Genomic DNA, 119,665 nt, shown 5'->3' with positions numbered 1-119,665 from the left:
TTAAACACACTTAAAATGTTAATTTAATTGAAGAAACCAAGGATTTTCATCTCACCAAGCTACCAAGAGAACCTTAGCTCTTCCAACCAGATTTGCAGATGATATCTTCCTAAACCTACATAGATCATTGGATGATGTTTTGCCCAAGTAACTAGGATAACTAGAATTGAAACCTGCAGCATTTCTAGTATCTATCTCCCCTTCCCTCATCCCCTTCTCGTTTCTGTGTTTTCTATGCCTGGCATCAGTACCTACACGAGCAATTTGACCATAATCTGAACGTGGTTCACTCCTCTGCTTTAAATAAGTTTCACATCCCAATCTTTGAGCTCACCTACCCACTTCCTGTTGCCTAGAGTCTTACAAAAACAAGAGCAAAACATGAAAAACATTATAAGCACTTGTAATGGTTCTTCATAAAAACAAGTTCAAAATAGTATTTACACTGAAGGCATAAATATCCCCTTATGAATAAATGATGCTGTTATTCAATAAGCCCAGAGCTTGATCACATTCATATCAGGAATAATTATTTAGGTCCTTCAGTGAGGTTAAAATAACCTCCCTTAGAAGCATGGGAACCTTCTTTTGCATGAATAATTTCCGTCAGCAGATGAACTGATAAATAAAAGCAGATAACATCAATCAGCTTAGATGTAAGAAGAGCTAGTGAACAGACTAGGCACAAGTGCAACAAATATAATTTGGCTATAAGTAAATTTAGTCTGGAAATTAGGAGACCCTTTCCAAATATGAGAGCTGTGAAGTCTCAGTCTAGTCCTTCAATAAAAACTGTGGGACAAAACCCAAAAAAGCAGTGTGCTAAAATTTCCTTCCCTGGAATTGTTCCAGGCATGTTGCATGGGGGCCTGAGCAAACTGTTCTAAGGGAAGGTGGCTCTGCCCATGGCCAAAGGGGTGGGATTAGGTGATCTTTAAGGTACATCTAACCCAAACCATTCTGTGAATGGTTCCATGAAATCCTGAAGTGAGCTTCACAACAAAGCCTTCCCTGTGTCTGAAGAGGGCTGAAATGTGTGGCTGGGCTGCCACAGCTGAGCTCTGAACCCCAATCCCTCCCTGCCTGAAGTTTCCCTCTCCCAGCTATCAATCATCTAAAGGACAAGGTCAGCATTTCTCCTGCTGACACTTGTGTCACATCATCATGGCTGTGTCCACACGGAACACCTGTACTCCATGTTCCTCTCTGAACTCAGCCTTTGCCATTCCAGGGTGTCTGACAGCGCTGACTGTGCCAGAACCTCCTGGGGGTGTCATTGGACCTCTGTCACCGTCCTCCCAAGCAACACATCCCTGGAGGGATTTTAACTTCAGAAAACAAAGTCTCACCTTTCTCACAGATTTTATGTGAATTGGTTCCACCATGGATGGGAGTTTTCTGCCAGGGTTTTAGAGAGCAAGCTGTCCCTTTCTTTATTCTAGAAATGGAACTGCTGGCACTTTGGAGACACCTGCACTACCAGGTTCTCTAGTGCCTACAACACCAGAGGGGTGCACAGGTGGGGGATGTGGAGGTATTTTGCTCCAGACCCCAACCCAAAGGCACCAGGGTGCATCCCTTGCTCAGGGGACACGGTCACCACAGCACCACCACGGTCTGTCCCCACCCTGACCGGGGAGTGCCCTCTGCCTCAGCCCTTGTCCTCTGCCCTGCGTCCCACACAGCCCTTCCTGGGGATCTGATCCGGCTCCCCGAGCCCTTCCTGGGGTCTGACCCTGCCCGGTCCCGATCCCCAGCCCTTCCTGGGGTCTGACCCTTACTGGTCCCCATCCCCAGCCCTGCCCGGGGTCTGAGCCGGCTCCCCCTCAGTCCCCCTCAGTCCCCAGGCGGTGCCACCTCCGCCGCGGGGGGGGGCCCGGTGGCCGCGGCGATGAGGGGGAGCGCGGGGCCGGCCGCGCGCAGCCAATCGGCGCCCTCAGCGCCTGGTCCGATCTCCTCGGAGCTCTTCGATTGGTCGTCTCCCTCCCCTCGCCTCACGTCTCGGCCAATGGTGGCGGAGGGGCGTGGCGCGGGCGGCGAGCGCGCGAGCGGCGGGCGCGGCATGGCGGGGTCCCATAAGGGCGCGCGGCCGTGATGGAGCGCGAGCGGGCGGTGGGTGTCATGTCGGCGCTGTGGTCGGTGGGCGCGGGGCTGCTGCTCCTGCTGCTCTGGGTGCGGCACCGCGGGCTGGAGGCCGTGCTGGTGCACCACCGCTGGGTCTTCGTCTGCTTCTTCCTCCTGCCGCTCTCCATCCTCTTCGACATCTACTACCAGCTGCGCGCATGGGCCGTGTGGCGCCTCCACAGCGCCCCGCGGCAGCATGCCCAGCGCGTCCGGCACATCCAGGAGCAGGTGAGGCTTGGCCGGACCTCGGCACCCCGGGGGTACCGCGGCTTTGTGAGGGAACAGCGTGTTCTCGTCCCGCTCTCTGTCATCTCTGTCCTCCCCCTCACCCCGCTATTCCGCACCCGGGGCAAAGTCCAGCGGAGTGGGGGAATGCAAGGGAATAAACGCCAGCGGGGCTTTCAGCCTCCTTCAGGGCTGTGTCCCGCTGGAACTCCTGTGGAACTCGCTCCCTGCGCTGCTGGTGTGCTGGGAGCCGGGCTTGGCAGCAGCAGGCTCAGGGACACACGTGTGTGCAACATGGGAGCACATCAGTGTCTGAGCCGCAGGCTCTGGAGCGTGTTCTGCTTCCCCGCACACCCTACTGCTCACACCGCCAGCTCCAGGAGCTGCTTCGTGGCCAGATTAAACTTTTCCTCCGCCCAGAAATGCAGATGTGCGTAGTGATTCTGTGCTCTCTGCTGTTTGTGGTAATTCTGTCACGTCCGCTTCTGTTTCCTGCCTTGTCTGTCTCATCACGGATGCAGATGGATGTTCATGTGCAGGGAATTATTCTCGGAGGGGTTGGGGTTGTTGGCTGGGGTTTTTTTACCAGCTGTAGTAGCAACTCAGCTTTGAAGAAAATGCAGTTGTTTGTTCTCTGGGTGTTAACCACTGTGGCTTTGCAGAACTCATATGGCTTACACATTTTCCTTCCCAACTTTTTGTAGAATCCTACGAGGCTTTGGGTTGGAAAGGGACCTTAAAAATCATCTTGTTCCAACCCCACCTGCCATGAGCAGGGACATTTTCCACTAGACCAGATTGCTTAAGGTTGATTCCACTAGACCTGGTCATTTGGAGGCTCAGACCAGTTTTTCTATGTTTGGGTTAGAACTGAGATTATAACAGCAATAATACCTCCCTTAGAGGAGGGTTTTTTAAACTCTGTTAGTGTCTTGTTATCCTTCTGAATCCTTCTCCCAAAAGAAAACCCCAGAGCTACAGGATATTAAAAGTGTATCCTCTACATAACTAAACCACTCTGGTCATACTTTATTTAGGAGTTCAGAGGGCTGCAGAGAGGCTTCCAAAGCATCCCTGGTGTGAGAGTTGTTGCCCTTGCAGGTGCGGGAATGGAAGAAGGAAGGCAGCAGGAGGTACATGTGCACGGGCCGGCCCGGCTGGCTGACGGTGTCACTCCGAGTGGGCAAGTACAAGAAGACCCACAAGAACATCATGATCAATTTAATGGATGTCCTGGAAGTAGACAGTGAAAGACAGGTAACAAATCCCACCACAAAGCATGCACTCTCATGGATTTTATACTTTTCTTCACGATACACAGAGCTGAAGGGATTAGATTCCACAAAGAGCAAAATTTTGTGGCAGAGCTGTCACATTTCAAGGGTTTGCAATGTGGGCTTGGATCGTTCCATCTGAAAAACCCAGCATATGGAATTGCTTGGCTTTTATGTGCTGAAGTCTAAAAGACCAGATTGATTTATGGGTTTGGGCACTGAGCAACAAGATGTTGAGGCAGAGGAGGAATCACTAAACAGTTCCCACTATTTTTAGCAGCTCTCTTAGGAAAGTGAGTCTCTGAGTTCTGATAACAGATGGAGGTGTATCCAGTTAGCCATGTTTTATCATCATTAATGCTGAACTCTTTAATTTATATTTGTTGAGAACTTGGGGGTGGATTTTGGTGTTTTTTTTTTTTTTTTCTTTTTAGGTTGTTCGTGTGGAGCCTTTGGTGTCCATGGGCCAGCTGACTGCATACCTGAATCCCATGGGCTGGACCATTCCTGTGGTGCCAGAGCTTGATGACCTCACAGTAGGTAAGGAGTGCTGATGACAAGAGACTCACTCATTTTGCTGCACTTCCATTAGGGTTTTTTAATTGTGTTGTTTTAAAGGTTCTAGAAATAGGCTGTTGAGCCTTTATGTTCTTTGTGGTATTTATGTTATAAGCACTTTTTTTTTTTAATACTCTTAAAAGAACTTATAAAGTGGAGGTTGCTCTCATAAATCACCCACATTTTGGAGCGTGTTTAATTTGATTTGTTGTGTGCTCTCTTGATAAGGTGGCCTGATCATGGGAACTGGCATTGAGTCTTCATCCCATATCTATGGACTTTTTCAGCACACCTGTGTGGCCTATGAACTTGTTCTTGCTGATGGAAGCCTTGTGAGATGTTCACCAGTAAGACAAAATGTTACTTTGCTTTCATTTACAATGTCATTGACAGTTATTGGTGTGGATATATGATTTAGTATGACATACATACTTTTTGCAGACTGAAAACTCAGACCTATTTTATGCAGTGCCTTGGTCTTGTGGTACTCTGGGTTTCCTGGTTGCAGCAGAAATAAAAATGGTTCCTGCCAAGAAATATGTCAAAATACATTATGAGCCAGTGAGAGGACTGCAGAAGATTTGTGAGAAGTTCACTGAAGAGTCTAAGAAAAAGGAGAATAGTTTTGTGGAAGGACTTATGTATTCCTTGGATGAAGCAGTCATCATGACAGGAGTCCTGACTGATGAAGCTGAGCAAAGCAAGGTAACTAAAGGGAAGTTACTTACAAAAAAATACTCCCAGGGTCTAACTGAAGCTGTACTAGGATAAAACCATTATAGAATTGGAACAATCTCTTAACATAGGATTAAAATTTGGATCAGTCCATCAGAGTATTTTAATTCCTACTATGACAGAATGTGTTCTCTAAATCTCTTTTATTGGTGAGAAATGACCCACTGATTTCATTGTTCTGAGGAGGAGGAAGAGGAGAAGGATCTTTTCTCATAGGCTGAACAATGCTGCTTTGAACTGCAGTTATTCACAGTAACACTCTTCCTAGCAAGCTTTTAATGCTGATAATATCAATAAAAACACATCAGGGCATGCACAGGAGGGTCCTGCTAAGTGTTCATGCAACCCTCCACCTGGATGTTTCCTCTCTGCCATGTGAGATTTTGGATTAATGATGGGGTTAGAGATTGGCGTTTTAGGAATTCAGTTCTGTCACATTTGTGGGCTCTTAAATAGCTTGTCAGTGGAGGCCTTCCTTAAACCTTAATGGCAAGGAAGCTAAGAAGGAGCCTTGCAAGTGGGGTGAAGGCTCCCTAGATGCCTTGTGACAGTCTTATCCAGAGGATATAACACAGATTCCTCCCAGGAAAGGAATGTGGGGACACACTCTGTTGACTAGCAAGGTGTAACTCTTACCTGATGAATTCTTGTTTTCTTGTAGATAAACAGAATTGGCAACTACTACAAGCCATGGTTCTTTAAGCATGTGGAGAAGTATTTGAAAGCTGACAGGACTGGAGTGGAGTACATTCCTTCCAGACATTATTACCACAGACACACTCGCAGTATCTTCTGGGAGCTCCAAGTAAGACCAGTTCCAAAATTCAAATGTATCTGCAGGAAAGTACCCTGCCCCTTCACACTGTAGGTACAATGTACATTCTTCCCCTTGGCAGCAACTTCTGTCTTTAATGACAGAAAAAAATGGCAAAGTTTATGGCAAAATTACAAGTCCTGCATTTGAGTGCAGCAAATCCAAAGGCACTTCTTGACATATAAGGTGTTGTATCAGAAGCTCCTAATTTTTGGTTTAGTGCTGTTCTGAATTTAAGTCTTAAGTATGTATTTCAGCATTAAATCACTACTGAGTGATTTCCAAATTCAGATGGTGGGAAAAACATGAATGTAAAATTCTGGCTGAAAAACTGCCCCACCTAAAGGAATTACATAATCAGGTCATTACTTAGAATTTCATAAATGTGTTTATTGTCATGTGTAGTTACACAAAACTTGATTTGGCATTCTGAAATATTCCTGTTACTACATTTTGAATCTCTGGAGTGAGGTACCAGATCCTTTCAGCTCCTGCAGAAGGTAAACAGCAGTTGGCTGTGCGGGTGGTAATTAAGATTTTACAGCTTTAAAATGCTATTGAGAAATTTGGCTATTCTTGCAAAACTTCTGTAAAGTTAGCTCCTTTTGCACTCCTCCCTTGGCTGTTGCAAGATAATAGCCTGTTGCTCTTTTTATTTTTTGAAATTATTTGGGGCTGGATGTGTTGTGATTCATACAACTGCACATCAGTGGGAACCAGAGGAGGCTTGGGGCAAGGCTCTGTAGCCAAGTGCAGCCCAGGCCCCTCTAATTTGCTAATTTGTGTTCTAGTACTTCAGCAAAGTATCACCAATTAAATTTATTGGAAATCTGGCTTAATATTGCCCTAAGGGCTCTGAAGTGTTCTTTTGGTCCAGTTACACATTCTTCAGTCAGAGTTTTTTTTCTCTCCTCTTTGAAGGATATCATTCCTTTTGGCAATAACCCCGTGTTCCGTTACCTGTTTGGCTGGATGGTCCCCCCAAAAATCTCTCTGCTGAAGCTCACCCAAGGAGAAGCCATTAGGAAGCTGTATGAGCAGCACCACGTTGTGCAGGACATGCTGGTGCCAATAAAGAGCCTTGAAAAATCAATCCAGACCTTCCACGTTGACCTTAATGTAAGAACTCATCTCCTTAGAACTCAGCAAATCTTGGGTTGTTTGTGATAAGCAATGGGACTGCTGGTGTTAAGACATAATATCCTGCTTGTGCAAAAGGTCATTATTGTGTCCTGGGGAGTGCTGTGCTTTGTGAGTCCATGATGCAAGGCTGCAGCAGAAATAAACACAGCTTTCTGAAAAAGAGAAACATTAAAGAAAAGATTCAAGCTTTGGTAGAAGCTGACACTTCTAAAAGATTTTATCACTTACTAAAATATGAGCTTCACCTAAAATGACTAGTGGTCTCACCAAGCACCAACTGTGGAGCTTAATCTCCCTTTCTTGCTTTTATTTCTGAATTTATTTTAGTTAGTGTAGAATTTCAGTTTTGATAATTTCAGTTTTGGACTGACCTGGAAAAGAAAACATTTCCTTCTCTTTTTGCTCAGAATGTTTATTCAGTTGTTGCTTTGAGATCAGGGGTGGTTTATTTGTGGGTGTTTTGGGGTTTTTTTCCCTTTTTATTTCAAATGTTTTAAGGGGAGATGATGCAATTCTAGGAGGACATTTTCAATCCATTTGTGTTGTGGTCATTAGAAAGTGCAGCTAAAAACAGCTGAGAAGGAAGAGCTGAAAGCAAAAGCTTCAGTCTAGGATTGGGAGAAAGTTCTCTTAATTCTTTATTTTGCCACATTTATTAAAGATCTTAAAGAATGATTGTGTCAAAAAATAAGTGATAAAGTGTTTTCCTGCCCCTGCAGGTTTACCCTATTTGGTTGTGTCCTTTTATATTGCCCAACAATCCTGGTATGGTCCATCCCAAAGGAAATGAAGCTGAACTCTACGTGGATATAGGAGCTTATGGAGAGCCCAAAAGCAAACAGTTTGAAGCCAGGGCTTCAATGAGGCAGATGGAAAAGTTTGTAAGAAGTGTGCATGGGTAAGGACCCCACTCCTCAGAACACTGATAATGTCACATATAATTCACACCCATGTGGTTTAATTACAGCTGTTTATCCCACAGAACTTTAATATTTAATACTGCATTAATTTAACAACCACAGTAATTGAAAACTAATTTAAATTTCTAATTTTGGTGAGTTAAAAATATGATTTCACTTTATTATTTGATTGCAAAACCAACCAAACAAAAGGAAACACTGGCTGAAGTTCTCGCAGTGTAGTTGGGAGCTGGGTGAGTTCAGATCACCTTTCAGCTCCAGGCTGCTCTGGGAGCAGAGTCTGCTGCTACAAAATACATCCTTGGAATATTCATTCCAAGGAATGAATCACTGAGGAATCCCAAAAGTTTGGACAGCTTCCCTGGCTGCCCTTGGAACTGTTCTCCCTGCAGTCCTTGCAGCATCGCGGAGCCGCTCGGCCCCGTCCTTGCACCGGGATGTCCTTGCCCGGGGGGCAGCCTTGGCTGTCCCTGCAGTCAGTCTGTCCCTGTGTGCTGGTGGCTCTTCCCTCCCTCAAAACTTGTGCTCCAAAGCTTCCTTTTCCCTGCCTGGGTTCTGGTTGCACAGGACCACAGTGGGCGTGAGGCATGTGCCCACCATCTGTCACGGACTCGAGCCAGCTGAATTTGCTGGAGCGGTGTCAGTGGAGGAGCAGCCACAGGCTGGTGTCTCAGGAACAAAAAGCAACTACATGGTATTTTTACACCATCAGTCTAATTTATCCCCATTTCTATTTTGACCTACTTCTCAGTCTAACAGTGATCATGTCCCATGTGGCTGAGCAATAATGGTAAGGCTGCTTCGAGATGATTTGGGGACTGCAAATGACTTCAAGCTGCAAGAAGTGATTTGCCAGAGAACAAAGCAACCCAAAGTTAATTTTAAGCTTTTTTTTCATTAACTTGAAATTAAGATTTTAATTTAAAGCTCTTTACTGACAAAGTTTGGTCTGTTTTCTACCTGTCACTGGGAAATGAACAATGGATAAATGCTTAATCTTCCAGTTTCATAATCACACAAAACAATAGAGCTTCTATGTTAGGTTGTGTTTTGCTGCTGTACTCTGGTGGTAGCTGCAGCTTAGAGAGCACACTGTGGGAGTGAGGAAGAGTCCACAGCTGAAGAAGGATTTAATTTGTAAATGGACCTTTGTTACACCATGCTTTGTTTGCACTATGGATTTATCTTCTTGGCCTGGTCTCATTTTGCCTTCTTAGTTCTGTTCTTAATGTCCAGAGAAATGAAAAAGTCAAAGAATGTATTGTTACATCTGCCTTGAATGGATATTATAATGCAGGCAAATATGAGATTCTGTGACTGTACCTACATGGATCCTAAGAAAATAGGCAGAAAAAAATACTAAATCCACACAACATAATCGGCTGAGTGTCCCAACATAATCCACATGAGCTATTGTATTTCCTTGTTTTTAAAAAGCATTGTTGATGTTTTTGTTTTGTTAAGTATTTGCTTTTCATAACTTGCACTGATTTGTTTTTTAATATTCTATATCAAATCTTATGGCTCAATTAACACTGAATCTCTGTCTTTTCTCTTTCCCTTCTCTCCAGTTTCCAGATGCTGTATGCAGATTGTTACATGACCCGTGAGGAGTTCTGGGATATGTTTGATGGCTCGTTGTACCACAAGCTGAGGGAGGAGATGAATTGCAAGGATGCCTTTCCAGAAGTGTATGACAAAATCTGCAAAGCTGCAAGGCACTGAGCCTGGCTGAGCTCACCAAGCAATCAGGGAAAGAGGAATTTACCTATAGCTAGTCAGTATATCCTTTAAAAAAAAAAAAAGCTTTATTGCTCTCCAAATAAGCTCATTCTTATTGATGTTTAAAGGTATGAATTCCTGCTTTACACATTTATGTTTAGTATTTCTTGATATGTTTTAAAACCAGTTTTCCAAACTCAGAGTGATTGTTTTTAAGAAATCTCAAGTGCTAGCCTTTGTATCTAATGTAGTGACATAGGTGAGTTCACCTATTTCCAGGCAGAAGAAAAATAATGGGAATGGATGAAGACAGTGGAGTTACACCAGCTATATTTAACATGATTTCTGAAAAACAGGAGGGCGGGTTCAGAAATAGGTGCCAAAGCTGAACACATTGTCTAATTAATCATGTTTTTAAGAACATTTGCCTCCTGTCAGTGTCCTGGAGCAGCTCTGCAGTGGCTCATCCCCACTCCATCCTCCTGCAGCTGCATGATGGTGGTGCTGGGCTGCTCATCTTGTCCTGCAGGGCAGCTGAGCTCCCCAGGCCTGGCTTCTGCTGGAAAACTGAGCACTGAGGTGTGAAGAAGATGCTTTTTACTTGTGCCTATCAGATTTGTACTGATTTTGATTATGAAGTGCGAATGGATGTAGGTTTTTTAGGTGTTTTGTAGTTGGCCAACAGTGCATTGGTTTGGTTTTTTTTGCCCAAAGTATCAATGTTCTGGCTTTGTAGACCACTGAAGAAGAATTGCTGCTATTTCATATAGCCAAATTTTAATTTCTTTGTGGGTCAGTTTGGTTGGGTTTCGTTTGGGTTTGTGTTTTTTTGGGGTTGTTTGGTTGTGGCTTAATTTTAGTGCCTTATAAGTACTCAGTTGGAGGAAGATATGGCTCATCTCAGATTGTTCTGTCCTGGCCTGTTGGGAGAAGGAAGTCAAGGCTGCATTTTTAGGAGGTTTGTTAGAGCAAGTGGCTGTGGATAAGAACTGTTGATGTGAACCTTGAAACACACAGGCTTTGGTTCTGACTTGAGTGACATTTTTGCTTTTCATTTTAGCTGGGTTAGGTTGATAGGCTTTGTAAAAGGACTGTTTCAGTCACCTGGAGAGAGAATAACAGCAAGTACTGTTAGTTCCCTCTTCTGCTGCTCGCAGGTGAAAATGGCACAGTCGTGGACTTGATACACTTGAGTGTAGAAGTGTGGAGATGCTTTCACCCTGTAGCCAGAATCAGGGTTCCAAACCAAGCCTGTGTCTTGTCCAAGCAGTACTGAAAATTGTTACTTGAAACCTTACTGAGCCTGATGGAAAATAATTTTCTTGAGGTTTGTGTAGGGAGTGACACAGAGAACTTCTCAAACAGTGACCAGTGGGAGGTGTAATTTTATTATGTGTGCTAAACCAATGATTTTATTTATTGATAGATGGATGTTTAAGGTCCAGATGAAACCAATGATAAAGCAGTAGCAGGAATAAGCTTGGGCTGTAACTCAGTGATATAAGTAAGGTGCCCCCTCAAATCCTGCGCAGGGGCAGCATTCCATGGGGAGACACAGCCAGTGCAGAGTGTCCTCAGTGCTGCCCGGGCCCTGGAGCTGTGTCAGTGATCCAGGAGTGCCTGCCACACCTCCTGGCTGCACCAGGGGTACACAGGAAGGCACGTGTTGATTCTCAGGGTGTGACCTGCCTTCCTGCCCCCACGAGGGAACTGTCCCTGGGGTGAAGCTACGATTAGCCCAGTGCTTGTATAGCCTGCACAGAGCAAGAATGGTTTGGTTAGCTTTGAAAGGGCAATGTTAAAACAGCTAGAGGATATGCAAATACTTCTACTTAGGCTGTGTTCCACTTATGTACTGATGATCTTTAGGTATGCACTGTGTTTGTTTTTTCACACCTTAATTTATTGGCAAACTTTGTATGCTGTGATGGGGTACTGCACTGTATCAGTCACACACATGCACACACACCATTGCTGTTGCTCTTGGTTTTTGGTTGTATGGGCTGTTGAAAATAAAGCTCTGGCCGGCGTACTGTTCCAAGGAGTGTCTTTTAATGAGTGCTTGCTTGCTTTTCAGCAGCTGTTTATCATTTCTGTCTGCTTCTTGTGTTGTTCCACATGGCCAGTGATTACTGAGAAAGCCTGGGTGAGACACCCAGGGCATTGTGAGAGAGGTGGTGTTTGTAGGAATGTCTTTGAAGTTCATGAACCTTCACTTATCTTTTCCCCAAGACACACCTGCAATAAAAGAAATACCTCATAGCTGAGCCTTTAACCCTTCACTTATGCCCCACTAGCTCCACACAGCTTCATGATGCCAATTGTCCTGATTTTTACACACACCACTTCCTTCTTTCCCCGTGACATTTTGTCTGAGGAGGACAAACTCCCATTTTGCATTTAGGTGCTACCCATTGACAATGGGTAATTACTTCATTCTTCTCATTTCATGCTAATAAATCTAATCCCTGCCTTGAATGAGCAGCCAAATGTGAGAGTCGAGACTCGGTGCACTCTTCAGCCTGAGGAGTTTCACACCCACCTCTTCTGTCTCCTCGATAAACGTCCATGCAGCTCTGTAGGCTCATGGGAGGTGCTCCTGCCCCTCCCTGCTCACAGCTGTACACCTTCTCCCAGCGTGCACATTGCTCTTTTCCCTGCCAAGTGCCCCAGCCCCGCTGAAGCTGCAGTTCAGGTGCCAAAGCCCTTCCGTGCTGGCCTGGGCTCAGGCTCCATTGCACAACCCTCCTCTGTTGCCCCAGAAGCGTCTGTGTGCCCTCCCTCACCCACATCACTGCTCAGGCATTTCCCTTCGGAGCCCTCCCAGGCATTTCCCTTCGGAGCCCTCCTCCTTGGGAACAATAGCCAGGATTTCCTTAAATCGCCGCAGTTTTACCTGTGTTCCATTATCTCCCCCCCACCAAATGATAATTGCAGATTAATTAGCATACTTAATCAGCCATACTAACGTGTAATTACACCTAGATTTAATTATTCCTGTCTGGTCTAAACACTTGTACAACACCAGATAAACTTAACTCTAAGAGAACAACATGTTCCCATTACATTTTTATGGCCGGCTTTTGTTGCTACTGACATTTTCTGCTCATCTCAATTTCTCCGCTGCCTCCAGGGTTTCATTCCCTGCTCGGGTAACACCTCCAGGTTTTCATTCTTTGCTATGGTAACACTTTTTCAGACCACTTCTCTGTGGAGTTGTGGTGGACCTGGAGCTACTCAGGTGTGGTAGCACCACCCAGAACAGGTATGTGCAACTCCTCTGGGTGGTAGCAGAGTTTGGGAGGATGTGTTTAACCCTGAGTGAGCTGTGTGTGCCATCACACCTTCCTTGGGAGCATGTGCAGGATCTGGCACCCTCTTCTCATGTTTGTAATTTCTCTAAAGTCCCAGCTGAAAATAGTTAATTACTGCTCAATTGCAGTGTCATTGCCACCCCTCCTTTAAGTCTCTGTGTTCAGCCAGGCAGAGACCTAGGGAAATTCCAGCAGTTTATCTCTCTTGTCCTTTGCTCCTGGGCCTCCCCAGCTCCCATCCTGTGAATTGCAGGCTCCTGGGTGCTCCTGAGGTTCCCCCAGTTTGAGAAAGGAGCAGGCTGAGTATGCCAGCAGCAGAGCCACTCACCTCAGCAAGTGATCCAACAACAGGGGCACACCTTAACCAAAGGGAGCCACACTGCAGGGCAGGGAGGAGGACACAGCACCCCCAGTCTCCTCCATAGCAGGCCATAAGGAGCTGATTATCCCTGCAGGCTTGAGCTCACTCACCAGTCCCCTCCTGCCAGCTGCAGAGAAGGGCAGCAGTGTCACAACCTCCCCACTCAAGTGTAATCTGAACGTTCCCCACCAATTACCAAGATATCTTGACCTCTTTCAAGCTGCCTGTTCCTCACTCAGCTGGATAAAGGAGAGAAGCCATGTGGATTCCTGCTGATCATCCCTAGCCAAGGTGGACTATTTCAGACTAAAGCCTTCCCTGTCTGCTTTGAGCCCTTTAGGCTTTGTTCTGGTTCTCCATGGGGAAGCTGCCAAGATGAATACAGCTCCAGGAATGGGTACTGAGGGAAGGGCTCCTACCTGCTCTGGCTCTGCAATGTGCTGCTGATGCTGCTAGAGGAAAAGGTGGCTTTTAAGCAGCAGAGTATGTCTTTTTTTGAGGATACAAGGAGCTCCTGGCACCTAAAAGGACTCAAACCCAGCTGCCCTCATCCATGAAGTGCATCCGCTTGCTTGCAGGTGAAACAGAGCAAAACTAATGGGAAGGGTTGTCCAAGCATCCCTTGAAAAGGGCAAAGGCCTGAGGATGCAGGCAGAGGCAGTGTGGGCACTGCTGAGCTCCTGCCAGGCTCACTTGCCTGTGGGCAGCCTGTGCTCCCTGCTGTCTCACCAGGATATTTTGTGAAAAATCCCTTCACCAGGATTTATTCTCCTGGCAAGATGACAAGCCTCAACTTCTCCATATTTTACTCCTCTGGAATGTGATTTGGAGAATTGTTTAGCCAGCATTGTGAATTGTTTTTAATTAATGGCCAATCACAGCCAGCTGTGTTGGACTCTGAGTCTATCACGGGTTTTTATTATTCATTCTTGTTTAGCCTTCTGATGTCTTTTTCTTTAGTATAGTTTTAGAATATATAATATAATATAATATGTACTATAATATAATATAATATAATTAATATATAATATACTAATCAGCCTTCTGAGAACTTGGAGTCAATTCTCATCTCTCACCTCATCCTGGGACCCACAACACCACAACCCTGCTGGCTGCTCAGCACATCCTGTGCTTCCACCCCAGGCTGCTCCCAGCTGGAGCTGGGTGTCCTGGACCATCCTGTGCAAGGAGCTGCTTCCCAGTGGGCACAGACAGTCTGGGAGGTGAGAGCAGCCACCCCACTAAATCCAGCTGCCCCCACACATCCAGCTCTGCTCTGGCTGCCCGTGTCCCCAGGACTGCCTGCAGCCACACACTGACAGCTCTGGTCCCCAAGGGGATGGTGGCAGCCCTTGCCATGGCAACCATCACCGTGGCACCCAGCATCTCCATTCCCCAGGGAATGTCTCCTCCCCTGGGCAGGCAGGGCTGGAAAACAGCAGGGAAAAAACAAAGTGCTGTCTGCTCAGAGGGAGCTGTGGAAAGCACCCGAGGGTTACCCCAGAGGGAGCCCCTGCACCTTGGGTAGCTGCCAGGCTGCAGGGGCTGTGCTGAAATTTTATATTCCCCAAGGGGCAAATCAAATCCACTGGGCATAAAATCATTGTCCTGCAGTTACAGTAACATCACTGGAGGGGATCAAATCGGTGAGCCAGGAGTGTGAGCCAGCACTGTGGGGTCACAGACCCTACAAGTTGTGTGGGAGCCTGTCCATGGGCAGGGGGGATGTGCCACTCCCCTGTGCCCACCCCGAGCCCAAACTGCAAATCCTCTGCAGGATGGAGAGAGGTTTGACCACTGAATGACTTGGCCTCTCACCTGCCCTGACTTCTCTTCCCTAGCCCTGCCCTGGTGCTACCTGGGGGTGCTGCTGGAAAGGGAAGAACCATTTTCCACCAGCCCAGTGGCTACTCTCACTCTGACCCCTTGATGTCTTTGGTGCTGTGCCAGGCACTGATTCAAGCCAGCTGCTGCTGCCTGCTTGGTCTCTCATTTATCCTCTCCCCATCCTCAGCGTTTTCCCTCCCGGAAATCCCTCGGGGCAAGGAGGGAGGCCCCAGACAGGAGCTGAGCCCCTCCTGTGCAGGGCACGCCTCTCCCAGGCCACTCTTGTGGCCCCAGTGCCATAAATCAGCCCCAGCAAAGCAGCAGGGGAGCAGTTTGGTGAAAGGCTGCAGGGACAGCAGTACCTTTATTAGGTTCCCCCAGCACAGCTGGAAAAAATAAGGAGCCCAGACAGGCTTTCAGGCACATAACCCCTGAGCTGAGCCCCGCACTCAGTCCTGTCTGCTGATTTAATAAGAGATCAGCTTTCCCCACAGACCACGTCTCCTGTGCAGCCTTAAACCCTCCTGGTTAAAACACTGCCCCGGAGAATCAATCCAAGATGGTTTTGTCCCTTTGATCAGCACAGCAGGTAATAAGTCACCGATGGAAATGCGTTTCACTTCTCTGGCTCCAGCAACAGAAATGGAGACAAACCCTCTGTCCTGAATGCCTGGTGAAAATCTCGCAGTGCCTGGGGAGATGGACAAAAGGGTTTGCAGAGTGGCTCTGTGATCCCCACGGACACACAGCAGCACCTGGGTGTCCAAGGTGTGAGCAAATTCCCTTCCCACAGGATCCATCCTGGTCTCCAGCCTCACAGACAGCCACGGCAGTGCCTAATTGTGGTGACAAACACGGAGGGAGAAGTGATTGCCTGACAGAACCAGGGCAGGCTGGGCTGGGAGCTGCCAGGAAACCTGGGCCAGATCCCAGCAGGAGCTGCTGAGGGACTGCCTCAGGTCCCTCTGGGCACACGGGGTGTTGGATCACCTGGCAGAACTGGCTCAGCTCTTTAATGACTTTAATGCTTCTAGATAACCTGGAGCATAAAGATGTGCTCTTTAATTCCTTGCTTTTGCTCATTTCCAGCCCTCTGTAAACATGGGGATTTCACATTATAAAAGAATTGTGAAGATTTCTTCAAATCCCATTTTTAAAATGAGGATTCATTCTTATTTCTCTATATTTAAAAAGGATTATTTAACTCTTCTTTGAAGTGCTGTCTCCTACTCCAGTGGAGTACTTTGCTTTACTTTCAGGGACACTTTCTGTCCTGTCCTGGCTCTGTTCACTATTTTTTACTGTTACACGAGGGCAGGCACTGTGCAAGAACTGTTCCTGCTGGACAGAACTCCTGGGCCAAGCTTGGAGTTTGACCTGGATGATGCCATTCCCAAAGTGCGGCTCCTCAGGGACAAACAGAAAACATTTGGCATTGAGTGCTCTGAGCAGGTCATTGCCCTGCTGTGAAAAATGCATATTTTATGATTGGCTTTTCGCAAATATTAAAATGAATATTATATGTATTATGTTAGAAAGTTTTGCTGTATTAATTTTTAAAGTAGTGTGTTAAATATAATTTAGGTTATAACAACGTTAAAATATGCTATATAAGATACTTTTTTTTAAAGACGGGACTCGCACCAGATAGCAGCCGCAGGACACCTGAATCTTTCAGAGAAAGAGAATTTATTGCTCCATTATCAAAAGAAACAAACTTCTTCCCATCTCGCTCAGGTTTGAAGACACCATCGGGATTAAGAGAAGAAGCTGACACTGACCAGACATAATTTGAATGGAATTTATGCATCATGGATGAGATGTATGAATATGCAACAGGCTGTTGTCTTTAAGGGTTAATCCTCTGTTAACGTGGGTTCTTTTTCGGGCTTGAGCTGCCCAGAAAAGGTACCCGGACTTCCGTAACTCTTTGTTTCTATTGTCTCGTATTGTCCTAATCGAAGCTGTCCAAATTATTATTACTCTAATTATACTGCTATTTTTTTAACCATTTTATTACCATTAAGCTTTTAAACTTTTAAAAACAAGCGATTTGCGTTTTTCACACCCCACGACCAGCGGGGGCGGATGGAGCTGGCAAAGCGCTCTCTGAGGTAATGAACGCCACATCTACCAAGGGCAGGACGGACAAATGGCCACTGTCCCTCAGAGCCGGCGGGACGGCTGCGAGTTCCACAGCAGCAGCCTGTCCCAAGAACTAGCACCTCCTCGGCTTTCCAAGCCTTGGAAAGGCGTCCTAATTAGGAAAGGACGCCCAAATCGTGGTGGTGGCATTCCTGTGTGAGTCCAACTCCTGATGGTGCCACTCCTGTGTGGGCCCTGTCCCGGTGCCGCCCACCGTCCCCTCACGCTTCAGCCGCTCCTCCCGCCCGCCAGGGGGCGCCCGCCGCGCCCGCCGGAACCATAGAGAGCGGCGCGCGCCGCCCAGCTCTCCCCGCGCACGCGCGCGTGTCCGCCCACGTGACAGGGAGGGGCTTCCCATTGGCCGCGCCGGCGGGGCCGGGCGCGCGCCCCCCGCGGGTGTAAGTGCGCGCGCGGGCGTGCGTGTGCACGTGTGCGGGTGTGCACGTGTGTGAGTTTGTACAGGTGTGTGCGTGTGCAAGTGTGTGAGTTCTCAGGTGCGTGTGTGCACGTGTGTCAGTGCTCAGGTGTGAGTGTGCGCTCAGGTGTTCCCCCGCGGCATCCCCTCCTGTACCATACCCCATACCTGTACTCCCCGGAAGGTGTTCGCTCCCGCGTGTGCAGCCAGGTGTGTGTATGCGGGTGTGCCCATGCCGCGTCCGTGTACTCGTGTGTCCCGGAAAGCGCGCAGGGCGGTGTGAGCGCTGTACAGCGCTCGGGTGTTGCCAGGGTACCTGTATGTGCATACCTGTGTGCGTGCCCAGGTGTGCCCGTGCAGCATTCCCGTGACCGTGTAGTGACCTGTGCATCCCGCAGAGCGCTCCCCTGTGCGCCCCAGGTGTGTGTGTGTCCGTGTGAGCTCTGGTGTCGGTGTGCCGGTGCCCGCAGCCCCTGACCCCGCTCTGTCCCGTGTCCGTGTAGTGACCTGTGCATCCCGCAGAGCGCTCGGGTGTGTGTGTGTCCGTGTGAGCTCTGGTGCCCGTGTGCCGGTGCCCGCAGCCCTGACCCCGCTCTGTCCCGTGTCCCTCCGCAGCCCTCTCCGTGCCGCCATGGAGGCCTTGCTGAGGAGCTGCCGAGTCCCGGCGCTGGGCGCCCGTCACGGCGGGGCCAGGGCCCGGCATGGCGGCACCGCGGGCAGGGCCCGGCGCCTGCTGCTGTCGCAGCTCTTCCAGCCGCTGGCGCTGCCCACGGGCGGCCAGGCGGGCTCGGAGGGCCGGCCCGGGGAGCCCAGCTGCCGCAGCCAGCGGCTGATGCTGCAGGCAGGGCTCATCCACCCCACCAGCCCCGGCTGCTACTGCTACCTGCCGCCCACCGTGCGCGCCATGGAGAAGCTGATCAAGCTGATGGACCAGGAGATGCAGGCCGTGGGCGGGCAGAAGCTGAACCTGCCCAGCCTGTGCTCGGCGGAGCTGTGGCGTGCCAGCGGCCGCTGGGACCAGATGGGGCCGGAGCTGTTCCGGCTGCTGGATCGGCACAAGCACGGCTACTGCCTGGGCCCCACGCATGAGGAGCTGGTGACGGCGCTGGTGGCCTCGCAGAGCGGCCTTTCCTACAAGCAGCTCCCGCTGCGCCTCTACCAGGTCACCAGGAAGTTCCGCGACGAGCCCAAGCCGCGCTTCGGCCTGCTGCGCAGCCGGGAGTTCTACATGAAGGACATGTACACCTTCGACAGCTCCGAGGAGGCGGCTCGGCGCACCTACGAGCAGGTGTGCGCCGCCTACTGCCGCCTCTTCACCCGCCTGGGGCTGCCCTTCGTCAAGGTGCGGGCGGCCACGGGCAGCATCGGCGGCAGCACGTCCCACGAGTTCCAGCTGCCGGCGGACATCGGCGAGGACAGGCTGCTGCTCTGCCCTCAGGGACACTTCGCGGCCAACGTGGAGACGCTAAACACGGAGCAAACCTCATGCCCCAAGTGCGGGGAGAAGCTCAGCGAGACCAAAGGCATCGAGGTGGGGCACACGTTTTACCTGGGCACCAAGTACTCCTCGGTGGCCAACGCCGTGTTCTCCTCGGCCGAGAACAGGCCACAGCTGGCAGAAATGGGCTGCTACGGCCTGGGCGTCACCCGCATCCTGGCGGCCTCCATCGAGGTGCTCTCCAGCGAGGACAGCATCCGCTGGCCCAGCCTCATCGCGCCCTACCAGCTGTGCTTCATCCCCCCCAAGAGGGGCAGCAGGGAGGAGGAGGGAGCGGCGCTGCTGGAGCAGGTGTACGATGAGCTGGCCCAGGCGCTGCCCCAGCTCGCCGGTGACGCGGTGCTGGACGACCGGAGCCAGCTGACCATCGGCAAGAGGCTGAAGGATGCCCAGAGGCTGGGCTACCCCTACGTGGTGGTGGCTGGGAAGAGGGTCTGCGAGGACCCCCCGGTCTTTGAGGTTTGGGATCAGAATGCCGGCAAGGTTTTGTTCCTCACCAAAGAAGGGGTCATAGAGCTGCTGAGTGAAGTGCAAGTGCCTTGAATGGCTCCTCTCTGAATTCATCATGTCTGCTGCAGTGAGTTCATCTGAGCAGCCCTGATGATGGCTCTGGGTGAGCAGAGGCAAATCCAGCTCATGTCAGAGCCAGCCACGGTGTCCTGCAAGTGCGCCAGGTGCTGAGGTTGAGCTGGAATCAGCACACATTCCACCACAGGGCTGGGGATGTTCCTCCCTCTGGGTACAGGTCCCTGGGAGCTGCTTTTTCCAGCACTTGTAGCCTCATGTGGCTGTGGGAGCACTGGCAGGGCCGTCCCCTCACTGCCTGGCAGGGACAGACTGGCCATGGCCTCTGTCAGGAGCACAGGACAGACAAAACTGCACAGGGGGACAGGAGGGCTCCCCTCACTGCCACGTTCTCAGCATGAAGGATTCTAAGAGAGACAAAGGAAGGCAACTTTCCTCTGTTTGCCGTGGCAGGGCTCCTATGAGGAGCTGCTCGGTGCCATCCCAGCAGCACTGATGGGACAGGGAGCTGCTTGGAGGGATCACCTCACCCTGTGCCACAGTTCCTTGGTCTGAGATCTAGAGATCATGAGCAACACTGTAATAAAATCACAGAATCATTTATGTTAGAAAAGGCCTTTAAGATCATTGAGTCCAGCCATTAACCTGATCTGCCAAGGCCACCACTAACCCGTGTCCCCAGGTGCCATACCCACTGCCCCTTAAACCTCTCCAGGGATGGTGACTTGACTGCATCACTTCCCTGAGCCGTTCCAGTGCCTCACAACCCTTCTGATGAAGAGCTTTTTCCTAATATCCCTGCTGGGCGAGGTGGGGACGGTGGGTCGAAAGGAGTGGGGCTGGGGCTGGGGCTGATGCCGGTGCCGATGCCGGTGGGATGCCAGGGCGGGTCGGATGTCGGGACTGGTCGAAAGGAGCGGGGCCGGGATTGAGGCGGGGCAGGGTGGGATGCCAGAGCAGTGGGATACCGGGGCGGGTCGGATTCGGATGCCGATGCCGGTCGGATGCCGGGGCCGGTAGCGGTGGGATGCCGGGCGGGTCTAACGCCGGTGCCGGTGGGATGCCGGGCGGGTCTAACGCCGGTGCCGGTGGGATGCCGGGGCGGGTCTAACACCGGTACCGGTGCGATGCCGGTGCTGATGCTGACGGGAAGGAGCGGGGCCGGGCCTGACGCGGCAGGCGGGGCCGGGCGGCACTGGGAGGAGGAGCACCGGCAGCATGGCGGAGGCCGAGCAGGACGGCGTGTCCGGAGCCCCGGCGGCGCCGCCGCGGTACCGGGGAGCGCTGCACCCCGACACGTGGGAGCAGGTGAGGCGGCGGGGCCGGGCGGGGGGCCGCGCTCGGGGCGCTGCATGCCTGTCCGTCTGTCCGTCCGCCCGCAGGAGCTGGAGGCCATCCCCATGTTCATGAAGCGCTGCCCGGCCGAGATCGACGCGGCGCGGCAGCCCGAGCTCGCCTGCCTGCAGTCGCTGCTGTTCGACGAGGAGCGGAGCCCCGCAGGTGCGTCCTGCCCTGCCGTGCTCGGGTGAGCCGCCAACCCCAACCCTGCCCCAGCCTGACCCCCTGCATCCCCGCAGAGCTGGCCAGCATGTACAAGAACGAGGGGAACGAGTACTTCAAGGAGAAGGACTACGGGAGAGCGCTGGCCGCCTACTCGGAGGGGCTGCGGCGGCGCTGCGGGGACGCGGAGCTGGACGCGGTGCTGCTCAGCAACCGGGCGGCCGCACATTTCCACCTGGGTAAGGCTTCACACCGCCGGGAACGCGGCTCCGCGCTCCGGAGATGCTGCTCCTCCCCGGCTGGGGTTTGCTTTCTGTTTGTTTTGGTTGTGTGATGGGTTATGGGTGGGAAGGAGGCGCCTTGAAGCCTGGAGAGCTGGCTCGCTTCAGCCCATGGATGTGTGCGGGGTTTGTGCTCTGCTCCTTGCAGCTGTTACCTGCTGCTCGAGCCTTGGCTCCAGGACAGGGCAAAACCACTGGGTTTTTTAGTCTGTTCAGAAATAGACTAGTTTGGGTTAGAATTGATGGATGACCTTTAAAGGCCATCTGGTCCAATCCCTCTGCAAGGAGCGGTGACATCTTCAGCTAAAGTTTGTTCAGAGCCCTGCCCAGCCTGGCCTTGAATGTTTGCAGGATGGGGCTCCTAGCACCTCTCTGGACAACTTCTGCCAGTGCCTCACCACTCTCATTGTCAAAAATTTCTTCCTTATATCTAGCATAAGTCTACCCTCATTTAGTTTAAACCATTGTTTGGTGATCTTGGAGGTGTTTACCAACCTTAATAATTCTGTGATTCTCCTACAGCTACCACCATCCTACCAATAGGGAAGGTGTTCTGGCCCTTTTAATGCTGCTGTGTGTTGCTCACACCACATTATTTACCTCTCACCTGTATGACTGATCCCTCTCCTTTCACTTCTTGTTCTTAATTTGCTGGTTTTTACCCTCCTCTCACCTCACAGTGATTGTAGGAACAGTGAATTACAGGGTCTCTGCAAAAACCTTTTTGTCACCTTGGTGTGTGGTTGGATTTTAAATACAAGTGGAGGTTTTAAATAGATTTTAAATACAAGTGAGCACTTTTACTTGCTTTGCAGGGAACTACCGTTCTGCTCTAAATGATGCCATCCAAGCCAAAAAGCTGAAGCCCACCCATCTCAAAGCCATCATAAGAGGTGAGAGTTAATGCTGGTGCTGCTGCATGGAGCAGGAGTCCTTTCCAAATGCTTGGCTGATGTTATTTTTACTGATTGTGCTGCTATTGTTACCAGCCCTGAAGCAGGCTGTTGTTGCTTGTTGCCTTGTTTCCTTGAGTGTTGAATAGTTGTGTTTATAAAGCTGAAATTACTGTGAGTGGGCATCATACTTTGTTTCTGGACAGAGTTCATTTCAGAAAGGGAAAGCAGTTACTGGAAGAGATCTCTTCACTCGTTGTTGCTGTTTCTCCCCAAAAGAGAGCTCTGCCTTTTGCTTTGCATTTTCAATCAAAATGTCTTTTTGTTCTTCATCTCCTATATCTATCAGAGTCACTGTGGAGTACAGGATAACTTTTCCTGTTTTCCACAACACTGTTCTTTTTACCCACTCCATAGAAATCCCCCTTTTATTTTTCCTAACAAGCCAAATACTGAAATGTTAATTGCAATGATAAAATTTTGTAACAGACACTTTTAGCATAATTCTGCTGATTTCTGTGTCTAGATGATATAAGAACTGATTAAATACTTCAAATTTTCTTCTCAACTGACCTGCTGGAAATTTGTGGTTGAACATGACCACACAAGACAAAGATGTTTAGTACAGAAGTGCCAGACCTAATGCTGTCTTTATAATCACCACTTTTGCAGTAGTTGTACACTGACTCCAACACTGGAAATTTAAAATATTCATCCTTCCAGGAGCTCTCTGTCACATGGAACTAAAGAATTTCGTGGAAGCAATAGCATGGTGTGAGGAGGGCTTGCAAATGGACTCAAAAGAGAAAAAGCTTGTGGAAATGAGAGCCAAAGCTGACAAATTGAAGGTGAGGATGAAGGCAGCCTGGCATGTGCAGTGCTTGTCCCTTTGGGATCCCTGGAGGGGTTTCTGTGTGGTGTGGATCCCCAGGCAGGATGGAGGGGTGCTCCCATGGGCTGTGTGTTGGGATGTGCAGGGGAAGGAGCTGGGGGGGACCTTCCTGGGGACCCAAACTGGTTTCTCCAGAAGGAGAAAATGTCAGGGAAGAGCAGAGGTGGGCACTGACCTGCTCTGTGTGGGCACTGATGGGCACTGACCTGCTCTGTGCGACCTCACTGCATCCTTTTCTTATCTATAGAGAACTCAGGACAGGGATGCCAGGAAAGCAAAGGCGATGGAGAAAAAGGAGCAGTGTCAGAAGGAAGTTTTGCTTGCAGCAATAAAGGTGAGTCGCTGAGAGGGGCTGGTTTTCTGTGGTTTGGGTTTTTTTTTAAGAGCTCTCTTGTTTTTCTCTAAAAGTTGGATCTCATACATTGGCTTTTGAGGGCTAGAGCAAAAAAAAATGAGTTAAAATCATGATTCTCCAGGACTGCATGGCTCCAGCCCCAGCTTCCAGCTGTCTGTATTTCAGGTAACAACTAATGCAAAATACAGCCCCAGTGTTAGGAGATGGGCTGAGCTGTGTGAGTGCTCTGGCTGCAGCATCACATCAGCACAGTGAACCTGGCTTTCTCTGCTGCCCACAGGCATTAATTCTGTGGAAGAATAGAAGATACCTTCAATAAGGTACAGGAGAGAATCAGTCCTGGATCCTCTCCTTCCTCAGTGAATGTTTAAACTGCATTAAAATATTTGGGGCTTTTACATGCAGTCAGATCTCCTCTGCTGTTGCTTTTCCAAGGAAAAGAGTGAGCTTTCTTCAGTTCTCTGAAAGAGCAGATGTTCTCAGGAGCTGGTGTGTGTAGTTGCACCCTGTAGTGATGCCTGGCAGGCCCCAGAGGAAAGGATTTTAAATGCATCCCTTTCCATGTGTGTTCTCAGGCTCTTCTCTCCACGTGTGGGTTCCTCTGGATTCCCAGCTCTCCTCATTTGTTCATGGAAGCCTGGCTGAGGTCCTGGGTTCTGCTGGGAAGTATCAGACCAGTCACCTGAGTCTGATACTGAGGGAAAGCTTTGGAGCTGACTCATTAAGAACAACATCATTTGACCTTTTACTGACTGCTGATTTTTTGTTCTTATTCTCCCCACCGCAACTGTTGAATTTTTAGTTGTGTTTTGGTATTTCCCCTCCATCCCCTCCAGGAAAGAAATATCAAGCTAATTCTTGAGCCTTCAGATGAAGAAGAGGAAGTGTCAGGTGGCCTGGCTGAGATATCCTTGGATGGGTTCCACCCTGGCAGTGCCACAGGAGCCAAGGTGCACCTGGATGCTGATGGCAGCCTGAGCTGGCCTGTCCTCTTCCTGTACCCTGAGCACGAGCAGACAGATTTCACTGTGGCTTTCCATGAGGGCTCCAGGTAAGTGCTCTGCCAGCAGCATTCTGGCACTGAGGAGGTGTTTGAGCAGGTGAGAGCAGGCAGCAATCCAACACTGCCATGCTGGAGCAGCCCCTGATGTCTGATCACACAGCTGACCCTGCTCTGCAGCAGGAGGCTGCACCCCATGGCCTCCTGAGGTCCTCTCCAACCTGAATTATTCTGTGATTTACCTGGATTTATGCTGCAGACAAACACATTTAGCCAGGGTGACTGAAGGGGCTTGCAGTGCAATTACTCAGGCCAGTAATTAATTAGTGACCAGGGATACCTGTGACCACACGTGTGGATTTTAGAGATTCATTAAGGTGCTGTTTCAAAGCCCTCCAAATAGATCTCAGAAAAAAAAAATTAAACTCAAAAATTATGAAAAGCTTCCAAAGGGGACCTCTCATAACCAGCAGGGACCCCAAAGTTCTCCTCAGGGCCTCCAGCAGATCTGAAGTTCTGCAGACCTTTCAGACTGGCAAGCTCAGAATTCCACTCTCCTTGATGTTAACTTCAATTTCTTACCTTATAGTGTTAAACAAACTTGGAATTTGTAACTTTTTGTTTGTTGGAAGACATATTCCTCAGATCTATTAATAAGTTTAGGACTTATTTTTATTTTATTATTTTATTTTATTATTTGCACTGTTATTTTAACAGTGCAAGCAGGTTGGTGATGTTGTGGTACTTTTATTGGTAGTGTTCACTGTGCTTTTTTGTGACTAAAGGAAGTGGAAATGGATTTTTAGGACAAACTGGCCTCCCAACACTCCTCAAGTAGCAAAATAAAGAAACCTTGGACACACAGACATATTCTCATCACTCTGATATGGTGAAGCATGGGACTGTCAAAGGAAAATCCATTTTAGACAAAATGCAGGATGTTTATTTGACAGCTTTTTCAGTGTGAAAACGTTAATTAAAAATAATTTGTTGTCACACTGCTCAAGTTTGAAGCCAATAACCTGAATTACAGGGCCTTGGATTTATTGGGAAAGTGAGTATGAAGGGAAGGAACTATTGGTGATCTAAACTTACTTTCAAATCTGTTGTTTATTTTGCTAATGTATTTTTGCCATCATTCAAATGCAACTGTACAAGTTACTGGAGCTGAGCACTTTGGCTAAGCTGACCAAGTGTTTTTTGGCTTTTAGGTTTATTGATCATTTAATGGTGATGTTTGCTGAGTTACCTCCTTGGGATTTAGAAAAAAAGTACCTTCCCAACAATCTTGAGGTGAGAAGTTTGATTTTCCTTCAATTTCAGGGTTGTTGTGTTGTGGGTTTTTTTATTTCTGGAGTGAGAAAGTACACAGCTCTGAGGATATGAAAGTGTTGGCATCTGTTTACCTTGCACAGATGTGAAACAAGAGAGCTTAAACTCCTCACTTATAAATTCAGACATTGTCTACATGTGCTGACAGAATTCACTGATGAAAATGGAAGTTGTCTTCCAGTTACATTGTATTTGACAGAAGGTATTTATAGATATTGCTTAGATTCCATCTTTGCAACAATAATTAAGATTTAAACAATCAAGCTGATAGGTGGCCTGGTTTTTTAATTGCATCGTGGAGTTGCTCAATACAAATATGAAGGCATTATTTTAAGAATAATTTCTTTTCAGAACTGAGTGGAGTTACTTGAGCACATAATCAGATCTAGATAATATATCTCTATTAACACTTTAGCAAAGGAGGGTTGTGAGTTGGTGCAGCAGGTTTTGAGAATTTTTCTGAAGTTGTACATGGAAGGATAGGAATGTTTGTTTTCATTTTCCACCCCAGTGCCAGGCAGCAGCAGCACAGCCCTGTGTAAAGTGAGCAGGCAGGTCCAGAAGGGCAGTGGCTGTGTGCTTTTCCAGGTTAAATCCTGTGTGTATTTACAGTCTAAGGCACCACTGCTGGATTTTAATCTCTTAAATCAACTCTGTTTTGTTCAAATACCTCTGAACCCACTCAGTTTATCTCATAACATTGCTGCATTTCACCTGCTGAAATGCTGCCCTTAGATTTGGGTTGGTTGCCTGTAATGCATGGGAACAGCCTGTGTATTTTGCCTCCCTGCTGCCACTGCCAGGAGAGCCTGAGCTGGTTTATACAGGGAAAACTTGGAATTCACACAGAGCAATTTCTGCCTTGCTGAATTTTGCATCCAACAGTTGGGTCAAGCTACAGAGGTTTGGTAAACCCCAGCTGATAATGGTGTGGTGATACTGGGCTTTCAGCAGCTTAGTGCTTTCCTTCATGTACCTTAGGCATTTATTAACCCCTCCCCCCAATGTTTTTTTTCCCAGCTCTATTTTGAAGATGAAGAAAGAGAAGAAATGTATGAGGTGAACCCAGAGCACACATTGCTGCAAGTGCTGCAGCACGAAAGGTGAGGCTCTACCTGTCCAAGTCCAGGGGAAAAAAGGCAAAAAGTATGAGCTTTAAGTCCAGTTTGTTCTTAAATAGTCCTAACTCTTCTCTGACTTAATAGTCCTGCCTCTTGAAGGTATGGATTTTGTGCCTGGCTTTAGCAACTTACATATGTTTTCCCCCCAAAAAAATGAACAACTCTTTCCAGGCATGAATGGAGATGGGAGAGGGAGCTGAGCAACACAGAAGAGCTATTCCAGATCCCATCTACACAATACTACTTTAAAAAAAAAACAAAAAAAAACAAAAAAAGAAGAAGGAAAACAGGAAAACAGGCAGCAGCCTGTAAAGAGCATGTTGAAGGTTAACAATGCTCTCACTGTTCACACTGCTGCGTGAGCAGCCCCCGGTGCAGCACGCAGCACTCTTCTGCTCTGAAACTGCCTTTCAGGAGTTGGGCTGCTATTGAGAGAGAAGAATTTGCTGTTTGTGAAGCCACAAAGTTCCTGTGCAGCCTGTGCCATTGAGCTGCAGCATCTCATAGCTAGCTGGAGCTGCTGCTCAGCGCGGGGGGCTCGGTCTGTCGCAGTGGGAGCGGGATCTCTGTCACCCCATAAAACTCAGCAGTGCCCAAAGGCCCTCAGATTCCAGGCTGTAAGGGCAGCTGCAAAAGAGCCCTCCTTCCAGAGGGAGAATAACAGCTGCCTTAATTAAAAGAAGCTGTTGGGAGAGGAGTTGATTCATAAAACACTTCTCCTCAGATGTGCTTAGCCGTGGCTCCGAGAGGCTCTGCTAATCAGCACAGAATCTCATCTCCAGCCTTTGGAGGGTCAGTCTGTATGGAGCTGGCAGGAGTCACTTGCTTTGCAGGACACTGGGCCAGCTACATGGAAGCCAAGGACTCCTTTTGATCTTTGCAGGTATTTTGTAAAGGCCGGGACCCCGACAGTTTTGGTGTTTGCCAAGCGTTCTCCTTTCTCTAAGAAATACTTCTCTAGCAAGAAAGTGCATCGGCTGTAATGAGCAAGAAAGAAACGAGGAATCCTGTGCAAGAGGCTGCTGTTTGTTAGCCCAGCTCCAGGCTGCAGACTTCTGCTTCAACAAAAATACCTTGCACTCTTCAGGGGCGGAAAATAATCTTGGCACACAGGGAAGCTTCCAGGGGAGCAGCACAGGAGAAGGAAGGGCTAACATGAGGGGATTATTTGTTTAAAAGGGAACCCAGCTGGCTTGCAGAAGGTCTCCTCTATGATAGGCTGCATGTGGTTTTGAAATAAACCTGAAGCAGTGCCAAGCACTGGCTGTGGTTGCAGTAAGAGCAGCTGGGAATGTTCATCCTTACCTGAGAACATCACAGAACTGCTCGGGGGTGGCTGTGGCTGCTGGGGTTCAGCAGCTGGGGCCTGGGGAGGTGCTTGCCTGTTGCAGCAGGGTGGATGCAGCCAGGTTCGTGCAGCTGCTGCTGCTTTGTCCCTGCTTGGCTGTGCTGCTGGCCAGGCTGCAGCAGAGCTCTTTGTTTGGAGCAGTGTCTGACTGACCCTTTTGATACCTCACTGAATGTCCTACAGAACCTGGATTAAACATGCCTATTTTAAGTAGACTGACTTCTGCCTAATTAATGGGACAACAGTTTCTCTCACCTTGTGAAATGCCAGAGAATGACAGACACTGATTGTGAACCCCAACATAACACCTTTATCCATTACATTAACAGGCAGGGTCTTCTGGACTTCTGTATTAGCATTTGGCTTTTAATCAGAAGTAATTCTCAGTCTCTCATTTCTTTCTCTTCCGCAGGAATGTAAAATGGCTAAAGCACACTGTAGCTTTAGACGCGGGGCATTAGAAAGCTGTTCAGCCATAAAACACTCCTGCTTCCATCACAGAGGCTGGCTGCAGGCAGCTCTAGAGAAAACATTTCCTAAATTTCAACACAGCGAGAGTCTCCACCCGAGGATGCTGCAGTTTGATGCCCAGAGCTGGGGCTGCTTTGCAGCGAGGCAGCAGGGGCTGGGCACTGTGCAGCCAGCAGCTGGCAGTGCCCTCAGAGGGCAGAGAGCTGGGCAGCCAGGTGCTGCAGGCTCAGCCCGTTGCACAGGATGCACAGGAGGTTGCAGAGCGAGGACAGAGCGTGGTGCAGGGCGAAGCTGCGCGCCAGGCGCCGGTACACGGGGTCGGAGGCGCCGAGCTGCCGGCGGGGCTCGCGGGCCGCCAGCCCCAGCTCCTGCCCCAGCCCGTGGCTCTGCTCCACCCGCTGCAGCTCAGCCACCAGCTCCGAGGCCGCCCGCCCGAAGCACTGCGTGTTCAGCACCGAGGCGGCGATGCACACGAGGAAGATGATGGTCTGCAGGGAGCAAAGCCACCCCACATGTAGGGGGTTACATTTCTCCCCCAGGCCCCCTGGCTCGCTGCAGGTTGGGTGCTTGTGGGCTTCTTTTAACTGTGTGTGGGTCTCCGTGGTTTGCAAGCCAGCCAGAGGAGCAGAGGAAGGGGTTGGGGCTGTGTGTGGGGAAGGGGGAATATACCTGGGTCTTGTGCTCCTGGCTGAGCTGCTCGCTGGGGTGGGACATGGCAAACAGGGTCAGGCTGAGGAAGGCACAGGTGGAGCTGATGTGGAAGTAGTAGGGGAAGAGCTCGCGCTGGATGGAGCCGAAGGTGTGGCGAGGGAGGTGCCTGCTCATCACAAACCCTGCAAAGGACCCAGGTGAGTCCTGGGGCAAAGCCCCCTCCCCGTGCCACCCCCCGGGGCAGAGAGCACAGCACAGCCCAACCTACCGGCCACGAAGGTCACCCAGACCTGCATTCCCCAGGAGGTGGAGAGGACGAGCAGGTGCAGCAGTTTGATGGCGTTGGAGGGCTCCGTGTCACTTGCCATGGCGTGCTGGATGGGGACAGGTCCCGTCATGTCAGCCGGGTCAGCCCGGATTCGGCACCGAGCTGTGGCTGCTGCTGTCACCTTGCTGCTCGCAGGGCAAATGCAGTTCAGGTTCCCAAACCTGCTTACTCAGGGAAAGCTTTGGAGCTGGCACAGCCCTGTTCCAGCCCCACCACCACACACCCGACCGGGCTGCGGAGCTGCTCTTCAGTCCCTTCGTATCTCAGGGCAGGGCTCTGCGTCAGCACCTGCGAGCCACATGCCTGAGGTGGACTTTTGGCAAAGTCCAGCCAACACCCCTCTGACCCCTGGCAGCAGGAACCGGCACAAGTCAATAAAAAGGGGAAGAGAAAAGCCGGGGCAAATTCACCTGCCCATGCCATGGCCATCAGAGGCCTCTTGGCCAGGGGGAAGTCTCCTTGTTTAAAAACAGAACTGCTTCTGCACTGTTTAACCAAAAACCTGGGGGCTCAAAGAGCAGGGGGCTCCCAGCCTCACCCCCTGCCCCAGACCCTGCACAAGAGCACAGGCAGGAGGCTTGGAAAGAACTGCCTGATCCACTGCAAGGAGTGCTCTGAAAATTAATTAAAACAAAGCTTCCGGGAGTAGCCCATCAATATTGCTGCCTGCAGAATTCCTCCTCCTCCTCCTCCTCCTCCCCTCGGCTGCTGCCTCGGGGCATGAATTACAGCGGGGCTGGCCTTGAGAGAGACACTGCCGTCTGATTCTATCCCACTCCTGCAAGGCAGATAAATATGCCCTGTATTGTGATATATTAGCTCCATGTATTTATTTAGGCACCCATAAAATCAGGACCTTAAACCTTCTCATGATGGCAGCACACTGGAGAAGGCGCCCACATCCAACCTGGAGTGCTGGCCTGTAAATCCCCAGCTGTATTCATGGCTTTTTCCTTTCCAGAAGCTTCTTGGTGTTTTGGGTTATTTTTCCATCCCCCATCAGCCCTGGATGGCAGCCGTGGTGCTTAGGTGGGGCTTTGTTCCCTGCATCATTCTGGGCAGGAAGGCAGGGGTGGGCTCTGAGCCCTGCTGCTCCCAAGGCCCCAGATCTGCCTCTCCAAATGCTTTGGATTTCCTCCATGCAGGAATTAGCAGTGAGAGCTCCAAGGTGTTTTCATGCAGGTTGGAAGGTTGCTCAGAGCAGGGGGTAACTCCCTTTTTTTAAAAGGCATTAAGAAAAATGGTGATTGATTGCTGAATTGGTCCTGGAGCTGTGCATTGATGGGGAGGGCAAAGAAAGGGCTCTGGGAAGGGCTGTAGGGACAGTGCCCAGCAGGTCCCTCCTTCTCTGTGGGATGAGGCAGTGGAGATGGGAGCTCCAGGGATGCTCCAAGCTGCCCAGCCCTGCTGGCCATGCCCCCAAGGACCAGCAGATGCTGTAGGGCCGCAGTTTTCCTGCAGAAGCACAAAGTACACGAGGCTCTGCCGTGCCCCCAGGTCACTCCTGCACCCCCAGGGACCCAGCCAGGCTGGAGCCAGGCCTGGCCGGGGCCTCTCAGCAGGAAAAAGCACAATACTGGAGGAGAGGGAGAGGTCAGTTAGAGTTTAATGTTCAGGCAAATACATCATGCCCTCCACTTTAATCAAGCAGCAGCAATTCCTAACGGTGAGTAGGAAGGATGGCTCTTGTCCCAGAGATAAAAAGGCAGGATTGCTCTGAGTTTTGGGAGATAAGAGGGCTCTATAAAAATTGAATGTTTTGTACCATGTTCAGCCTAAGATGCCTTTATCTTTTGGAGGTTGCCATGCCAGGCCTTGAGCTGAGATGTTTATGATGGGAGATAGAGCAGAGATTGGGGGTTTATGGCCACAGCCAGCCCAGGGCTGGGAGCCACTGGAGGAGAGGGGCAGGAGCTCCTTCTGCTTATCAACCACCCCTTTCCTGCAGCACAGTCCTGCCTCAAAATTCCCCAGCTCCACCTGAGCCCAGGTGAGCTGTGGGTGCAGAACCCTGCTCCAGGCTCACCACACAGCAAACCCCTGGAGCAGGCACTCACCCAGAGCAGACAGGGATGTCTGTCCTTTCAAACACTCCTATTGCTGCTGATGGGGTGGGATTGCAGCCCAGATAGGGATGTCTGTCCTTCCAAAACACTTCTATTGCTGCTGATGGAGTGGGATTTCAGCCCAGGAGGAGCAGGGGCTGTTTGCCAGCCCTGCCCAGGAAAAGGAGCAGCACTGGGGAGAGTGGGATGTTCCACCAGCCACCCCTACACCAGGGAGGGGCACAGCAGCCACCCCACATCACTGCCCCCTCTCTCCCTTTGCTGCCTCAAAAGGAACCAGTTATGTCCCACTGAAAAAAAAAAATCTGGCTTGGGAAGATTTTGGATCATACAAAGATTCAAGTAGCGTTAAGTGAACTAGAAAACCACGTCCTGTACATCAGCTTACAAAATTTCTAAATAAAATAATAAAAAAGAAAGAAGAAGAGGTGTGACACATCAGTGCAGGGGATGAGGTGGTACAGCAATGCCCCTCCACCCCAGCCCATGGGACCAAAGCCCCCAGGGAGGCAGGGTCTGGGTGCCACCGTGCCACGTTCCCTTCCGCCACAGAAGTGTCCCCTCATCTGTCTGTCCGTCCGTCTGTCAGCAGGGGGCCGTGGCTCTAGAAGTCCTGCAGCCGTGAGATCAGGTCCTCCTTGTTCTTCAGCAGGAACTTCTCGCAGGCCTCGAAGGTGGAGCAGATGTCTGAGGACAGCCCCGCCACGTTGGTGGTGACGTAGGTCAGGTACCCCGGCATGGCCTGGTTGTAATAAGCCACCTGCAGGGCACAGGGCGAGGTCAGCAGGGCCACAGGGCGGGGAGGAGCCTCCCCCAGGGGCTGTGGGAGCATCTCCCACCTTGCTCATCTCCTGTGACTCCGGCCAGATGCAGAAGCCGGAGCAGAGCGTCTCCCCGCGCGTGAACTCGGGCCTGGCGGGGTGCGTGGGCAGCGTCACTGAGCGAAAGGCCACCACGAAGGGGTCCCTGGGGACGACACAGCCTGGTGAGCTGGCACAGCCTGCCTGGCAGGGAGCAGGGTCGGGCTGGGCACTCACCCCTTGCTGCAGGGCTTCCGTCGGGACGCCAGGATGACGAAGTCCTGCGGCTTGTTCTCGTTCCTGAGCTTCTGGCTCACCACGTGGTAGATCATGTCGTCGTCATCGACCTTCTGGACAAGCTCAGCACTCCTGGAAGGGGAGGGGACTGATCACAGAAACCCTGCTGTGCCCCCCTGAATCTGGGCCTTACACAGTTACAACCCACCAGCAGACCTAAAATATCTGAGGGGACCCAAAACAGACGTTTGCTCCAGCAAAGCACAGCCATCAGCCCAGATGGAGCCAGGACAGGGACACACCGTGTGAGGGGTCTCTAGGAGCAAGCAAGGTGTTCCAGACTGCAAGGCAAGATGTACTCTACTACCACCTGTATGGCAGTTGTCTTTTGTCATGTGGGCAGTTTTTCCTCATCTCTTCCACAATCACTTCTCCCTCGGGAGGGGACATCTGCTGATAACAGCTATTTGATGTCAGTGCATGGCTGATAAGAACTACAACATCCCATTGGGAGATGCTCTGCCCAGAGGGAGGAGCCAAGCATTGCTACCCAGATATAATCTGGGGATTCTGGAACACCACCAGCACGGCATCTCCACTGATTTTCCCAGAGGAACAGCAGCTGCCTCTTCTTCCACTGGATCTTCAGAGGAAGAATGCATCCTTCTCTACAGGATCCCTGCTCCAACAAAACCACCCCTGACACTGCAGGAGGGCTGCAGCCACATTTCCAATTGGACTGCTGTTGGAGAGTTTTGTGCAGACGTGGCTTGAAGGAAAAAGGGCCATGATCATATACAGCTGGTTAAGCAGTAAAAAGCAGCTGTAAGCAGTAAGTTCTCAGCCTTCTGATTACAAGAAAAACAAAAACACTGCGTCCTTGATCAAATAATGAGAAAAACACGGTGAAAAACATGGAGTCCTTGAATGTAGTCAACAACAGTCAACAGCAGGATGCAAAAACAAGTATTAGCCTCAACAAGAAAGCCACAGGTATTAGCAACAAAGGAGGGGTTGGCATGTAATCTGTAACCAATGATGAGCTCAGTTTTTGCAATATGTATGAGTTTAATTAACACTACTATAAAAGTATGTAAGCTGGATCAATAAATCCGAGACAAAGATCATCAGTAGGATGTGCTCGTCTCCCTTCACCTTCCTCAGACTGCTGCCAACACCTTGACCCACAGGGTGTCAGGTTGGGTTCTGACTCTGTCAGTGTTGTTCTAGTGTACTGCATTGTTTATTTTATCTTTTCTTCCCTATTAAAGACCTGTTATTCCCTGCTCCCGTATTTTTTGCCTGAGAGCTCCTTAATTTTAAATTTACAGCAATTCAGAGGGGTGGGGAGGGTTTACACTCTCCATTTCATAGGAGGCTCCTGCCTTCCTTAGCAGACACCTGTCTTTCCAAATCGAGACACAAGGCAACACACTGTCTGTCAGGAAAGCCCAAAGGGATGCTCAACCACAAGGCTTAAGCCTGGGGTGTGTCAGAACTCAGTACATCCCTCTGGGTGTCCAGACTTGCCAAGGACCCCCCCGGGGGGCTCGGAGACCCCGGCACGCAGCCCAGAACACCTGGGGATTTGATTATGACCCCTGGAGCAAGTTACCAACTTTGTATGAGGATCTGAAAGTCACAGAAGTTTAAATAGTATAATAATAAAATTATCACAGGGTGAAAATGTAGATTTTAGGATTTTTGGTTTGGAGGTTTTGGGGACAAGATGGAGGAACTTGGGCATGTCCAGCCTTTCTTTTTCTTCTTCTTGGTCTCCATTTTCTGCAGTGATGTTGGCACTTTGGGATTGGTCTAGAGTAGAAGTGCACTGTCTAACATAGGTGATAGGTATTGGGAATTAAGTGTAAATATGTTATACATAGTTTGTAGTATAAAAAGACAACACCGCCCTGAGGACGGTCAGAGTGCCTGTGGCTGCCTGGCTGAGCAGATCTTGGCTGGGCAGAAAGAAAATTTTATAGGTAAGAATTAATAAACAACTTCAAGACCAAAACTGAAGAGATCTGACTCGTTCTTTGGATGCACGGGCCGAAACAGAGACATCTTGGGGCTGCAATTAACACCTAAGCTCCAACAGGGGTGTGTTTTTGGGGAGGCTGCAGCACTCACACGTAGTGGCTGTCCCACTCGTGCCGGCGCCGCAGGTTGGAGAGCAGGGAGAAGGCTCGGCTGGCCGGGATGCACACGGACATCTCGATGCGGAAGGACAGGAACTTGTCCTCCTCCAGCGTGTACATCCGCACCTGGGGAGCACAGGGCACAGCTGGGACTTGTTCCTACTGGGATTGCCCTGCTTTGGGGCCCAGGGAGAGGGGACAGGGTTTAGCACCTTTTCCTTCTCTCTGGCGAGCGCCCAGTTCGCTTTGGCCACGAGCATCTTCAGCGCAGAGACGTTGTTGTAGCTCAGATAAACCTGGGGCAGGGGCAGCACGTCAGGGGCACGAGGGGGAGCAGGAGGAGGAGCAGTAGGCAGCAGCTTCCACAGGGATCATCCTACCTTGTTGCTTTGGTCCCAGGGCACGGAGAGCGGCACCTCGGTCTGCTTGCAGGAGACGACGTATTTTCTGCAGCAAAGGAACAGCTTCCCTTGTGAGGGGACACAAAGCACCCCCAGACTGTCCCTGCCCCCCAGTGCTGAGCCCCCCCTTTCCTCCTTCCTCCAGCCGCACATCCCACTCGTTTTGCTGCTCACCGGTCCAGCCGAATTTTTTTCCTAGCACTGGCTTCTCTGTACCTCCTCTCTCCATCCTGATAAATGGGAAAAGGCAATTAAGTTAATAGGAAAAGGAGGATTAAAAAAAACCAAAAAAACAAAAAAACAAAAAAACCCCATGCCCTTTTGGGAGTGGGAAAAACACTCAGCAGGGAAGGGCTGGCAAGTGAAGCCCTCTTGCTTGACAGCTGCCACTCTGGCCACACTGCACTGATGGTCAGTGATTAATTGTGATTTATTTCAGCATTGTCACCACGCTCTGATCAAGTGACGGGCACTGGCACATAAGGGAAAACACTTGTTGTGGCTGCAAACCTGAACAATGCCTCTGAAAAAAAACTGTGTGCCCTAGCACCTGCAAATGTTCTCTCCTGGGGAAAAAGAAAGCCAAAAAAAGCAGCTTATTTTGAAGAAAGTGCTAGTGTGGTGTTTTAAAGAGGGTGAGAGGAGGTTTCAGGGGGGCCAACTTTGGCCATGAGATGATCTCCATCACAGTGAGAGATCCTAGTTTTAAGGCATCAAAAACTCAGGGAGCTGGACAAGGAACAGCCCAGGAGAAGCTGAGATGCAGGAGTGTTTGCTTTGCCACTGTGCTCATGTGACAGATTTCCCTAAATATTTGGATCCCAGCAAATTATGGATTAGGATGCTTTGAAAGGTACAAAACCACCTCAACATTCCTTCCCCAAAATTATAGAAAAGATGAGCTGGAATTTGCAGGCAATACTCTGCTAAGCCTTGCATGGCTAACACACCTCCCTCTCTGCTCAGGCAAGTGGTTTATTTTATCAGTTACACCCAGCAATCAACTCAATCCACTTGCTATTGAGCAATTCCATTCCCACCACCACAAAACTCCATTTGTTTTCCCGCGAATCCGAGAGCCCTCGGGGGCTGAGTGGGATATTTCCCTGTGCCACCAGGCTGGGGAGAAGCCATCCCTGCCGTGCTTACCCCCGGCTCGGGTGCCACCATGGGCAGCGTGCGGGGCTGGCCCTGCTGGTCCAGCACCACGAAGGTCATGAAGGCGCTGTTGATGTGCCGGCGGCTCACAGACATCTCCTGCCCGTAGGCCTCGGCGCTCACCCCCACCTCCATGCTGCCAGAAAGAAATGGGAATGAGGGAGCAGAGGGAGCGGAGGGCCACGGGGAGGGCGGGAAGGGCACCCCCACCACCGGCACCCACCTGTTCTTGAAGGCGTTGTTGACGATGGCTTTGAGCACCAGGCGGTCCCCAACTTGCGACGGGCCCCGAAAGTGGAACATCTCGATGGCCCTCAGCGTGGGGTAGCTATGGCACAGACGGCTGTGGGGACAGGTGTCACCCCCCAGCCATGGCCCCATGCCACGGCACCTTCCCCAACCCAGCCAGAGACAAGGAGACCCCAAAAAATGTCACCCCTGGATCCCAAAGCCAGGCGTGAGAAGGAACAATGAGTACGAACTGCAATGAGTGTGAACTGCAGTGAGTGTGAACCTTTCCCTGGGGTTCCTCAGCACCTGTGGGACTCCCTGTGCAGTGCCACCCAAGGTTGACAATTAGAGAGCAAAGGTTGCTGGGCACCATCCCTACAGTCCACCTGTGGCCAGACCCAGCCGCTGGTGTCCCCTCCCTGTCCTGGCTCCATCTGGGTTAATGGCTGCACTTTGCTGGAGCAAACATCTATTTTGGGTCCCCCTGGCCCCCTTGTCAGGTCACCTGGCTGCGATGGTGGCCACGTTCTCCATCCAGGCCATGATCTGCCCCCCGAAGGTGTTGCCCTGGTGGTTGGCGTGGGGAGGCAGCACCAGCTCCACGCTCTCCACGCGCGTCCTTTCCGCCGGCACCGCCCCACTGCCGTCCCGCGTCTCCAGCTCTGCCACGGGGGACAGCAGGGTTCAGTGTCCTGTACGGCCACTGGGACCCCTCTCCCAGCACCCCACCAACCCCTGTCTGTCACCCTGATTTTTTAAGTTTTTCTAAGCCTTCTGATGTTGACATTCTTGTAATGAACTTTCTTGTAAACACTTTATGTAAATAACTTATTGGTTTTGCATTCTTTTATGGAGGATAAATTTGATGGACTGTTGGTTTGTCCAGTGTCATTGGAGAGGTGGCACTTTCACCCTCCAATCCACTGTCACTTTTGGAAATCTGTAAATGTTGGAGTCAGAAAATAAAAAGTTCCTTTTTTTCCTTGGAAAGAGCAGCAAGTCCACATTGTGCTGTATGTCCTATAGTGACACTTGTCCCTCTCCCCACAGCTGCTCTCCCACTCCATCACCCCCCCAAACCTCCAGGCCTGGCAGTCTGGGGTGGTGGGGCTGATCCCACCATGGCCAGGGCATTCCCAAACCTCCACGTGGTGATCACCCCAGCACCCTGCTGAGGAGTGGGATGTCACCAGTGGGCATCAGGGCTATTTTGGAAGCAAACAGGGCACGGTACCAGTTTCCTGGGGGCTGCTGGTGAGCAGGTCCTTGAGGGTGTCCTTGTGCACCAGGCGCATGCGGCGGCGCTCGGCGGCGATGCTGTACTCGATCTTCTCCTCCTCTGTCTGTGGGATCACAGGCTCCAGCCGCACCTGCAGAGGGATGGGACAGGGTGCAGCTCTGCTGGGGGATGAGCAGCAGAGAGCAGGTGCCCTCCATGCCCAAGGCAAGGCCCAGAGCCACCCACCATGTATCCCCCAAGCACAGGACAGAGCATCACTGACCCATGAAGAAACAGCCATGATGGAAAGCTGACCCAGCCCAGCCTCAGAGAGGCCATTTCCTCACTGCCAGTGTGTAAGGCAGGCTACAGAGTGCCCCCACCAGCAGCCACTGCTCACCTTGCTGCCCATGGGGCCCTGTGCCACGAAGGTGGCGTACGCCTTGCAGATGCTGCAGTGCTTCCCGCTGCACAGGTCCTCATAGCTCACCTGGATGCCCACCTGGGAGAGGGCACAGCACCCCTGAGAGCTGGCTCTGCTCACCAGGAACCCACATCCCACCATGAGAGAGCCAGAGCCAGCCATAAATGATGTACACATGGGATTGAAGATGGGAATTGTGGGAGGATTTGGGGATTTGGCCACATGGCTGGTGGGGACGGGCACACAGCAAGGGGGACAGGGGTAGAGGCACACACCAACCTCCATGCTGGAGTTAAAGGCTCGGTTCACTTTGGCTTTGATGTTGACAACTTGCCCGACGCTGAAAAACAGGAAGAGGAGAAAGGGTCTGGGGTTATTGAGGGACAGCAGCAACCCAGCATCTCCCTCTGAGGTGCCACGGCATTCCAGCTCACTGCCCGCTGTGGTGAGGCTCCCTGGGACTGTGGGACATGCCAGGTGGCCAGCAGGACACGGGGACAGCCACCCCTGAGAGCAGTGAGATGTGAGCCCTGAGCAGCTGTGTGCAAGTGGGACCCAGGTCTGGGGTGACACCTGGGGGGGCAGAGGTGCCCGAGGCTCGCTTGGCACCCCTGCCCACGTGGGCATGCATGTTCCTGCCAGAGCAAACGGCTTCTCCAGCCTTGCATCCACTGTCCTGCACACAGGACCAGCCACGGGGCCTCCCCACAAGCAATGGACACCGTGGGATAATGGGAGGTGGCAGGAGGCAGGGCCGGCCAGGGGCATTTTGCACCATCTCTGAAATGGAACATCTGCTGGCAGCTGCTCTCCTCTGTGCCTTCAGCAGGCTTCAGAGGACACACACAGACCCTGCAGCCTGAGCCACTCCAGACTGGCACCCATGGAATGAGCAAATTCAATTTTTTAGTGATGCCGACAGCAGTCTGCACCAAATAACATGTTTAAATCAGGAATATTCCTCATTCCCCAAAAGAGGCCAGTACTAGGAAACTCAGTGGAAAAATAAACCCTGTAACCACCACTTCTCCAAACCCTGTGCCTTCACACATGCCTTCAGGCTCCAGATGAGCTCTGTGAGTGTCACACTCTGCACGCTGGCTCTGGCTGGAGCAGGAGTGGCAGGAGCTGGTGCCTCTGGCCGTCCCCCAGCGCGGACCCTGGCACGCCAGAGGGTTAGCAGGGTTAGGTGAGCAGCCCCTGTTGACATGCCATGCCTGGTCAGTGGGGTTAGGGCTCCCAACTCACGGCAGCACTGTGCCAGGCTGGCTGCTCTAGGGCCAAACACGTCCGTACCCGAGCGCGCTCCTCCCGTCCCGCTGCCCAGCAGGGCTGGCAGACGGCTGGCTGGGGCAAAGAGAGACACCAAACGTGGGGACAGCGTTAGAGGCCATGGAAGCAGCCAGATGGATGCTCTGGGTGGGTTTGTGGTGAGGGGCATGCAAGGGCAAGGGGCCAGGCAGGCAGGTCTATTTATAGCCCTAAAAGTGCTTTATCTTCTCTGGGCTTATCAAACAGTAGAGGCCATAAATGCCACACGAAGCCCAACTCAAGGGCACATGTGATCCTCCCCAGAGGCTGCACTTCCACACAGAAGGGCACAGGGACGGGGACAATCTGCTGCCCAGCCAGTGAGCTTTAAGCCAGTGATAATTTGGGGTCTCCTCCCTGCCTCTCCCCCACAGCACAAGGGCAGCAGAAGGCACAAACAGCCAGCAAGGAGATCTGACACAAAACTCCTCCACCTCCCAACAGCTCTGCAGGAAATCCCTGCCAGGCCCCTTGCTCGGAGCCTTGAGCTGGACCACAGCAAGTGGGATCCGAGCCAGGAGCAGCACAAATTCCCTGCCCCCTTGGAGCAGTGCCCAGCTCACCCCTGAGGAGGGACAAATGCTTTGCAGGGCTTGATGTGGTGCTGTGGAGTGGCCTTGGGGCTGTTCTTCCCTGCTCCTGAAACCCATGGGGAAAAGTTGCCCCAGGAGCAGGGTATCAACCCCAGGGGTGCCACCTCCTGCTGCACCACATCCCCACACTGTGGATTTCTCAAGGAGCTGGGCCCCAGGGAAACGGGCACCTCATGTGGGAGGACAAAAGTGTGAGTTCAGCATTTCCTGGGAATGACAGTAAAACCCAGGACTGAGTCAGACCTCTCAGTGCCAAACAAACCAGCTGACAGCCAGGGACCCCAGTGCCAGCCCTGGGTACCCACACTGGTGCCTGCACAGCAGGGAGTGGCTGGGCAGTATGGATCCTGAACTGGATGGATCCTGAACTGCATGGATCCCATATGGCAAGGCAGGAACTGCTGGGCAGCATGGATCCTATATTGCACAGATCCTATATTGAATGGATCCCATATTGCACGGATCCTATACTGCATGGATCCCATACTGCATGGATCCCATACTGCATGGATCCTATACTGCACGGATCCTACATTGCATGGATCCTACATTGCATGGATCCTACATTGCACGGATCCCATATTGCATGGATCCTATACTGCATGGATCCTATACTGCATGGATCCTATATTGCATGGATCCCATATTGCACAGATCCTATACTGCATGGATCCCATACTGCATGGATCCTATACTGTATGGATCCTATATTTCATGGATCCTAATTGCAAGGATCCTATATTGCACGGATCCTATATTGCACGGATCCTATACTGCATGGATCCTATACTGAATGGATCCTATACTGCACGGATCCTATATTGCATGGGTCCCATATTGCATGGATTCTATATTGCAAGGATCCTATATTGCATGGATCCTCTATTTCATGGATCCTATATTGCACGGATCCCATATTGCACGGATCCTATATTGCACGGATCCTATATTGCACGGATCCTATACTGCATGGATCCTATATTGCATGGATCCTATACTGCATGGCAAACCCCCAGGGAGCCCCATGGAATGGCACCCAGGTGGGAACAGACAAACACAGGGGGTGTGGGTGCTCTGAGAGACCAGTAAAGGTGGGTGGCAGTACCTGGGCTTGCTGGGGGTACAAAAGGAGGAGACTGCTTTGGGAATGCTGGGTGGGAATGATCACAGTGCTGGGAGCCCATGGAGGATGAGGATGGAACCCTGGGAGGGTTTTTGTCCCCTCAGCCCAGGAGAAACACTGTCCCCTGAAACACCACATCCCAAGGGCTGCATGAATCAGAGGGGGCAGCTCTGTGGGGCAGCACCCAGGGGGTGCCAGGACCAGCCTGGGATGGAATTTTGAGCGGGCACTGCCCAGCCTGGCACATCCCACAAAGCCGGGAGCACTGTGGGCTGGGTGGGTGAGCCCCTCTGTGCCTCTGCCACCCACACAGCCGCTCCAGAGGCACGGCCTGCAGGATTCCAGCTTTCCAGAGCACTAAATCAGAGCTGCTTCCTGAACAAAGCCAGGGAGGAGCTGGCGCTGGGGGAAATACCGGGAAGCCAGTGCGGCTGGAGCTCCCCAGGCGAGCAGACAGCGGATAAATCAGAGCAGACAGCAGCCCTGCAGCCTCATCCCTGGCTGCCCTGCCAGCCTGGCACTGCCCCTGCGCCTCTCCTCCTCCTCTGGGCACGCTGCTCCCAGCTCCAGCCCCTGCCCACATTGCAGAGGGCAGAGGGGGAACCCCAGTGTTTGCCTGGGAATTTACCTAATGGTGTGCTCAAAATAGATGTCGTCCATGGAAGCCGTGACGCACGGGCAGCCGGCGTGTCTCTCGGCTGGAAAGGAAAAACAAACTGCGTCAGCAACCTGCAGCAGCGTGCTGAGGGTGTGTGGGGCACGAGGGATCCTCTGCCCCACGTCACAGACATCTTTTATGGAAAATCCTTTCCGTAGGATTTTTCCTCCTGAGGAGCTGGGAGGCCTCATGAACAAAATGTAAACAATGATTATCTGCTGCTGTGGAATGCAACAGGTGCATCTGTGATTGGTCTCATGTGGTTGTTTCTAATTAATGGCCAGTCACAGTCAGCTGGCTCGGACCCTCTGTCTGAGCCACAAACCTTTGTTATCATTCTTTCTTTTTCTATTCTAATAGCTAATATTCTATTAGCTAACCTTCTGATGAAATCCTTTCTTCTACTCTTTTAGTATACTTTTAATATAATATATATCATAAAATAATAAATTAAGCCTTCTGAAACATGGAGTCAGATCCTTGTCTCTTCCCTCATCCTCAGACCCCTGTGAACACTGTCACAGTCCCAGGCTGGTGACACTGGTGACACCCAGCCAGTGTCCCTTTCCCTGCTGAAGCCCATTGAATCCCAAACCAGAGTGGGATTTGGGGTTTCTCCACCCACAGCAGCGTGGGTTTGCAGATGTTTGAAGCTTTGGAGGGTGTGCTGGTGTTTGCCTTCCTTCCATGAGCTTGCAGCTGTGGAGATGCACCAGCAGCTGATTCCATCTCCCCGTACACAGCAAATACTTCAAAGCTGCTCTGCTGGTGTGCAGCTTTTCCCTCGGGACTCCAGGAACCTCAGACTGCAAAACCGCTCTGGGAACCCCATCCAAATGCAGAACTGCACCCATTCCCCTGTCATACCCTCCCCGTGCTTGGCTAAGCTGGTGAGCCCCATTGCTTCCTGCTGAGTGGAGGAGCTCAGCCCACTGTGGCTGCTGCTCAGCTGCCCCCAGCCTGCCCTCCCCATGCCCTGCACAGCAGGCAAGGAAAAGGGCAGCCCTACAGAGGAAGGATTTTGATCTGTCCCCAAGCCAGCAGGCATGCTGCAGTGCACGTCTCCTCCCCTCCTTGTCCTGCTCCTCTTTGCTCTCTAATTACTCAGCAGAACGCCATGACGTGGGTCCCCAGCTGGCGTCACTGCGAGGCACACACCGTGCTGGGCTGCCAGGGATGAGCTGCTCCTGTGCATGCTGCCTGCTGCCTTCCCTGGCAGCCAGCAGCACGAGGGCTCCAGAGGGACAGGGTGGCTTACAGGAGGGAGAGGATGGCTTACCAAAGGGAGAGGATGGCTTACAGGAGGGAGAGGATGGCTTACCAGGGGAGAGGATGGCTCCAGAGGGAGAGGATGGCTTACAGGAGGGAGAGGATGGCTCCAGAGGGAGAGGATGGCTTAGTGGGGGGAGAGGATGGCTTACAGGAGGTAGAGGAGGGCTTACCAGAGGAGAGGATGGCTTACCAAAGGGAGAGGATGGCTTACCAAAGGGAGAGGATGGCTTACAGGAGGGAGAGGATGGTTTACAGGAGGTAGAGGAGGGCTTACCAGAGGAGTGGATGGCTTACCAAAGGGAGAGGATGGCTTACTAGAGGAGAGGATGGCTTACAGGAGGAAGAGGATGGCTTACCATGGGTAGAGGATGGATCACCAGAGGAAGAGCATGGCTTACCAGAGAGGCAGGCGGCCGTGTCGATCCACTTGAGCAGCTGGCCGGTGCTGAGCTCCCCGCGGTGGTTGGTGTGGCAGGGTTGCACCAGCTGGCTCATCTGCACCTCGGTGGGGTTGTGGGCAGCCGGGGGGCTCGCCATGGCCCCCCGTGCCTCCTCCTGCTCCCCTGGCTCCCGGGCACGGGGTGCAGAGGTCGAGCCCTGTGGGGCACAAAAAAAAGCTGCATTTTACCCCAAGGGGAAGCAAATCCCCTGAAGGAACCTGTGAATGCATTCCCCACACAGAGCTGGGAGAACCCCAGCCCTGCACAGCCCTGCACAGCCCTGCACACCACCAAACCCACCCAGCCCTTGCCAAAGACAAGGTGCCGGCAGCTGAAAGGAAAAGATCCCTCTAAAAAAAATTTCCATAGAGGATTATTCCAGGTTTTCAGGCCATTTATCACCCAACCCCACTGCTCCCTCCCAAAAACCACGAAAAAACCCTCCCAAAGTTAATCACTCCTCTCGGAAGGGATTTTTCTCCTTGACAGCTTCATTTTTAGGGTGCTACAGCACAGGATGGGTTTTCTCTCCTGGGGCTGGACAGTGCTGCACACCTTCCACCAACACCCCCCTGCACCAAAGGAAGGACTGGAAGCCATGTGGCACAAGCAGCAGAGGAGGAGCATCCTCAGTTTGGGGTTTTTAGGGCAGTGAAACATGTTCCTTGTCCATTTGCAGGGCACAGAGCAGCAGGGTGGCAGAGAGAGGAGGCTGGGGTGGTGCTGGCAGGGAAAACAGCTGATGGGAGATGTCAAGCGAGCCGTGTTACACAAGGGGTGAACTCAGTTAGCCTGGTGAGTAACTGAGCAGACACGAGGAGCTGTCTGGGCTTCGTCAGAGCCCTTCCTTCCGCTTTCTGCTCCCGCTGCAGCTCCTGCTCCCAGCACTTGTTGCAGGAGTCCCGCTGCAGCAGCAGCTCCCCTGCCCTTTGCTTCACCCAGATTCTTTAGAGATGGGTTCATGCTGAAAACGAAGCTTTCCCGACTACCCTGAGCTCGCTGCCTCTCAGAATAGCATTTTCCTCCAGCGGGTCTAACCTCTGTTTCCATAGCTACTGGTACACGACATCCCGGGAACGGGAACGGCACAAACCCTGCCTGGGCAGGGACACAGCGAGCCCATGGCAAGGGTGGGATCCCCCATCCCACACTGAGACCCACCAGAGCCCCTCCAGAAGCCTCCACACCCCTGTGTGAACCTCCCGGGCTGCTTCCCAGCAGCAGAAGCGCCTCCTCGAGCAGCACAGAGCTATTTTGGGAAGGCAGCAGGCTCTGGGGGACGAGCCAGCAATGCAAAGAGCTCCAAAGCCGCCTGCTGCAGCGTGAGCAGACAGCCTGGCCCAGCATCCCGCCGGTCATTCTCCCAGAGTGTGACAGCTCTGAGTCTCAGGGAAGGAGCTGCTGGCTGTGGGAATGTGCTGGGAGAGGGTGCAGCCAGGCCTGGCATCCCCTGGCACGGCCTGGGTTAGTAGCTGGTGGCACAACGGGAGCCATGGGTTAGCTGCACGGCATGGAGGGTACCTGGAGGCCATTGCAACAGAAGCTCAAGATGTCTTCAGGGACTATAACATTCCCCTTGACCATTTTTAAGAGACACCTGGAAAGGAGCAGAGTGGCTGTGGTTACGGCGGGATGGGCAGAGACGGGGTGGCTGTGTCCCAGCAGAGTGTGTGGCGGGTTGTCACAGCCTGTCCCCACATCCTGACATCCCTCCCACACCGCTGACCCCTCACCAACACCCATCAGAGCTGACAGGGAGAAGGGCAGAGCTGGGGCAGGTGCCTGCCATTCCACGGGGGTCACCAGCCCAGATGAAAGAGCCCCAGCTATTTCGGGGAGCTGGACCAAGCACACATTGCAGGGTTGTGGCCAGCCCCTCAGCCAGCGATGCTGCGCCAGTGTTGCTCCATGTGACACAGGGCTGTGCCTTGAAGCTCCCCTGGCCGGAGCAGGGACTCTGCTGCAGTCACAAGACAGCCAGGAGCGTATTTTTGGCAGCAGGCAGGGCTGAGGCTGCCATGGGTGGTACTGGGGGCAGCAAATAGGAAGCACCCGGCTCCAGCAGTGCTGCTCCAGTCCCTCTGCCTGCCAAGCCCTGGCATTCCACAAGGGCATCCTGTGTCCTTGGGTGCCTGCAGGCTCCAGGGCCACATGCAGGGTGGCTGTGTCCAAGCTGGACATTGTGGTGGCATTGCAAGGAAAGGCAGTGTGGGAGCTGCAGCAAAAAAAAAAAAAAAAAAAAGAAGTGGAAGAGGCTTCATATTTACAGTTTGCTTTTAGACACAACAGTGCCAGGCCCTTGGCATACCCCCAGCTTCCCAGCACACATCCCTCTCCCATGCTGTTAAAACCAGGCTGCTGGAAGTAGCAGCTCTTTTCCCAATGGATTGGGAATTTTGGCACAGGGTTAAAAAAGTGGAAGGTGTAGATTTGCCTCCTATGCCATCAGGAGCTGGGGCATCCCACAGAGTACACCCAGTGTGGTCAGTACAAAACAAGACACAAACAGGAGCCTCTTGCAGCCTCCCACCCCTGCCCCAGCAGCACTGGGCTTTGCTTTCCCCAGCCCCATGACCTTTTCCCTAGCCCCATGACCTGTCCAGCCTTGTTATTGAGGTTTGGGAGCTTCCTGATGGCTCACCCGCCCTTGCAGGGCCCGCTGCAAGAGTTACTGTCCTGTTTAACAGGATGGGTTTGCTGCCCAATGCAGGCACAGGGCGGTGGCAGCGGCTGGGGGTGGTCCTGTTACACCCACAGCCCCAGCCAGCAGCTCCAGAGGGACATTCCTTGGAAACCCAAACCTGCTGCTGCCTCGGCAGTGGTGTCACCTTGTCCCTGGGTTGCGTTAGCAGGAGGGGCACAAACACTCAGAGCTGTCTGCTTTGCATCATCCCCCTGCTGCTGGCCAGGCAGCCCCAGCCCGGGGAAGGGGAGCGCCCCGAGACCCAGAGCCACCCAGCTGGTGGGCATTTGTGGAGTATTTGTTATGGAAACCAAGCCAGCCAGTGTCTGTCCTCATTAAAATCTTCAGCCTCACTCAACTGTCACATTTTTAAAGCTGTTGACTGATGCAGCCCTCGGGTCACCATGGCAACGGGATGCAGTACCCAGGCGATGATGCTCTTACTCTGTCACCCCTTGAGTGACCCACTTCTACCCAAAAAAAAAACCCAAAAAGTTTGCATTAGAGGAAAAAAATATCCCTTCCAGCAGAATATTTTTCTTGCCTCCTGCCACGCTCACTTCCTGCGCTGCTGAAGGCGTAAGGAGCCCACAGAGCAAACAAGAGAGGAAAACAAACACACCAACAACCCTGCAAATACTGAGGAGAGGGACCCCACACCTCTCCTACACCCTGGCAGAGGGGTGTCCAACAGCACCCAAACACCCACAAGCTCCAGGGAATGTTTCTGCTGTGAAATTCAGTGCTGGCCTCTTCAGAAATCACCACTGTGCACAAACCTCCACTGCAAACCCTCGTGGGTGCCACAGCTCCCTGGGATGGTGCTGGGCAGAGATGCAGGAGAACAGCTCTTCCCCTAAATCCTTGAGCCCACTGACAGCAGGGTTTGCTTCAGCCACCCCCAAGGCAGTGAAAGAGAGGGAGAGACAAGGGTGAAAATGGGGATCCCAAGTGCTGGGCTTTGGGAGGGGTCTGGGCAGAGCAAGACCACCCTCAGCTGCCCTCAGAGCTCTCTCACCATCCACTGCCACCTCTCAGATACCTAACCCCCATTTTCCCTCACCTGGCTCTGTCTCCTATCCCCACTCCAGCCCCTTGGTTTAACCTGACCCCTCCCTGGAAGTATTTAAAAAAAAAAAAAGGGGGGAGATGGTGGGGAAGAAAGCGGCGACAACGAAGTTCTCATGGCGGATTATTGGTGTATAATTGAGCAATATCCATGGTAACAAGCAAATCTGCACGCGTTAAAAAATTACCCTGACCTACTTTGGGAAATTCTGCCATCTCCATAGGGCAGTGAGGGCTGTCCATCCCCCGAGACCCGGCCTGCCAGCAGTGACAATGCCAGCAGCATTGGAGATGCCCAGCACAGCCCAGCCCATCATCCCATGCCCACCAGGATGGAGCAGGGTCCCCAGCATGAGAGCTGCTGCTCAGGATGGGACAAGAGGCACTGAACTGCCAGGTCACAGCACAGTGAGGAAATACAGCAGCTCCCTGCAGTGTGGTGCAGGAGGGTGGCCAGCCCAGAAGAAAGGCCAACACACACTGCAATGGGTATTTTTGGTACCACACATCATGTTTCCTTAGAGTACATGGAGCAAAGCAAGGCACGGGGCCAGGAAAGTGCAAACCGAGGGTCAAAGGCAAGAGTGGGACACAGGATGACTCCTCTTACCAGGGGCTGATGGTTTTCCAGCCATCACCCATGGGAAAGCATCGCTCAGTGTGAGCAGGGACACCTCCAGCACCCTCCCAGCCCTCCCCAGCGCAGGGTGCAGCCCCCCCAGCCCAGCCATGCCCACAGCCCCATCCATACCCCTGCCCGAGTGCTCTTTGCAGCTCCCATGAGGCTCCCACGAAGGCTGGCGCTGGTTTGCCGGCACAGGGCCGAAGTCCCCCAGGGAGTGTCCCAGGGGACAAAGGGACAAAGGTCTGGTTCATGTGCAGGGGGTGAACAGAGCCATATGCCACCCCAGAGCACCTGCACACACCTCCAGGGCCAACATTCACACCCATGGGGACACCCAAGAGCGCCGCCCAGCCCGGGCAGCTTTGCCCTGCCACCCACGGCGTTCCCAGGGAGGAGCTGCCACAACATCAACACCACCACGTTCAGAGCACCACAGCTGGGAACCACCACAGTGGAGACCAGGCTGCTGCAAAGGTCCACACCCTGGTGGTCTTCACTGTGTGGTCTCCGCAATGGGGGTCACCACGGCTGAGAGCACTGGAGTAGGAAACGCCCAGGTGAACACCATGGGGATGTGGTGGTCCCCGCCGTGGCCAAGACCACCTCATTTGAGGCTGCTGGGGTGGCGACCACATCCAGTGCCACCCACCAGCCCCAGCACGTCCCTCTGCCCTCCCCACACCGCCACCATTCCCAGCAGCCCTGTGCCCATGCTTCCCAAATATCTGCCCCTACTTTAAGTGAAAAGAAGCTGATTCAAGCCAAAGGCCGCAGCACTGCTCCTGCCAAACCCTGGGCGGGGTTTGGTGTCCCCAGTTCTCTCCCGCTGTCCCCACTGCAGCCCGAGGATGCCACGTCCCCATGGACAAGCCGTCAGTGCCCACCACGACGGAGCAGCAGCACGGCTCGCTGCCAACCCCAAAGGCAGGAAAACACCACCCGGGTGAGCAGGGGGTCACCAGGGGCTTTCACCCCACATCCTTCCCCCGGAAGAGCCGCCCGGCGCCGATGCGTGCCAGGACAAGCCGGGAATGAAGAACTCTCTCCAGCAGCTGCGCTCCCCCATCCCCCGCGCTCCCCGCCGATCCCCACGGTGCCCAGCTCCCCGCAGGGCTCACCTCAGCCAGAAGAAGCTGAGCATTTGCGGGAGGTGTCGGTGCCACGGCTGGCTCGGAGGAGAAGCGTCCGGACACCTGCGGGCGCGGGCGTCGAGGCCGGGCTGGCGCGGCGCCCTGGGCCGGGGCCAGGCACACACCCCCGCCCGCTTCCTCGGATATGGCCAGGCGCAACTTTTCTTAAGGTAGCGCTTGGCAGATCGCGGCCCGCCTGGAAAATGGCCGGCGCTCGGGAGCTTGGCTGGGGATGCGGCCGGGAATGTGCCGGGCTGGCGGCGGGAGCGGCGGGAGGCAGCGGCGCGCTGCCAGCAGCTCTGCGGAGCGCGGGGATGATGCTGGCCTTCATCCCTCCCCAGGGAGCGGCTCCTGGGGGGCATCCCCTGCTCAGCCCACTCATCATCATCTTCTGCCCTCGTCTCCCCAGCCAGGGGCACTCGGTTAGACTTACCTGAAAATATCAGTGGGAGCTGCAGGTGCCCACACCAAGCTCACAATCCGGAAAAACCTCGGCAAACTTCTCCAAAACCAATCCAATCCACTCCCTGGCCCTGCTGCCTTTGAACTACCTCTGACAGGTCTTATCACAAACTCCCTTTTTGTCCTTTTTTTTTTTTTTTTTTTTTTTAACAAGGAAATAAAATGCAAATCGGCGTGTCACCACATTAATGACTGTTGGGTCCAGTGGACCTGTTGTTCTATTTGTTCTATTTGTGTTTCATTTTAATGACTGTTGGGTTTAGTGGAGGTGTTGCTCTGTTTGTATTTGATTTACACACTTTCACAAGTGACTCTTGGTTATCAGCCTACAAGAGTTTGATCAAAGCTCTTGGCAGGCACCGGCAGCACAAGTATTGCCCCTGGAAAGCCAGAGGAGAAATAATTGAGCAATTTCAAGGGGAAATAAAGCCCCGCTCTTTTTTTTGGTAAATAAGAATAACAAAGCACTGAAACAGGGCAAAAGCCCCTGCCTCAGCCACCTAAATTTTAGGCTGGTTGTGGAAAATGCTCATCAAAATCCTGGTCCCAGGCAGAGGGGAGGTGGGACACCGGGATACCTCTGCAAGGGCTGGGCAGGGGTGGAGATGGGGCCCAGCTCGGGGTGATGATCCCCCGAGGGGGTTTGGAGCCTTTGGGGGATGGAGGAGGCTCTGCATTGCACCAGGTGATTGATCCGATTATGGTGATGGAGAGTCTCTCTGGAAGAAGATTGTTGCCTGAGGACTTTAACCCCGCTGAGCGTTCACTGCTCAGCTACTTGGATAAAATCTGCATTCCTCATTCCAAGAGCAGGAACAGAGAGGCCCTTCCATGTCTTGCAGGTGGCTTTGCACACCCAGATGTGATTAAATTCCATCATTTCAGAAAACAACATTTCCTTTAAAGTGTTCACTTTTGGTACAGCAAATAAGATATTTCGCACCAGGATGGTTTTCTACCCACTTGCAGCAGCCCAGGTGCCCTGCAAACCAGATGGCAGCAGGCATCCTCCAGAACATCTCCCCACCTTTAGCACGCAGGCCTCTGGCCAGGAAGATCTTCAGGGATCTCTCCCTCCCTCCTTAGGACTGTTTGTTTCTGCAGCCAGAGATTAGGATCAAAAGGTTTGTGAAAACGATTCTTCCCACTCGCCAGAGTCGGAGGGAACAGCACAATCAGAAACACTTCAGATGCTTGACCCACGCTCGAGCCTGCAAACAAAAGTTGCAAGGAGAGGCTGATGTTTTCCAGGCCCAATTAACATAATGTTGTAATTCCCGAGCTCTCGGCCTGCCTGCATCCCTTCGCCCGGGCCGGCTCCGGCTCCCTCCTCCTGCTCCATCACCATATGCCCGTCTTTTACAGTTCTTTGGTGCGTGATGCTCACAGAGTGGATAATTAGCTAAATGAATTAATTGACATTCATACTTGTAATTAGCAACCGGTTACAAGCAGCTATTCTCCTTGGGACGGCTAAAATTTCTCGGGGATTGGTGTTAAAACACTGGAAAATCGTTCGGGGCAGATAACCGGGCGGGCCGTGAGCGCGGATGGCGCCCGGGCTGTGAGAGCCGCACGGCGGTGAACAAGCCCGAGCAAAAGCGGAGCAGGCTGTGGAACGCGTTGGATGGACAGTGTTGGATGTGCCGCTGCTGCTCGGGAGGAGGAGGAGGAGGAGGAGAAGTTTCCAGCTTCGGGAGAAACGCGGGCCAGATGGGAGGCTCCAGCCCGCGGCTCCCGGCTCGCCCTTCCCACCCTTTGCAGCCCCGCTTACCGGGAGCTCGCAGCCAGGCCCCGGTAAAGAGGAGGCTGCTCGGGCAAGGCAATGGAAATTGGATGTCGTGAGTGTTAATTGAACCATTAATTACTGCTGAGAGGGGGAAAAAAACAAGTGACCTATTGGTTTTATCGCTTCTTGGAGTGGTTGGGAGGATGAAGTGCTCAGGGGCTCGGCAGTGGGGGAAAGGGGCTGTGGTATGAGCTGAGTTTGATCTTTGTTGAAATGTAGGTTTTGTCAGATTTTTAGGGGATGCTGGAGATGGTGCTGATGCAGCCACAGTTAATCCCAGCACCCTGTGAGGCCAGAAGTGGGACCCACACTAGGGACGGGGTTAGTGCAGACTGAGCAGCTCTGCTGTGCTGCTGGGGGAGACCACAACAGGGGCTTGGGCAGGATAACAGGGGCTTGGTCTCCTGTGAGGGACACCACAACAGGAGCTTGGACAGGATTTCAGGGGTTTGGTATCCTGTGGGGGAGACCACAACAGGGGCTTGGACGGGATTTCAGGGTGTCCCAAACTGCAGGAATCCCACTCCCAGCCATGGGGTCCCCACAGCCTCTGACAATCTGCACCTACAGCCCCTGAGAGGAGATCACCCCACAGCCCCAGAATGTAGCAGGGGTGGGTGAGCTGAAGGTCTCTTCTCCCTGGAAAAGGCCCCCCAAAACCTGGACACCAATGGGAGGAATGGAGGGCGGCACTCAGGCACTGCCACACAAATGGCTGGTTATGGAAAAGAGGAGAAAAAGTGACACTAATGCACTTCATAAATCAAACTCTCATGTCCTGCTGCATCAGGAGCTCTGCACCAGCAGGGAGCAGAGCCTGGGCTGGGGCTGCAAGGGACACCAGGGAGGATGAGCCCTCCAAGCACTCAGGGACAGCACTGGGGTGCCCTGCCCTGTGCCACCCTCTCGTCCTGGCAGGCTCTGCTGCCCAGCTCTGGCTGGCACAGGGGCAGTGGCACAGGGTGACAGCACGGGGTGATAAAGGCACCCCACGAGCCTGGGTCTCCCTCAGAGAAGGGCTCTCCCACAGCTCCTGGCACAGGCTCAGGGCTGCATGGCTCTGCCAGGAGCCCTGTTCTTGACTCCTCCGAGCTATCAGAGCTTTAGATTTCCCTGGCAGAGCCTGCGGTTTGACTGCTGGGGAAAGGGACCAAAAAAAAAAAAGTCAATCTCAGAAGAGAGGCAGTGGGAAAGGCTGGGCCAAGGAGCTGTCATGCCACCCCTTCAGCTACTACACACCCCAGTGTGTTCTCAAACACACTGCACAAGATAGCAGGGAGGCTAATTTTTCTTTAGCTGCAGGCAAAAAAAAAAAAAAAAAATCAATTACAAGGTAACCTATTTTTCAACTCCTCCATTGGTATTTACTTAATTCCAAGGCTGGCTTGCCCACCCTGCCAGGGAGAGGATGAGGGAGGCTGTGTGCCAGGGGCTGAGCCAGGCTCAGGGTTGTTTGGGTTTAATTGAGGCACCAAAGCTCAGAGAAATGGGGTTTGTGTGAACGGGACAGCACATGCAGAGTCCAGTCCTGGTGGGATGGGCAGCAGGAAAAGCCCAGGGGGAAGCAGGACTTTCTGGAGAAGGTTTGGGAGGTGCTGGTGGCCCATGTGGGCAGGGACTGGGGGACCATGGGGACAGGAATAGCTCTAGGTGTCCGCAAGAGCAGGCAGAGTCCCAGGGAATCCGTGGAGGCAGGAGCACTCAGGGGGTACATGAGGACATGGCCATCCCAGGACAGCCCATGAACACCTGGACATCCGGAGGGGTTACACAGACACAGGACACTGGGGGGACAGGGGGACAGGACACCAGGGACATTCCTGGACACAGGGACATAGGATCCCATGGGTACACAGAGACAGGGACCTCCGGGGGGACCCACGGACACAGGACATGGGGGGAAACACTGACACGGAGGACACATGGACACATGGACACGGGGGGACACTTGGACACAGGAGGACACCTGAACACGGGGGGACACATGGACACAGGACACGGAGGGACACACGGACACGAGGGAACACTCAGACACGGGGGGACACTTGGACACAGGACACGGGAGGATATCGGACACAGGGGAACACACAGAACCCGGGGGGACACACGGACACGGAGGGACACTTGCACACAGGACACGGGGGGATATCGAACACAGGACACGGTGGGGACACACGGACACGGGGGGACACATGGACACTCGGGGACACACGGACACAGGAGGACACTCGGGAACACTCGGGGACACGGGGTGGGACACGGACACAGGGGGACACACGGACACGGGGTGGGACATGGACACAGGGGGACACAGGACACGGGGTGGGACACGGAGGGACACACGGACACGGGACGCCCGCGGGTCCGGGTGGTACCGGTGCCGCCGCGGGCCGCCAGGGGGCGCCGTTGCTCCGAGCGGCGGCGCGCACCCCCCGCGGCCGCGGCCGCCCCGGCCCCGGCCCGGAGCCGCGACCCGCCCCGCCCGTCCCCGCCCGTCCCCGCCTGTCCCCGCCTGTCCCCGCGGCCGGGGGCGGGCACCGCGGGGGGACGGCGCCCTCCGGTACCCCCGGGCCCCCACGGCGCGGGGAGAGGGCGGCAGGGAAGGGGGGGGTCTGTGAGGAGGAGGGGGCGGGGCGGAGCGAGGCTCGGCCAATCAGCGCGCGGCGGTTTCAAGAAGCCCCTTCCGCGCCCCGCCCCGCCCGCGCGGCGCCGCGCGGCCCCCGGGGGGGACCCGGCCTGAGGGGGGAGGGACCCGGACCGGGACCGGGAGAGGAACCGGGACCGGGACACGGCCGCAATGCCCGCCCTCCCGCTGCCCTGGGGGACGGCCGTGCCCCCACGCGTGCCCGCGGCCGCGGGGCTTCGGGTGCCGCCAGCGCGGGGCTTCGCCTCCGCGTCCCGGGCTGCCGGGGCAGGGTGGCACTCGCCCTCAGGTGATGGTGGGGACGCCCCCCAGGCCTTTATGAATAATGCAGTGTTATTAATTATGCAATTTAATTAATTATGCGCATGCAGCCTCTGCCAGCGGATCGCTGCTGCTGCCTACATTAAAAGCCAAAAGGCTGGTTGGGGTTCTGCACCCCGGAGCCGCTCAGGGCACCGGGGATGTTTTGGCACCGGGGATGTTTTGGCCAACGCCGAGCTCCCTCCAACCGCCGGCACAGCTGCGCGGGTAAACAGGAAACCCCAACACCGCAGCTCCGGCCAGAGGCAGAAACCCCGAGCCCACGGCAGGCAAATAAATGCTCCTTCCCAAAAACAGGAGCGGCTCGGCGGCCGTGGGGATGGGTGGGTGGCAGAGCCCCCCGGCAGCGCTGCCTGCGCCGGCTTCATTTGAATGCGAGCCATGCAGAGCGCTCGCCACCGCCACTGAGGTGTGGAAATCTCGCCCAGACGAGGAGGGGGTTCTTCCTGCTCTCTCAGGTTTAGAGGGAAAAAAAGCATTATTAGAAGAAAGGGAATTTTAGGCACCAAATCCAGCCGCTCTCAGTGGTTGTGTGGCACTCCAGGCAGGCTGTGAAATTGGAGGGGTGCAAGGGAGTGTGTTGGATGGAAGCCCCTCTCCCGTCCTCCACATTAGCATCTCCAGCAGTCATCATGGAGTTTTGGTTTTCCCGTGGGAAAAGGGAATACCAGGCTGGCAGCAACATGGGAAAATAAAACAACCTATATCTTGGTCAAATTTAAAGTTCAAAATCCAAACTGCCAGCAGCGGTGCCTGGTGGGAGGACAGTCCTGCAACAGGCTGGGGTGCAGTGTTCCAGGCAGGAATGCAGCCTGTCCAGCCAGGATGGCAGTGGTGTCCATGTGCCAGAGCACACTGCTCACACACCCACTATGAACAAGGGCCATGTCACTTTGGGGGCTCACGGAGCCTTTAGAGCTACTGCACCTTTGTAAGTGCAGGGCACAATTAAGGATGGAAATTTTAAAAATTTTTTTTTTTTTTACAGGTGATGTTCCAGCAGAGTATTTCCAGTGAACTGACAAAGCACAGGCTTTCTTCCCAGCAATGGGCACCCTAAAGAGCCCTGGGTGGAAGCTGCCAGGCAGTGATGGACCAACAGCTCAAGGAAGGGGCCAGGAGAAGGGAAGCTGTTCTGGGAGGTCAGGAAAGGCCAGCTAACCACCAAAACTCAGGAGCATTTTGATATCCTGACGAGCCCCGGTGGCAGGGGTTTGAGGGCTCCTTTCTGCTCCCGGGAAGTCAGGGATGGGTGCAGGGATGTCGCCAGCCCAGGCCAGAAGCAATAAAGCGCCTGGAGTGATGCAGCAAAACAGGATGGAGTCGCGTGTCGAAATAAATCATCCATGGAGGCAGGGAGGAGGAGGAGGAGGAGGAGGTTTGCTGCTCTCAAGCCTCCCTGTATCTAACAAAGCCTCAGAAACCCCAGGTGGGCAGCAGGAGCCGGGGCAGGATCCATCCAGCCGTGGCCCCAGCTGTCCCAGAGCAGAGCTGCTCCTGGCCAGGCATCCCACTGCTCCAGCTCTCCCAGGAGCTGCTTTTCCCATCCCTTCCCAGCTCCCGCGGCTTCACCTTGTGGCAGGCAATGCACAGAGCTGCCAGGAGTGATAAAATGGCTGTCCCCCAAATTTATGGAGTTTATCTGTGAATAACTCTTGGAGGTGAAGCGGCCGTTGAGCCGGGCAGGAGGAAGGCTTTGCTTGGGGAAAAGCTCTCCCAGAGGCCGTGCAGGGCAGGCAGGAGCCCAGGGACAGTCCCAGGAGCCCAGAGCCAGTCCCAGGATCCCAGAGCCAGTCCCAGGGCCAGCAGGGACGTGCCCTGTGCCCCCCAGCTTGCACGGCTGGGGCATGGCCGGAGTGAGCTCGCCGCTCGCCCACGCTGGGGGAAGCCGAGGGCTCGTTTCCCATCTGCAGCGTGTTTATTAGGAGCTAAGTCATGAGGAGGCTTTGGCACATCTCCGTGGCTCCTGCCGAGCTTGTTTAGCACAGCAGAGATCGCTGCTTCCTCCAGCAGCACGTGCGTGCCTGGGATTTCCGTGCCGGCCAGGCGTTGTGCCCCATGCTCCCTTCCCATGCCAATCTTTTCTTCTACCCCACAAAAAAAAATGTTGTATCCATGAGCTATGGAGCAGCACCCTGGTTCCTGGGGAAGCACAGCTGAGGCTGAGCAGGCTGGAGCCTCCCCCTCATACCCCCTCCCCACTCTGCTGCAGTAACATCCATCTGAAGTTTCTGAGCCTCTTCTAATTTTGGAGGCCGTTAGCAAAGCAGGCACTGTTGCAGCCAAAGGAGGCTGCCAATGTTTCCTTTAAAAGCTGCTTTCACTCCGAAGGACTCTTCTAGATGGTTTGCTTTTAATAGCAGGCTGCAGGGTGCAACGCCCAGCTCGTGGCCGGGGCTCTCTTTGGAGCAGGAAGGGACTGGATGGCACTGGGAGCAGGGCTGGGGACGTGCAGGGAGCCACACACATCCATGGTGGGCCGTGGCGGTGCACACGTGCATCCCTTTCCTGGTTCAGAGCAGCAAAGATCCTCACCCCCTTGCAGAGCTGATCCCACTGCAGCCCATTTCCTCTTTTTTCCCTCGCCAGCTTGTGGGGAAATCTTTCTAGCAGAGGGGGACAGATCCAGCTCCTACCCATGGTGATATCTCAGAGGAGAAGGAGAGGCCAGAGGAGCCATGGAGAAGCAGGAGGCAGTGAGGTCAGCGTGCTGGTAGGTGTGAGTGCTTTGCAGAACCCAATTGCTGCTTCAGTGTAACCAGATTCAGGAAAATGAAGCTGAAGTGTGAAAAATGAAAGTGAAAAGATAGGAACCAACCCACGGCTATTTATTCTAAAAATACTGACCTAAATACTTAAGCGCACATATAAAAGTAGTTGTCTTTGCTGATTTCCTTTATGAGAGTCTCCTGGTTTGGTTATTATTTCACTCAGAAACCAGAAAATTAGGATTTTTTTGAGACATGGAGACTGTGTTCCAGCCTGGCACTCCAGAAGTCTTTTGCCCAAAGCTGTATGCCCAAATGTCATCTGAAAGCCGAGCTTTGAAATTCATTCATTAAGCTAACGAGGCCCTGTGGTGAGCTGATCAGAGTAGGAAAGGTTTTGGCAGGGTCTGTGCAATGGCTCTCGTGTTTCTCTGTGGGTGGGATGATGGCAGTGGCCATGGGCACACTGTGGGCATGGCAAACCCCCAGAAGAAATCTGGGAGCAGAAGGAGGCATTGGGGCAGCGGTCTTGACACAAAGCTTCCCTCAGCTCGTGGCATTGGCAGGGCTGGGCTGTTGTACACATCTGGGCTGGGGTTCACATCTGGGCTGTTGTTCCCCTGGGCTGTTGTTGCAGGCAGTCACCAGCCCCTGCCCCCTCCTCACTCATCTGGCAGCAGCCAGGGCCAGGATGTGGGGAGGCTGTGGGCAGCCTAAGTACTGAGCCTGGCTCAGTGCAAAACTCCCTGGCACCAGTGACACGACATGGGAGCACCTCTCCTGCAGGCAGCCCTCTCACTGGGCATTTTGGGGTTTCCAAAAATACCGCCCTGGAGGTGTCTGGGCCGAGCAGTGGGGTGGATGCTGAGGGAGGCCCAGGTGCAGGAGCCCAGGCAGAGCACAGGGATGGGCCCTGCACGGTCACAGCCCCAGTGCAGCACCGTGACCTGCTCTGCACGACCTTCCTGGGGAAGATTATGAAAGTGCATTACGTGTGGAGGCAAAACGGATGGAGGAGCAGGCAGGAGTGCTGGGTCAGCAAGTCGTGCAGGCTGGATGAGCGGTGAGTGCTCAGAGGGAGAAGGAAGACACCAGGCTGAAAACAGTAAAGGTAAAAGCTGGGAGGAGGGAAGTGGTTCCCTGCCTGAAGGTCCCAGAGGGGAGAGCCAGTCACAGCGTTTCCATAGGACAAAGTGAAGGTGCAACATGAGCTTGATAAAATGGGTTGGATTGGGGGTTTTTTCAGTTAGAAAAAGGGGTGCTCAGTGCCGTGTGGGAGCAGGAAAGGGCTCCCTTTGGAGTGTGTCTATGGCCTGGGTGTGGGTCTGCCCCATACAGCATTCTGCAGAGCAGGGGATGGATCAGCACCAGCCAGGTCTCCTCACTGCCTGCTGGGAAGCGAGGTGGCCGTGCATGGCTGGGTGTGTGAGCAGAGCCAGAGCAAGCCTTCCAAGCAGCAAGAACTGAGTTTGAAACCTTGGAGGATGTTGCAGAGGTGAGTGTCCCTGAGGACACTGGCTCCAATGGCAGGCTGCTGACTGGAAGCCTTCCCTATAGCCCTGAGGTCCCCCTTCCTCCCACAAAACTCCCAGGAGCACCGGAGGAAACCCTCGTGGGCAGCAGAGCCAGTTGGACCACAGTTCACCCTGCAGCAGCTTTTTACCTAAAATAAGGCTGCTAAAATAAGTACCCAAACTGTCACCGCGCTGGCAGCAGATTTACAGCTCCATGCACGCACCTGGCACTGCTCCACCCTGCTGGGGAGCACCCACGGGGCAGCAGGGGAAGGTCTGCGGCAAACCCAAGGTCACCCTGTGTCCGAGGGGCTCTGGCCCCGTGGCAGGGCACTGGAGGGGGTGGCTGGCTCGGGCACTGCTGCCGGCACGTATCAGGCGGAGACAGATGGAAGAGGTGTCAGATAAGGGACTCAGCCTGGAGAGGGAACAGGAGAGATAGGACCCAAAGGCTCTGCCCCAGCAGAGAGAGGAGGCTCAAACCAGCCCCAGCAGAGCTGGATTTAGATCCTGTAATGCTGGCTGGGCGCCTGTTCCCTGCCTAAACCCCTCCTTGCCCAGGGCAGGGGGGTGAGGAAACCACTGGTATTGAACTGCAGATACTTGGTGGGGCTTCTGCCTGGCTCCCAAGGCAGCTGAAAACTGCTGCTACTCTGGAGAGGCTGCCAGCCTTCACTTGAGAATGGTTGGGCACAGCTTGGAGGCGGTCCTGTGGGATGGCTGAGAAAACTCCAAGATGGGCACCATCCCATCGTCTGTAGGGTCTGCAGGCACACACAGCTCTGCTGGAAGGGTCCCTGCTATGCCATTGCCATAGGAGACTGACAGGGAGCACTGAGATGTGACCTCTTGAGGCATCCTCACTTCATGCCCTGCTTGGCCCCACATGGCAGCCACCAGAGCTCAGCCACAGGGAAGGAGCAGGGTCTGACACAGACAGCACCACGTGGGAATGTCAGCAGCACTGCTGGGAGCCCAGGCTGGGGCTGTCACCCTGCAGGACCACAGCTCCTGCATGCTGGTTTGCGTGGGGAGAGGTATGTCATTGCAAAATGTCCCTTGCAGGGAGATGCAGGCTAGTGGCAAAGGAGTGGGAACGAGGAGAACCAGACTCGCCCAGAGCAGCTGGCACTGGCAGGAGGTGAGCAGAGGTGACACCTTGTCAGGGTAACCAGGGTCTGACATTTTGGGTTCTGCCTTTGCCCCTTTCCTCAGGAGTCAAACCACAAACATGAGTTTGGGGCTTGCAAGTTGCCTGTGCTCCTCAGACAGGGCAGTCCTCCTCAGCTTTATCTCTTTCTCCCTTTGTGCCTTCTACCTCTGTTTGTCTCCTCTGCAATGACAGGAACCCACAGAGTCAAACCCCAGCTATGGGAATGCAGCATGGTTTCCCAGCTTTCCCAGGGGAAAGCCCAGGATCTGTGTCCCACACGGGTGCTCCTGGGCTCCTTTGCAGTGCCTGCCTGCAGCCGAGGTTAGCGCAGGAACTGCGGGTGAGGAATGGGAGCTGCCACGCTGGGAGCTGCTGGGGAATAGCTGCCACGCTTTACATTCACAGCCCATCTATTTTGCAATAACTTCACCGTGATGTTCCCACATAGACAAGCCTAAGCTAGCATAGATAATGAAATGGGTTAAAGGAGACAGGCGGAGGGAGAGGAGAGGAGCCAGCAACTGGTAGTAAATCAGGGAGAGAACAGGGTTACTTTAAATTCAAGGTCTTGGTGGCAGGGCAAGTTTGCTTTGTGCCAAGAGGCATGGGGTTCAGAGCATGAGACACAACAGTGTCTTCTTGGTGGGGCCACCGACTTGTGTCCCCCACCAAACCCCACTTTGCTCCTGTCATTCCCCTGTGCCTGCCCCATGGGTGTCACTGGGATTGAGCACAGCCAAGGCACCCATCCTGGCTGGGAAAGGGTGGTCAGAGGATCCTGAAGGAGGATCCTGGCAGGGCAGGAGTGGACTCTGCTCTTCAAGGCCTGCATGAGCTCTTGGTCAGGGCCTGGGGAGACCCAGCCACTGAGACTCCCCCACCTTTGGCACGGGCTTCCAGGCAGTCCAAACAAGCTAATTAAATCCTGCTCTGCTTAATCAGAGCCATTGAGCACCAGTCAGAAGAAATTAATCCCGTGTTTTATTAGATGCTGTTTGAAGTCGTGTTTGGCACCTCGTCCTCAGTTCTCATCTCCTTCTGGGGAAGGAAGAAGGACATCTGTGGGGAAGAGCGAGGGTGCAGCAGATGGCAGCGGGGATGATTCAGGGGCTCGAGGAAGGAGCTGCGACTCCAGCGGCATCCCTGGGCTGGGGGGGGGGGGAACGAGACACCTCTCCCTGCATCCCACAGCCCACCCCTCCCCACAGCTGAGAGTCTGTGAGCCAGGCAGGCATCCCAAAAATACATGTTCCTCCGCATTGCATGCTAATGGCTCTGCTCGAGAAGTCCCACCGCAATTAAAGCACAAGGAGCATTAATATGCAACGTGGAGAGGCCACTCTTCCCACAGCTACTCCCTCCCAAACCTGTCCTTCCTGCTGCACATCCCTGCCCACTGGGAGCCTGCCCACGGGGATCCCACAGCAGTCCCAGCGGAGCTGCTGGCAGCGTGCAGTAAATTTGAGCCTTCCCTTTGCTGTGCCCAGGGGATGATGCTGCCTTTTCCCCCTGGCACCAGGCACCTTCTCCTGCCTTCGGGCTCAGTGGAGCAGGATCTGTCGGGTGCCCACCAGGTGGGTGCCATGCAACGCAGCCCCGGCATGGGAGACACCCTGACAGCTGGGAGGAATCCACGGGCAGGTGTTTAAAACAACCAGCTGGGTGATGGTTTTGGGTTTTTAATGACTTCTGGCGCTTTAATTGCTGCAACCCAAGAAAAACTCCTGACGAAGAGAAAGTCTGGCCAAAGCAAGGTAGCCCACAGGTGGCCCTGCACACCTTGGGAGCGCTCGGTAGCCTTGGTACATCCTCCTGCATCTCAGCTAGGTGAAGCTGCTGGCTTTGGGTGTGGGGAATTTATTTTTTCCCAAATTTCCTGTCACAACTTGCGTTAAAACTCTGCAGAGCCACTTAATTGCGTTCTGCGGTGGTGACGATATGAAATTAGTCTCCCTTCTGATCTTTAGCTAAGTTGGTCCAAAGCACCAGCTTATAATTTGCTCTAATCATCAGGTCGGGGGAGATGTGAGGGCAGGGCCGGTGCCCAGTGAATTCACATGGGCTGGGAGTGTCCTTCCTTGCCATGCCAGCATCTGGCACCTGGCACGTCAGGCTCTGCCACCCTGGGATGGCAACATTGATAATTTACTTTGGTGGCACTTTGGGAAGTTTCTCATCAACTGCTCTTGGCTGTTTCCTCTAGAAAAAGCTGGGAACTACAGCTGTGAGGAAGAGGAGGGAAAGCTGAGGTGGTTTCCTGTCCCTTCTCGGCCTGCTCCCTCCTCTGAGCATCTCAGAAACATCCTCCACTCCTGCCTGGAGACCTGGAACCAGACTGCTGAAGGCACCTGGAGAGCAAGGGATCCCATCTCCCATCTCACTTCCCTGGGCTTGCTTTATGTGCCAAACTGCTCCAGATGTAGTTTGGGACATGAAGAAAGTGTTGGGGAGAGGAAGTGGCTGGGTTTTGCCTACTCACCTATCCCAGAAAATCATGGGAGTTACAAGAAAACAAGCTCCAGAAGAGGAGCAGGGCAGGGCAATATTCTGGGCACGGAGAGGCCCTTCTGCTGCCGAGGGCACGGCGCCCATCATTCCAGTGGCATTAGTGCTTTCCACCTCCACACAGGAGGTACAGGATATCATGGTATTATTTTTAACCAGGGATATTTAGTGAACTTCTCACGTGCTGCTGGAGGGTCAGATTTATCCCATAGCCTCAGTCCCAGGGGACACTCCCAGTTATTTTTGAACCCATCAGAGCAGCAGAGGGATGCAGAGGCTCGGGAGACACAAAGTCTGGGGTTTGTCTGGCCTGTCCCTCTGGTCTGTGCTGCAGGGGCGTGCGTGGAGCAGAGCCCCTCACGCCTGCATTGTCATCACCGCCGTCACCCCGGCCCCCACCATAAAACCCAAAACTTGGGCGAAGCCCCAGTTTTTCCTTTCCAGCTGAGACGATCCTGGACGCCTGCAAGTTTTGATCCTTTTCGACCTACCGCATTGCAAGACTTTTTTTCTCCCCCCCCCCCCCCAGTTCCATTTAAACCTCAATTTACCCTGCGAACGAGTTTGGCCCTGCTCGGGCAGGTCCCGGTGGCCGTGAACATTCCCACGGGCGCCGCAGCGCTGCCGCCGCCGCCGCGGGAGTCCCTCCCTGCCTCCCTCCCCCGCCCCGCGGCTCCCCCGCCGCCGCCCGGAGCCTCCGAGCCCCCGCACGGAGCGCACGGCCCCGCTCGCACCGGCATCCCCCGTGCTTCCAGCGCAGCTCCCCGTTCTAGCGGGGGTAACTCATCAGCACACAGCCCCGGCCAGGCGCGCAGCCGCCGGGTTTTGTTCAGCCACTCACTTCGGAGGGAGAGGTGAGGCCAGGGCAGGGGGAAGGAGCTGTTTGAAGCCCTTATTTTTGTGCCACTCCAACATCTGTCCCCACGGGCGCCGCCACCCGAGGCCGGCGCTGGTGGCTAGTTTGGCTCTGCAGAAGCAGATGTTGGTGGGGCAGGGAGGCAAAGCCCTGAGTTTTAAACTGGAGGTGCGCTGGGACAGCGTGGCCCTGCCCGAGCCCCGGAGAGAGGCGGAAGGGTCCCCACAGCTCCCGCCCGGCCGCGGGGGTTCCTTTCCCCGCGTGTTTTTAAGGCCAGCGAAGCGAACGAGCCCCGTGACCGGAGCTGGCAGCCAGGACACGCTGGCCCCGGGCTCCGCGCACCGGGCGCGCCTGGCCCCGGGGTGACTGCCGGCAGCGCGGGGCTGGGGTGCGCGGCGCCGGGCGGGACCCGCCGGGGCCGGTCCGGAGGAGCAGGCGGCGTGCCCAGCCCCCGGCCGCCTCCCTCCCTCCTTCCTCCTCTCCGTGCCTGCCTCCCGCCGGGTCCGTCCCGCCCGGCGCCGCGGAGCGGCAGCGCCCGCCCGGCCGCACCGCCGCTCCCCGCGCCCCCCCCGACGGGCGGTTTCAAGTCCCCCCTTCCGAGGTCTCCGCGGCGCCGGCCAATCAGCGCGCGCTGCGCGCCGCGGCCCGCCGCCTTAAAGGGCCCGCGCGCCGCGCGGCGCTGGGGAAGCGGCGCCACCCGCGGGCCGAGCCGGGCGCGCTCTAGGACCGCGCGCCGCCGCCGCCCGCCCTCCCTGCCCGCCGCGGGAGGCCGCCCGCCGCCTCCAGAGCGGGGCGTGGCGCGGGGAGGCCCCGCCCCCGCCGGGCGGTGATTGGCGGCAGCGGGCGCCCGTCGGCGGCGGGGGCGGCGCCCGGCGCGGCCACGTTCGGGTGCGCGGCCAGCGGCGCGTTGGGCGCAGCGAGCGGCGGCGGGCGCGGGGCGATGGGGGCGCGGCGGCGGCCGGCGCTCTGACAGCCCCCGGCGCTCCCTCGGCGGCGGGCGCAGCGGCTCCGGCGGCAGCGGCGGCTCTCGGCGGCCGCCCCCCTCCTGCTCGGCGCGGACCATGTTCGCCAAAGGGAAGGGCTCGGCGGTGCCCTCGGACGGGCAGGCGCGGGAGAAGTAAGAGCGGCGGCGGCGGCGGCGGCGGCGGGGGGAGCGGGGCGGCGGTGGCGGCGGGCGGCTTTGTGCGGGGCGGGAGCGGGGCGCCTCTTCCTCCTCCGACCCGGCGCTCGGCTGTTGCAGGCTGGCGCTGTACGTCTACGAGTACCTGCTGCACGTCGGCGCCCAGAAGTCTGCGCAGACCTTCCTGTCCGAGGTGAGCCCCGCCGCCCCCCGCGCCCTTTGTGCGCCGCCGCACGCCCGCCCTCCATCTTGCGCGGGGCGGCGGCGGCGCCGGGGGGTCGCCGCGCGTGGGGGCCCACGCCCACCCGCGACCACCCCCCGCCCGCGCCGCCCCCCCTCCCAACCCACCCCCCGCCGTCTTCCTCTCGCCCGCAGATCCGGTGGGAGAAGAACATCACGCTGGGCGAGCCCCCCGGCTTCCTGCACTCCTGGTGGTGGTAAGTGCGGGGGTGTCCCGTGGCGGGTGGGAGCAGCCCCCCGGGGGCGCGGGGCCCCGCGGGGTGCAGCCCCGGTAGTGGCGTGAGTCAGCAGCGGCGGCGAGCCCCGAACCGCCCCGGCTCCCGCTCCCCGCGGGCGTCGAGGCGCGGCGGAGCCACCCCCGGCCCCGCGGGAGCGGCGGGCAGGGTTCCCGCTGGAGAGCTGCCGGGCCGGCCGCAGGCACCGGGCTGTGCCGGTGCCGCTGGGGCCCCCAGGGGAGGAAGGTTGGGCGGCTGCGGGGCTGCGAGAAGTGTCTGAACTCTCACGGGGGTTATCCCTCGGAGGTGCTGCCTCTTGAAGGCTACTTTTGCTACCTTAAGCACCCAGCATTCCCGCTCCTGAGTCAGGTCCCAGCAGTGTAAAGCTGGGATGCGCAGCTGGATCCAGCTGTGGTGCCAGCCCAGCGAAGCCGCTCACCTGCGCTGACCTGGGTGCCCGATCCCCGATGAGTAACTGCTGTTCTCCCGTCTCTCCCTGCCGTGCAGCGTGTTTTGGGACCTGTACTGCGCAGCTCCCGAAAGGCGAGACACTTGTGAACATTCGAGTGAAGCCAAAGCCTTTCATGACTACGTGAGTAACAAGTTTCTAATCCTCGCGGTAATTATGGCGTTGGGGAGCTCCGGCGCACTGAGAGCCAACCTAACGTAACCGACTGGCAAAAAGCGTGGGGTTTTTTTTTAACCAGCAATGTTCTGATTTGACTGAACAGTATTTCATAATGTTGCAATTATGTAAATGAGCTCAGATACTTATCTTAAGCACTTAAAGGCATTCGGGCTAGTGGTAGAATTAAGAAGTTTTGCATAGCAATGGACCACAAAGCGTTTATAGAGGGTCGATGGCAAGATATTTCATGCTGAGGACACTTTGGTGGTGAGATGTTTGATGCTGAGGGCACCTTGCAGGATGGGCGGGGGTTGGATTTTGGTGGGGAGGAGAAGGGGGAATTCCCCAAACCACTGTTGAATGCCCCAGTTAATATCTCCCTGCCTTTGCCAAGGCTGGGGGCTCCCTTGGTTTCCTGAGTCCTCCCTTGATCCCAGCAGGAGAGAGGTGTTGTCTTGTTGGAGCTGGGGTTGCAGAGCCCCGTTGGTTGGTTGGTTGGTCGGTCATTGTTCATCTTGGCTCTCCATGGTTTGGGTTGCTCTCTGCAGAGATGGCAGCATGACCCAGGGATGGATGGTGGCATGCTTGAGTCTGAGGTGTGTCCCCAAGGATCCCCCTTGCCATGGGTGCATGGCACGTCTGCCCCATGGGCCACGGGTGGGCTGCCCGCTCCCGTCCTGCATCCGCCGCGTTGGGAGGAATGTGCATCAAAGGATTAGTCACCTGGCTGTGGGCTTGGACCCCAGTCAAGCGCCTTTAAACCTCCTAGCAGGAGCTGGTTTTGTCTGCTCCGGGGAGACTATGGTATGGAAACCATTTTTGCTCCCTTCCCAAGTTTCTGGTTGCCTGGACATGCCTGGCTGGGGATGTGTGAGGGTTTGCTGGCGAGTGGTGCCAGGCGAGCGTCTCGGGGACCTCCACGGCTCTCACACGCTGGCACTGGGCACAGCAACCACCCTGGGGCACGGGCAGTGCCAGAGAGGCTGGGCTGGCTGCTCAGCTGCCTCTTGTCTCTTCCCACCCCGCTGGGTCTGGGAGAAGTGTGTCTGGGTATTTACTAGTGGAGTTTGTCTGTCTGTCTGTCTGTCCATCCATCCCTGCGGCCACTGTCTGCATTGCTTGTTTTCACTGGGTCGGATTAAGATGGTGAACTCCTGAACCAGGGGTCAGAGCTGATAACCAGCAGCATGTCTGGCAGTTGTTGGCTTTTGCTTGCTTCCTGGATGTTTTGGGGCAAATTGTGGGGGGTTTGGGAGCCCAGATGGGACAGTGGGCTCATCAGGAGCAAGGCAAAGGTAGATCTTTGGGCAGCAGAGCCACAGGTGAAGATGACATTAGCAAGCAAGACCTGGTAATGCTCCATCCGCAGCAGCCTCCTCATCGTGTCTGAGGATTTAGTGTATTTAGAGAAATTAATCTTTTTTTAGCTTGGTAATAATTCTAACAATAGGCCTGAGTGCATTAGATGATTCGCATAAACTTCTTTAATACACGTTGCTTTAAGCTTACAGTAAATAGACACAATCCTGATTGTTTTTAATTCTCAGTGTAACGCAGTTTTCTAAGAGCCCCAAGTGCTTTCTTTACCTTTTGGGTAACTCCTGAGATTCTCACTGCCCTGTGCTTTGGCTTGGTGGCACTGGGTTGGTGTCCCCAGGCAATGTTTTGGCCCCAAGACAGGGCTTGTGCTTCTCCGTGGCGTGGCTGCTGATGGATGCTCAGGGTGCAGTCCCTCTCTGAGGAGTGGTGTTTTCCTGGCACGGCATGTACTTTACAGGGCAGGGACCTACCTGGCCAAAACTTAAATATTGACCAAAGAGCAGAATGATAACCGTGGGAGTGTGAATAGAGCCTTGTTCCTCTCCAGTTCCTGGGCAGGTGAGCGTGGTGGGCAGTGTCAAACAGCAAACCCAGCGAGCCATCAGCAGTGCATGGCAGCTAAAATGGGATATGAGCCCCAAATGGGGCTGGATCACTGAGTCATGAATTGCTTCATGTGGTGGTTGTGGTTAAAAATATCCCAGTCTAAGTCTTGCCCCAGGTTTGTAGAGCATTGTGTTTACACTTGGCCAGCAACGGGCAAACTCCGTGTGTCCTGCTTGGTGTTTGCCCAGAATATGGTTTGTGTTAACCCTGATACTGTGCTGCTGTGAGCACAGAAAGAGGGGTTGCTTTGGGAGCCTGGCATGTCATTTTCCCAAAACCAGCACTGGAGAGGTTCTTACCTGGGTCACAGATCTTTTGGGAAGGGGGAGCAGTTCTCATTAACAGGGTGGGATTTACACGGTGTGTCATTTCCACTTTATTTTCCAGCATAGCTGTATGAAAACTGTTAGGAGCAGCAGGACAAATTCTGCTGATTTCCCCCTCCAGTTTTCAGTGTTTAAATCTTCAGTGAGAAATTAAAGCAAGGAAGGAAATTAAGAATCTAAGGAGAAATCCCACCACTCTTTTTTTTGAGGCAACTCTTGAAAACTGTGGAGTCTCCCCTAAGGTTTTTCTCCCAAGCTGGGACAAAAACCTTCTGGGACTTCGTAGAAAGGTGCTTGTTGGAGGAAGAACGATAGGAGTGGGGATTCACCTGGCACAGGCAGGAGAATGCTGCTCTGCTCTACCCTTCCATCTCTGGCATGTCTGTGCATCTGTTAACACAATTATCAAGTTGTGTTGTTGCACGGTTGTTCATCACCCTCTCCCACCTGTACCCAGAGAGTTTACCCAAGCTAACAACCCCACAAACACCAACCCCTAAACTCAGCCATTGATTTGTGTTCCTCCAAGCCCTGTGGCGAGCAGGCCAGCGTTCCAGCACGCTCCCAGGGCTTGCAAGGGGATCTCTGGTCATGACAGGGGATTTCAGCCGCCGCGTTATCTGGGAATTGGCCGATGGCTGCTCGCAGTTGAGCATTTCAACGCCGTGAAAGCCAATACAATTTGAGTTAGCGGTGATGACTGCCAGTTTAAATACCGCAGTGAATTTCTGTCAAAGAGCTAATACACAGAAAGGGGAATTGCAGAAAACTTGATCACCAGAACCACTTCAGTCGATTTTGGCCTCGAGCTACAGAAAATGAACTTAAATCTAGTTGACTGTTTGCTACATACTTTTTTTTGTGTTATTGCTCTGCCTGCACAGCCAGCTCATGGCAACATGCAGGAGAGAAAACACAGGGTAGCCTTTAGCTGATGAAGACTTTGACTTCATCATGCCCTAGCTCTGTTTCCCCCAGTTTCTTCCTGAGGAGGACCTGCACTTGGGAACATTGGAAATACTGTTTTCCTTGCAGCACAAGATCTGCGGAGCTGTGGCTTCAACTTGCCATTAACGCAAAGCATTGATTTATTTGTTTTTGTTTTTAACTTTGGAAAGCTGCTGCAGTTCTTTCCAACTTGGGTCTGGAAAGATGCTCTGAAGCAGTGGGGGTGGTTGCTGCTGGAGGTGCAGTGGTTGGTCTGGGAAAAGATGGTGTGTTGAGGGCTCCTGTCTTGGTTGGGGATAACCAGGGCTCCTCCTTTTTATATGGAAAAGTCTCCCTTTAGAGAGATCTCAGGGGTTCTGAAGCTCATGGGGATGGATGGATGGATGGATGGATGGATGGATGGATGGATGGATGGATGGATGGATGGATGGATGGATGGATGGAGAATTCAGGCTTGCTGGAGTTACCATGCTTGGTGGAAACAAGGTGAAGCCCAAGAGGCTGGAAGAACTTTGGTCTGCTGGCTGTACAGACTGGGGGTGTCCCAGGGATGGTTCTTCTATGCTGAATCTGCCAGTCACACCCCATCCAGGTGTGGGACAGGCATCACTGCCTGGGTTTTCTTGGGCTGCAGGGAGCATTTCCTTGTCACAGCACCAGCTGGTCCCTAGGGTCTGTGTGGCCAGCTCGTGGCATGGTGCACTGCCAGGTGACATGGCCTTGTGGGACCCCTGGGAAGGGATGCTGTTTGTGCATGAAGGATTTGTGCGGCTGTCTCCCCTCCCATGCCAGGCTCTCTTCTTGTTCCAGGACCAGTGAAGGTTGCCTTGTTTGAGGCACCCATGGCTGTGAGGGTGGGACCAGTTGTGAGAGTGTTGATCCATGAGTGATCCATGGCTTCTGTGGTAGTGATGGTCCATGAGAGCTTTTCCAGTTGTGTGCAGCCAGTGTTGTGTAGAAGAAGAGGTGTTTGTGGGGCAGGTTTAGTGCAGTGCAGGGACAGGGCTTGGGAACAGCTTTGTGTGGCCCCACAGGCATTGCCTGAGCCCTGGGCATGTGGCTCAGTGGTGGCACACACAGCTCTGTCCTGTTTCCATGTGGGACTGTGCTCTGTCTGGGCTCCATCCAGCTCCACTCTGCAGGGACAGGGTTCCCTGGTAGGTAACCGGAGAGAGGAGTTTCCTTCAGGAGTGGCAGGCTGCCAGGAGCAGCTGCAAAACTCCACATCATTTCAAAAAAAAAAAAAAAAAGGCAACAAAAATAAATAAATCCAGATATTCCCTCTCGTGGCAGTACTGGGCTCGGCCTTCCCTCCCAGTTAAGGGTACTGGTGAGCCTGGGTGTCCTTTAAAGCCTGCTCTTGCTGGAGCACCATGCAAGGGTGGATTAGTTTAATATTTTAAATAACATTGGCTGTCATGACAGAGCAACCTCAGCTTCCAGAATTCGTGCTGCCCAGCAGCAGGACCAGGGCATTGCAGAGCAGCACCTTTCCACGGGTGATGCTCTTGGAGAAGGCTCCATTGTGAAACCGGAGGTCAGAGCCCAGAGCTTATGTCTTAGTCTTTGACTGGGGAGCCTAAATATTTATCCTGTTCTGTCCCTAATGAAAACAAATTGTCAACAGTTGTTCAGTAACTGACTAAATTAAAATCTGTAATTAGTCAATTAGATTAAAGAGTTGGCACAACCTGATTGTATCATGCTGGTTAGGTTATTAAGAGAAAGGGTGTGATTTTTAATTACTGAATGCTAATTTTGACGGTTTCAAATAGAAACAGACGTTCCCCCCCTCCACCCCACCCCGAGTGCCTGTGCAAAAGTAAGGCAGGGGATGGGTTTTATATCAACAAATGGTGCGAACACGCAAAGTTTCTCTGGCTCCGCTCCGGGAGGGGGTTCTCCAAAAAAGCCGGGAGCGGGATGGGAGGAGAGGGAGGATTTCTCCAGTCTTGCTAGAGGATGGGAAGGCAAGTGGAGGTTTGTGCCAGGGCTGGGTGCTGCCCATGGGGGTGCTGCCCTGTTGCCCATCTCAGCGTGTGCGGGTCCGCGTGCCCTCGCCTTGCATGAGTGCAGCAGCGAGCCAGACTCGAGCGTTTTTTCTTCTCCCTGTTTTTTGGTTTTGGTTGGTTTTGTTTTTGGTTTTTTTTTTTTTTTTTGTTTTGTTTTTGTTTTTGTTGTGTTTTTTTTTTTTTTTTTTTTTTTTTATACTATCTTTTTAACCCCCCTCCCCCCAGTGCTTGCGAGGGGCCAGCTCCCAGCGGCAGGCCGAGCCCGCAGCGGGGAGGAGGAGGAGGAGGAGGAGGAAGGCCTTGCCGCGGCGGTGGCGGTGGCGAGCGCGGCAGCCCCAGCGCCATCCCCATCCCCATCCCCATCCCATTGTCTGCCCCGGCGGCCACGTGGGCGAGCGCGGTGCGGCCGGCGCGGGGAGCCGCGGGGGGAGCGCTGCCCCCGGCAGATGCTGCTGGGCTCCGGCGGAGCACAAAGCTCCGGCCCTGCCCTCCCCGGCCGCCCGCGGGGGTCCCTGGGCAGGAACAAAGGGGGAGAGGGGCCGTGCCGTGCCGTGCCGTGCCGGGAAGCCCAGCGCGGGCGCTGCTGTCCGGCCGTGGGGAGGTGTTAGGTCAGGACGCCGTCTGTTGGGTACGAGTGGGACTTTCCTGTGCTCCTGATCATTTCCTTCCTTACCTTGGAAACTTGGATTTTCTCCTGCCTTTTGTTCCCGATTTTTCTCTTGTAAAGCTGTCCCTGGTTCTATTGGAAACAGCTGCCAGGGGCTGGTCCTGGGGAGCGGGCGGAGGGCTCTGGCTGCTGCTCCTCTCTTGCTGCTCACACCCCTGCAGCAGAGCTGGCACTGCTGGAATGGCACCGGGAATGGCACCGGGAATGGCACCCGGCTGTGCAGAGCCCTCCCTGGTGGGGGTGCCCCGGGGAGAGCTGCTGCAGCCACGTTGGTTCCTGGTTTTCCTTGGGAACAGAGGGGATGGCAGAGATGCAGCACCCAGAGCACCTTGTGGGCTGGGACCTGCCCTGTGCCTTGTGTCCAGCCTGACTGGACTGGGATCTGCTTTGTGCCTTGTGCCCAGCCTGGATAATGCTGGGATGTGCCCTGTGCCTTGTGCCCAACTCGCTGGCACTGGGATGTGCCCTGTGGCTTGTGCCCAGCCTGGCTGGCACTGGGATGTGCCTTGTGCCTTGTGTCCAGCCTGGCTGGAGCTGGGATCTGCCCTGTGCCCAGCCTGGCTAATGCTGGGATCTGCCCACAGGACACAGCATGGGCTGGATCCCCATGAGCATCACACTCCTGCCTTGCCAGCATCCCACTCAGAGAGGCTCCCTGACTTCTGCTGAGGCTTCTCCTCAGCCCACGGGCACATTCCTCCTTATTTCCCAGAATCTTCTCCCTCCAAATCTTCATCCTGCAGATCCCTGGGGGTCACCCAGGGCTGGGGTCCCAACAGAGCACAAACAGTGCTTTCCTCCAGGCTGGCAGGCAGCAAAAATGCCTCTGCAAGTAAACAAATACCTCACCTCTGCCTTGGTTTGGGGTTTAGGGTTTGTTTTTTTTTTTTTTTTTTTTTTTTGGTCTCTCAAAACTCCTGGTCGTGGCCACAAGTGTGCCAGGAGCTGAGTTCAAAGCTACAGTTGTGCAGTCAGTGTGGTGACACCAGTCTCCTGTGCCAGTCAGGGCAAGAGGGGCACCTAGGTGGCTTGGGTAAAATTTGGGTTTGGATGAGGGCACAGCTCTGTGTGGTAAAACCAGCTTTTTTCTTTTGTGTTGAATTTGTGCATTTAATGAATGTATTTTTTTTCTTTGATAAGAGGAGAAACGCTCATTCTGCTGCCCGAGCTTAATGTGGCATGCACAGTGACTGTTAGTATCAAAATTAAGCAGAAGACAAATGTATACATATGCATTTACATCTGTGGAATATGCACTGTTGAGATGTACATGAGGATAAAGGCAGAGGGGCGTGTGCCTGTGTGTTTTGGAGTGGTGGGACAGAGCAGTGCTTTGTGCCCGGCCATCCTGTGCCCTCCTCTTCCTCCTCCATGGCCTTTGCCACCACCACCGGTGCTTTTCAGCAAGGTAATTCCCACCTCTGTGCTCCCCAGGCTGGGTGGGAGCCTGTGGGGGTCGGTTGGTCTGTCTGTCTGTCTGTCCATGTGTGAGGCTGCGCCTGCTGCCTTAAGATAAAGTCCAAAGGAAGACCTCTGGCTGTGTCTTGAGCTAACATTTTCTTTTTAATTTTTTTTTTTCCTTAATGTTTCTGCATCAACCCTTGAACATTTGATCTGGTGCCTCTCCTCCTGGGGTGCGGCAGCTTTCTGTAGTGAAAATGAGCTCTCACCACCCCTCCTGCCTGCCTCAAACAGGGTCTGGAGTGGGGGGGCATTCCTTCCCATTTTCCCTGGATTTGGGCTGGCTTTTTTTTTTTTTTTACAATCTCTCAAGGCTGAGCTCGCACCTATAATTGGAATTTTTTGGCTACAAACTGAAGCAGGGGGGATGCACTGCAGCAGCTCTGGCTTGCTGGTGAGCATGACCTGCCCAGCACAGCTGGGGTGCTGGCATCCCTTGGCACTCCCAGCAGGTAAAACAGCCCACAGCCAGTCCCTCCTACCTGACATGGATTTCCTTCTGTCCCAGCTCCCACCCACACAGCTGGCATCATCCCTGGGTCCAGCACTGCCCTGTGCCCACCATGGCAAGTGGCTGGCTGGCATCTCCTTCCTTCCAGAGCAGCCTTGCTGTGAGGGTGTCCCAGGCCTTGGCTTTGCTTATTTACCCATTTCTAGTAACTGTAAGGTGGGAAATGTCCCTTTGTCACCCCATGGGTAGCTGGCATTGCCCAGCTGTGTCCCCAGGCAGGTGGCTGCTTCCTGCCCCAGGCAGTGTGTTTTTAACTCAGCCTCTGGGTTGGTTGTTTGGGGTTGTGTTTTTTGCCTTTTTTTTTTTTTTTTTAAGTGAAAAAAAAAGGCAGGGCACGCTGAGGAAGGGGGCAGGGCGCTTCCTCGAAGCTGCCTGGTTTGGGGTGGGCAGATAAGGGTGCTGCATCACTCTTGGCTCCTCTGCCCTGCCCAGCCCAGCAGAGCATCCTCCTGCTTGCCCTCCTGCTCTGCCCAGCCCTCACTGGGTGCTCACCCAGTTTTTTGGGGGAAGCCCCATGGGATGAGGCAGCCTCTTACTGCAGAAGCTGCTTGAACCCCCACAGGATCCTGTGAACCTCCTTGCTCACAGCAAAGAGGGAGAGGTGCTTTTCTCCCCCTTGGCTCCTTTCTGCCGGAGCTGTGCAGCTGATGGGGTGTAAATCACACCCAGCCTCCCTCTGCCCATCTGCCAGCAGAATGGTGGGGGGGGTCATGGCTGGTGGCAGCTTGGAGTGACTTTCCATCACAGCTTCAGCCCCTCTCCGCTGTGCCTGTGGCTCTGGGGGAGTGCCTGCTCCTCCCTGGGGAACGGAACCAACCTGGCTCTGCCGGTTGGTGCTGGAAACACTTTGGGGTCTTTCTGTGCAAGCTGTGAACCAGGAGGTGGCTCTGGTTCTGTGAGACCCTCTTGGGGTCTGGTTTGGGGCAGGGACAGCCACGCTTTGAAATGCTTGTTCTCATCAGGGGGGCTTTTGGCAGGGATGTGCTTTGTGGGATGGGGTTGGGGATGGAGGTGGGGAGCTCACAAGGAAGCAAACGCTGCTTCACGTTGCATATGGGTCCCTTTAGCCCAGCTCAAATGCAGTTTTCTGTAGAAACCCCAAAACAGATGGTTTTGTTTTATCCTGGGTATTACAGCACCAATAACACCCAGGTGCTTCACACCTTTGCCAGTCTCAGCTGGAGAGAAGGCCCAGGCTGAGGCTCCCAGGGCTCATTGCATCGTTAAAAGCAGATTTACTTGCTTGTCCCAGAGCCCTTCAGGGTGTTGTGGCACGTCCTGACAGCTTGTCTGTCCTTACCTGCAGTCATCAAGGAGTTTTCAACATGACTTATATAAAGCCTTTGTACTTGGATTGCTCCACCGTGCTGCACAATGGCTTCTTTGTCATCCTGCCAGCTAATTAATTTTAACTTTTACCGTTGCTCCAGCGCGGTGCGTCGCCCGCCTGGTCCATTTGAAGCTTCTCCCCCCCAACCTTAAGTGTTTTCCAAGCAGTTTGACTTGTTGCTGCTGAGCACTGGAGAAAGCAGCTGGCCCCGCTGGTGCTCATCTTCTGGAGAAGGAGCTGCCCTCCCTCACACTGCTGCTGCTGGAGAAAAAGCCATTAGGAGGCTTAGGTTTTTTCTCCAGTGGCTTGTTTCTCCTGGCTGGCAGCTGAAGGTCCCCACAGAGAACATCCTCTGATGAAAATAACAGGCTCTGGCTCCCTGGCTGGTGATTGGCACCACGAGGATCTCACAGCCAGAGGTGAAAGCCTTGGCTGCATCTTCAGGACAAAACTCCTCGTGCTGGGGATGTCTGAGCATGGGGGACTTGACAATGGTGGTTTCTGGAGGGTTGGGCTCTGTTTGGCTGTGCTCTGGAAACCGAGTGCTTTTTGCTTGCATCCTGTGAGCAGACATCTCCAGCACAGCATTCCTGGTGTAGCAGGGACCTTACCCCTGGTACCTCCAGAGGGTTCACAGGGGAGCTGAGCATCTCCTTGGAGCTGCCTGGAGGAGCACCAGGAGAGGTGTGACCCCAACTGGATGTCACCCTGGCTCATCCCAGCCCGTGGAGTGGGATGAGCCAGGGTGTATTGTCTTTTCAGGGTAGGAGGGATGGAGGTGGCCACATGCATAAACATCAGCCATGGGGTTTGTGTGAGCTCCCCTCAGCTCGGGATGGGGACGGTGGCGAGTCGGGGAATATGGAATTGCTGCCTTTGTGTTTAATCTGGTTATAAGGATGGCTATTAGAGATAATGAATTTTGCCTGTCCCCACTGTTGTAATACAAGAACCCAACTGTCTTTCAACGCCGCGAAGGTCACTCCTCTTTATTTCTGGTTGTAAATATTGCTGCTTACAGATGTTTGGGGGTTGATAGACGTGGCTAATTAAGTTTCTGCTGTCAGCTGGTTGGCAGAGTGCAGGGGTGCTGGCCTGGAGGTGAGGTCAGAGGGCAGGATCACAGCCGGGCAGCAACACCAGCAGCCACTTAGCATGCTGTGAGCCCATCTCACTGCAGCCCCTCGGTGAGAGCAAAGCTGGGCTTGCTCTGAGCCTTGCCCCTCTCTTTGTAATGAATTTGGAGCAGGCTGGTGGGAAGACTTTCGGGAGCAAGTTTCCATTCTGCTGGGATTCATATGAGGACACCTGCTGTCCCCAGCCTGACCTGAGAGTGGGAAGAAGGGTGCAGAAACCCTTCTAATTTTTGCCATCAAAACCAGCACCAGAAGCTTTTTCTTTCCCACAGAGGCTAACATGGAAATGGCTGTGTGCTGGCCAGCAGAGCCAACACCCCACATCAAACCAGCAGCAGGAGGGTCCGGGGGCCCCTTTCTGAGGGGCACAGGGCTGGTTGCTCCCCGGTGCTCATCCCGGTGCTCAGGAGCCGTCCGCGTGCGCTGCCTGCGCGCCTGGAACGCAGCACGTGCTGCTGCTGCTGCTGTGTTCCCCGCTCCCCCCGTGCCTGATTTATGCCGCTCCACATTTTCTCCTCCTTTCCATGCCTCTTTCTCCTCTCCCTCCTTTTTTTTTTTTTTCCTCCTCCCTTGTGCTGCCTGTGCATTGCCTTGCTCCTTTTTCCCCCCTTATTGCTCACAGGCCTCCCTGTTAACCCAGCAGGCTGCAAGATTTAGGGCTCCCTGCCTGGTGTGCAGTCTGAGTGGGGTTTTATTCTCCCAGAGGAGGGAACTGTGATCCCCATCACCCCACTGGGACATGATCCTCGCACGTAGGAGGGGCTGTTTTTATTATTCCGTTTTGTGGCCGCGGAGCACACGAGTCGTGCATCCCTGTTGTGGATGCTGCTGGCCATGGATTGCAGCAGGGCTGGTGAGGTGGCCACGGGTGCCCATCGCCTGCATGCGCCGTGGCTGCGCCGGCCATCTGTCCCCTCCTGTGCGGCGCCGGGCTGCCGGCTGCTCGCCGAGCCATCAGGCCTTGCCCGGCGTCTGCGAGGCCACCGGAGGAAAAAAAATTACAAAGAGAAAAAAGTTCCATTTTTGCTTTGTTTGCCCCCATTTTATATGCAGAACCTGACTTTGTTGCCTTTTGGGGAGGGGCTTTATTTTATTATTATTATTTTTTTACTCCCCTGCTGCCGTGCCAGGCGCATCAAAAGTTTGCTGGGTCTTGTGTGTGTGTGCGGATGCCGAATAATTTTATTAGCTGCCTGGAAGGGAGCCAGCACGGCTTGCACCGTGCAGGAGGTGGCTGCTGGGGTGCCTTCCCTTTGCTTCCCCTTCCCAGCTGCCCCCCCTTGGCCTCCGCTGGTCTCCTGTGGGTTGCATCATCGGCATTACCCCTTCGTTTTATTTTTATACATATTTCTTAGGGAGGTTTTTGGTTTGGTTGGTGGTTTGGTTTTTTTTTTTTTTTTTTGCTCCTTAAAGGGTTAAAACCGATGGGGAAGTTCAGCTAGCACTTGCAAGATATGGTTGCCTTAGCAACAGGCCTCCTAATCTGGTAGGTGACCTGAGAGACTGTGGAAGATGCAGGGGTTGGTTTGGCATTTCATTATTTCATGAGGCTGCGGCTCTCCAGCTGGTTCCCTTCCCAGCGCCGCCACTGCCGCTGCTCCCCCCGCTGCCGCCCCCGGCATTCCTTGGCAAAGCCTGGAGGGGCCGGTGGCACCGTCCCCTCCCTGGGCACTGCTGGGTCCTGGGAGCTCCTGCTCAGAAAGGGGGAGAGGGCTTCCCGCAGCCCAGGTGATAATTATTCAACTTTAGGATTGTAAAGATGGTTTCCTGCCTTGCCTTTCCTCCTTTGAAAGGATTTGCCATGGTGGACCCAGATGAAATAATCCGTGTGGCCCCAGAGCTAAGGGTGTGCTCATTGGTACTTCCAAACCCTGTGGCTCTAGTAACAAACAGGTGGGGCATGAACAGGGAAGTACAGTGGTTGGAAAAGGTGATGGAGTTGAGATTCAGCATTCAACCGGGGCTTTGGGGAAGGTTTGTGGGCTTTGGGAGGAGTGTGGCAGCATTATTCCAGCTGCTTTAGGCTCCTCTGGGCTCACTGGGCCAAGGGGCACAACCAGCACATACCCACGGATGGATAGACCAAGACCTGAGCATGTCAGTGCTACAGCCTTCTAATTTTTGTTTCTCGGAAACATCCTCAAGTTGGCATTTCCCAGCGCTGTCCCTTTCCCTTTGCTGTAGTCACCATCCCGTGCAAAGCGTTGGTGATCACACGCTCGTCCTTGCCAGTGCCACCTAAATTAAGAAACTGCATCCCAAATCTTCCCTGCCTGATTTGGCCTCACTACATCTCTGTGCACCACTGGATAGGGGCTCAAAATTCTGCCTGTGCAGTCCCGCATGGGATTTGAGTGGATGTTGTTCACACCCAACAGTGCCCAGTGTCAGCACAGAACTGTTCCATCCTGGTCCAGATCATCATTGAGCTCTTGGCCAGGATGGCCGAACCACTCTCTGTGCCCAAACCTGGGATGTTTTCCCCCTTGCTGGATGCTGAGTGGTTATGGAGTGTGGCTCTGCCCTTGGCACCCAGCCACGATGGCTGGGCAAGGAAGTGTCCAAAGGGCTGGGGCCAAGCTCCCTGTGGGTACCCGTGGAATAAAAGGGCCGGGATAGCGCCGGGGGTATCCCATTCCCGCAGATCCCAGCGTGCAGACCTCTTTTGTTTTTTCCCCCTCCCACTCTCCACGGCGGCGTCGATGGCAGCTGCCTGCGGACGGACGCCGGGGAGAGCCGCCTTTGTTTACCCACCTCCCCGGCAGAGCGAGGGCGGGGATGCTCTTGGATCGAGGTGCTGATCTGTCATCTCCAGGTTTTATGCATCCCCAGACAAGAAATCAGTGGTGCAAAGCGCAGACTTTTTGTTACTTATCGCCGAGCTCTGTGCAGAGCGCGGCTGCTGAAAGCAATCTGGTGTCTGCGATGCCCAGATTTATGGTTTCCCAGCCTTGATTGAGGTGTTGGCTTCCACTGGGAAGTAGAAAACCTGGTTTGAGCCATTGGAGTAGGATGAGAGGACTGTGGCATGTAGTGACACTGGACCCCAAGTCTGATCCCCAAGCTGGCAAATGGCCCCAGAGCCTGTCATCACCCTGGGTGGGACAGCATCTCCCTTGCTCCATGTTATCTGATGGAGACAGGAGGACCAATGTCCCAGGGAGCTCAAACAGCTCTGCTTTCCCTCTGGGTCTTCTCCACTCAGGACTGGGATGGCAGAGGCAAAGGGAGGAAATCCAGCCGAGCCAGCAGAATCCCTAGAAAGCCCTTTTTTTGATCACTTCATCCCTTTTTTCCCCCCATATCTCTGCTTTGTGAGGCTTTCCAGGATTTGTCCCTCTCGGCGGGGATTTCGGGCGGTCAGCCGGGTCCCCAGGCACGGACAGACGGACAGGCTGCCAATCAGCCAGCACGCGCCGTCCCTCCGCTGCCGGGGCTCCAGCACAGGATTATACATGGGGTTTTTAAAAAGAAATCAAAAATTCCCAGGGAAAATATATTTAAAAAAAAAAAAAAAAGCCGTCTCCCCCCCGCCTCTGCCCTGCTGAGAAGCAGCTCTGCGATGGCGGCTGGAAAGCGAAGCCGTAAGTGTTGCGCGTGCCATCTGCTCCGCTTGGATCGCGGCAGCGCCTGGAGCCGGCGCAGCCTTGTGGGAAAGGGGGGGCACCAGTGAAGATAGGGTCCCCCTGCCCCCAATTCCTCCCTGCTGGGCTCCTCCAGGTCAGCTTGGAGCCCACGCTGGTGGGTGTGAGCCCCAGCCCGTGCTGCTCGGAGCTGTCTCGTGGATGTAGGATGTGCGCCTCTCCCTCTGTGGGTCATCCAGAGGTGTGGAGGTGCTTGTGGGGTGGGATGAGTTGTGTGGAAGGGAATGGCAGGTTTTGGTGGGTTTAGGAATCAAAAAAAAAACTATCCCCGTATGAATGTGGATTCAACCCTCTAGGATCTGCTTGACTCCCCTTCTCAATCTGCTTCTTCCTAGTAGCCATCCTGTTCGACTTAGAAATTGCCCTATTCTTCCCGCTACCATGAGCCACCCAACCACAGTCTCCTACCTCCACCCTGACCTGAACCTCCTCACTTATCCTCCTCCTTACCTTAGGACTAGTGTATGAATGAATCCAGGGTGGGTAAGAATGAGCAGAGTAACAGAAAGTCAGTCTGACTAACTGGGGTGGGAGCACCTGCTGGCACAGGGTGCTCTGTGGCCTAGGGCGCGTCTCACGGGGACCTCGGGGGTTTGCTGTCATGAGAGCAGCTCAGCAGGACACATCTGCTCCTCCCAAGGGGGATACCAAAGGAAAGCTCCTTCCCCAATAAGGAAAAAGTATATGCTGTCTCTAAAAAGAAAGAAATGTGTCTATTTGTGTGTTTGCTATGGGAGCATCTCTAGTGTGGGTTCCCACACAAGTTCCTCTGCTGGCTCTTCAGCTGGAGCCACCAGAGCAGTTGGGTTTCTCTCTGCTTTACCAATTTTTACAAAACTGGTATTTTTTTGAGTCTCCCCAGTGGGTCAAGCCAACAGAAATGGGATGTAGAGTGAACCCAGGTTTTCTCCCTCAATAGGCAGCCCTGTCCTCAGCAGCTGTGTCTGGGGTTCATGCTGGGGTGTGGGTGGTTGGCTTGTCCAGGGGGTAGCCAAGAGATGAATATTCCCAGGGTGTGTGATACCCAATCTGGGAGATTAGTTTTGACTGCAGGGACAGCAACTGTGGAGCCCTGACCTACCCCTTGGCTTGGCTCCACCAGCAGCAGTTCTGGTCTGTGGATGTTTGTCACACATGCCATATATAGGGGGTGTGTGTATATATATATATATATATATATATGTATGATTTGCTGATTGAGATTAAACCACATTAAGCACCATATATCTTGCTCATACCTCTGCCCCAGTGGGATGGGGGGCAGGAGGGGAAAGTAAAACCCATGGATTTTGATAAGAGTAGTTTATTAATTGAAATAAAGTACAATAATAGGAATGAAAAGGGACATGATAGAAAGAGAGAATTAAAATATAAAAACAGGTAACTGATGCTACCTATATAATTCCTCACCACCTACTGGCTAATGCCCAGCCTGTCCCCAAGCTTCCTGGCCAAATTTTCCCAGTTTATACACTGGATATGACATTCTGTGGCATGGAGTAACCCTTTGGCCAGTTTGTGTCAGCTCTCCTGGCCATTCTCCCTCGTGGTTTCTTGTGCACCTCCTCACTGGCACAACATGGGAAGCTGCAAAGTCCTTGACTTGGAGTAAGCACTACTTAGCAACAGCAAAAACACCAGTGTGTTATCAGCGTTGTTCTCATACTGAATCCATAACACAGCACTGTACCAGCTACTAGGAACAAAATTAACTCTATCCCAGACACAACCAGGACAATGCAATATTTTTTTTTTTTGTATTAGAGGTTTGCTTGCAGAACCTGGGGAAGATGCCTGGTGCTTTCCCCTCCTCCCTTCCCATGCAAATGGAATTGCTCCTCTTCTCCTGCTGACAGAAAAGGCAGTGGTGGTGGGAGTGGGTTGAGCTTGTGGAGAAGGGATAACACTCTCCAAACAAAACCAGAGGGCTTGTGAGGAGAAATGGGAAGCTGAGGGAGGGTAGAAATGTCTGAGGAGGGGGCTGCAGAAGGCTTTTGGTCTTGCTGGGTTTGGGGCAGGGTGGAAGGATCCCAGCTCAGTGTTTTCCCGCACTTGTTCCCAGCTGGTGAGCATGGTCAGACCTTCACAGGGTTTCTAGGGTTCAGCAGTGGCTGGAGTTAAACCTTGTTAGAGCCCAGCCCTTTGTTGGGGAACCCCTTGGGAGCCCCAGTTCAGCCCCATGGAGATGAGTTGGGAAGACACATCCTCCTCACCAGCCATCCATGAAACGCTGCCATGCCCACGCTGTGCTGGCTCTGCAGAGCTGCCCACAGCCTTCAGCCCTCCCACCTCACCAGTGGCCACTTGCAGGGGCTGGGCTGACCCCACCTGGGGGCCAGGTGCCCCCCAAAGCCACTCTCACTCCTCAGCTGGACAGGAGAGAGGAAACACCATGAAAGGCCCATGGATCGGATAAGGACAGGGGAACATCACCCACAGGCAAAACTGACTCAACTTGAGTAAAAATTAATTTATTTATTGCCAATCAAATCAGAAAATTATAATGAGAAATGCAAACTAAATCTTAAAAAGCTTCCCCCTACCCTGCTCTTCTTTCTGGGCCCAACTTCACTCCTGGTTTTCTCTCCCTCCTTTCCACCAACAGCTCCAGGGGACAGGGAATGGGGCTGTGGTCAGTTCATCACAGTTGTCTCTGCTGCTCCTTCCTCCTCAGGAGAGGACTCCTCCCACTCTTCCCCTGCTCCAACGTGGGGTTTGTTCCACAAGAAAGTCCTCCACAAAATTCTCCAACATGGGTCCTTCTCCCAGGCGCAGTTCTTCCCAATCTGCTCTATTGTGGGTCCCTTCCATGGGGTCACAGCCTGCTTTGGGCATCCCCCTGCTCCAGTGTGGGGTTCCCCATGGGCTGCAGGAGGGTCTCAGCTCCACTGTGGAGCTCCATGGGCTGCAGGAGGGTCTCAGCTCCACCATGGAGCTCCATGGGCTGCAGGAGGGTCTCAGCTCCACCATGGAGCTCCATGGGCTGCAGGAGGTTCTCGGCTCTACCATGGAGCTCCGTGGGCTGCAGGGGGGTCTCGGCTCTACCATGGAGCTCCGTGGGCTGTAGGAGGATCTCAGCTCCACCACAGAGCTCCATGGGCTGCAGGGGCGTCTCGGCTCCACCATGGAGCTCCATGGGCTGTAGGAGGGTCTCAGCTCCACCATGGAGCTCCATGGGCTGCAGGAGGGTCTCAGCTCCACCATGGAGCTCCATGGGCTGCAGGAGGGTCTCAGCTCCACCATGGAGCTCCATGGGCTGCAGGAGGGTCTCAGGTCCACCGTGGAGCTCCATGGGCTGCAGGAGGGTCTCGGCTCCACCATGGAGCTCCATGGGCTGTAGGAGGGTCTTGGCTCCACCATGGAGCTCCATGGGCTGTAGGAGGTTCTCGGCTCTACCATGGAGCTCCGTGGGCTGCAGGGGGGTCTCGGCTCTACCATGGAGCTCCGTGGGCTGTAGGAGGATCTCAGCTCCACCACAGAGCTCCATGGGCTGCAGGGGCGTCTCGGCTCCACCATGGAGCTCCATGGGCTGTAGGAGGGTCTCAGCTCCACCATGGAGCTCCATGGGCTGCAGGAGGGTCTCAGCTCCACCATGGAGCTCCACGGGCTGCAGGGCCACACCATGGTCTGCACCGCAGCCTGCAGGGGAATCTCTGTTCTGGTACCTGGAGCACCTCCTCCCCCTCCTTCCCCACTGACCTTGGGGTCTGCAGGGTTGCTGCTTTCATGTTCTCACTCCTCTCTGCTCTGTCTGCAGTTGCTTCTGCACAATAAGTTTTCTCCCTTCTTAAATACATTATTCTAGAGCCCAACACATTGCAAGTAGCTCAAAGTGCTGCACTTCGGTGGCTACCCCTGAGCCCAGCGTTCAGAAATTCATTAATTGGGCTGGAACAATTATTTTTGGCTTTTGCAGAGGGAAGGTCTATAAATAATCACCCTGCGAGCCTGTGCAGTGACTTTGCAGCCTCTCTTGGGGGGGGTGTGTTGGGGTTTTTATTTTTTTTTTCCCTTGCTGCTGTCCGACTGGCTTTTTCTTGGCTGCCGAGAGTGGGAGACTTATCTGCAGAAAATGGCATTTGAGTTGATTAAAGCAGCTCCTGCCATTGGCCCAGAGTGCCAAACTTTGTGCAGAAACGGTTGCGCTTTCTGAGAAACCGCCCCGGGGAGCTGCTGGGGACAGGGAGGAGGAGGAGGACAGGAGGAAGGCTTCCCCAGGCTCAGGGAAGGCAAACAAAGCACAAGACAAAGGATGTGGGGGAATCTTAGCAAGGAGGGATTGCCAGGCAGAGAGGGGTGGTGGTGGTGGGCACGCTGCTGTGCTTGTACTGCTCCACCACCAGCAGCTTGCACTGCCCTCACACTGAGGGGTTTTGGAGCTTGGGGAGCTGGGTTTGAGCCAGACACTGATCCAGAGGTGGAAGCCTCTGCATCCCAGCGCCTGCCCCTCAAGCTCACCCATCCAGTACCTTTGGGAGCCAAACCACAGCAGCCTCAGCAGAAGCAAACAGCATCTAGTACACCTTCTTTTGTAAGCCCTCTGTCGCATCTAAAATAAATTTGCATGTAAATTGACAGGCTGATTTTAATGTCTCCTGGCTATAGAGCACTGAAGGGCCAGGCTTCCCTTGTAGGTGGGCATGTGGCATGGCGCCCATGCTTGCTGGGCTCTGGTGTGGTGGCACAGAGCCATTCCAGGGCGGAGGTGGCAGAGGCATGGGGTGGCTGCTTGCACAGAAGCAGAAACTTAGTATTTCCTTTAAAAAAAAAAAAAAACCCAGCAGATTTTTTAAAGGATTGAGACTCAATGAAGGGCTGAGAATGGCCAACACAGGACAGCAGACTGGGTTTTCCTGTAGGGAAGCTGCTCTGTGCCAGGCTGCTGGACACCAGGGCCCACTCAATGCCCTGCGTTTGCAGGAGCACATCCCACATCTCTGCCCTTGCCTGGCAGCAGTTCAAACACATTCCCATCGTTGGTATGGGTTGCCGTAGACAACAGCCACGAGCCACTGATGTCTTGGAGAGTGTCCCTTTGGCCAGAGCACCCCTTGGTACCTGGATTTGGGGAGCACTGCTGGAGCTGGAGCCAGTGTGAGGATGTGTTTAGGAGCATTTCGGGAAAGGCTGCCAGAGCAGAGCATCTCCCGAGCAGTCTCGCCGTGGCAGCTTTCCTTCGTCATCCATTATTTATTTGATCCTCTGCAAAACAAATTCGCTCCTCGGCACTGATTCTGATGACGGTGCTCATTTTACAAAAGAGGTAAAAGGAGCTGGTTTTGTTCCCAGTCTGAAAGACTTGAACAAAAAGGTGTTTCCTGCCGCCTTCTCTCCCGTACCAGTGAGATAAATCTGCAGAGTTTTAGCGTGGTGGTGAAAATTTTGGAATCTCAAGTAGCAAAACATCGAGCAGTGCTCTCCCTGTTGATCCCCATCTTTCCTGGACTTCCAAGGGTGTTTGCTGTGACAGGATAGGAGGAACCAAGATGCTGAACTCACCTCATAGCTCACAGCTGAAGGTTTCTGGAGGGCATGGCTGTGTGTCCAGGGAGAAAGGGGAAAAGGTGCATCTCCTCCCTGTGTGTGTTCTATGGGTGCACAGAAGAGTTTATGCTTGGGGCTTGGAGCCAGTGGGGTGGTTTCAGAGGCTGTTTGGGGATGTCCACAGTCACACCAGTGGCCGAGCCAGCTCTAACCAAACAAGCTGGAGCAGTGGGCTGAGCGCCGGGCCGGGAAGTTTGGAGGGAGGAGACGGCGCGTCGGAGCCGCGTTCGTCAGGATGGAAATAACTGTCAGCCCCGTTCAATCTGTCGCCTTGTTCCCGGGGGACAATTGCAAAACAGGATTACTGGTACTTAAAAATTCATAGAAAACGTTTCTTATCACAACGTCATAATTGTTATGACTCAGAAGAGTAGAATTGCCATTTTCCTGTGCCTTTCCCCCCCCCCCCTTCACTTTTGTTGCATACCCAGTCCCTTGCTGCAGCTGCGGGATCGTCGGCAAGGGGGAAAGAAAGAAAGAAAAAAAACAAACCGGGGCGATGCTTTATTTTATGCTAACTGCAGCATTTGACTTGAAAATGATGTCCCACTGGGTCCCGTGGTCAGCGTATTACGGCGTGATGGATGGCTGTCAGAGCGGCCCTGGCTGGCAGATTGCGATGGGTGGAGGAGAACAGATGCCCGGTGACTTCAGGGGCTTTAGCAGAGCCCAGGACTGAAGAGTGGAAAACAAAAGCAGATGGGAGAGCTCTGCTTGGGCTAACTATTCTTCTCCGGCCACGTGTCGGGGAGGGAGGCTCGTGGGGCGGCCGTGTCCCTTCTGTGCTGTTCCTCTGTGGGGAGCTGGGCCTGCTGAAGGCCTGGGTGAACCCCACTTGACCTGGGGCCTGAGCCTGCGTGCACACCATCCCTGCAGATCTGGAAAGGGCGACCTTTCAGCCCTGTGGAAGAGCAGATTGCGCTCCATTTGATGATTCTTGTTAACCCTTGGCCCTGCTGATGGATCCTGGGCAGGCTCTGGGGGCTGCCCTGTCGGAGGGTGTCTGCCCGTGTGTTTTGTGCTCTACCTGGCATTTGTCTTTGGAGTTGGACCCTGTGAGTTTGAGTGGTGCTGTTCTTGCAAGAGCCTGTTCTCAACGAAACCCTTTGCAGATGCTGCTCTGCAGCCCCTCATCTATTCCGCGTCCCTCCTGCAAACTTTCCTCTAATTTCTACCCCATCAAAGGGTTTAGAAAAGAACCTGCTTTGCCCCATTTTGCTTCTCACATCTCTATTTCCTCATCTTTTACCCCTTCACTTTGTTCCTACCCCTCTTGCCCATCCAAACTTGGGCAGGTGGCTGCTGCCTTCCCAACTGGCATTTGCTGGGGATTGCAGGGTTAATGGTGAAATTAAATTTCTCTGCTGTTTTTAAATTAATTGAATCATCAGCGTGGGTAACGGGAAACAGTGGTATCATAATGTATTTGATATGGGTCTTTAAGTCAGCATTTGCTGTGAGATCTGGAGCACTAGATCTTGGTGGAGGCGATGGCTAACTGATATATTGCAGTTATGGCCACAGTACAAAGGCTCCTGCTATGTCTTAAAACGTTCAGGTCATGAAGTTGAGTTGGTTTATGATATGGCTGTTTTCCCTGCGTGCTTCCCACGGTGCTCCTCGATCATACTGGGAAAAACCCTGCAGCTGGCAGAGGCCAGCAGTGCTCCTGGATTGTGCCTCACACGTCTGTGAGGATGCCCTTTTGGGTGGCAGAGGAGCATTGGGGTTTTGCTCCTAGGAGTCTCTAAAGTTTTTTCTGCTGGAGGAAGCAGACACAGGGGAAAACATGTTTTTCCTCAGAGAAAACTTGGGATGATTTGCAGCATCATCTGGCCTTTCCTTGGTGGCCCTGGTGTGGCTTCTGGACCTGCCTTAGAGAAAAGCTGTCCAGGCTGAGGGCCAGCATCCTCATGTGATGTCCCCATCATGCTGGGGACAAAACTGCTAGCAGGCCATTGTATGGGCTCACTTTTCTTGTTCTTTACCTGGTCCAGCTTGGTGGGACTGCATCACAGTGTGGTCCTTTGTGGTAGACGGTGGCAGAGGGCTGGTGTTAATTAAAAAGTGGAAAAAAGTAAAGTTTTACTGTATGTATTGTGGAGCTGCCTGCAGGTTTCCACCTATGAGGGGTTCCTACATCCTATCCCAGCAGCTGTAACAGGCAGGATGAGAGGAAATGACCTCAAGTTGCACCAGAGGAGGCTTAGATTGGATATTAGGAAAAATTTCTTCACTGGAAAGCTTGTCACAAAGCATTGGAACAGGCTGCCCTGGGCGGTGATGGAGTCACCATCCCTGGAGGGATTGAAAAGCTGTGTAGATGTGGTCCTTGGGGACGTGGTTTAGTGGTGGGCTTGGCAGTCCTGGGGGAACGTTTGGACTTGATGTTCTTAGAGGACTTTTCTGCCATAAATGATTCCATGATTCCCTCTCGTCAGCAACTTCCTCCGGAGATGCCAATTGTATGGATGACCCCGGAGTGCACCTACGGCCACGTCAGCAGCACTGCCTTCCACAGCCAAAATCTCAAGGCTGCTTAACCAACTGAAACCTCTCAGAAGCTGCCTTGATATGAATATTGATCTCCACATTTAACTCTGCTTTGCCCAGTTGATATTGCCCAGGCTGGTGGCTTGGAGGACGAGCGGGCTACAGGATGCACAGCTGGATTTTGGAGCAGGGTTTGGTGGGACACACCAAAAACCTCAGGGCTGAAGAGCCTGTTTAGTGCACTAGTTCAGATTTTGTGTAAAGACTTGCTTATTATTTCTGCTAGTTATGTCTCTAATGAGGTGAGACGTGCCATATGTTGTCCATAGGGAGGGAGCGCCGCAGGTGGGGTCGGGGCTGGCCTGGTGGGTAGTTGTTACACAGAAGAGCCTGAAACTGCCTCAAAAACTCAGATTTGGTGAGCCAAGATTGCAGCTGATCCGTCTGTGCCATGGGCATTGGTGCCATGTCACGTCTCAGAGCCATCTACAAACTGGCAGCACCTTCTTGCTCTTCATCCACTGTCGTTCTCCAGTTCCCATCAGTTTTATCCTTCCTTTCCTTCTTCCCTTCTCTTACCCTCAACAGGTTTTTGCTTCAAAACAAAGTGGTTTTGGGGCTGAGCCCAACCACGCAGCTCCTTTGCCTGCTCACAGGAGTGGCAGCCCTGATCTGAGCAGCCCAGGCTGCTCTCTGAGCAGAAGTTTGAAACTAAACCATAGCAGGGTAAAGAAATATTAATTGGTGAGCCCTGAGCTTAATTTGGACTCTTCCATTTAACAGGGCTCTTCTGTTTAAACAATTGTTGGAGCCATAAACCAGAAGCCCTTAATTATGGCTAATTATTTTCTGAATCTATATGGAAGCTCCTCAACATGAGGGCTCCTCTGAACTGCACTGGTTGCGTGTTCAGGCATCATCCAGCCTGCATGTCCGTAATAAAATCAGAGACAGAAGTGTCAGGAGTTGCCTCCAGCCCGGCAGGAGCCTGCTGCCTGCAGTTTCCTTAAACCCAGGGGTCGGGGCAGGCTTGGAGGCTCCCTGGGCAGGCAGCTGGGGACCCGAGGGCAGGCAGGAGCAAGACAGGAGCTGTTTAGGACATGGACTTTAAACTCTCTGGCATTTGGGGTTTGTTTAAAAACCAGCTAGGTAAATATTTGTGAAGCGGTTGGGATCCGGCTGCGGGGTCAGGCGCTGTGCGCAGCCCTGCGGGCTGGCCTGGCCTCCTGTGCATCCCGTCCTTCCCACGGCAGGGGCCATGTCCACCCTCAGCCCTGCCCAGGGGATGGTGGAGGCACTGCAGGGCACTTGGCAGCATCACTTGGGCCACGTTTCTGTAGGGTGTGGAGTAAAAATGGGTGCTTACTGGAGTGTACCAGTGTGATGCTTCAGTGGGACGTGTTTAGAGCAGGTCTCCTGGCAAGGCTGCACTGTGCATCCCTTCTGTGCCATCCAGGCTACTTCTGGGGGTTGGTGGTGCCTTTTCCTGATGAACCTGAAACTCCTGCCCTGTGCAGGGAGGAGGCTGCTGGGGGGGATCCTGCTGGGGACCCCCAGTACGTGTTAGGGCAGGCAGGAATGGCACAGCAGGAATGGCAGGGCAAGGATGGCACAGCAAGGATAGTGTGGCAGGGATGGCACAGCACGAATGGCAGGGCAGGAGGATGGCATGACAAGGATGGCAGGGTGGGAGGATGTCACAGCGAGGGTGGCAGGGCAGGAGGATGGCAGCACCGGGGGAACAGTCCAGGCTGCCTGTACACAGCAGCTGTCAGCACTGCTGCCTTCACCCGCCCGGCTCCAGCCTCTTCCTCGTGGCACAGATGGTTTTAACACTTTCCTGGGCCTTTTTTTTCTATAATTAACTCTTGTTTGCAAGTGGGAAGACACTTCTTTCCTTTTGGCAGAGCCATCAAACTCTCCTCGGCGGTGTGCTTTTTTAAAGCCATCGTGTATCTATCCCCCAACTGCAGTCTGTTGTTTTTACCAGGCTCTTTTAAGGCACTGGGCTGCCCCCCCTTTTTCTCCCCCCCTTGCTCTTGCCCGGAGGTAAAATCCGCAGGGATTGCAGGCGGAGGAGGCCCCAGCAGCTCCGGCAGGGGAGTTAACAATCCGGCCAAGGCCATACAAAAGCCGGTGCCCGGGGAGGGGGGAACGTGGAGGGGCCCCTTCCCTGCCCCAGGAGCCTTTGAACCCCCCTGCTCCCAGCTTTGTGCGGCTTAGCAGGGTGCTGCCTGCACAAAGGCCCCTCGTCCCTCCTGTCAGCTCCGTGCTGCAGCTGGGAAGGGTTTTCCCAGGAGAGGCTGCATCCCATGGAAAGCCTGGTGGGTGCTGGGGGCTGCTGTGGTGGGTGCTGTGTCCCAGTGGGATGAGGGCAGGGAGGAACTCCAAATAGCCCTGGAGCTTCAGCAGTGCTTGGGAATCTGCAGCGTGGGCAGGGCTGGGGGTTCTCTCCAGCCTTTACAAAGACCTAGAAAAATTTACTGGAATACTGTGGGATATCCTCTGCTTTTTGGGGAGCTCGGGGTCTGCCTGTAGCTCCCTGTGGGGTTTAGGGGGTTTTGCTCTCAGGGAGGTGAGGCTGCAGCAGCTCTCAGAGCCGGAAAGTGTTGGGATGCTCAGCTTTGGGGACTGAGGATGGTCAGCATCACAAGCTGGTAGGAATGTCACCGAGGAGAGGAGGGTGCTGGCAGGGCTGTGCCACCAGTGTCATGCCTGGGTTTGTGTCAGGGTGGTGCAAGAGCAGCTCTGACTGTGGGGAGCGAAGGAGCTGTTCTCTCCTATGGATATCAAATGGTGGATATAAGACAAAAGAGAAAAAGCCTATCAGGAAGTCTCCACCAGCAATTTGTGGCCATGACCACCGTGCCTGTGCTGCCTGCACTCCCCATCCCGGTCCATCCCCTGAACTCCACTCTCTGCCTCTGTGGCCAGGTGTTTCCCAGCACTGCCAGTCTAAACAAGACGTTGCAGTGATGCTCAGCTCTCTCACATCGCTCCCTCCCCCTCTCTGCTGTCTCAAAGCCCGGGGCTCTTTTTTTTTTCCCTTTTTTTTTCCCCTTGCTCTCCAGACTTTAAGTTTTCCTGCCTCACGTACCAGTTTATTGCTGGGTCAGGGGGCAGGGGTTTGCACGCTGGTTTTATAGGGTCCCTCCAGAGCTGCCTTCAAAAAGCTCCCAGTTCATAAATGGGGGGTTTGTATTAACCACTGTGTTTTGACAGGGAGAGCTGCTCGTAGAAGAGAAATAATTAATGTTTTGCAAGCTTTAAGGGCGATGTGGTTTGGAGTTGCATCTAACAAAACCGCTCTGTGCAGAAAACAGTGATTTTTTTTTTTTTTTAAACCTGTGTTTTTATCAGAAATCCTCCCCTATCCCAATGTGCACCTTGTCAGTTGTGCAACCCCAGGAGGACTTTTCCATGGGGAAGTCCTGCAGCTCAGCTGTGCCTGGATCACCAGTGCCAGCAACACCAAAGCAATGCAGGGAGCTGGTGTTAAGGTAAATAAAACATGAGGCCACTTTGGAGTGGTGTTCCCAATCCCCAGGTTAAGGCAGGGAGAGGCAGAGGAGCAGGAAGGGAGGTGGTGTGGTGAATTCCCTCTTACCCCATGGATGTGTGCCTCTCCTCCTCCAGAACATGCTGAAATGGTTAAAATGTCTCTTCCTGTTCACCCTCCCCCTCCCAAGAAATCCCAGCCTGCCAGGGGAGATCTGCACCCCCTCCAAGCTAGCTTAGCCCCTGGCTTTTTTTGGCAGTGGAGAAAGCCACCAGTTCTTGGGAACAACACTGAATTACACAGTGGCTTACGTCAGATTTACTCCTCCTGTCCTTTGCTCTAGCTGCTCTATTAATTTTGATATGCCTTGAGCAATTATCAAACCTGGGAAACACTATTTTTGGGGGGCAGCACCTACAAATAACTGCAATAAACCCTGCTGTTGAAAAGGGGGAGGGAGCGCCAGACATGGGGCTGTGCTTGCCTGGATTTTGAGTGTTTCAATGTGAATTTTCTTGAGAAACCATGTGTGTAGAGTGGCTGGGGAATCTCTCAGGAGTCTGGAGGTGGAATCACACCCTTTCCCCACCCATACAGCACTTTTGAGGTCCAAAGCATTACCCCCAGGGGCACAGAGGGTGCGAAGGGGCAGCCTTGGAGCAGGTTTGGGATGAGGGCTCCATATGGCTGGAAGGGATTAGCCTGGGGGATTAGATGAGTGGAGAGGAGGGGAAAGTTGCTGCAATCCCCCCTCCCCAAAAATCCTCATCTCTGACCCCTGGCAGATGCACAGAGATGATTTCTGGGGACGATTAGCGCTGCTCTGGGTTTGTCTGTGCCCCTGGAGGCACAGCTGGGTGTCGGTGCTGCCGGGGTGAAGCTGTGCCATGGCCTGGGCTGGGATCCTGGGCTGGCAGGTGCTGAGGAAAGCTGGGATTGGGATTTTCTTCCTGCCACCGCCTCACACCCACATCCTGCACCTTGCCTGGTGCTTGATTTCCAGCCTGAGCTGCTTGCTCAAGCTTTCAGCTTGCCTGGAAAGAGTATCAGTGGTGCTCAGTCCGTGCTGCCCAGGGATGGATGAGCCCAGGACACAGCACTTGGGAAGTTGTGTGTGTTGTAACCTTGTTGGTGGCCATGCCCTGCTTGGGGAGGGTCACCCCCACTGCTGTGGGATGTGGGGATGCAGGGTGGTGTTCTGCAGCTCCAAACCGGGCAGGGAAACACTTCAGGGATCCATTGCTGCACAGCAAAACACTGCAGGGATGCCAGGATGCAAGATGTTTCATGGCTCCTTTCCTAAGGCAGGGTGTCGGTGACAAGGTCTGCATGGAGGGCAGAATATTTTCACCATTTTTCAGTCATCACCCTGGAAATGGTGGGAATCACGCCAGTCAAGGCATGATGGCTTTTCTCCATCATCACTCAGTCACAAAACCCATCTTGCTTGGGATTGGGGTTTGCCAGCAGCTTTCCTCGTGGTGCTCCAGTGTTGCTGTCCCAGCAATGGCTCCTTGAGAACTGGATTGGCTCTTGGAGTACAACTGCAGCCTCATGAAGGATGTCTAAACCCTTTACTGGCTTCTTGGGATGAATCAAGGGTGCAGAAACATGGAGGGTTGGTTAGTCATGGCAGTGCTCCCAGGAGGGTGGGCCCTAGAGGGTGGGTTTTATTTGGATAGTGAAAAGGAGAAAAGCCCACAGGCATCGTTAGTGAGCACAGCAGTGCTCAGATGTGCTCTGAGTCCATCCATCCCAGTGGATTCAGGGCTCTGAAGGGCTGCCCCAGGTCTGGCTGCTCCCGTGCAAAGTCCACTGCCTTCCTCCCATCCTCCTCGCCAGGGTTTATAGGATGTGCTGGACTTTGTCCCCGTGCAGCCAGTCACAGCCCTGGGTTAAGTTCAGCTGCCACCTCCAACTCAGTTTAAGGCATTTCCACTCCTCCAACAGCATTTTTCATGGAAGATGCTGTGCAGAGAAGGCGCCACAAAGCACCATCAAACATCAACAGAGCCAACACTGATTTCTTTTTTGTTAACCTGCCGCTTTGTTAGAGAAAGGAATTTTTTTCCTTTTTTTTTTTTTTTTTTTTTTTCTTATTTTTAAAATTATTTCTTTTTTTAAGGGCTGGCTGTGGTAAAACTTCACAGATCAGCAGGCAAATCCATCAGGGGCCAGTGTGAGCGGGGCTGGATGCTTGGCTGCCTCTGTGGGTGCACAGAACCCAGGAAAGGTTACGGCTCTGCTGGGGCAGCGCCGCCGTCACCTCTCACGGGGCTCAGGCTGGCTTTGTGTGAGCACATGAAGATGGTGGCCACGAGCTCCTTGTCAGGGACAGGCAGATGGTGTTCACCTGCTCCGGACCAACTTCTTTTGCCCTTTTGCCTTTGGTGTCGGGGAATAATGCCGGGGCAGCTGCTCGCAGTAAAATAGGCTTAAGCAAATGGGATATTTTGGCATTCAAGTGCACGACAAGAATGGGAGTATTTGCATTAATTCTCTCCTCTCTTCCCCTGCGGCGGGAGAGGATGGAGAAAACTGGGATGTTTTCCCGTGGGGTGAAGCCAGGGCCTGGTCTTCTCTGGTTGGATTGGGGGTGGGAAGTGCTGGATGCTGTGCTGGGGTTTCAGTGCTCCATCCCACAGCATCCAGCTGCCCAGACAATGGAAAAGGATGGTTTTTCCTGGGAGGTCACGGTGTTTCCTGCTGCACTGCAAAGGCAGTTGCAGGGAAAGGGGGTCTGACCCTCTTCCCTGGATTCGGATGAGGTTTAGTTACCAGACATCACTGACTCCCCATGCAAACTCACAGCTTGTTTTGTGTCATTTTTGATTGCAAAGAGCAAATTATGAGATCGACTGGCTGAAACACAAGGTGGCAAAAACTAAAAAAAAAAAAAAAAAAAAAAAAAATTGAAAAATATATTTGTATTCTGCACCCATCTTTAATGGCGAAATTGCTGCCAGGCTGTGGATGCCTTTGGGATGTTTTGCCACTGGGATTGGCAATATCCTCATTAGTTGTCAGTAAATCCTTTGGACAAGTTAAAACTAGTTTCCTTCAAATGCACGTGGTGCAGTGGCGTGGCATTTTTCTAAAGTCACGAGTTATTATTATTTTTCCTTCTTGAATTGGATTACCAATTTAAATCTAGCTTTTCTTACAACCCCTTCCAAAATGCACGTGGCAGTTTCAATCTGGAGGAAGGCAGAGGAGCAGAGAGCAGCAGGCACTGGGAAGCAGAAGTCCAGCTGCCAACACCAGCAGCCTCCCTGCACCTCATCACCACATCATTACTAGTTTTTGAGAGGGTAGGCAGTATTTTCCTTAATCCAGCCTTTTCAAAGGCTGGTAAAACCAAGTCAGAGAGGACTTGATTTTAGCTGTGATGCTTAAGGGAAGGATGGAGGGTGAGCTGGTGCACATGGCACTGAGCATCCAGTCATGCAATCCCACACAGTTACACCCCAGAAACTGCAGCAATGGAGCAAGGGACATCACTGGGAGTGAAGAGCTGTGGAACTTGAAACCATCACATCTTCATAGTGAACTCCAGGAAATTACCTCTCCCAGCAGCTTTGCTTGCTGGGAACACTTCCCTTTTGGTTCAGGGACTGTGATTTTTTTTTAAATCTGAAATTAATCTGTGGGCTTTCCATAAAATCTTGTGTGGGTACATCAGGAGCACATTTGGGTGGAACCACTGAGTGAAGAAGGGAATGCAGGTTGTTGGTGCAAGGAGCTGCTGGGTGTCCCTCACAGAGCTGAGCTTCCCACACTGATAGATGAGCAGTAGATTAATAGTCCTAAGCAATTGCATTATCTAATGAAAATTTTATATAATTATTTTATATAACTTTTTTGGCAGGTAGACCCTGAAATGGATGGTATTGATTGCTGGAAAAGAGCCTGGCCTGTCTGTTGCTGGAATTACTAGATGAGAATTGATAGTAATTAATACCTGTGTATTTACAGCATTTTCCAGGGTGCTAATTGCACGGGACCCATTTAAGCTGTTTGGCAGTGGGGAGGGCTCATACACTGGTTCTCATACACTGGTTTTAAGGTGTAGCTGGACTTGGATCTTGTGAAGGGAAGATGCTGGCAGTGGGACCATCAGCTTCACCTTCACTCCAAGCCAGGGATAGGGCCCACTCCATGGCAAAGCATCCCTAAATACCAGGATTGGGGTGAATCTCTACACCCATCCACATGGTGTGAAGCCCTGAAGTGCTGCAAAGCCCTTCCTGAGTCAGGAGAAGCACTTCCAGCAAGCCCAGCCTCACTTCCCACAATTTTCCCTTTCCAAACCTCCCCGTGCACACGCGTGTGCAAAACCTAATTGCATTTATTCTATTTTACACCTCCCGAGCTTATCCCCCCTCCCCTGCTCTCCACCCCCCCTTTAATTCGGTCGCTGTGAAATTTTTGCAGCCCTGCCAAGTTATTTCCTTGGGATATATTTAGAGAAAGCCAGCTCAGCAGAGCGCGCTGGGTGTTTGTGGAAGGATGTTTGTAAATGTTAGCAGGAACGCTGGCGGGCTGGCGGAGCAGATGTCCGCGAGATGCTACCAAGAGCCTTATTTACAAACTTGTAAATGACTGAAGGGGTTTCCTTCCCGGGGATAAGGGGGACGCCGACTTAAGAGATTAAAATCCTATTGTTTCATGGCCGGAGCTGCTGTCTCAGATTATCCTTTACAAGGGAGGGGAAAAAGAAAACCAACAAAAAAACCGTATTAGCTTGAGACACCATTCAACTGTTGTGCCTTTTTTTTAATGATTTAGGGTTTTTTTAAAGGCTCAAGGAAAATATGGGGCTGGGGGTTGTTTCTTTCTCCATAAAGGAGAGGGGAAAAGTTGCCGAGCGTGGCTGCTGCTGACCAGGGTGTGTGCTGGAGCTTTGTGTGCCAGGCAGCTCACAGGTGATGGATTTAAAATAAGCACAAAAAGCTTGTGCTGTTGTAGAAGTATAATTAAGCTGAACTTGTGTGCACAGCGTGGTGTCCTATGGGAGCACAGCAATGGCTTTTGGGTGGTTTGGTGATACTGCTATGAGCCCCATTTAATCTGTTTTGGGGTTTTTTTTATATCTTGGGAATACACAAAGCTTCAACCCAGCGTTCTTTTACCTTCTCTTACCCTAAAATAAACCAAAGCTGGTTTGTTTTGTCTTCTGGAGCATCCAGCCAGGTGGAGAAAGCGGGATGGACTCTGGCATACCCTAACTGGTGAGCACAGTGTGTCCCAAAAACGCTGAGCCCACCTGAGAGGCTCTGCAGGCACCATGGTGTTGAGGTGGGTGCCACAGTGGGTGCCCGCTGCTGGCACATGGGTTGGCAGTCTCACTCTCAGAACCTGCAGCAGGCTGGTGTTGTATTTATTTTGGTGCACGTTGACAGAACACAGTCCCTGTGGAGGGGACTGATGGGGGACAGGATCTGAGGGCTGGGTCCAGAGGAAGCGGGCGGCGTGTCGTCCTCCCTGGCGTTAATCGGGTTACTCTGAGGTGTGGGAGGGTTCTATTATTAAATTTAAAACCTGGCTATATAAGATGAAGGCAGCTTTAACGAGATGAAAAGGCTTAACTGGAGTCCAATTAAATTCCGTATTACCTGTTTACGCAGCCTGCTTAAGTCCTGACCCGCACGCTGGTTTCTTCTTTAGGCTCCAAAGCCTGTGCTCTAGGCAAAAAAATAAAATCAAAGGAGACAGATACCAGATCACCAGCATGGCCTGAGCACCCCCGCATGCTCCTACCAGAGGCAGCTGCCCTCAAGCCTTGTGCTGCTCCCACAGTGGCTGCAAGGTGTGAGGTGCAGCCAAAATCCTCTGGTCCACTCTTCTGGAGAGGAGAGAGGGCAAAAACAGCTGGAGCTCAAAAAGGAAATACCCAGCCATCCTTAGTTTGGTTTTAGGTCTTTGCCATGAAGATACTTTTGCTTTCCCCATCTCACTGCTGGGTTGATGTGGGCAGTGCCTGGCCAAGCAGCCAGTGCTGGTGGTGCTTCTCACAAATGGAGCATCCTCTCTTTTCCCTTGCACCACTCTTGGCATGTTATTTTTATTAAAAATAAGTGTTTGGTGAAAGGCAGCATGGGATGCTGGGGCAAGCTGCTCTCCTGGAGTGTGTGGTGAGGACACCAGTTTGCATTTAATGGCAGAGTTACTACCACCAGTTGGAACCTGTTTTTCATAGATGGTTCATAGGAACCACTGCTGGTGTTGGTGAAGCTTGGCAGGTTTGGGTGGTGGTGAGCTGGGTCTTGGCTGTCATAATGGTGACACTGAGAGCCTTGCAGGAAGGGGTGCAGTGCCTTAGCCCACCTTCAGGCTGCTCTTCAAAGTCCACAAATTGCGGGGATGATGAGGAAGAATCCCTTGCAGCAGCCCCGTGTGTGGGCAACACATCCAGAAATCTCCCTGGCTTCCCAAACCCCCTCTCGTAGGGTGCTGCCTTTTATTACCCAGTTACCTAGGAGCTGGGGGCAAACAGGTTCTGGCAGTGAGGGTGATTTCATCCCACCTGCTCTGGTTTCATAACTGAGCCCCCAAACCCCGTTGGGCCCTCGCTGGTGCCTCCCGGCCGCGCTGAGGCCTAGTGCGCAGGGCGGGGGGCAGGAAACGGCTCGCCGCACCCTGCGCGCTGCAAACGCCCAGCACAGACCTCAGCCCTGCTGTAAAGAAAGTAAATAAATAAAAGCACCGGACCGCAGCTCCTCCCAGGACTGGGGGACAGCGGAGGTGAGCCGTGCTCCCGGCCTGGGAAAGCAGATTGGGGTGACATCAAAGTGTGGCAGGGATGCGCCAGCGGCTGTGGGGCAGCCATGCCGCTGCTTCTTGCCTGCTGCTCTTCAGCTCAGTTAATACAGCTGAATAACCTGGTTTCTCCTGGAGGATTAAGTTAAGAAAACAAGATGGTTTTAATAGCCCTTTTACATCCTGTGTAGATTGTAGCTGAAGACCCTAACCAGCTTTGTAGCCCAGCCAGACAGCGCATCTTCTCTTTTTTTCCCCGTTTTCTATAACCCGATGCCAGTGGTCCTGCACAAGTGGGCTCCTATCGATAATTCAAGTGCCCAGCTCCTGGCTGTGCTGTTTTGTCCGATTTCCATTGCCTCCTGACCTCCATCCTTCTTTATTTGCAAAGCTATACTCGCAGGCAGCGGTAATAAATCAATTAATGACTCTGATGAATCGTTTAATGGCTGACAAAATAACACTACAGTCAACAGCTTGGATCTCTACAGCAGTACCAGAAGATGCTGGTTGACTCAGGGTAGGGAGACGAAACAGAGACTGTTAGCTCAATTAGTGCAATTAGTGTGCGATTTAAAGGCTTAGACGGCATCTGCTGGCGTACCAGGCCGGTGTGTTAACTGAGAGCTTCGCTTTGGAAGCGAAACACGGTGATCCAGATTGTCATCATTCCACTGGCTTCCACCAAAAAAAGAGGGAAAAATACCGACGTGTGTGGCAGGGAATTAAAAATACATATGTGTGTTTGTGTATATAGCTATGCATGTGCGCCCCAGGAACGCATATATATATTGATTTCCAACATGGGAAAAATTTGCCATCTTACAAAAGGTAAATAAGCTGGCCTGCCAGCATTGCCAGAGATCTCCTGGCTCATTTCTGGCAGTGGTTTCCGTGTGTTTCAGTGGAAGGAAATTCAGGGTGTCACGTGCCAATGGTGACCTTTGTGTGGCTGATGTGCATCTAGTTCAGTTCCAGCTTGGATGTGGTGGCACAGCAGTTCCATGCCCATTTTCTGCCAGCTTCCATGGCAACTGCACATTGTCTGTACCTTCACCAGGGAGGTTCGATGGGTTTTAGATGTTCACCTAAGGAAAGAGCTTTGGAAAGCAAACTGCAACCAAGAGTCCCTAAAAAGAGATTCTGGAACAAAATGTTGAAAATAAACCATGTGGGAGGAGCTGTGTGGCCAAAAAAGCCCTGGAAATGGGTGCTGGAAAGCCCTTGGGTTTGTACACTGACCCTTAGGGTTTGGATGCTCACCCTTGAGGTTTGGAAAAGTTGTTCCTGCTGTCTTTTTTTGCCTTTTTTTCTTTCATTTCTGGCATGCCCAAGTGCTTTACAGAGCTGCTCCAGCCACAGCTGCGCTCCCATCGCTTCACCAGGGCTAAAGGTGCCTCAGTATTTACCTTAGCAGCGGTGATGGGGAGGGGAATAAAAAAAGAAATAAAATGTCACTTCGCAGCCTTGTAAATCATTCATCAAGGGCTGACCAATTTGGCTCTCATCCTACAATATGCTCAGGGTACTTGCGGGTTTTTAATTACCAAGTTCTGCCAAGCGCCACATGTGCGAGGAACTTTAAATTCCCGTTTACGCCGCAAAGGCATAGGTGAGGTTTCAGGGTGTTTAACACGGAAAAATACTCTGTGGTTTTGTGGAAAAATGGGCATTTGCTTCAAGATTTTCTTTGGCTTCTCTTCAGTTCTCCCTCTGCTCCCTGTTGCAGAAGGGAGGAGAAGAGCAGCGTCCTTTTCCCCCCAGATCCCCAAATCCACATTCCTCCTCACTTCCCACCACTTTGGGATCCATTTCGCTTTGGGAGATTCCCCAAGCAAAGGATTATAGTGTGCTGGAAATCTCTTGAAACCATAAAATATCACCTTGGCAGCTTTATTGCAGCGCTTGCCGCCTTGGGAGAGAAGCGTTTTGCGTGATAGAGGGTTTAATAAAGGAAATTCCAAATGGGCTCGCTGCAGTTTGGGGCTCAGTCTTATATATTTTTGCATTAAGAACCGTCATCTGCTTTGCAGAGAAACTGCAATATGTTCATGGCCTTGGATTAAGATTTGGTTTTACTTTTATAGCTGACCCACTTGGGGGGATGGAGGGAGGGGGAGAAGTGGGTTCACTCCCTCTCCCATCTATTTTTGCTGCCGTCTGATGTATAAAAAGAGCCTGGAATGGGCAGGCTTATTTTTCCTGCCAGGACTTTTTTTTTTTTTTTTTTTTTTTTATTAAATGTAAAAACACTCAGATCTGGCCTTTGCTGCTGGTGCCTGGCTGTTCAGGATGCCTTGTTCAGGGGCAGGGGAGGGAGTGTGGCGTGGGGTGTTCCTGGGGGTGCAGGACCCTGTAGCCTCAGGGGGAATTGGTTATTTCATTAAGGGAGGCTCTTACTGGGGAATCAGCCTCCACTGTTGTCTGTGACACTTGCAGCTCTGAGATGCTGGGGTAGGAGAACCAACCCCTCATCTGGCGTGGTCCTGGCCTTCATCCCACATCCTGCACGCCAGCTCCTGCTGAAGAGGATGGTGAGGGGCACGAGGGATGCCCTGGGAAGGCACCAGGCAATGATTAGTCTGGTGCTCCCCTGCCTCTGCAAGGCTTTCTGGTCAGGAATAGCAGGATTGCCAACCAAACATGGGGATCCCATCTTGGCAATCCTTAGTCCTTAGTGATAATCCTTAATTTTGCAGGCTGCCCTGACAGCCTGGCTTCCCCCTGTGCTCACATCTTGTGGTTGTTGCTGCATTGGAGCCAGGGCTGGCTCGGCTGCAGTTGGGACGTGGGGTTTGTTGGGTGAAACCAAGCCTGAGCAGGCTCACATGTACCCCATCTCCTCATTGGATTTCCTCAGTGGAAAGTTTTTCCACTATGGTTTTAGGTGGGTACATCCCTCATAAAAATTGGTGGAGGGAGTAGTTCAGTGGTCCAAATCCAATTAACACCACTTAGGGCACAAAGGGGTGCCTTTGTAACTGCCCTGTGACTGGAATGGGGTCACTTGGTGTTGGGCAAACTGGGATGCACTTGGATAGCACAGGTACTGCTCCTTTCTGACAGGAATGTGTCACCAGCAGTGGCTTTTGGAGAAAGATCTTTTTCTTATATTTTCCTTCAGAGTAGGAGCTTCCTATCACACTGATGCTTTCCCAGAAGTGAATAAATGCAAATAGGAATGCTGAGAGGCGTGAGTGGGGTGTCCAGGTACCCCATGTCTGTCCCTGTCCCTCCTTTTTGGGGCTGGTGACTCATTCTAGGGAGGCAGGAGGGGGAATGTGAATCCACAGGTTGAATGCAATGAATTTGGAAATTAATAATAAAGCCTTGAATTGCTGGTGAGGTCAGGGAAGCATAATTTTCAAAGGACAGGGCTAAACCAGCAAGCATGGTGGGGAGGTGGGAGGAGAAGCATTTTAAAGCTTTCAAACAGCTTCTGCCTAAAATTACACTTGGTGGATTAACAAGACTCAGTGCCTGGGTAAATGAACAAACAAACCCCAGAATCATCTCCAGGTTCTGTGTGGCCATCTCCTCGGTGGGCGAGTCACAGAGGCCGGTGTCCCTCCAGCTGCCAGCATCCTGCTCAGGGCTCTGGGGACACCAGGCAGATGGACTCAGTGGGATGTGGCAGGAGAGGTGGCATTTCTAACATGCTTTTGTCATAACTCTGACCATGTTTGCCCTGGTTTTGTTCCCCACAGAGTGCAGCTGCTGCCCCGAGTCCCGTGCTTGGAAACATTCCCCCGAATGACGGGATGCCCGGGGGCCCCATCCCGCCCGGGTTCTTCCAGGTAGGCTGTGCCTCCTCCTGCTGCTCCCTCCCCTCCAACCACGCACGTGTTTGCTTTTGCTCTGGGTGTCAGTGCTGTCCTGCCTGTGTTTTGTTGTTTTTTTTCCCCCAAGAGGATGCTAGGAAAGCAGCATGCCTGCACAGCTGACCTGTCTAGGAATAACTTGTGTTCTGCTGTCCTTCCACGTTTGCTTTCTATCTTTTATGGCCTTAAAGCAAATTCCTTTCTTGCTCGAAGAGGTTACTGTGTATTTACAACCAATGTTTTTTTTCCAAAGCTGCTTGGTTTGTGTTTGGGTTGGGATTGTATTTGTTCTCCAGTCCTAACAGACGTGTGTAATTGAAAACATTCTGGATTTTGATTCCTGAAACTTTTTCCCCCTCCTCTGGTTAACCACTTGATTTTTTCCAAATGCAATCACTGAATGCATTAACAAACCCTGGCTGCGGCTGCAGGCGGGAGTGGGCTCCAGCCAAATCCCTGAATGCCGGGGAGGCACCTTGTAAGCAAATACCCAGCAAAGTCCCCAAAGTCCCCTCGCTCCTTCCTTATCCCACAACAAGCTCTGGCAGAGGAGGGGGTAACATGTTTGGAGTGGTGCTGACAGACAGGATATCACCAAGCACAAAGAAAAGGAGTTTTCAAACCTTGAACCTTGAGGGTTTTTCCTCAAGCAGCAACATAAGCTTTCGGTGCTTTAAAACCCTCCTGCTTGAGGATGAAACACTTGTTCGTGTAAAAAATGGGATAAGAGTTGAAAGGAATATTTGTTTTGGCAAGCTGGGCTTTTTTTAATCTGGGCTTGTGATTTGTATATGGGAGAACTTCTCGGGCAGTAGACAGGCGAGCTCGATAAGGAGCTTGTGATTTATTGTGGCGATATCTGAGCCCGATATCAGCGATTACATTTGTGTGGGAAGGGGGAAGGAGGGTCCTGTCTTTTTTTTTTTTTTTTTTTTTTTTTTTTTTTTTTTTTTTTTTTTTTTTTTTTGAGAGAGAGAGAAAGAGAGATCCCATTTCCTGAACATGCTTCTGACAAAGTAAGAATATCTGATATTGGTGGGGAACCCTAAAACAGGCGAGCCTTGCAGCAGCGCTCGGGGCCGGGGGTGAAGCCAACGGCGGAGATGCGATCTCGCAGGTCAGAGCTGCTGCCAGCAATCCCAGTGCCAAGCTGCCGCTTCCAACAAATGTCTCTCCAAAACGTCCTGATCTCGCCCCGCAGTGAAGCTGACTGTCCTCTGGGGCTTCTGCTTCACGCCGAGCTGCGAGGGCTGCAAAACTGGCAGGAATTTAGGGCAAGGCGTCGAGAGGATGGGTTGGCTTTCCCAGAGTGGGAATGGTGAGGGAGAGGAGTCACATCTCTCCAGAGTTTTACTGTTCGTGCTGCCGTCTCGACTCTTCCTGTTGACAGCCTCCAAGCTGTCCCCCCTTCTTTCCTCTGTGCCCTCCTGTAGCACTTCTGCACTGAGGGTCTGATTCAGGAGCAAACAGCCCATCTTAGCTCCCTGCCTCCCGTGCAGCTGGCACAGGAACCACTTGGGTAGGGGGTGGCTCAGAAACAGGAGTGGATCCTGAAACCCCAGACAATGTAATAACACCAAGACAGGTTATGCTGCCCATCCCCAGCACTGCCAGAAGGAAGAGAGGAAGGGTGCTGGTGCATATGGCTCACATGTGACATCTCAAGAGCCTGCCTTTCCTGAAAGCCCTCCAACATCTGGTTTCTCCTCCCAGCCCTCGGGATGGAAAGCAGAAGAAAAATCCCACCTTTTAACACAGTCTGAACATCGCCTCCATGAAAGGCTGTCTGATTTATTGCGGGTGCTGGGGCTCATTCCAGCTTCAGAGATGCTGGAGAGCAGTTCTTGCAGAGATGGGCTGGAGGCTCACTGTCGAGCCAGTCACAGCTTGGGGGTAATTTCCTATCTGTAGGAGATTAAAGTGCCTAAATTCAGAGGGCGAAAACAAAAAGGTCACAGAAGATAGAAAGGACTTCTCCCCAACCCTTGGTATGCCAGCCTTGGGAGTGAGGGAGGTGGTGCCACCTCAGCCAGTGCCATCCTCGTGCCAGGAGAGGGCTCAAGGGTTTTCAGCATCTTGTTCTTCTGCACCAGGGACCTGCAAGGGATATCCCCAAGGGTAGCAGGCATGGCGTGGGCAGATAGTTTTTGAGAGGATTTAGAGAGCCTGATCATGTCCAGGCATGGTGGGGAGTCACACAGGGAGCTGAGGAATGAGTCACCAGCAAAGCTCAGGTAGCAGAAACTTTGCAATGCATGAACCCCCCCCAGCCCTGCATGTGAAGATGTCCACCACAGGCAAAGGGAAAACATTGATATGGACCATTCCTGCGACTCTGCAGCCCAAACACAAGTGAGTGAGCTTGGAGGAGAAGGAGTGCTCCAGGAAAGGGAGAAGCAAGGAGGACTCCAGGCTGCAGCCCCATCCATAACCACTGCCTTGCAGTGAGATTCCCTTCCCAGTGCCAGGGCTCAGCAGTGCCCTTCAGGTCAGGGGCCAAGGGAAGCGCAGCCTGCAGAATCTCCCAGAATGATGGGAGAGGCAGGCCCATGGCACTCCTGGGTTGCTGGGGCATTTCATGGTGCCAGCCAACAGCACAGCATCGGCTGCGCTCCGCACAAAAGGTTGGCTGGATTGACAGCCAGCATGGGTAGATGCTTTTATTTAAATCTCTCTCTTTGTCCCGTTGAGATGAGCAAACAAACCCTCTGCTCATCCTCCTAAAGGTCATCAGAGGCGTTCCTGCTTTTGTTTTGAAAGCTGGACTGATGCCGGGATGCAGATCCCTCGCAAGAGGGATGGGGGGATGCCAGGGAAATACAGGAAGGAAAACAAAAAATTGAAAGCAATTAATGCCACACCTTTACACCACTAAACAACCGGGGGGGAGGCCGAGTCAGCAGCCCCCCCAGGCATGGCTGCTGTCCCCAGGCAGAGTGCCTGTACCCTGCGCTGATGAAATGGAAAGTTGACCATAAATCAATGTCGGCGCTGTGTTAGCTATGCATCAGCGGCTCGGCGCCGAGATGCACCAAAACAAAGCACGGCTGCTCCGTGTTCCCACACTGCCCCCTAATGCAGACAGACCTCGGGAGCTGGGGAGCACGGGGGCTACAGAGCCCGGGAGGCTCCCCCCACACATCCCCTGCCCTCCCCAGCTCTCCTCCCCACGTCCTGGAGACTTCCCCCTCTGGGTGAGGTAGCCTGTGGCATGAGGATGGTGAAACCAGGGACAATAGGAAGGGTCCATGTTGTCCTGCTCCCTCCTTGGATGCCACCATTTTCCCCCTGCTGTCCTGATGTCTCAGTGGAATTTCCCACTGCTCATCGGGTGCCGTCAGCTCCGGCCAGCCGCTTTCATAAAACCAGGCTGCTCTTCCCAAAATCCTGGGATAGAACTTGGTACCAGCCTGCACCGGGCAGGGTTTGAGGGAAGGTAGCCTACAAAGTGGAGGAAAGGAAAAGCAAGCATCAGAGAAAGTTTTTTTTCTGGAAGTTTAGTAGGATGCCCGAGGCTTTTGTACCGAGCGTCTGGAGCATATGGTGGGATTTGCAGTCAACTTTCTCTCGGGTGCTCCAGCCAGATGGAGGTGACTGTTCTTGGCTCTGGCTGACACGGGTTTGTTTCCTGAAGAGCTTGTGTTAAACATATTCCTTAAAACCAGGCTTGTGCAGTTGGGAGCCCCAGCTGCAGGCGAGGCAGAGCTCCTGCCCACGGCTGCCTTTCTGTGTCTGCGGGGGGAGCTTGGCCCGCCTCGCCTCGCCTCGCCTTGCCTTGCCGCCTTGCCTTGCCTTGCCTAACCTCGCCGTGCTTTGCCTTGCCTTGCTTTGCCTTGCCTTGCCTTGTCTAACCTCTCCTGGCCTCACTTGTCTCGGGAAGGTCCTCACCCAGCAGCACAGGCTGGAAGTCAACCGGGGTCTTTCTCTTTGAGGGCAACCGGAGCATCTCTCCTAAAGCCTCCTTCAGAGAAAGCTCTCTTTTTTTTCCCTCGTCAACTTGCAAAACATCTCTCTCCTTCAGTAGAAATAAATCTCCTCTCCAATAAACCCAGGCATGGCTTTAATTAATACCCATCTAATTTATTTTAGTGTTTTCTAACGTCAAAACTGGCAGGCAGGGGCAGGTATTTTAAACACAAGATGCCTCCCTATTGCTAACTCGAAACCATCGGTGTCTCGTGGCAGTGATGCTTTGCCTTCTCGTACCATCCTGCCTTGTTCTGCCACCCCCAGAGGTGCTTGAAAATGTTTTTAAATAGCAAAACTCCCCCATTAGCTGAAAGTATGTAGCCCATAAAACATGATCCATTTGTGGTGAATTACGCTGGAAACATAAATTGACACACACAGAGCTATGATCGCTCGTGCCATTTTCCATCTTTAATATTTTACAAGAAGTTTGAGGAGTCGAGCTCATGAAAGACAGAGTGGAAATAACCTGATCTCCTGGAAACTCCCTGTAGGAAGCAGCTGTGGCAGCAAACTTCGTCTGTCCGACGGACCAGGTTGGGCTTTTAAAGTCCCTGGAGTGCAGAGGGGAGAAAGAAACGAAGCAGAGAGGAGGTTGGGGCACTGACAGCTGTTGGAAACAGTTTCCTCTAACACCCTTTTAGCTGTTGAGGTTCTTTTTTGGGGTTTTTTGAGACAGCTACAGGAAGATGAAGAATAACCCCACACAAAGAGTGTCCAGTTTTGGGGAGAAAAAGGAAAAACTTGAGAGATGATGGGGTTTCTGTGGCTGGGGAGAGTGCTGGAGATGAGAGTGAAGCAGCTGCAGAACAGGTCCTGCTCCCCCAGCATGGTGTGTCAGAAGGAGCTGTGCCGCAGGGATGGATGGAGGGATGTGGAGGAAGCAGGACAGCATGTGTTCAGCCTCCTCCTTTAACAGGAGTACTTAATAACTGCTAAACACACTTTTTTTTTAAGAAAAAAGGGATGTTCTGTTGGTTGGAGCCCACATGTTGTCTCTGCAAAACACTTGTCCCAAGCGCCGTGATCCGTGGGGATCATCTGCTGCTCCCTGTGCAAAAACCCAACCACTCCAGCAGGCGTTCCCAGCCCTGCACGGGTCCCAGCCCTGAAACATCTGCAAGTATTTATGGAGATAACAGCGTGCAGAGGGACTGACTGCCTTTCTGGCAGAGCAGGGCAGCCCTGCCGAGGGGGCCGCGGCGGCCACAGCTTGGAGCGAACATTTTGGATGCTGCCGCATAGAAAAAGCAAGAAAAGAAGGAGAAATAAAAAAGCAGCTTTCAGCTCCTCCCTGCCTGCCAAAATGTTTGCACAAGCTGGGCGTCACCTTATGCAGAAGTGTCCTCTGGGAGTGGTACCACATGGGATAATGCAAGGGCTGGGATGCTGCGGCGCCGAGCCTGGAGCTTCCCGGGAGCAGCCTTGGTGTTGGGGCAGGAGCTCACTACAGAGAATGCACTCAGCAGCACAAACAATGAGTGTTCTCCGGGTCCAGCTGCCACAGGGGATTTTTCTCTGGTGGAAATGCTGCCGTGTCCCACAGATGCTTTTTCTCCAATAGTCAAACAGTGTTTGCTCTCCAGCTCGAAATGCAGACCCCAAGCATTACCTTCAGGCCCAGCCAGGGTGCCTTCAGGTGGCCATGTCCCCTGTGTGTTTGGTACCTGTTCACCCCACACCCTCACCTGCTGTGGGATACGGGGGGAAGGACATCAGTACCTGGACAGCAATGACCCCCTCCTGCAGCACAGGGCAGGCATCATGGAGGACACTGGCTCTTGCATTGAGGTTTGGCCTCTGCCAGCCCTGGTTTTTACCTTCCACTTGATTTCATCACTCATTCACCTCTTCTGATCTTCCCTACCCCAAATCCTGCAGCTGAGATATGTAGGAAGGGCTTTGGGGGTGGCCAGACCTTACTGGGGGATGGTGGGAGGTGTCTGCTGCCCCTGCTGCCCTTTGCATTCACAGACAGAGTTAGCAGCTCAGAAGCAAAAATAAGTCAACTTCCATGCCTGGAGAGGACTTCTGCTAAAGGAGGTTGATGCTGCAGTTGGACCTCAGAGGTTTGTCTTCTCCTCTCTGGTGGGACATGGATGGAGAAGGCAGTGGGGAGGGCTGTCTTGAGGTGCTGTGACCTCGTCCAGATGAGGCTGGGCAGGGGCTGGTTCCTTTTGGCACCTGGAAGATAAATGGTGGTGTAAGTGGTGGGATTTCAGCGGCTGAAGCAGAGGAGCTGGCAGGAGGCTGTTGGTTTAAATCTGCTTGGCTCCATCTCACGACTGAACCATTCAAATAAAAAAAAATTTAAAAAAAAAAAAAGAAGAAGAAAAAACCCACCCTCTTACTTTATTTACATTGCACTCAAGTTTCCGCTGTACAAAAGATTTGCAGGTGCAAATATGTCCTGCCTTCATTAACTTCCCCTCCCTTTTTAATTTATGTGATTTCAATTTTCCTTCCCTGTACTGTTAATTAGGGGACCCTCTAATCAGTACCATTATCACAGTGGTATTCATGTTTAGGAAAGCTGCTAAACAAATGCTTGCAAAATTGCTAAATGGCTAATTAATGTCTGTTAATTAAGAAAATTGCTCATGGTAACAAACCATGCCATTGCTGGCAGCAGCTAGAAGGCGAACACTTGTTGAAATTAGTAACGAGGCAGGTAGAGAACATCTGCTCCGGCGCCGGTCCTGGAGCTGCTGTCGTTTCCCATCACCTACTGACAGAGCTCCTCTGCTTTCTCTACCAATTACACCTCCTTGGACTCAAAAAATGCTTTTTTTCTTTTTTTTTTTCTTTTTGTCTTTTTTTTCCCCTTTTTCCTCACGTTAACACGCACCGGTATATTTCTTGCACCGAGCTCGCGGTTTTTCCAAGCAAATTTTCGTTTTGTGCTTTTAAGGGAAATTTAAAAAAAAAAAAAAAAAATTAAAGTGGGCGTTCAAGCCCAAAATGTCAGCGACTGCTGCATTGCAGTCTTAAACCTGCACCAACTAATCTCTCCTTTTTTCCCCCAGACATCCTTTCTTTGCTCGCAAGCCATTTCACTGTCATCCTTAGGGAATGCACCTCGAGGAAGGATGTTGCATCCCTTCAGCGTGGCGGTGCAGCTCCGGCTGTGCCACCCAGACACTGCCCAGGTGTGAGCTGGGATGTGCTCCTCATCCTCTCTGCTCACTCCAGCACCTCCAGTGAACACAAACCCGGAGGTGTTTCCAACCTTTGGGATGAGAGAGGAAACAAATCATTTTTATTTTAAAATTTTTTTTAGGTTTTTTTTCCTTCTTCTTTTTTTTTTTTTTTTTTTTTCTTTTTTTTTGGTTTGGGGGTAGTTTTTCTCTTTCCCCCCAGCCTCTCTGGTCCTCTCCTGCATATTTTTTTCCCTCATTGCACACCCCTGAAAAGTGTTTCCCTGTGTGTTTATCATTGCAGACTTGGTTGAACCACTGGACCGTTTACTCTCAATGTGGTCACTGTATTTTGACAGATGTTCTGATTTTTAATATATATATTTTTTTTGCATATATCATTACTCATTGTTCAGCTGCAAATGAATAGAAACTCAATTTAAAAAAAAAAAAAAAAAATTAAAACCGGGAGAACTGACTCCCTGACTGAACAGGTCCACCTGTGAATCCTTTTTTTAGCTCTTTCTGCGCTTTCATGTGCTAATCTATAACCTCCTTCTACTGTCTGACCTCACAGGGACCGCCTGGGTCACAGCCCTCGCCACACGCACAGCCTCCACCCCACAATCCTAACAGCATGATGGGACCCCACAGTCAGGTAAAGACACTAGTGATGGGTAGGGCTGTGAACCGGGACGTGCGCTCGATTTACTCCTTTTTTTCCCCCTCTGGAAGCATGCTGGGCAGCGGGTACCCGCTCCCCAGGGAGCATCCCCCTGGGCACCCCAGCTCCAAAGCAAAATGTTGGTTTTTTTCCTTTTTTTTCTTTTTTTTTTTTTTTCTTCTTTCTTTTTTTCTTTTTTTTTTTTTTTTTTTTTTTTTGGTGGTTTTTGGATATGCAGTTGTCAATGGACTGAGAAGTCAGTCGTGGGTATCAGACTGTTTTACCTTCCCGAGGTAGCCTAAGAAATTTAACTTGATGTGGATTTTTAAGCTTCTGTTAGTAGCAGCAGTTGTAAAAAGAAGTAATGTTAAGCCTTTCTTCTTTTTTTTTTTCTTCAGTACTTAGCACTGGGTTTTTTTGTGTGTGCGTGTCTGTATGTGCTTATTTGCCACTTTTTTTTTAATATATCTCTATATATTTAAACTTGAACATTATCTAACACTCAGGGTTTACCATGCACTAATTTTAACAGCCTCACCTAGTATTGCCAATGTCAAACACGCTCTCAAACCATAAACCTACAGAGAAAAATGTCTAAAAAACGGACTCCAGACACCTTTCTTTTTTTTTTTTTTCCCTTTTGAAACATCACTTTTTTAAAAAGGATGTCTCCTTTAAAAAAAAAAATCAAAAAATAAAATAAAAAAACCAAAAGCAGTGTGTACAGGCTAACCAGAGTGTGTGGGGAGCGTGCTGCCTCCCCAGGGCTCAGCCCTGACCCCCTTTTGTGTCCCCACAGCCGTTCATGTCGCCGCGCTACGCCGGAGGTCCCCGGCCCCCCATCAGGATGGGCAACCAGGTACTGCACTCCCAGGATTCTGAATTTCCCAGGGGTAGCTGTTATTTGGGAAGGGGGATGAGGGCCAGGTGTCCTACAGATGCTCCTTGGGTTTGGGTGGCAAGCATCACCTCCTTGGTCACCCTTTTTTTTCTTAGTGCCGGATCACCAGGTGTCACTTAACGATGATGGTTTAATTTTATTGTGATGTTTGGGCCCATCCAGGGGGAATGTGCTGCTTTCCAGCCATGGTGTTCCCAGCAGGGCTGTGCCATGCTGCATGCTCGCTGCCTGGCTGGATTTTCCCTGCAATCGCAGAAAATTAAAGTGGTGGAGATAATCCTGCTGCTGGGCTGACCGAGTGTTTAGATCAGCGGCGGGGTCACGCGGGGCAGGTCACTGCTGAATTTTTTGGGTTGGGTTTATCCTCTTATCCCAGCTTATACAAGGGCAGTTTGTTTCTGGCTTTGTGGATGGAGGCTTCCACCCCACGCCCTGCCTGGGTGCATGTGTGGCCTTTGGTTAAGGAATTCCTCTCCTTCCCAATGATGCCATGCAGATCCATAGAGTAATGACCAAATTTGTCACTAAAGGGAAATTAAAGGAAACCTGCAATTCCTTTGAGCAGCAAAGGTGTCTGTTCAAAAATTATCATGGGAGCTTGTTTTTTTTTTTTTTGGCTATCAGCATGGTTCTTCTGTAGGTCTAATTAACAGAAAGAGCAGGACAGTCAGGAAGTAGGATGTACCAGCTTGCTCTGGGTTTGTGCTTGCTGGATTTGAGACTTGAATCTCTAGAATTTGCTAACTGATGCTGAGATGTAGCTGAGAAAAGCCCAGAAGGGGCTAATGGAGGACCCCCATGGCTGGAAGAGTCTTCCACCCAGGGCAGTGATGGATGATCTAACGAGGTATTAATTCACTGCACCTCCTCATGGGTCAGTTTTAACAGGACCCCATCCTGCAGTGGTTCTTGGCTTATCCCAGGCTCTGCTGCCGGTGAGCACAGTGAGCTGGGCAGGCAGGAGAGGCAGGGGGGACTGGTTTGAGGAGGCTGTTCCCACAGCAGGATCAAGCATCCAGGAGTGGGTAAAGTTAATTAGAAAGATTTAATTTTTTTCCCCCAGACACCACATAACAAACACATGTTTGTACCTAGGCAGAGCTCAGTGAGGTTATGGTCACATCCTGAGGGACAAGAGGAATAAGTAGGCAGGCAGGAAGGTCAGGCAGCAGAAGTGTAAATATCCACCTCTGCAACCCTCCTGGTTTATCTTCCTCCTGCTGCCAGCTTCCAGCCTGCAAAAAACTTGGGATTGGGCTGATTGTGCCTCGGCACAGCCGTGTGCACCCAGGGCCTGTGCTGTGCTCCAGCACGGGGATCCTCAATGTTGGCATCCAGCATAGCAAAGCTGTTTACAGCTTGCTTCCCTCAGGCAGACAAAATCTGCATTTTTCTTCCCCTTCATATGTTTGGAGTAGCCTTTGAAGCTTAAATAGCAGCATTGCCTGAGTCTAAGGTGAGTTTGGGGAGGGGGCCTTGCTCTGCTGCACATGGAGCATCTCCCTGCCACAGCCAGTGAATCACTGCCTGGTCTGGCCCTGGCGCTGTGTGTCACCAGGGTGCCATGCTGTTGGTCACCTTTCCCTGCTGGACTTGACACCTCTGTCCTGCTCAGCTTGGGTTTTCCCCTGTTTTCCTAAATACAGTAGCATTTGGGATGAGGGGAGGGGGAAACGCCTTGTTTGGGGTTTCGAGAGGGTTTGCAGAAGGATCAGGGAGGCAAAGACCTGGAGGCTGTAGCAGTGGGATGTGGGATGCAGGAGGATGCAGTGGGATGTGGGATGCAGCAGGATGCAGGGGGATGCAGGATTTATTTTTTAACCTTGCTTCCTTGCTTTCACAGCCCCCGGGTGCTGTTCCCGGTACACAGCCATTGCTGCCCAATTCGATGGATCCCACGCGACAGCAAGGTAAACCCAGCAGAGCAGGGTGAAGCGCCGGTGCTCTTAATTAGCTGTTAATTCAGGACCCAGAGTGGCTGTGGTGCCGTGTAACACCCCTGCTTTCCTCCCACCAGGGCACCCCAACATGGGCGGCCCCATGCAAAGGATGAATCCTCCGCGAGGGATGGGCCCCATGGGTCCCGGTCCGCAGGTAAGCCCGGAGCCAGAGCACATCCCACAAACCATGGAACAACCTCCTGGGGCTCGGAGTTTCCCCCCACACCCTGTCCCCCCATTAGTGTTAATGTGTTTTACATTAGTCTTGCATCTGGAAATCCCTCCTTTTAACAGGAGTGAGGTCTTCAGAGCTCATTAAGGGTATTAGAGCCTCCCTCCTGCCCTTCTGTCAGAGGGGATGGCACTTAGCTCCGAGCTGGAGCAGCCTTTGAGTGCATTACACTGCCTGCTTGGGAAACAGTTAAAACCCTAACTGCAGGAAAGGGGAGGGAGACTTGCATTTGAAATTAATAAATAAAAAGAAATGGCAAAGATCCCTTTAGCAAAGGGAATAAGGCTTTCCCCTGCGAGGTTCCTCTCCACCTGCCCTTCTTGCTGCCTGCTTGAGCTCCGTATTTCAGAAAAGGGGAGTAAACTTGAAATTAAGGAGATCTGGGTTAATATATGCTGTCGTTCCATTGATTCACTTCATGGAGTGGCTTGTTGTTGACTCACTCCTGTTTGTTCCTTCTACGAGACTTCAAAACCAGATTACCATATTTTGGTTGGAGGTTTATCCTCTCTGCATCGTCGCCTACGTGGAGTTTGTAGCGCGAGGATCAGAGTCTGTCAGGAGAGGAGCGGGCGTGCTGGAGTTTTGTTTTGTTTTTCCCCTGGAGACTGTTGAGATAAGTGAATGTTTTGTAAAGAGGGAGTTGTGTCATGTCTTTAGCACCAACCTGAGGATGCTGCTCGGGGGTGCTCAGCCACGTCCAGGCGCACCTGAATCCATCCTCGGGCAGGGCACAAAAAAACCTGCGCGAGCATCGTTTCACAGGCAAGCCCTCCCATAGCGCTGCTGCGGTGCTTGAAATCCTCCTTTCCTGGAGGATTACACCCAAAAGGAAAAAAAAAACAAAGGCATTTGCAAGGGTGGCCTGCGCCAAGGCGAGCGGCGGCGGCTTGCCCGGGGGAGGCTGCTTCCCACTTGCAGAGCTCGCCGCGAAACTTGGAAGCGCGGAGCGCGCGCTGAGCGCCGCGTGGGATGGCGGCGGCTCCGGGAGCCGGCAGGAGTTGTGAAATGTTCAGAGCTTTATTTTTGACTCCTCCATTCCCTGTGTATGTACATTAGGGAGAGGTTTTTTGAGAGGCAGCCTTTCCGTGGAGAAGTGCTGGGCTTCCCAATCTGGCACCCGCAGGCGCTGCCTGCCTGCAGCCATCCAGGAATCGGCGTCTGCGCAGGCAGCCACCAAAAATACCGACCCAGACCCCGCAGCCCCTCGCACCTTGTGTGCCCTGGGCTTGTTTTCCTTTAAGCTTTGCATTGGGACCTTCCTAAATCCTTCTCAGACCATTCCAGAGGGCTTCAGAACATCCAGCCAGGACATCCTGGAGTCCTGACAGCAGCTCCTTATTACACAGCAGTGATGAATCATCCCTTTCAGCTGATTGCCGCTGCCTTTTTCCCTTTAGAAATCCCATTTGTAGCTCTGCAGAAGCCAGGACAGGGTTTGCCAGCACCAATATGAGGAGGGTTTGTAGCTCTCTGGGTTTTGGTGGTGCCTTGCCCAGGTCTCCCAGCACAGCTGCGTTCCCTCCTCACCCTCCCTGAGCATCTTTCAGCTGGCTTCGTTTTCAGGCCTTTCAGCTCCAATTAAAAACGCTGAGCCCTTTTTTTTTTTAAACAAGGGGCTTGATGCTGCTATTCAGTGTAAATGTCTGAAATTTCTATCAGTTGGGGACTTGCTGGTAATTTGTTTGGGGAAAGCCCTTTTCTGCCTCTTCAAAACAAACTTTGGTGATGCCTTCAGCAGTGCACCGTGCACTGGTAAATCCAGGTAAAAATTGGCAATACTAAGTATTGTACTTAAAATCAAGTTTGAGGCACTCCAAGGGGCTGTGGTGTAGGAAGTGGCCAGCCATCCCTCCTCCTGCTGTAGCAGTTTTTTGTTTAAATGGCAGAAACACAGTCCAAAAAGATGCATTACAGAAGAGAAGGGAGGTGGGAGGGGAAGAGTGGCAACGCGACCTAAATCTGGCTGCACGTCGCCTGGAGGGCACACGGAGCACAGCACAGACCAAATGGAGCGCAGCATTCGGGGGATTCCTCTTCCTCCACTGCCTTGGGCTTGGCTTTGTACTGGAGCTGGTTTTAGGAGATGAGGGATGCAGATCTGAGGCTCCCAGTCCCAGCTGGAGGCTAAGCCAGGGAGGAATAAGGCAGGAGAGGGGGCCCAGGGGGCTGCCTGCCCTCGCCTGCTCCAGGGGATGGAGCAGAGAGCTGGGGAGCAACAGAAAAACAACAAGCCTGGCTTGGTGTTCCCTACTCCAGCAGTCATCCAGGGAGCAAGGAGTGCTCCATCTCGGGGGGAGCTCATGCAGCCCTTCCTCATCCTTACACTGCAGCAGGAACCTTCCGAGTGGTGCCTTTTCTCCTCCTCCTGCCCCTGTTTTCTCCTGCACAAAGGGAAAAATCCAAAAGGCTGTTGCTGGCGCTGGGGGCTGTGCACAGAGCTGGGAGGGGGATGTTTTCCCTCCACAGAGAGCAGGGAGGGGGAACTTTGGGGCTCAGCCTGGCTCCCATCCATATTCAGCTGCCTGGGGTTTTTTTATAAACACAATTGCTTCTTATGTTCATCGTCATTAATTTTTTTTTAAAGCTCATTTTTGCACACAGACCCGCTTGTTTTTTGTTTGTTTATTGGCTTTTTTCCCCCTTTCTCTTGTCTCTGGTGTCCTGCCCGTTATGGTAGACTGACCCTTGGTTATCGTTGCAGAACTACGGCAGCGGCATGAGACCTCCACCCAACTCCCTAGGTCCTGGCATGCCTGGAATTAACATGTAAGGCAATCCCCACTCTGGGAGGTTTCACCACGGGCTCGGGAGTGTCTGCAGAAAAGCACAAGGTTTATTTTTTCCCCTGTTTAATTTTGTCCCCAGGGGGCCGGGCGCTGGCAGACCGTGGCCGAACCCCAGCAGTGCTAACTCAGTGAGTATCTTGGGCTGGTTGGGAAATGTCCTGCAAATGGGATCATTCCCCATTAGCTGAGCCCTGCTAATGAGAGGAGAGGTTCCCCAGCCTCTTGCTTAGGCTGCTGGGACTCCCATCCTGGCCAGGCTGTGCCCTGATGGGATCCAGCCCATGGCTGAACCTGTCCCTCTTGTCCCTACAGATCCCATACTCTTCTTCATCGCCTGGTACATACGTGGTGAGTCCTCCTCTCCTGCCCCTGCTGTCTGTCTTCTTGTCAGGAGTTCATGTGGTCTGGGGGGAGTCAGTGCCATGGGAGGTGGCTGGGCTGGGTTTGGGGTTGGGAGTTGGGGAAGGTGTTTGAAGACATGAGAAGGTGGGCAGTGCTCATGTTTGCACATCTGACCCCAGCTTTGTTTCCACAGGGTCCCCCCGGCGGCGGTGGCCCTCCAGGGACACCCATCATGCCCAGCCCTGCAGGTACGAGCCCTCTGAGACCCCTCTCTGTCCAGGGCCATGCCTGCCCTGTTGGTAATGACCAATTTTTGTGGCTTTTGGCTTTCTGGCAAGTGAGTAGCATGGGCTTCTTGACTTTGGGATTGCATTTGGGGATGTTCCTACAGGCCCCTGTGGATTTGGATGCTGGGGGGCTCAGGAAGGTGAGGAATTACCACCCTACCCTTCCCAGCCAGGAGTTGAATTCTTTTTCACAGTTGAATTTCTGTGATTAAAAACTTTGTGGATCTTCATTAAATACAAATTAACCAGAAAATGGTGGTAGTTAGAGGGAATTTTGGGTGATAAAATACAAAAGAATGAGTTCAAGTGGCATGAGTTTGTTTTAATTAAGAAATGAATTAATCACCCGACTTACTGGGCTTCACTGTTCCACAGATTCAACAAATTCAAGTGACAACATCTACACAATGATTAATCCAGTACCGCCCGCAGGCAGTCGATCGAATGTAAGTCTGCTTTCTAATAATTTACATATCAGATACCATAACAAATCATAATTAACTTCATCAGTTGAGAGTAAAGCAGTTTAATTGATTTCAGTCATTTGTTACAAAACAGAAATAAAACAAACCATCAAAAAGCGATTAACTCTTGGGCGACTTTGTTAATTTTTTATGCTTATTAAGAGAGCAGCAGTCCTGCTGCTCCGGCCAAGGTGCTGGGTTTTGTGGGATGTGGGCAACCTTAAATCCTGTGGAATTCTGGTTGGAATGCTGTGCTGCAGCTCTGGGTCCAAATTTTGTAGGTGAACCCAGAGGACCATGAGCCCCACAGCCTGGGGTGGGTGATACAGCCCCATGTTGTGCCAGGGAATGTTTAGATTGGATATTAGAAACTTTTTGTCATTGAAGGGGTTGCCAAGCATTGGAATGTGCTGCCCAGGGCAGTGGTGGAGTCACCATCTCTGGAAGTGTCCAAGGAATGTGTGGCTCTGGCACTTCAGGGTGTGGTTTAGTGGGTGCTGAGTTGACTGTTGGACTTGGTGATCTCAAAGGACTTCTGAAGCCTCAGCAATTCAGTGATTCTGCCATACCTCCCTCGTTGCCCTGCTGCAGAGGGATGGCTGGCGCAGGGACAGTCCCCAGGAGCCACTGTGGCAGCTGCTTGGGGTCGTTCTGTGGCTGATTTTGGGTTTGTCCCCTTTTCCTTGCGCAGTTCCCGATGGGCCCCGGCTCTGACGGCCCCATGGGCGGCATGGGCGGGATGGAGCCCCATCACATGAACGGATCATTAGGTGAGCCTTGGTGTCCTCCATCCATCCCCTGGGGACACTGGCAGAGTGTCCTGTGTGCCTGTTCCCATCCTGGGCTCAGCCCCCAGCTGGCACCCGTGCTCAAAGCAGAGCCTTTGGGTGGAAGGCAGCGGGGCTGTGGGGGGCACAGGGCTGTGGCTGCAGGCCCAGTAAGGCTCTTCTCCTTTCTCTCCCCTCTCTGCAGGGTCAGGAGACATAGATGGACTTCCGAAAGTAAGTGGGGTTGGTTGCAGGGCGGGTTTGTGGGCTCAGTCCTTCCCTCAGCACTGGGGTGCTGCTGTGACCCCGATGGATGGGGACACAGGGAATGTGACCACGGCATTGTCCTGCCCCTGTGGCGTTTTGGGGGGTTGTGGGGACCTGCTCACCACCTCCTCTCCATTTCCCACAGAATTCTCCAAACAACATAAGTGGCATTAGCAATCCCCCGGGCACTCCAAGAGACGACGGGGAGCTGGGAGGCAACTTTCTCCATTCCTTCCAAAATGACAATGTGAGTGAGTGAGTGAGTGAGTGAGTGAGTGAGTGAGTGAGTGAGTGAGTGCCTGCATGGGGATGGCGGGCCAGTCCCCAGATGCCCCAGCACTGGGATGGGTGGGCTTGGCACAGTGGGGGCCTTTTGGGCTTGGGTTGTGCCGTGTGGGAGCTGCTGCAGGACAGAAGGGTGGGCAGGGGGAGATGAGGCAGTGGGTGGAATTTCGGGGTCTGTGGTGGGATGGGTGCACAGGTGGAGAGGAGCTGCTGCAGGGGTGGCTGTGCTGGTCTGGCCCGTTGGAGGCTCCGTGGGTGGCTGCAGACATGCCTCCTGTTCTCCCTCTATTAGCAGCATATACACATGTGCATGTTAATTATTTGTTTCAAATTGCATCTCGCCCCATACTGTTCTGCTGATTTTCTTCCCGGAAAAGCAAGTTACAGCTCAGATTAGGGCCCTGATAAATTGGAGTCTCCAGCATATCCTCTCTTCCTGGTTTATTAGATCCAATTAGGTTGCTGTGCAGTTGTCACCAGCCTCCTTTTGCATCCCTCCCTTGGCTGTCCGGGGCTGTGACCCGCCTGGTTTCTCACCGTGGCTCTGTCTCTCTTGCAGTATTCCCCCAGCATGACGATGAGTGTGTGATTTCCCTCCCCCTCCTCCTCTCCAGGATCAAGAGAGTCAGCTGCCGTTCGGAGGATCTCAACGAATTATGCAAGAAGAAGAAGAAGAAGAAGCTAGGTGTATGGGCAGGGACACGCGTGGCGGGGGCCAAAACCCCAGGTTTAGTTTCATGCAATAAAAAGGCTGAACTTTTTATTCCATAAAACATGAAGGACAAAACTTAAAATATTTCAAGACATGACAAGACCCTTCTTTGTGCAGAAGGGTTTATATATGTACATGACACTTCTTTTTGGAAACAAACGGAAGCCTCTAGCACCCAACTCCGATCTCTTTGCTTTGTTCTTTTAAATAAAGACAGAAACCGAACCTGTTGTATGTTTGTGCCGTGCGACACCAGGAAGCTAGTCTAGATATGAAATCATGTTGTCTCTGTTGTAGTCATTTTTTTAAATAAACTGGACAGTTTACAATGGTGGTTTTCGTTCAGAAGGCTTGTTTTTCTTTTTTTTTCTTTTTTTTTTTTCCTTTTGGTTTTGGGGTTTTTTTTTCCCGTGTATTTTTTGGGTTTGTTTTTTTTTTTTTTGTTCGTTTGCAGCACAACGCTTCCTCCTCCAGTTAACAAGATCTGCTTTGGGGAAGAGACTCCAGCACCTCGTTATAAACTTGTTAATATAACAGGTGACCCCTTCCAGGATCACATCCTCCAATGAATCGTGATCTTGCTCTCTGTGACTGTGGCATGCACTGTGTTAGTCTTTCCCCCTCCTCTGAGTACAAGAAGAAATCTCTTGTCCCTCCCTTCCCCAGAATCCTTCAGCTGGTTCACTGCAAAAATAGATTTTTTTTTAAAATAACTTTTTTTTTTTTTTTAAATCCACCAGAAAAAAAAAGAAAAAAAAAGGGTTAATCTGACCTGGGACTTTGAAACTGTGATCTCCAGCTAACTTTGGGATTTTCTGGGGGTTTTATTTGCTTTGGGGGTATTTTGCGGGGGGATTTCTTTTCTTTAGAGATGTGCTCTTGTCAGGATTTCACTTATCTATGATTTGGAACTGGATGGAGATATTTTTTAAGGAATTCTTGTTGTTAAAATGTAACCTTGCTATTCTGTAGGCTCGCTCTGTAATAAGAAAATAAAAATTAATGGCAAGCATCGAAGGCCCTTCCTTCTGGTGGGAGAGGAAGGGACGAGCCAAGGCGGCGGGTTGGGATCTCTGTACATGACACTACCCTGTAGTTTGGTCTTGGTTTTTTCTCCAGCTCCCATTTCTGCTCCATGTATATCATATTCTGTAAAATATTCTTCTCTCCCTTGGATTTGACCTTTGTGCGGATTATTGAAAGCATTGTATCTTGTTTCAGTGTTTTTTCTTACCTTGTAGTCTGGTTCGAAAATTACCGAGAGGGGAAAAAAAAAAAAAATTATTATACATTGTAGTTTGTGTACGATATTTGTTGATAATGTT

At 52.8% G+C, this 119,665-nt stretch overlaps 7 protein-coding genes across 8 annotated transcripts; 4 read left to right on the top strand and 3 right to left on the bottom strand.

The window, feature by feature from the left end:
• Positions 1–2,077: 2,077 nt before the first annotated feature.
• On the top strand, positions 2,078–11,556 carry DHCR24 (24-dehydrocholesterol reductase). Its single transcript, XM_059477929.1, has 9 exons — positions 2,078–2,352; positions 3,451–3,606; positions 4,058–4,163; positions 4,410–4,528; positions 4,623–4,886; positions 5,578–5,721; positions 6,652–6,849; positions 7,593–7,771; positions 9,365–11,556. Exons 1-9 carry the CDS (start codon positions 2,095–2,097, stop codon positions 9,516–9,518), a joined length of 1,578 nt encoding a protein of 525 aa, XP_059333912.1. The 5' UTR covers positions 2,078–2,094; the 3' UTR covers positions 9,519–11,556.
• Positions 11,557–17,515: 5,959 nt separating this feature from the next.
• PARS2 (prolyl-tRNA synthetase 2, mitochondrial) lies at positions 17,516–20,213 on the top strand. The gene is made up of 2 exons (XM_059477930.1): positions 17,516–17,560; positions 18,193–20,213. The coding sequence occupies exon 2, from the start codon at positions 18,209–18,211 to the stop codon at positions 19,616–19,618; it is 1,410 nt and encodes a 469-aa protein (XP_059333913.1). The 5' UTR covers positions 17,516–17,560; positions 18,193–18,208; the 3' UTR covers positions 19,619–20,213.
• Positions 20,214–20,794: 581 nt separating this feature from the next.
• TTC4 (tetratricopeptide repeat domain 4) lies at positions 20,795–28,698 on the top strand. Its single transcript, XM_059478119.1, has 10 exons — positions 20,795–20,908; positions 20,983–21,100; positions 21,178–21,339; positions 22,197–22,274; positions 22,998–23,122; positions 23,414–23,500; positions 24,358–24,572; positions 25,733–25,814; positions 26,874–26,956; positions 27,858–28,698. Exons 1-10 carry the CDS (start codon positions 20,819–20,821, stop codon positions 27,955–27,957), a joined length of 1,140 nt encoding a protein of 379 aa, XP_059334102.1. The 5' UTR covers positions 20,795–20,818; the 3' UTR covers positions 27,958–28,698.
• Positions 28,610–31,345, bottom strand: TMEM205 (transmembrane protein 205). The gene is made up of 3 exons (XM_059478120.1): positions 29,713–31,345; positions 29,463–29,626; positions 28,610–29,281 (listed from the first exon to the last, which is right to left on the bottom strand). Exons 1-3 carry the CDS (start codon positions 29,840–29,842, stop codon positions 28,982–28,984), a joined length of 594 nt encoding a protein of 197 aa, XP_059334103.1. The 5' UTR covers positions 29,843–31,345; the 3' UTR covers positions 28,610–28,981.
• An 812-nt stretch (positions 31,346–32,157) lies between these two features.
• On the bottom strand, positions 32,158–49,457 carry ACOT11 (acyl-CoA thioesterase 11). Its single transcript, XM_059478689.1, has 17 exons — positions 49,341–49,457; positions 45,368–45,443; positions 43,805–44,003; positions 42,105–42,174; positions 38,729–38,789; positions 38,426–38,527; positions 38,041–38,176; positions 37,312–37,468; positions 36,799–36,918; positions 36,567–36,711; positions 35,592–35,647; positions 35,397–35,463; positions 35,229–35,312; positions 35,009–35,142; positions 32,876–33,007; positions 32,678–32,804; positions 32,158–32,598 (listed from the first exon to the last, which is right to left on the bottom strand). The coding sequence occupies exons 1-17, from the start codon at positions 49,361–49,363 to the stop codon at positions 32,443–32,445; spliced, it is 1,845 nt and encodes a 614-aa protein (XP_059334672.1). The 5' UTR covers positions 49,364–49,457; the 3' UTR covers positions 32,158–32,442.
• A 3,427-nt stretch (positions 49,458–52,884) lies between these two features.
• On the bottom strand, positions 52,885–64,367 carry LOC132076577 (collagen alpha-1(I) chain-like). Its single transcript, XM_059477706.1, has 6 exons — positions 63,604–64,367; positions 63,374–63,493; positions 63,183–63,288; positions 54,362–54,561; positions 53,780–54,215; positions 52,885–52,899 (listed from the first exon to the last, which is right to left on the bottom strand). The coding sequence occupies exons 1-6, from the start codon at positions 64,365–64,367 to the stop codon at positions 52,885–52,887; spliced, it is 1,641 nt and encodes a 546-aa protein (XP_059333689.1).
• Positions 64,205–118,673, top strand: SSBP3 (single stranded DNA binding protein 3). 2 transcript variants are annotated; one of them, XM_059477962.1, is made up of 18 exons: positions 64,205–64,421; positions 64,545–64,617; positions 64,800–64,861; positions 65,387–65,471; positions 101,471–101,560; positions 109,268–109,348; positions 110,154–110,213; positions 112,099–112,165; positions 112,273–112,349; positions 115,132–115,196; positions 115,296–115,344; positions 115,529–115,564; positions 115,752–115,806; positions 116,221–116,291; positions 117,001–117,079; positions 117,282–117,310; positions 117,489–117,590; positions 118,188–118,673. In XM_059477962.1, the coding sequence occupies exons 1-18, from the start codon at positions 64,366–64,368 to the stop codon at positions 118,215–118,217; spliced, it is 1,167 nt and encodes a 388-aa protein (XP_059333945.1). In that variant the 5' UTR covers positions 64,205–64,365; the 3' UTR covers positions 118,218–118,673. The 2 variants fall into 2 exon arrangements, with proteins under 2 accessions (XP_059333945.1, XP_059333946.1); XM_059477963.1 differs by lacking the exon at positions 109,268–109,348.
• Positions 118,674–119,665: the final 992 nt, after the last annotated feature.

The sequence above is a fragment of the Ammospiza nelsoni genome, chromosome 9 (assembly GCF_027579445.1).
Source record: "Ammospiza nelsoni isolate bAmmNel1 chromosome 9, bAmmNel1.pri, whole genome shotgun sequence".
Taxonomy (NCBI): Eukaryota; Metazoa; Chordata; class Aves; order Passeriformes; family Passerellidae; genus Ammospiza; species Ammospiza nelsoni.
Note: the sequence above shows the minus strand (reverse complement) of the source record. Positions and strands in the feature narration are given on the sequence as shown.

Excerpts from the sequence above, each read along its gene's own strand:
- DHCR24 (XM_059477929.1), top strand. The coding sequence starts at position 2,095 with ATGGAGCGCGAGCGGGCGGTGGGTGTCATGTCGGCGCTGTGGTCGGTG. Across the intron at positions 4,529-4,622 it reads GCCTTGTGAGATGTTCACCA|ACTGAAAACTCAGACCTATT; the intron begins GTAAGACAAAAT and ends TACTTTTTGCAG. Across the intron at positions 5,722-6,651 it reads GTATCTTCTGGGAGCTCCAA|GATATCATTCCTTTTGGCAA; the intron begins GTAAGACCAGTT and ends TCCTCTTTGAAG.
- PARS2 (XM_059477930.1), top strand. The coding sequence starts at position 18,209 with ATGGAGGCCTTGCTGAGGAGCTGCCGAGTCCCGGCGCTGGGCGCCCGT.
- TTC4 (XM_059478119.1), top strand. The coding sequence starts at position 20,819 with ATGGCGGAGGCCGAGCAGGACGGCGTGTCCGGAGCCCCGGCGGCGCCG. Across the intron at positions 23,501-24,357 it reads TTTTGCTTGCAGCAATAAAG|GAAAGAAATATCAAGCTAAT; the intron begins GTGAGTCGCTGA and ends CATCCCCTCCAG. Across the intron at positions 26,957-27,857 it reads CAAGTGCTGCAGCACGAAAG|GTATTTTGTAAAGGCCGGGA; the intron begins GTGAGGCTCTAC and ends TGATCTTTGCAG.
- TMEM205 (XM_059478120.1), bottom strand. The coding sequence starts at position 29,842 with ATGACGGGACCTGTCCCCATCCAGCACGCCATGGCAAGTGACACGGAG. Across the intron at positions 29,627-29,712 it reads CTGGGTGACCTTCGTGGCCG|GGTTTGTGATGAGCAGGCAC; the intron begins GTAGGTTGGGCT and ends GGTCCTTTGCAG. Across the intron at positions 29,282-29,462 it reads GCCAGGAGCACAAGACCCAG|ACCATCATCTTCCTCGTGTG; the intron begins GTATATTCCCCC and ends TGCTCCCTGCAG.
- ACOT11 (XM_059478689.1), bottom strand. The coding sequence starts at position 49,363 with ATGCTCAGCTTCTTCTGGCTGAG. Across the intron at positions 38,177-38,425 it reads AGGGCCCCATGGGCAGCAAG|GTGCGGCTGGAGCCTGTGAT; the intron begins GTGAGCAGTGGC and ends ATCCCTCTGCAG. Across the intron at positions 35,464-35,591 it reads AAAAAAATTCGGCTGGACCG|AAAATACGTCGTCTCCTGCA; the intron begins GTGAGCAGCAAA and ends CCTTTGCTGCAG.
- SSBP3 (XM_059477962.1), top strand. The coding sequence starts at position 64,366 with ATGTTCGCCAAAGGGAAGGGCTCGGCGGTGCCCTCGGACGGGCAGGCG. Across the intron at positions 115,807-116,220 it reads CATCATGCCCAGCCCTGCAG|ATTCAACAAATTCAAGTGAC; the intron begins GTACGAGCCCTC and ends ACTGTTCCACAG. Across the intron at positions 117,311-117,488 it reads ACATAGATGGACTTCCGAAA|AATTCTCCAAACAACATAAG; the intron begins GTAAGTGGGGTT and ends CATTTCCCACAG.
- LOC132076577 (XM_059477706.1), bottom strand. The coding sequence starts at position 64,367 with ATGGTCCGCGCCGAGCAGGAGGGGGGCGGCCGCCGAGAGCCGCCGCTG. Across the intron at positions 63,289-63,373 it reads GGCCTCGGGTGGCGGCGCCC|TGAGTGGCTGAACAAAACCC; the intron begins GTGGGGACAGAT and ends CTCCCTCCGAAG. Across the intron at positions 54,216-54,361 it reads CGGTTCCTCTCCCGGTCCCG|ACCCCCCCCTTCCCTGCCGC; the intron begins GTCCGGGTCCCT and ends TCCTCCTCACAG.